At 49.8% G+C, this 127,417-nt stretch overlaps 6 protein-coding genes and 1 long non-coding RNA gene across 39 annotated transcripts; 4 read left to right on the top strand and 3 right to left on the bottom strand.

Annotated features, from left to right (window-relative positions):
- The first annotated feature begins 16,366 nt into the window (after nt 1-16,366).
- ZNF16 (zinc finger protein 16) lies at nt 16,367-30,608 on the top strand. 6 transcript variants are annotated; one of them, XM_038555894.1, is made up of 3 exons: nt 16,367-16,489; nt 19,078-19,282; nt 27,239-30,608. In XM_038555894.1, the coding sequence occupies exons 2-3, from the start codon at nt 19,087-19,089 to the stop codon at nt 29,083-29,085; spliced, it is 2,043 nt and encodes a 680-aa protein (XP_038411822.1). In that variant the 5' UTR covers nt 16,367-16,489; nt 19,078-19,086; the 3' UTR covers nt 29,086-30,608. The 6 variants fall into 6 exon arrangements, 3 of the variants coding, with proteins under 3 accessions (XP_038411822.1, XP_038411823.1, XP_038411824.1); XR_005368942.1 differs by lacking the exon at nt 27,239-30,608 and adding an exon at nt 24,055-24,457 and having other exon boundaries at nt 16,450-16,489; nt 19,078-19,176; XM_038555895.1 differs by lacking the exon at nt 19,078-19,282 and having other exon boundaries at nt 16,380-16,489.
- Nucleotides 30,609-41,863: 11,255 nt separating this feature from the next.
- On the top strand, nt 41,864-61,985 carry ZNF250 (zinc finger protein 250). Of its 9 annotated transcripts, none has more exons than XM_038555898.1 (7): nt 41,912-41,966; nt 47,462-47,556; nt 48,044-48,137; nt 48,386-48,527; nt 48,729-48,842; nt 49,066-49,128; nt 59,837-61,985. In XM_038555898.1, exons 2-7 carry the CDS (start codon nt 47,477-47,479, stop codon nt 61,093-61,095), a joined length of 1,752 nt encoding a protein of 583 aa, XP_038411826.1. In that variant the 5' UTR covers nt 41,912-41,966; nt 47,462-47,476; the 3' UTR covers nt 61,096-61,985. The 9 variants fall into 9 exon arrangements, with proteins under 9 accessions (XP_038411831.1, XP_038411828.1, XP_038411832.1 ...); XM_038555899.1 differs by having other exon boundaries at nt 47,390-47,556; nt 48,401-48,527; XM_038555897.1 differs by having other exon boundaries at nt 47,390-47,556.
- Nucleotides 53,882-86,286, bottom strand: ZNF34 (zinc finger protein 34). Of its 11 annotated transcripts, none has more exons than XM_038555907.1 (8): nt 86,244-86,265; nt 81,265-81,304; nt 78,979-79,028; nt 78,698-78,816; nt 78,492-78,578; nt 78,054-78,180; nt 77,516-77,635; nt 72,904-75,098 (listed from the first exon to the last, which is right to left on the bottom strand). In XM_038555907.1, exons 5-8 carry the CDS (start codon nt 78,522-78,524, stop codon nt 73,735-73,737), a joined length of 1,644 nt encoding a protein of 547 aa, XP_038411835.1. In that variant the 5' UTR covers nt 78,525-78,578; nt 78,698-78,816; nt 78,979-79,028; nt 81,265-81,304; nt 86,244-86,265; the 3' UTR covers nt 72,904-73,734. The 11 variants fall into 11 exon arrangements, with proteins under 11 accessions (XP_038411841.1, XP_038411842.1, XP_038411843.1 ...); XM_038555909.1 differs by lacking the exon at nt 86,244-86,265 and adding an exon at nt 85,738-85,762; XM_038555908.1 differs by lacking the exon at nt 86,244-86,265 and adding an exon at nt 85,338-85,412.
- Nucleotides 86,287-87,523: 1,237 nt separating this feature from the next.
- Nucleotides 87,524-90,403, bottom strand: RPL8 (ribosomal protein L8). The gene is made up of 6 exons (XM_038555917.1): nt 90,264-90,403; nt 89,883-90,026; nt 89,659-89,800; nt 89,196-89,414; nt 87,949-88,064; nt 87,524-87,721 (listed from the first exon to the last, which is right to left on the bottom strand). The coding sequence occupies exons 2-6, from the start codon at nt 90,018-90,020 to the stop codon at nt 87,563-87,565; spliced, it is 774 nt and encodes a 257-aa protein (XP_038411845.1). The 5' UTR covers nt 90,021-90,026; nt 90,264-90,403; the 3' UTR covers nt 87,524-87,562.
- A 155-nt stretch (nt 90,404-90,558) lies between these two features.
- On the top strand, nt 90,559-103,150 carry ZNF517 (zinc finger protein 517). Its single transcript, XM_038555918.1, is given in 5 exon segments — nt 90,559-90,833; nt 98,383-98,623; nt 99,726-99,858; nt 100,105-100,218; nt 100,934-103,150. Coding segments are annotated over 5 exon segments (1,809 nt in total). The 5' UTR covers nt 90,559-90,777; the 3' UTR covers nt 102,199-103,150.
- Nucleotides 103,151-113,048: 9,898 nt separating this feature from the next.
- LOC119864296 lies at nt 113,049-114,246 on the bottom strand. The gene is made up of 2 exons (XR_005368348.1): nt 114,073-114,246; nt 113,049-113,685 (listed from the first exon to the last, which is right to left on the bottom strand). It is a non-coding gene; the product is annotated as an uncharacterized LOC119864296 (long non-coding RNA).
- Nucleotides 114,247-114,358: 112 nt separating this feature from the next.
- ZNF7 (zinc finger protein 7) lies at nt 114,359-126,946 on the top strand. Of its 10 annotated transcripts, none has more exons than XM_038555885.1 (6): nt 114,383-114,472; nt 115,199-115,369; nt 115,463-115,507; nt 115,840-115,999; nt 118,823-118,939; nt 122,777-126,946. In XM_038555885.1, exons 2-6 carry the CDS (start codon nt 115,286-115,288, stop codon nt 124,567-124,569), a joined length of 2,199 nt encoding a protein of 732 aa, XP_038411813.1. In that variant the 5' UTR covers nt 114,383-114,472; nt 115,199-115,285; the 3' UTR covers nt 124,570-126,946. The 10 variants fall into 10 exon arrangements, with proteins under 10 accessions (XP_038411818.1, XP_038411820.1, XP_038411819.1 ...); XM_038555884.1 differs by having other exon boundaries at nt 115,199-115,376; XM_038555893.1 differs by lacking the exon at nt 114,383-114,472 and having other exon boundaries at nt 114,801-115,376; nt 122,777-122,853; nt 123,220-126,946.
- The last annotated feature ends 471 nt before the right edge of the window (nt 126,947-127,417 follow it).

Raw genomic sequence — 127,417 nt, 5'->3', positions numbered from 1 at the left:
ACTCAACCACTGAGTCACTCAGGTGCCCCAAGTCAAATGGATTTTTAACCCAGAATCATCTCACATTAAGATCACTGCGACCCAGGACCCACCGCATGTATATACCCAGATCCAGAGTGAATACATAGACATACTGCACTTGGGAGAACCCTCATGTGAATTCTCAGCTGTGAAGATAGGAATCTTTGGACTAAAGAGGCCTGGAGATGAGCCCAGCTTGTAGGCTGAATTACTCAGGGCAAACTAACCTCTCCGAGGGAGTTTGCTTATATGCAAAACGGGAAAAGAACTAGCAATTCACGTGGGGCTATTTGGGGTTAGGTAGAGCCAAGTGTGCAGAGTGGCCAGTGTGCTGCTTAGAGCACAGTGGGCACACAGCAGAGCCAGCTCTCTTCCCTGCCACTCTGGTCACGGCAGCAACAGCAGGAGAAAGAGCACATTGCCTTTGGGGATGGATGGCTTGAGTCTCAATCTTGGTTCCACCTCACTGGCCTGTTTTTCATTATAAAAGAGGGCATAGTATAACTCCAATTGCAGAGAGATTTGTATGTAATAACCCATATAACGTTGTAACCTGCTTTCCCAAATAGCACTCTTTTCCTTTCTTAAAAAAGAAAAAGAGATCTCTCTTTTAAGAGATCTAGTATAGTTGATTCGTGGATTCAATCAACAAATGTATTTGGTAAGTGCCTATTCTGGGTATGGTTCTAGATGCTAGGGATAGAGAATTGAATAAAATAAGATCCCTGCCCTCGTGGAGCATACATTCTAGCACAGAAAGGTGATAAGCACAGAAATTATCTGGTGGTGATGAATGCCTCTGAAGAAAAGTAGAGAGTGAATAATGTAGCTCATTGTGGAATAAAGGTAGAGTAACCTTTCCATCCTGTGGTTAAAGGAAAATATCTAGAAGCTCCTATCTCAGAAGAATTTGGGAAGTGGATGCAGGGCCTGGGTCCAAGCTCTGTAGGCTGGGGTGCCCTGTATGAAAACAACTGTTTTACCCTCAAAACTACAGGGCCTACTTGAGGGTGGGGACTGATGTTTATCTGCTTCTATATCCTAAGCATTCCAGGTAGAACAGTGTTCATTGAATGTTTCAAACACTCGCTAATCATGGAAACATCTCAAGTCACTTGTTTCTCACCCTTTACATCCACCCCATGACCTTGGGAAGAGGTTTGGGCAGGTTTCCGGGTTGAGGGTCACTGGCCAATGCTGTACTGGCCACAGCACCAGGCTCCAAGGACTGACAACTCACCTGGGTGCCAGCAACTGAAAGAGGAGATAGCAGGAGGGTGTGCAAGCTGCTCAGAGCCCACCTGCCCTGATTTCCGCACCAACCAGGCTGGCTTATCCTCATTATGGGCATCTATTCTGAGCCAAACTAGAGAGCCAAACTCTCTAGACCCAGCTAACAGCAAAGAGCCTCGCAGGGTTCCCATTCTCACCCTTCCTGTGCTCCTACTATTATTCTACTTACTCCTTCTGAGCCCACTTCCTCTTCTCACCTGCCTGGGCTTTAGGGTTATCATTCCAACTGCAGAATGAGAGGAATGAGATCAGGAGAGCTCTCTCTATTATTCACAATCCCGTTTTTCCAGAAATCGAAAACTAAAGGGGCTTTAAGAGGTCCCCTAGCTATGCTGAAATCTCTTTCTGGGGATGTTGATTCCCTGTCAGACTGAAACATCCATGATGGTGTCCAATTCCCCAGTAGTGACAAAGGTCTACATTGCACCCAAAAACCTTCCCTGCATTTTCAGAGCAGTTTCTGTAATTTTTTTCACGTGTATTGGGTAAAGTAACAAAAACAGTATATGTTTAAGGTATAGAATCTCAAGATTTAATAAATCTATACATTATGAAATGATTACCACAATCAAGCTAATTAACACATCCATCACCTCACACAGTTTTTCCACACCTTTCTTTGTGTGATAAGACCACTTAAGATCTATTCTCAGCAAATTTCAAGTACAACATGCAGTATTAAGTATATAATCACCGTGTGTACATTAGATCCCCAGAAATTACTCATCCTGTAACTATAATATTGTGCCCTTTGACCAATATCTCTCCATTTCCCCCCAACACAGTTTCTCTGGTCCTGGTGGTCTGTTCCAAATTTCTTCATTAGAACACACATACGCTGGGACGCCTGGGAGGGGGGGCTCAGTGGTAGACAGTCTGTCTTTGGTTCAGGGCATGATCCCAGGGTCCTGGGATCGAGTCCCACATCGGGCTCCCTTCATGTAGACTGCCTCTCCCTCTGCCTATGTCTCTGCCTCTCTTTCTCTGTGTCTCAAATGAATAAATAAATAAATCTTAAAGAAAAAGAACACACATACACGCAAACTCCCTACAAACCACCAAAATGAAGCAAACACCACTCAAGTGGACAAACTCATAGCTAGAAACAACCTCCTTTCCACTCCTCAAAAAAAAAATTCCGAGAATCCAGCCCTCCCTCAGCACCCATACAGGAATGTACAGTTCCAATTCCCTTAATTTTCAAAGTGATTACCATCTGTGGCTGTTGGAGCAGTAATGTCACCTCCCCCTTCTCCATCCCCAGGTAAAGAGTAAGAGAGGGAGGGAGGACCAAGTCTCAGTGGGCCAGGAGCACTGACCTCTGGCACCCAGCACAGGCATGATCACAAGTGAGTGTAGGCACAGGGGCAGTTCTTGTGCTAGTGCCAGAGGCCTAGGCAAGCAGAGGCTGAGCTGAGGAAGCAAAAAGTGGCCCAAACATGAAGGACTCTGTGGACCAGGATTGGGCATTGGCTATAAACAAAAGGGTGCTGAAAGCTTTGAGAGTATTTAAGCTGTATCATGTCAGGACAGATAACTAATTTTGTGGAGTGGTTTTAATCAGCCAAGATAAGAGGCAGTGGAGAAGGCCTAGTGGTGGAGAAAAGAAAATGTTATAGGAATGATCCACATAAAAGTACATGGGATTTAAGTGGTGGAAGGGAAATGGACAAAAAGATGTCAGTTCAGGTGAAGGTGATATGGAATGGAACCTATGGTAGAGAAATGGGTAAGGAAGGTGAAGGGGTAATGCCAGATAAAGTTGCTTAAAACTGGGATCCCTGGGTGGCTCAGCGGTTTCGCTCCTGCCTTTGGCCCAGGGTGCGATCCTGGAGTCCCGGGATCGAGTCTAGCGTCGGGCTCCTGGCATGGAGCCTGCTTCTCCCTCTCCTCCGCCTGTGTCTCTGCCTCTCTCTCTCTCTATGTCTATCATAAATAAATAAAAATAAGTTTAGAAAAAAGTTGCTTAAAACTGAAAGGGATAGGAATTATCCAGGATAAAGGTGATATGGGACTGAATTTGAGATACACATGCAAGAGAAGGAACAAATGCCAGAAATGTTAATGGGTAAAATTGGAAGGACTAGGTGACAGGACAGATTTAGACAGTAAGGAAGAAAGAAGATCAACATGACCCCTCATTTCTTATTTAAGTGTCTGAGTAAATAAACCAAGGTAAATTTGGTTTATTCTTGTACGGGGATAGATGCAAAAGAAGGTAAGGAAATGATGGTATTCTGGGCCATGTTGAGGTCTCTATATTGGCAGAAGTTTGGGGTGAAAAGGTAGGGGCTGGGGTCCTGGGCAAAAGCATCACTGGGCGCTGATAGAGGAAATGGAGTCCATCAAGGAGAGAGTGGATTCATCATTGGATTCAGACTAAAATTAGGATCCTAAAAAATAAATAAAATTAAATTAAAATAAAATAAAATAAAATAAAATAAAATAAAATAAAATAAAATAAAATAAAATAAAATAAAATAAGGATCCTGATAACGTTAAAGCCAAAGAGAAATTTAAAGGCTGGAGTGATAACTGCAGCAAATACTACAGAAATCCTTTATAATAAGGACTTAAAGTGTCCCAGGATTTGATACCTAGGATATCCATTGGAACTGCACACAAAGCCCCATGGGGAGGTGGGATAGGGGTAGCAGCCAGGCTGCGCTGGGCGTGATCACATATGGGTGGCAAATGCAGACAGGCTTCTGTGAACAACCTGAGCTGAAAGGGCTATGGCCAATTTAGAAGCAAGGTTATGTAAGGTCTAGAGGAAGGGTGAAGCGGGAAGTGAGCTGAGGAAGGTCCATAGGAAGGCATGAGATCACGAAGCTCAGGCTCTGAGGTCTCATAGGTAAAGTGCATGTACCTGCAGTGAAGTTTGGGAGGCACAGTGGGGACATCGGGGTGATGGAGTCTAATCCTCAAAAGGAGGAACTGCTTGAGGAGAGCATGATGTTGCAACTAGGAACACTGAAGGCCCCACAAGAACGGGGTGCCCTTGAGAGAGGCTGTGGTGACACTGCTGGCACTATGAGGAAGCCAAACTCCCAGAATTTCCAGAATGGAGCCATGAGGAATGTGCAGTGACCCCACCCAGCAGATCTTCACATCTTCTGAGCCTCAAAATAGAGCATGTACGGGTGTCTGTAAGAGACAAGAGGTGAGAAGAGCATCCTAGAGAGAAGGGGGCAGACAGCCCAGACAGGGCTGGCCAGTATGCCAGTTCCCCATATCCCTGATTTCTGATAGTCCTTCTATCCCTCACTTCATGGCTCCTGTCACCCTCTTTTCCCTGTGCTTCTCCCTCCCGGGTCAACCACATGCTGCACAGGCCCTGGAAATCCATGAGGAAGCTAAGGAGAAGAATCCTGGAATAAAAGAGGGCACAAATGACTTTTCTGAGGTAGAGGCCTGTCCGATGTCACTTTAGGATCTCTCAGGCAGAGAGATTTTCTCAAGTCTGAAAGTTGGGAAATAGGAGCACAATTTGTAGTGTTGAAGGGAAGAGCAAAGGACCTTGCGAGATCCGGAGCACAACGTCTTCTTGGGCATAGGGTACTTCAAAATTCAACCCTGAGTGCCCCCCAGAAATTAAGTGTTCAAGTTCAAAGGGTCAATGGCCCCAGCAGAAAAGGCTTGGTCTGTGACTGCTGGGTCATGGGGCAGGTGCTTCTACGCACATATCCCAAATGGTCATATGGGGCCAAGTGCCCTCTCAAAGGAGGGGCCTGAAAAATTAGGGACCTTAACAACTTGTCCAAAGCCAGGATCCCAAAATTTTGCCACTGAAACATCCAAGAATTATTCTACTATGTGTCACTGTCCCTAGAGGGTAAGATCCCTGCCCACTTCCAACACTGTGTTACTCTCAAGGAGGGCAGGGCAGAGCAGGCAGTGTGCCAGGTCCCTATTCCCCTGACGAGCTCCTCAGAGAGCTTTAATTTCTGAGAAGGATTGGCTCTAAGAACTGGCATCCTCTATTTTGAGGGACGTGGGCCTGATGGAGAGGGAGATGAAGGTCAAACGTGTGGGAACCCAGGGTTGGCCAGGAGAGTCTCACCTTTAAAAGCCTCCACTCATTTCTTCCTGCCTCTCTATTCCTGCTGAAAGCCAAAAAAATAAATAAAAATAAAAAGATAAAAAGAGAGTTTGGAGCCTGTTTCTTGCTGTCCTCATTCTAATCAAGCAGCAAGCATAAGATTGTCTACATTAACTTACTTGAGATCTCTATTGTTTCCATGTTACTCATTTTAAAGGTGATGAAAACACTTTCTACTGATCTTTTTCTGTCCAACCCAAATAAGGGAGCATTTAGTGCATTGGTCCTCATTTGACATTTCCATGTCCCCTAATGAAAAGGGGCCCAGATGTCAGATCTAGGGCAATATCTGAGCTGCAGTCTGTGGATTCTGCTCCCTGGGTACAGATGGATTCATTTGTAGCCACTCTTTCAGGCTTCTTGCTAGCCTTCAGGCAGCCCTGACCCAGGAAGAAGCTTGACCCAGGAGACACCGAGAGGGCAAAGTCCTCTAGGGATCCCGAACTCTCTCAAGGAGTCTATCCACAGCTCAGAATCACAGTGTTTGGGATTTTATCCTGGGCCCTTCTGTCATTCTAAGAATATGGGCTGTGAGTTTTAGATAGAAGCCCTAATTTTCACCTGACCCTGTGCTCTGACCAACCCATCTTCATAGGTTGAAAATGTTTCCATTTCATCAGAGAATCCCTGATGGGAATGATCCTCTGCTCCAGCAATTGCTTTAGAAAACTGGAAATGGGAGGGTGCCTGGGTGGCTCAGTCAGTTAAGCATCTGACTCTTGAACACAGGTCTTGATCTCAGGGTCGTGAGTTCAAGCCCTATGCTGGACTCCCTGCTGGGCATGGAGCATACTTAAAAAAAAAGTGGGAATGGGACAAAGACAGGAATCTATCTCTTTTGTGGTTTAGGCCTTGGTTTCCCTTCCCTGAGTGATGTTTGTATTTTTTAGAGCAGTTTTAGATTCACAAAAAAAGTTGAGGTGAAGGTACAGAGAGTTCCCATATATCCCCAAACTCCCACAGATCAGTCTCCCTCAGTACCAACATCCCCACCAGACTGGAACATTTGTTACAATTAATGGACCTACATGAACACATCACACTCACTCAAAGGCCATAGTTCACATTTCAATTCACCCTTGCTGCTGCACATTCTTTAGATGTGGACAACTGTCTAATGACATGTATCCATCATTATGGTATCATAGAGAGTATTTACCCTAAAAATCTCCTGTGCTCCACCTATTTGCTCCCTTTTCTACCCCCTGAAAACCACTGATCTTTTTACTGTTTACATAATTTTGCCTTTTTCAGAATGTCCTATACTTGGAATCATGCTATATGTAGTCCTTCCAGATTGGCTATGCTGGCCTCATGGAATGAATTAAGATGTGCTTCCTCCTCTTCAATGTATTGGAAGGTTTAAGAAGAATTGTTGTCAATGCTTCTTTCAATGTTTGGCATAATTCATCAGTAAAGCCATAAGGTCCAGGGATTTTTCTTTCTCTCTTTTTTTTTGTTATTGTTTCTATCTCCTATTTTATGACTATTCACATTTTCTATTTCTTCAGGATTCAGTCTTAGTAAGTTTTGTGTTTCTAGGAATTTTTCCATTTAATCTAGGTTATCCAGTTTGATGACATACAATTATTCACAGCACTCTCTTATATTCCTTTTTATTTCTGTCACATTGGAAGTAATATTCTCATTTCTTTAAAAAAAAAAGATTTATTCATGAGAGACACATAGAGAGAGGCAGAGACGTGGGCAGATGGAGAAGCAGGCTCCATGCAGGGAGCTTGATGCAGGACTCGATCCCAGGACCCCAAGATCACACCCTGAGCCAAAGGCAGACGCTCAACCACTGAGCCACCCAGGCATCCCAACATCCCCGTTTATATTTCTAATTTTTCTTAGTCAATATAGTTAAAGATATATCAATTTTGTTGTGCATTTCCATACATATTCATCATTTCATTGGCTTCTCCCAACTTGAGAAGGCTGACTTATCATTTATGTAGAAAATTCAGGACTGGTGAACTCAGATGTGGTGACTCTTATGCCATATGGAATATTCTAGTCTGTGAAAAAGACAGTGAAATGTGGCAAATTTATGAGGCCCAGATTTGAAGCAAAGTTGATTAGTGTCTTAGTCAGCTCAGTGCTATAACAAAATGCCATAGATGGGTGACTTACAATAGATACTTATTTCTCACAGTTCTAGAGGCTGGAAAGTCCAGGATCAGGGTGACATCATGATCAAGTTCTTTTTTTTTTTTTTCTTAATTTTTTTAAATTTTTATTTATTTATGATAGTCACACACAGAGAGAGAGAGAGAGAGAGAGAGGTAGAGACATAGGCAGAGGGAGAAGCAGGCTCCATGCACCGGGAGCCCGATGTGGGATTCGATCCAGGGTCTCCAGGATCATGGAGCCAAAAGCAGGCGCCAAACCGCTGCGCCACCCAGGGATCCCCTGATCAAGTTCTTGATGAGGGCCCTTTTCCTGACTTGAAGATGGCTACTTTCTCATCATGTCTTCACATGACAGAGAGAGAGAGAGAGAGAGAAAAGATGGAGAGAGAGAGATAGAGCAAGGCATACTCTCCTCCTCAATGACGAAAAAGGAGGAGAAGAGGGGCAGGGGAGGAGGAGATGAGGCGGAGGAGGACGGAGGAGGATAGAAGAAGAAGCTAATCCTCCCCTCTCCTTCTTCTTCTTCTTCTTCTTCTTCTTCTTCTTCTTCTTCTTCCTCTTCCTCTTCCTCTTCCTCTTCCTCCTCCTCCTCCTCCTCCCCCTCCTCCTCCTCCTCCTCTTCGGATACCAGTCCTAACATACAAGTTCCAACTTCATGATCTCATGTAACCAAATTATCTTCCAAGGTTCCCACTTCCAAATACTATCACACAGAGAGGTCATAGTTCCAACATATGAACTTGGAGGACCAAACATCCAATCCATAGCATTCCCCCCATGGCTCCCCAAAATTCTTGTCCTTGCATGGAAAATATCATTAGATCTAAGGCTTAAGAATAATCCTTATGGGTTCAGGACTCTGCCTTCCAGATCCAGCAGGATCCCCTCTGTGGCTCTGCCAAGTGGGCTGGCATCCTGAATGCTCCAGAAAGCTCTGTATAGGCTCCCCAAAGCTCCAGGCAGCCACTGTTAGGCCTCCTGCTGAAATGGAGGCAATGGGTGTCCCTTTGAAAGTGAGAAGGCAGCCTTGATGATTTTTGTATCTCCTTTAGAGTCATTCTTCCCTTGTCTTGCAAAATAGTGCACATTTGTAGTCAAGAGGCTCTGTGGTTCAGTCCTGTAGGATCTTAGAAGTCTAACAGCCTCCCTTCATTTGTCCAGTCTCTGTCCCAGTCAATGCAAATTGGCAATGTTTTTGCTCATGTCTCATAATCTCTTTATCAAATAGTAATCCAGCCACATTCCTAGTACTTTCTTCTGAACACATTTTCTCATTTTTGCATGCTGGGAATTTACCAATTTCTTAAAAACTTCTGGTTCCTTTTTACTTAACAATGCCTCCTTCAATTCATCTCTCCCTTCTTGCATTTTACAAGAAGTCGGGAGGAACCAAGCCACTCTTTCAACACTTTGCTTAGAGATCTCCTCAGCTACTAAGGAGGGAACTTGATGGGATGAGCACTGGGTGTTATACTATACGTTGGCAAATTTAATTTAAATAAAATAAAATATTTAGGGATGCCTGAGTGGCTCAGCAGTTAAGCACCTGCCTTTGGCTCAAGGCATGATCCTGGAGTCCCGGGATTGAGTCCCACATCAGGCTTCCTGCATGGAGCCTGCTTCTCCCTCTGCCTATGTCTCTGCCTCTCTCTGTGTGTCTCTCACGAATAAATAAGTAAAATCATAAATAAATAAATATTTTTAATAAATTAATTTTTTATTGGTGTTCAATTTACCAACATACAGAATAACACCCGGTACTCATCCCGTCAAGTGCCCCCCTCAGTGCCCGTCACCCATTCATCCCCCCCCCCCCCCGCCCTCCTCCCCTTCCACCACCCCTAGTTCGTTTCCCAGAGTTAGGAGTCTTTATGTTCTGTCTCCATTTCTGATATTTCCCACACATTTCTTCTCCCTTCCCTTATATTCCCTTTCACTATTATTTATATTCCCCAAATGAATGAGAACATACGCCGTTTGTCCTTCTCTGATTGACTTACTTCACTCAGCATAATACCCTCCAGTTCCATCCACGTCGAAGCAAATGGAGGGTATTTGTCGTTTCTAATGGCTGAGTAATATTCCATTGTATACATAAACCACATCTCCTTTATCCATTCATCTTTCGATGGACACCGAGGCTCCTTCCACATTTTGGCTATTGTGGACATTGCTGCTAGAAACATCGGGGTGCAGGTGTCCCGGCGTTTCATTGCATTTGTATCTTTGGGGTAAATCCCCAACAGTGCAATTGCTGGGTCGTAGGGCAGGTCTATTTTTAACTCTTTGAGGAACCTCCACACAGTTTTCCAGAGTGGCTGCACCAGTTCACATCCCCACCAACAGTGTAAGAGGGTTCCCTTTTCTCCGCATCCTCTCCAACATTTGTTGTTTCCTGCCTTGTTAATTTTCCCCATTCTCACTGGTGTGAGGTGGTATCTCATTGTGGTTTTGCTTTGTATTTCCCTGATGGCAAGTGATGCAGAGCATTTTCTCATGTGCGTGTTGGCCATGTCTATGTCTTCCTCTGTGAGATTTCTCTTCATGTCTTTTGCCCATTTCATGATTGGATTGTTTGTTTCTTTGGTGTTGAGTTTAAGAAGTTCTTTATAGATCTTGGAAACTAGCCCTTTATCTGATACATCATTTGCAAATATCTTCTCCCATTCTGTAGGTTGTCTTTTAGTTTTGTTGACTGTATCCTTTGCTGTGCAGAAGCTTCTCATCTTGATGAAGTCCCAATAGTTCATGTTTGCTTTTGTTTCTTTTGCCTTCATGGATGTATCTTGCAAGAAGTTACTGTGGCCAAGTTCAAAAAGGGTGTTGCCTGTGTTCTCCTCTAGGATTTTGATGGAATCTTGTCTCACATTTAGATCTTTCATCCATTTTGAGTTTATCTTTGTGTATGGTGAAAGAGAGTGGTCTAGTTTCATTCTTCTGCATGTGGATGTCCAATTTTCCCAGCACCATTTATTGAAGAGACTGTCTTTCTTCCAATTATAAGTAAAATATTTAAAGAATGATTTTAAAAAAAAAAAGAAATCTCCTCAGCCAAATATCCAGTTTATTTTTTTATTTTTTTTTCAAATATCCAGTTTAATTGCTCACAAGGTCTACCTTCCACAAAAGACTAGAACATGAACACAATTCATCCAAGGTCTTTGCCACTGTATAACCAGAATCACCTTCCCTCCAGTTTCCTTTTCTTTAATTTTTTTCCCTCCAGTTTTCAATGACATGTTCCTTGTTCCCATGTGAGACCTCATCAGAATGGCCTCTACCATTCATATTTCTACTGACATTATACTCATGATTATTTATGTATTCTCCAAGAAGATGGAAGCTTTCTCTACATTTCTCCCAGTATCTTTCTGAGTTCTCACCAGAATCACCTTCAACATCCACATTTCTAGCAAAACTCTTCCCACTGCCAAGTTCCAAAGCCAATTCCACATTTTTGGGTATTTGGTATTCATCACCCCACCGTTTGGTACCAAAATCATTATTAGTCAGCTTGGGTTGCCATACCTAGTTGGCTTAAAAAAAACAAAATTTATTTCTCACAATTCTGGATGCTGGGAAGTTCAAGGCTAAGGTGCTGGCCAGTTTGGTTCCCCAGTGAAGGCCTTCTTCCCAGCTTGCAGCCTGACAACTTTTCATTGCCTTTTGGGTGGCAGGAAGAGAGAGGGAGGAGGGAGGTAGTGGGAAAGAGAGAGAGAGAAGGAGGGGGAGAGAGAGAAAGGAAGAGAGTGCACTCTAGTCTTTCTTCCTCTTCTTATAAAGGCACTAGTCCCATTATAGAGGCCCCATCCTCATGACCTCATCTAACCCTAATCATCTCCCAAAGGTCCCACCTCCAAATACTATGACATTGGAATTTAAGGCTTCAACAATGGATCTAGAGGGCAGGAGGCAAACGTTCAATCCATAAAAAGTTTTAGCTGGACTCTCCTTGATTTCTTCCTCATTTTTGCTTTTATTTTTTGTTTATTTATTTTTAACGATTTTATTTACTTATTCATGAGACACACAGAGAGAGAGTCAGAGACACAGGCAGAGAGAGAAGCAGGCTCCACACAGGGAGCTTGATGTGGAACTCGATCCCGGGACTCCAGGATCATGCCTTGGGCTGAAGACAGGAGCTCAACTGCTGAGCCACCCAGCAGTCCCTCATTTTTTGCTTTTATCTGGTTTTATGGCTTTTTGTTTTTGTTGTTGCAATCAATGATTAACAGAAATTTCCAGGCTTCAGTATGTAGTTTGTCATATGAAATGCAATTTACAACAGTTTATTTTGGTCCATTTTTTTAAATTTTTATTTATTTATGATAGTCACAGAGAGAGAGAGAGAGAGAGGCAGAGACACAGGCAGAGGGAGAAGCAGGCTCCATGCACCGGGAGCCCGATGTGGGATTCGATCCAGGGTCTCCAGGATCGCGCCCTGGGCCAAAGGCAGGCGCCAAACCGCTGCGCCACCCAGAGATCCCTTGGTCCATTTTTAGTTTCAGTTTTTCCCCCTTTCTTTTCTTTCTAAATTTATTATATAATTTAATTTCAATAAACTTATTAGAAGTCTGCCTATTATGTATTATAGTAAAAATGCCACTATTTTATGAATTAGTCTAGAATAGAATATTTTTATGGAAAAGTTAATGAAAAACATAATTTTTCAGTCAATCTGAACTGTCACACACACAAAAAAACCACCAAGATAAATGTGTTGACACTACACAAGATGGCCAGCTGCTGAACTGAGAAACTCCCAATGACCATGAGATAGTAACTTCCTAACCACCAGCCTATACCTCCAACTCCCAACAAGAACTTGAGGCCCATTGAAGAAGGCTGGGTGGAGCATGGGACCAATGATCTATCATATTCTATAGAAATGTGCTTGCTATGTATGAAAAAGTATTTGATATGATTCTTGTTTGTGGTGTATTAGAACTATATTGAATGTGACTAAAACTATAGCCCTAGAGGAAATGGATGAAAATAGTTCAGAATGTTGGCGAGTATTGGTTACCTTCTTGCCACTTTCAGAAAAGCCCAGCTAGAGAGACTTAGGCTAGAGGAAGGCAGATAGAGGAGATGACAGCTGGACAAGGAGGTTTCCCTCTGCCTGGGGCCTGTGACCTATGAGTCCGGTAAGAAGGTGCCACATGGCTGAAAATACCAACCTCTTCTGAACCCCACGTTCAGCTTTGAGAAAGCAAAGTTCTGAAGAGGCAGCCAAGTCTGTGCCCCACATTCCTCTCAAACACTCAGAGTCATAACTATGCAACAGGGGTCAGTCCAACATTAAACTAAGTGCTAGTCCTTCTAAGCACAGAGCCCAAGTGACCGTACAGATCCAATAGACATGAAGACAACCCAGCCCATAGAGAGTGGGCCTGTGTCTCATTTGTGGAAGGTCATTCTACAAATACTTGAGGTATATATGATAGTGCAAGTGGCCTCAACGTAGTCAACTTCAACTGGAGAGAGAGAGAGAGAGAGAAGGATGGTGAGCAAACAAGAGGCCAACAAATAGAAAAGAATCCTTAGGATTAAACCCATGACTAGATGGGGCCTTTGCACATGGAGCTGAATGTGTATGTAAGAAGCTGACCCAGGGAGGCACCTATCAATCAGGAAGCCTCTGCAAACCTAGACCCCTGCAGCTAGGGCAGCCTCTTACATTCCTTTGCAGGTGGCCATGCAGATACTGACAACAACGTGCACACACACACACACACACACACGAACACACACACACACACAGAGCCAAGTCAGACCTGATGAGGCCTGAGACCCAGGGAGCAAATCCAAGAGCTGAGTCCGAGTGCCCGAGTGCTGGCCCAGAGCTCCCTTCCCTGCCAGGGAGACAGTCTCCAGCATTCATGCTGAGATGCTCGTGGGAGGATTCGGCAGACCGTGAACAGAGATGACTGCAAAGCTTGCTTACAAGCGTGTGAAAACTTGACATCCAGTGCTGCACAATTTTATTTAAGTAACCGCATGGACACGGCTAAGCAGAGCTTGAATGCTGCTGTGTGTCTCCCATTCTCCACCTCTCCACACTCCAGGTTGGGGGGTGTGGGCACACGACCTGTCCTTCACTGATAGGACCTGATGGAGAGGCTGCCCCTTGTCCAGAGGGACTCGACTGAGCTGCATTCAGGACTGCGCAGGACTTTGACTTTGGATTGTCCTCCTGATCAGGGACTGCATCCTGGGGCAGCAGGTGACCATATACAAAGACTATGGCAGAAGCAGGTCATTATCCCTGGTGTCCGTTCTCTTCTCCCTCGAGCCAGCCAGCAAAACACCCTGGGGGCAGGCGGCACCTGGACCCCTGATGGCTGCCTAAGGAACCTGTCATACAAACTGAGGATTTTACATGAGAGAAAAATATTTGAACCTCCAGTGCTAACGCATGTGTTATCCAGGCTTCTAACTTCTCCAGGCCAGCAGCATGAAGCCGGGTCTCACTGACATATAATTTGCCTTTTCTCTCATGGGTAGTCAGCAGAGCGTCTCAAATCTATTTCCTGTGTTATTTCCTGCTAACCTCATCTCTATCCGTATCGGATCTTAAGCTCATTTAGAGACGACATTTTGTGTGTTAAGTAGAGATCTAGTTCTGGTTTTCTCCATTGAGTGAGCTCACTTTCCCAATACCTTCTATTAAAGAACCCACTATTTTGCCATTGATTGTCGTGCCATATTTATCATCTATTAATTTTCTACCTCCACAAAAGTCTGACACTGATCTCTCTGCTGTCCCGCTCCTGCTGTCAATTCTCCTGTCAATAGTAATAGCACATCCTTCCCTTTCCTTCTTAGGTTGATTTGGCTATTCTATGATTTTTCTTTTTCCACACACAGTTTGAGTTTCCTCCTAACCAAGTAAAACTTTGACTAGGTTGCAGTAGATTTATAGGTTAAATTGGAGGGAAATTTATATCTTTGAAATATTAAGTTGCCCTATCCAAGAGCAAGAAATATCTTTCTATTTACTAAGATTATCTTCTTTGTCCTTTACTAGAGTTTCAAAGTGTTCTCCACAGAGGTTTTGAGCGCTCTTTATTAATTACACAGCATTTTATAGCTTGTGCTGCTATCATGGAGTATATTTCATTTTCTCTTACATTATCTTGTTGGTTATTGCTGGTGCAGAGAAATGTATTTTCCTTTTTCTAACATCTGAAGATACACCCTTTTGTCTTCTTTAACAATGAAAAAGTAGTTAGAGCGATATATTTATATTATTGATGCAATATTAACCAAACTTTTAGAATCTCTTAAAGAGAGTTTTCTTTGAGCCCTGGTTAGGATAGCTGCTCCAATACAGAATATTTATAAAGAAGAGGGATCCCTGGGTGGCGCAGCGGTTTGGCGCCTGCCTTTGGCCCAGGGCGCGATCCTGGAGACCCGGGATCGAGTCCCACGTCGGGCTCCCGGTGCATGGAGCCTGCTTCTCCCTCTGCCTGTGTCTCTGCCTCTCTCTCTCTCTGTAACTATCATAAATAAATAAAAATTAAAAAAAAAAAGAAGAGAATGCTCTGCCCCACATTGGGTGCGGAGCCTACTTAACAACAACAGAGAGTGCTGGGAGAGGAGGAGGAACATTTGGTACAGGATTATATACGTTCTTTTTAACATGAGTTACAAAGCATTAGACAAAAGACCTTTCAGAGAGTTACAGCGGTTATTTTAAGCTTTTAGTAGATGTAGAACTGTATGACCTTAACCTTCAGGGAACCAGGGAGGTTTCTGTTTTACTCTTCTCTTTATGTTTGGATTCCTCCCTTTTAGGTTATTAATAAATGAAGCGAATGTTACAGGGTTGTAGAGTTGTCTCCGGGAGCGGAAGAATGTATTTTTTTAAGACACAAAAGGGGGAAGTGATAGTTTATTAAGTGAAGGTGAGAACAGAAATCAAGCTCTCTAGAGTGCGAGGGACCTGAATCAGCTGGCACTGGGCACTTTTATACAAAACTGACCAGGGAACTTAGACTTCTTGGTGTCGCCTTTGAATACCTTCTAGCTGATGTTTAAGACAAACCGGGTGGTCTGCTCATGCGCGCGTATCTCTGGGATTTGAAAAGGCTGGTCAAGCAGCGGCTTTCCTGGTCTCTCCCCGCTGGCCCGTTACTCCCGGATGTAGAACGTGTTCTCAGGAGAGACTGAGCCCGCGCTTGGACTCTGATAAATGTTAAAGTGTAGCTTCCCTGAGAGCCCCTACAGGGCCCACAAGCATTAAAAAGCCGGAATTTTCCTTTGTTTTATGGATATTTTTTTCTCTGAAAAATATTCCGTAAATTTTGAATTTCGTATATTTTCCACTTCACACTGGCTTCCATAGGCGCGAGAATGAAGTCTTTTGCTTTTCATTGCTTGATAAGCAGTCTGTCCTTTTCCAGCTACTATCACTTTTTATTAAAAGATTACGTAGGAAAAAGAAAAAAAAAAGATTATGTAGGCAATGTTCGTAAATTCCAATATTTAAGAATTTTTTGCGAACTTTTCATTACAGATTTCTAATTTTGACCTTCTTCCCGCCGAATGCACCTGCCGGCGCCTGCAGTCCTCGGGCTCAGTGTGCCCCGGGCAGCCGCACGGAGCGTGGCGTCTCCTTAGGGACTCCGCGTGTCCCGCCCGCCCGGCGGCTCAGGGCCCCGCCCCGGCTCCACACTGGCGGCGAGCACCGCGCGGGCCGCCACTCCGACCTCGGGGAAGCCCGGGAGCCCGCGCTCGCGCCGGCCGCCGGCGGGGCCACCGAGTCTCCGGGCCGCCGCCGCCTAGAGCGCCGCCGCCGCCCGGAAGTCGGGGGAGGGATTTCCGGCCCAGCCTCTGGGCCGAGCCGGCAGTCCTACGGCGGCGCGCGGCGACCGGAGCGACCCACGGGCGGGTAGGACCCGCGGACGGGAAGCCGTGACACGGACGCCCCGCGGTGGGTGCCGGCCCCGGGGCCTGGGCAGGGCGGCGGGGGCAGGGGGCGGGGGCGGCATGTGGCGGCCGGGGTGGGGCGCAGCGGGCCCTCGTCGCGGGGCGGTCGGGCCGGCGGGGTCCCCGTGCGGGCGGAGCGGCGCCGGCCTCGCCCCTCGGCCCGCCCAGCGCGCGGAGTCTCAGGCGGGGGAACCGGCTCCCGGAGGCCGCGGGGCGCGCGCCTTCCGGCCGACCGCCCCAGTCCCCGAGGCCCCAGGGCTTGCGCGGGAACCTTGCGTCCGCGTCGGCAACGGTTCCGGTAATGACACGGGCCACGCCGGAACTCCCTCTGCGGGGTCCCCGCCGCCGACTGTGCCGTATGCCCGGGTTGGAGGGCTTCGCAGCTGCACACGGAGGTCCAAGGCGTTCAGGTTACCGCAGGTTCGGTCTGTGTCCCGGACGTGGCCCCACATTTACTGAATGAGAAAAACGAGACGTGAGAGGAGTGTAGAACGTTCGGGAAGGGCACATCAGCCGCTGGGGAGGGGAGCTGAGCCGCTGGCTGGGAGTGTTTCTCCAGAAGTCCTTCTTTGCCTTTGAATCTTGAGCCACGTGACTGTGCCCTCATTCAGTGACGGTGAGGATGATTTCAAGAATTTTAAAATAAAGCGAGTGAATATTGCAAATGTTCATTTGTGTGGTGAAGACCCCCGGCCCGCGGAAGCAACCCCTGCTCTGTCCTGCTGCTACCGGCCAGGCACTTTAGTCCGCGCTCTCCTTGCTTTGACGATTGTCCGCACCATTCCAGGGAGCACCGGTTTGTTTGTCCTGATACAGAAACGTGGCCCCTGTGCCACCGTCAAGCAGCTACGGCCTCGTCTGTACCCCACGACCCTGCTTTTGAGGTCGGTCCACACCTTTACCTCATGTTCTCCAAATTTCTAACCAGGCATTGCCTAAACCCCCTTCCCTGGGCCTTGTTTAAATGCCTGCCTGCCGCAGGGTACTGCTTCCTTGCTCCCTCCTGTTTTATCCTGGTCTCAGCCTGTCAAAAACCAAGGATTTGAGTGGACCATCCCTTGTGGTTCTTACTGTGATTTCAGAATGCTCTTCAGTGACAACCGTTAGGAAGTTTTCAAAAAAGAAAGGTTTATTACTTAGAGGGCCTGCAAATTAGCACACCTGGGGCCACAAGGGAGGTTTCCGGTAATGAGAAAGACAGGTGCAGTGGCCTGGGCTTCTGCTTTTATTGGGGTCAAGGGTGGAGACCTAGGGTTTCATGGGCTCACTCTTTATTGGTGAATTTAGAACAGAGTAGAGTGGCACCTGGGTGGCTTATTTGGTTAAGTGTCTGACTTCAGCTCGGGTCATGACCTCAGGGTCCTGGGATTGAGTCCTGACTCAGGCTCCCTGCTCAACAGGGAGTCTGCTTCTCTCTCCCTCTGCCGTTTACCCCACTGGTGCGCACTCACACTCCGCCCCCCTCTCTCTCTCTCTCTCTCTCTCTCTCTCTCTCTCTCAAATAAAAGTACTTAATAAAATAAAATAAGAGTGGGAATTTCAAGTACAGAAAAAGAAAAATAACAAGTGGACCAAATGGCCAGTAATCAGAATCAACAAAGGAGGCTCAATCAGGGGAGGTGGCCTGGCTCTTTAGGGAGTCCAGTGGCTGGCATTTATTCCATCTTTGACATGGATGCCTGCTTGCAGTGCATGCTTCAGCAATCAGAGCTTAATTCAGGCACTTGGATTACAGAAAGCCAAAACCAACTGTCAGGGCTTCTACACACTACCCAGGAGGCAGGCACCGTCCACTGTGGGCTTCTTCCAGCCTTTCCTACTTGTCTTCCCCACCCTTGAAAGACAAAGAGGTGATCGTCACCTGTCAGTGGTGCAGCGTGATAAGGGGCCAAGGGACATTGCCACAATACAGGTGGGCCATTGAGCAGGGCATGGTGCATTTGCAGACACAGGGCAGGGAGAGGTGGGGGAAATACTCTTGGTCCATAGGGGCACTCATCGTATCAGTGGGAGAATTGTATCTCCTCAGAAGGAAGATTTAGAGCTGGAGATGAGCCCAAGTTTGGGAATCGTCACAGGATAAGGTTGTTGATTCCTTCCTTAACTAAGGAAATCGGTGTAGGTTTAAAAGTAAGCCCTGGTGAACCAGCACGAAGAGATAAAGAGGAGCCTGGGAGGAAACCACTGTTAAAGTGGGAAGGCAGGTCGGGGATAGAGACAGGGATACCTACTATAGATACTGCCAGGAGGGCACGACTCAGACACCTGATGACCATGTTGCGGCTCTACTGTGAATGGATCTGATGGTCCACCTTCAGGGCATTGTGTCAGGAATGAGAGGTAGACCCAGCGTGGTGGGTGTAGGCTCTGGGGCTGTTCTCCTATCATGGCAGGCCTGGGCCGTTCCAGGATACCCATGGGACACTGCTCACCTTGCCCTGAGATCACCATTTTACCTCTTCCCTGAGACCCAGCACCAGGTCTACGTCAGGTCTCAGACTATAGGGGTAGAAGAGACCCCTGCCAGGTGGAGGTATGGCTCCCTGGAGCTAGCCCCTCGGTACACTCACCTGCATCCTTGCTGGTCTCCAGGTCCCAGCCATGCCTAGCCTCAGAGCTCGGTCTGAAGAGGCAGAAATGGAGCCCTCAGTTCCTGGACCATCCCCTTGGATCCCTGCAGCCCAGGCCTGTGTGAGTGATGCTCCTGCTGTGACCCATGCTGGATCTACACTCCGTGATCCCCACTGCTGTGGCTACACTGAGCCAGGAACCACCCCCCCTCACCATCAGCAGCCAGGTACTGGGAGCAAGTTTCCCACTGGTGCCCTTATTCTGGAGGGACTTTGTCTGCATCACCCTGTGCTTACCCCCAAGAGACATCCATATCATTATGAGGGATGGGCTACCCCATGGACTTGAGGGCCTAGGCTAGAGAGTAGAGAGGAATTGAGCCTGGCTCCAGGCTGTCCTGGTGCCTGGGCAGGACACTGGGTTTCCCCACTGGACATAGAGAGCTGTGATGTAATGGGTCACTGGCTGAGGCCTGCCCAGCCCAGCCACCAGGCTGATGGTGGTCCCCTGCACTCAGGGTACTGCCCTAACTCAGGCTGTGATCCTGCTCCCTCCTGGCTATATTCACACTACCTAACCACTCCCCTCCACTTTGGAATTCTACTAGACTGTCCTTTCCTGAGGCCCCCAACTAGCTTGCCTTTTTTGTGGCCCTATCAGCAGTGATTAGGATGGTCACTCAGTGTAAGCCTCCCTCACTGGGATCTGCTATTTTACTGGAGGCCCCTCTTAACTACATGACCTATGGTTTATAATCAGGATATCTGGACAGAAGACCCTGGTCAGACTCTGTGGCCAGGGAAGGTTGGGCTAATGGCAGTGTAGGTTCACAAACCTTGCGAACTTTACAGGTATAACTTAAACTGGCCTTTGTATACAAAGGGAAAGGAGAGTCTGAAGAACAAGGCAGGACACCCAAGTTGGTAGGTGACAGGGTTTTTTTTTTGTTTTTTTTTTTTTTTTTTTTTTTTAGATTTTATTTATTTATTCATGAGAGACACAGGCAGAGGGGGAGGCAGGCTCCCCACAGGGAGCCTGCTGCAGGACTCAATCCCAGAACCCCATGATCATGACTGGAGCCAAAGGCAGACACTTAACCACTGAGCTACCCAGGTATCCCTGTAGGTGACAGTTTAATAAGCAAGGGAACTTATTTAAGAGGCTTGTCTTGGAAGGCTGCAATATGAATGAACCCTAGCACCCACCTACAAAATCTTAAAAGTTGATAGAGTGGCCTTAACTGGATTTAGTTACATATACTGTCTAGATGGTGTCAGCACCACATCATTGTCTCAAGGCTGTGTCCTTGGGGCAGCTTCTAGGAGCAGGGAAGGCAAGCAGAATGTATGTTCAAGGACAGGGAAAGGATGAGGAACCCGGTCACCTGGATCCAGCTCATGAGTCAACCAGTGGTCACATCCTCTTGATGTCCTCCTTCAACAGCAGAGATGGTACAAGGCAGTCCTGGGTATGTTGGAGCAGGAGAGTATTAGGGGATGAGAGACATGATGAGGTCCCAAGAAGTGGCCCTGAGAGGCAGGCCTGCTGATGACCACCCCAGACAGAGGCAGAATGTGAACCAAAGGGTTAAGGGTATGCTGGGCAGAGAATGGTGGGGGAGGCCAGGCCCTCTTCCATTAAAAAGAAAAACAAAAACAACACCTAGGTTGATGGTAACTCCTGTTTAAAAAGCCACTGTGGAACAGAATGTTGGAGTACGTAGCTCAAAATACCAAGTCCTCCACATAAACATTAAAAACAAACAAAAAGGGGGCAGCCTGGGTGGCACAGTGGTTTAACGCCACCTTTGGCCCAGGATGTGACCCTGGAGACCCAGGATCGAATCCCACGTTGGGCTCCCTGCGTGGAGCCTGCTTCTCCCTGTGCCTGTGTCTCTGCCTCTCTTTCTGTGTGTCTCTCATGAATAAATAAATAAAATCTTAAAAAAAAAAAAAAAAGTAGAAACTGCTAGCACCAATTTTGTCAGGAATCTAAATCTAGAAAACAGGTTTACAGCAATCAGGTGAATGCTAAATCAAGAAAAAAAGGCCACTTAAAAATGGTAGGAAAGCTTTGTGGTGTTTTTACTTGCTTGTGCCCAAACACTCCCTGGCTCAGTAGCAGTCTTAAAATGAGCATCTTATGTTACCAGTGTGGGATCATGGTCCCTCATTCCAAAGGGATCAGATAAGACCTTACTCAAAAATAATTTTGTTTGTCCTAACCTGTGGGGGATTGGATAAAGGGTTGATGCAAAGCACTTGTTTCTGTTTTGCCTAACTCAAAACTTAGGGCAGAAAAGCATGGGTTCAAAAACATTGTAAGGAGGGACACCTGGGTGGCTCAGCAGTTGGGTGTCTGTTGTCAGCTCAGGGTGTGATCCCAGGATCTGAGGATCGAGTACTGAATCGGGCTGTCTGCAGGGAGCCCTCTTCTCCCTGTCTCTGTGTCTCTGCCTCTCTCTGTGTGTCTCTCATGAATAAATAAAATCTTTAAAAAAAAAAAACAAAGGTAGGGAAGTTGAACAATACTATAAATCAATTAGACCTAATAGACATGTATATACATAAATTTCACCAAAGGAGTACATATTCTTCTTAAGTGTACCTGGACATTCTCCAACGTAGACCTGTTAGGCCACAAAACAAATCTCAATATAAAAACAGTTGGAATCATGTAACATATTATCTTCAGCCAACCACAGCCTGAAAAGTGAAACATTCACAAATGTGTAGAAATTTAAAAATATGCTTTTGGGTAAATTACAAAGCTCAGTGGTTTGGTGCCTGCCTTTGGCCCGGGGCGCGATCCTGGAGTCCCAGGATCGAGTCCCACATTGGGCTCCCGGCATGGAGCCTGTTTCTCCCTCTGCCTCTCTATCTCTCTCTCTGTCTATCATGAATAAATAAATAAAACTTTTTAAAAATTTAAAAATAAAAAAATAAAAATCTGTTAACCTGTGGGTCAAGAAAAAATCACAAGGGAAATTTGAAAACACCTGCAGACAAATGAAAACAAACAAAAACTTCCAGTATGTAAGGGCAGTGCTGAAAGGGAAATCTATAGCAGTAAATGGATACATTAAAAAGAAAGAAAGATCTTAAATCAGTAACTTAACTACATCTTAAGGAACTACGTAAAGAGTAAACTAAACCCAAAGCAAACGGAAGGGAATAAAAAACAATAAAGGAGGGATCCCTGGGTGGCGCAGCGGTTTGGCACCTGCCTTTGGCCCAGGGCGCGATCCCGGAGACCCGGGATCGAATCCCACATCGGGCTCCCGGTGCATGGAGCCTGCTTCTCCCTCTGCCTGTGTCTCTGCCTCTCTCTCTCTGTAACTATGATAAATAAATAAAAATTTTAAAAAATTAAAAAAAAAACATTAAAGGAGAGATAAATGAAATAGAAGGTAGAACTTTAGAGAATCAAAATCAAAAGTTGTTTTTTAGGAAATATAAAATCGACAAACCTTTGAAGACATAAATAATAAAACTCAGAAGTGGACATTATTACTGATCTTACAAAAGTAAACAGGAGTTTAAGAGAAGACTGTTGGGGGATCCCTGGGTGGCTTAGTGGTTTAGCGCCTGCCTTTGGCCCAGGGCACAATCCTGGAGTCCCGGGATCAAGTCCCACGTCAGGCTCCCAGCATGGAGCCTGCTTCTCCCTCTGCCTGTGTCTCTGCCTCTCTCTCTCTGTCATAAATAAATAAATAAATAAACAAATAAATAAATAGAAGACTGTTAACAGCTGTGCATTGACAAATAATTTAGATGAAATTCCTGAAAACAAAAATTACCAAAGTGACTAAAGAATAAAATACACGTGGGATGTAATCCAGAACACAAAGGTTCAGCGTAACAAAACCAGTCACACTAAGAGAATGAAGGAAAAAACCCATAATCATCTCATTAATACCATCCATAATCATCTCAATTGATGCAGAAAAAGTATTTGACAAAATCAAACACCCTTTGTGATAATTCAAAAAAAAAAAAAGAACCACTCAGAAAATTCAATATAAGCTAACCTCCTTAACATGATGAAGGGCATTCATGAAGAACCCGCAGCTAGCATTATATACAATAGTGAAAGATGAAAATCCTAGTGATCAGGAAGGTATACCTGTTTACCATTACTATTCAACATTGTACTGGAAGTTCTAACCAGACCAATCAGCGAAGAAAAAGAAAAGACGTTCAGATGGAGAAGGAAGATAGAAACTATCTCTGTTTCAAAAGGACATGATCCCATATGTAGACTATCAGAATCCATTAAAAAGTAGAAGAACTAATAAATTTCAGCCAAGTTTCAGGGTACAAATCAACACACAAAATCAGTTGTTTCTATGTACCGGCAATGACTAATCTGAAAATGAAATTGAGGAAGCTTCACTTAAATAGCATCAAAAGAAAAAAAATAGTGGCACCTGGGTGGCTCAGTCCATTAAGCAACTGCCTTCAGCTTAGGTCATGATCTCAGGGTGCTGGGATCTACCTCTACATCAAGCTCCCTGCTCAGTGAAGAGTCTGCTTCTCCTTCTGCCCCTCCCTCATCCCTTTCTCTCCCTCCCTTTCTCAAGTAAATAAAATCTTTAAAAAAGAAAAAAAGTATCTATGAATAAATTTAACCAAGGAAGTGAAAGCTTGTTTGCTGAGAATTACAAAGCCATGACAAAAGAAATTAGCAAGTACCTAAACAATTGGAAAGATGTCAAGTCCATGGATTGGACGTAATAATGTTAGAAATGTCTGTGCTATCCAGAGCAATCTAAAAATTCAATACAAATCATATCAAAATTCCAGCAGCAGGGGCACCTGAGTGACTCAGTTGTTGAGCATCTGCCTTTCGCTTAGGTGGTGATCCCAGGTTCTGGGATCAAATCCTGCATCGGGCTCCCTGCATGTAGCCTGCTTCTCCCTCTGCCTATGTCTCTGCCTTGCTCTGTGTGTCTCTCATGAACAAATAAATAAAATCATTTTTAAAAAATTCCAACAGCTTTTTTTTGCAGGAATTGAAAACTTAGCCCTCAAATTCATAAAGAATTACAACTAAACAGTCAAAACAAGCTTGAAAATGAAGAACAAAGAGGACTCATACCAGTTTCAAAAGTTACTACAAAGTGTCAATAATAAAAATTTTTTGTTTTGTACTGACATAAAGCTAAACATACAGATCATTGGATGATAATTGAGAGTCTAGAAATAAACCCAGACATCTGTGACAAATCGATTGGCAACATGGATCTCAAGACCGTTCAGTGAGAAAGATAAGTCTTCAACAGATGATGCTGGGACAAGTGGATATCCGTGTGCAAAAGAATAAACTGGGGCCACTACTTCACACCAAAAATTAATTCAAAATGGCCCAACAACCTAAATAAAGAACTGAAATCATAAAACTCTTAGATGTAAATTTTTATAACCTTGGGTTTGGCGATGGATTCTTAGATATGACACTGAAAGCATGAACAATAAGAGAAAAAGATGGGTGGTAAGTGGGACTTTATCACAATTAAAACTTTTGAGTATCAAGAGACCTTATCAAGAAAGTAAAAAGACATCCTATTGAATGGAAGGAAACCTTTGCAAATTGTGTTTCTGGTAACAGTCTAGTATCCAGGATATATAAAGAACTCCACAATAAAAGGCAACCCAATTTTAAGATAGCAAAGGACTTGAGGAAACACTTTTCAAAAGAAAATAGGCAAATGACCAACAATCACATGAAAAACTACTTAGCTTCAGTAGTCTTTTGAGAAAAGCAAATCAAAACCACAATGAAAATACCACTTCACACCCACTAAAGTGGTTGTAATACTTAAATATGTAACAAGTGTTTTCAGGGTGTAGAAAAATAGAAACTCCCATGCATCGCCTTCTGGTCCCTACTCCATATGCAGCCAAAGGAGGGTGAGAGGGTCGCTGGGTCAGTCACTGGGAGCAGTGGGGGGCATAGTGTGCTTTGGGCCATCCTGTCCATACCCTTGTTTCCCATAGCAGCCTTCCTGTCTGTCCCTGCAGTCCTCAGTGAACTCTTCCCTCATTACTCCTAACAGCCCAGCATCATGTGGACATTTCCTAGACACCCCAGAGCCAGGGCTCCTGACCTGGGGAGCTCTGAGGCTCACAGAAGAACAGGGTCAGCCCATGTGCAGCATGTGATGATGGGCCTACCTGAGAGTCAGCAGGAGGGTAAAGCACAGTCCCCATATGTTGTGCCAGGCACATGGCTGAGTTCCAAGGAGAGTCTGACACAAACTCCATTCAAAGGGCAAGAAGTGTGCAGGGGCTTCCACATGTGTGGGCATGGCAGGCAGATAGGCTGAGTGTGAGGCCATGCCAGGTCTGCATTGACATCATTCTGGTGGCTCCAGAGGGAACAGAAGTATCCAGAACAGGCAAGGACGCAGTGCTGTTTTGTTAGGTCCTAGAACTCCCAGGAGGGGAGAGGCAATGTTAGCGTGGACTGAGGGACAGGTTAGAGGACAGCGAGTCCAAGGAATCACGGGGAGGGATGTCCACCCACTTACTCTGCACCAATGACTGTGGCCATTCTCAGGACATGGAGCCCTGTCAGGGAGCAGCCAGGCTGCACAGGAGACAGCAAGAAGGGGAGGTGATCAGAGAAAGTCTCTCCAGTGAAGTGTGTTTGGCCAGAAACCAGGAAGAGGTGAAGGAGGGAGGGGCGTCTGGGTGGCACAGTTGGTTAAGTGTCCGACTCTTGATTTCAGCTCAGGTCATGATCTCAGGGTCCTGAGATCAAGTTTCGTGTACATCTCTGTGCTCAGCGCAGAGTCCGCTTTAAGTTTCTTTCTCCTCCTGCCCCTCCCTTGTCCCCTACCCCAAAATCAGTAAATCTTAAAAAAAAAAAAAAAAAAAAAAAAAAAGAAGAAGGAGCATGAGGACCATCTGGGGAGAGTTCCAAGTGGGGTAGATCTTAAGGTAAGTGTATCCATCGTGCTCAGGGAACAAGAGCAGGGGTGCAGGTGAGCTCAGGAAGGGCCTGGGCGAAAGGTGAAATACTCTGATGTCGCTAGGATGTCTCTGGACAGGAGGGGTAGGTACAAGGTCAGGTAAGCTTCTCAGCATCCAGGCAGGGAAAGATTGCAGCAGAGTGGTCTGGGTGTCTCCATTTGAATGAGACAGAGACTTAAGATCTGCATTCAAGTGAGATCCAGGGGAGTGATGTTTTCCTTGTTCCTTCGGGTGTGAAGAGAGAGGGGGAGGTGACAGCCCTTCTGACTGATGACGAACCTTGTGCACATTTCTGCCTTCAGAAAGATGGACACAGTGGCTTCATCATTGTACCAGGGCAAAGATTGTCCAGCTAGCAGCAGCCAGAATTGCAGGGTTGGGGGGGGCGGGGTAAGGGCTGCCTAGGTAGGGCAGGGCAGTCTCTGAAGCCTCCTCTGTTGAACAGGACAGAATCTGTTGCTTCTCTGAAGGGAACAGGCCCCTCTGCACCTGCCGGCAGAGAGCCCACCTCTCCATACTGGTGACTCCTGAGGCAAGGCCTGAATGCCATTAGTTGGTGCTAAGAAAACTACTGGCGCAAGAAACACAGTGGGAAAGACCAAAGGGCGCAGTGATTAACAATACAGCATGAAGCGTATAATGTTGTACAGGGAGAGTGGCGAGCACTTGGACTTGAGGCACTCCAGGGAGAGCTGGCAGGACTTGCTGATGACCTGCAGTGGGAGAGGGGAGGTGCAGCTGAGAAGCACCTGGGATTTTGGTTTGAACCAGTAGGGAGACGAGTGGTGATTTCCTGAGACATGGGTCAGGGAAGCAAGCGTCAGTCTTGTTTTTTTTTTTTTTGTTTTGTTTTGTTTTTTAATTTTTATTTATTTATGATAGGCACACAGTGAGAGAGAGAGGCAGAGACATAGGCAGAGGGAGAAGCAGGCTCCATGCACCGGGAGCCTGACGTGGGATTCGATCCTGGGTCTCCAGGATCACGCCCTGGGCCAAAGGCAGGCGCTAAACCGCTGTGCCACCCAGGGATCCCAAGTGTCAGTCTTGTAGTTTAGGGCTCTGCTGCCTCGTCCCCTCGAAGCCCTCCCAGCCCCTCCCTGGTCCTCTTGAGTTTAGGGACTACCACCCCTGGTGGGTCACTCATTCCCAGATGTGTCATCTGTATTTTCCTGTTTCCTTCCAAGTGACTTTGTTTGTCGTTTCAGATTGGGACACCAGGACTAAGAGCAAGGAATTTCTTCAGAAGAAAGAAGTTTCTGAGGATTTGGAATCCCAGGAAGAAATATCAGAAAACTATACCAGTGATTTTTCCCAGGTGCCTGAGCTTGGAGAACTCTGTGATGATGTACTAGAGAGGGATTGGGGAGCCCCTGACAGTAAGAGACGAGTGCAGTCACTCTACCAGAAGGGGGGCTTCACTCCAATGGCAGTGCTCCTTAGGAGCCCCTTAGAGAAAGAGCTGGGCTGTGATGACTTTGTAAGAAGCTTCAGTCTGAGCCCAAACCCAACGGCATCTCAGGGAATTCCTACAGAAGAGAGGCCACATCTGTATGACATGTGTGGCCACAGCTTCCAGCACAGTATGGACTTAGGTAGCCATGAGGAGCATCACATAGCTGAAAGCCCACTCATATGTAATGATTGTGGGAAAACCTTCAGAGGAAACCCTGATCTTATTCAGCATCAGATAATCCATACTGGACAGAAGTCCTTTGTATGCAATGAATGTGGAAAATCCTTCAGCCAGAACTCATTCCTTAAAAATCATCAGAGGTCTCATGTGAGTGAAAAACCCTATCAGTGCAGTGAATGCAGGAAAACCTTCAGTGTGCACTCAAACCTCATTAGGCATCAGATTAATCACAGCGGAGAGAAGCCTTATGTGTGCAGTGAATGCGGAAAAGCCTTCAGCCAGAACTCAAGCCTTAAGAAGCACCAGAAGTCTCACATGAGTGAGAAGCCCTATGAGTGCAGTGAATGTGGGAAGGCCTTCAGGCGGAGCTCAAACCTCATCCAACATCAAAGAATTCATTCTGGAGAGAAGCCGTATGTGTGCAACGAATGTGGGAAGGCCTTTAGGCGGAGCTCAAATCTCATTAAACACCACAGGACTCACACTGGTGAGAAGCCTTTTCAGTGTAATGAGTGTGGGAAAGCATTCAGCCAGAGCTCACATCTGAGGAAGCATCAGAGAGTTCACACTGGGGAGAGACCTTATGAGTGTAATGAGTGTGGCAAACCATTCAGCCGGGTCTCCAACCTCATTAAGCATCATAGGGTTCACACTGGAGAGAAACCCTATAAGTGCAGTGACTGCGGGAAGGCCTTCAGTCAGAGTTCAAGCCTCATTCAGCATCGGAGAATTCACACTGGAGAAAAGCCTCATGTATGTAATGTGTGTGGAAAAGCCTTTAGTTACAGCTCAGTGCTCAGAAAGCACCAGATAATCCACACAGGAGAGAAGCCGTATGAATGTAGCATCTGTGGGAAGGCCTTCAGCCACAGCTCAGCCCTCATTCAGCATCAGGGTGTGCACACAGGTGACAAGCCATATGAGTGTCGCGAATGTGGAAAAACATTTGGTCGGAGCTCCAACCTTATCCTTCACCAGCGAGTTCACACCGGAGAGAAACCCTACGAATGTACTGAATGTGGAAAAACCTTCAGCCAGAGTTCAACTCTCATTCAGCATCAGAGAATCCATAATGGATTGAAACCCCATGAATGTAGCCAGTGTGGTAAAGCCTTCAACCGAAGCTCAAACCTCATTCACCACCAGAAAGTTCACACTGGAGAAAAGCCGTACACGTGTGTAGAATGTGGTAAGGGCTTCAGCCAGAGTTCACACCTTATTCAACATCAGATAATCCACACTGGTGAAAGGCCGTATAAGTGCAGTGAGTGCGGGAAGGCCTTCAGTCAGCGTTCAGTCCTCATCCAGCACCAGAGGATCCACACCGGTGTGAAGCCCTATGACTGCTCTGCATGTGGGAAAGCCTTCAGCCAGCGGTCAAAGTTGGTCAAGCACCAGCTGATCCACACCAGGGAGTGAAATGGAATACAGCTCCATTCTGACTCCTCTGGCCATGTCCTGGCTTCATTCACCTTCCAGACTTGAAGCTAGATTCTTGCTACCCTCTCCCCCTCACATCCCACTGTCCACAAAGCCCAGACCCTCCTTCCCCTACCATCACTCCTGCCTCCTATGACCCCGTGGTTCTTGTTTGTTTTGCTTATACATTTTGTTACCAGACTCCCACAATTGTTAGGAGGGGAAAGATGATAGATGCTGCGTATTCATGAATAGAGTTTATTACTATAATCAAACAGAACCAAAAAAGTAAACTGACATTTGGTTCGAAATAACCACAGTAACTCTTTTCTTTGGCAATTATTCATAAAGAGTGAATTCTGGTGTCTATGGTTATAATTGATACTCTGCTTACATAAAAATCAGGTCGAGAGTTTTTCAGGTCTGATTGCAGTCATCCTTCCCCAGAAATGGTGTGTACTCATTACCACCAGTTCCTCACTCTTTCTTGTCCCTCCCATGTACCCACTAGGTGCAGGATTCCTGCCCCCTGTCCTTTGTACCTGAGTCTAAGGTCATGCCTTATGGTCCCACTCAGGGCTGCTGCACAATTACACATGCAGCTATTTCCCATCCTCTGGCTTTGCACCTTACGGTCCTGGTTCTTGGCCCCACAGAGCCCTGCCCTCTGCATACCCCTCCTGTTCTCACAACCTCCCAGGCCCGTTCATCACCATTTATAGAGCACCTGTGAGCATCCGTAGTAGGTGGGGACTGACCCCTCAGTTTCCCAGAGTGTGCCTTTCTCCATGAGCTGTGGGGGTTGGCCCAGAAACAACACATCTGCCACTAGAAAGGCCCCTAGATGCCAGCCAGCAGGTCTCATCTGGGGGGTGTCCTAGGGTAAGTGGACGGAGAGGCCCCTCCTGTGTTTTTCCAGGAGGAAAGGCATTAAGCTGATGTAGTCGGGTGTGCAGGATGGTAAGGGCTTGGCTTCTGTTCTTTCAAGGAAGTAGGAGCAAGGCCATCAATTACAAATGAGGAAGGAGAGGTTTGAAGGGAAGTATGGGACAGTTGGCTCAAGGGTGCACAGGTCAGGCTGGGGTTACACTGGGCTGCCTCCCCTTCTCTGAGAGGCCATCAGAGTAGCCATCACTGCTCACCCCGCTTCAGCCCCACCTTCCCAAGGAAACACCCTAGATGAGAAACTGCCACATTTGCAGTTTTGCTGATAGCATTGCTGTGCTAACCCTCCAGCTCATTTGTTCCTCTTTCTGCCCCATGTAGACCTCCCTTTTCTTTCTTACGGTCAGGCAACCCTCTCTGGCTTCACTTTCCCCTTTGTCCAGCCTGAGTCCATCCTTTTCTCCAGTAATACTTGTTTGATGCATACTACATGCCATTTGCTGGGGACACAGCAGGAAACAAGAAAGAAAAACGCCTGTCCTGAGGATTTTACATTCCATTGGGTAGAGAAAATGGCCTAATGGTTATGATTGTTATTAAGCAAAAGAAAGCAAGAAATAAAGTACAGGTGTTTTGAAGGGGTCTTTTAAATGAGGCTATCAGGGGCCTCCCCAAGATGTCCTTTGAGTTGACAACTTGAAGCAAATGAGAGACTGACCAGTGAAGATGGGAAGTGGGGGATGACACCAGGAATAGCCAGTTTTGTTAGGAAGGCAGAGCTGAGTAGTAAATTAGGAATGTGCACATTAAGAGCTGTGGAAGGAGGAGGTACAAGCTACCCACATAGGTCACCAGATAGCTCCCTCAGCATCCAAGCTCCCGTTTTGGGAAAGTGAAAACCCTGGGGTCTTTTTGATTGAAGGCACAGTTTGAATACACTCACACAAAGGAATTAAAGTCACAAGATTACTGCACACAGATCCCAGAAGCAAGGGGCCCAATGACCCAGGGGAACGGTGGTCCACCATCCCAGGTCATGAATGAGAAGGGAATAGGGTAGCAAGCACCTATTATTCAGGAGTTGCTTAGGGTAGAGATCACTAACTAAACTCAAGTTTTGTTTTGTTTTTTAGGATTTTATTTATTTATTATAGAGAGAGAGAGGCAGAGACACAGAGGGAGGAGCAGGCTCCACGCAGGGAGCCCGACACGGGAGTCCATCCCAGGACTCCAGGATCACACCCTGGGCTGAAGGTGGCACTAAACTGCTGAGCCACCCGGGCTGCCCCTAAAAAATTCTAATCTCAATGTCCACACTCTGGGTGTGTGTAGGGTTGTCCTATAGTAAAATGCCTGGGCAGTAACTAGAAAAAAAAAACAGGCTTTTCTCATCACACCGGTTCAGAGGCCCCGAGCAGAAGCAGACCTCAAGTGTTCAAGAATCATCACAGGTCAGTATGGCCAGGAGTTGAGTGAGCAGAGGGAGAAGCAGATGGGGTGGGAGGTAATGGGCCATATCACAAAAGGCCTTATGGTCATGATAAGGAGCTTGGCTTTTACACTGGGTGAAATGGGAGATGCTGGAGGCTTTTGATGACTCACATTTTAACAAGGTCATTGCTATGAGGAGAAGAGGCTTGCAGCATGTCCTCTGTGTTCATCCCTCCTTTTGCCCCTTCCCCTGTCCTCCACATCATTGGGAGACTCCCACCCCCACCCCCTGGGGCTGAGGCATAGCTGTGGAAAGCCACAGTCTAGACAAAGGAGTGTCAAGCTTCACCGGGCCTTTGTCCCTACCCAGTGTCTGGACAGATCTGACCAAACTTAGGGGATTGCTGTCTGCAGCCTGAGGAATTTTGATTTTGGATTATGTTTCCAAAGAGAACATGTGGAAAGCAGGTTGTCAACTACAGTTTCTTTTGACTTTAATGATGTCCTTGGAAGTGTTTCTTGGGGAACAAGCACTAAGAAGCCTGGGTGCCCCCTCCTTGGGGCCAGCAGATTTGAAGTCATTGAAACCCTACAGGACAGGAGGAGTGAGGTGTGTGCTGCAGCCTCACCCCCACCCACAGCAAACGCCCAGGCCAGTGCCCTTCTGTTGCCCCTCAAGCCACTTTGGACCTGCGCTAGGATCCCTGCCCTGCTGACCTCATGCCCTTGTGGTATGTGTGGCATTGTCAGTCTTGACCGCTGAACCGAATTTTGGGTGGGTGGGGGGTGCCCATCCATCCTGCAGGTAATGGTAAGAATCGTGTTTGGCACTGCACTGTGGGCAGGACAGCTGGACTGTGGTGCCCCAGGGCTCCATGGTGCTCAGGGCCCCATCCTGGCCAGCGCAAGCCAGCCCATACTGAGCCATGCTACACGCGCTGCACTCTTGAGTCCGACAGAGCCTTTGTTAGGGAGTAGCTGACCTAAATCACTCGATAATTAATTGTTGTTCAGGGACAGCAGTACGGGACGGGAGCCCTCCTTAAAGGGGCCCTAAGTTGTGTCTGATCCCAGGCCTATGCGTACTTGAGAACAAGGCTGCAACGGACTCTAGCCCAGGGGAGAGACCTGTGGCCATCGGGTGGCCACTCAGAAGGAGCACATTTGCAAGGAGGAATTGGGTGGCATGCCAAGTGAGGCTCACACTCCAGAGAGCAGATGCTCCACTAGGACCCCTGAATACTGCTGGCATCACAACAAAGATCCAGAGCCTCCGGGTTCTAGAGAAGAACACCCCCAGCACAGCCAAGAGATTGATTCAAACCCAAATTAAGCCTGTAAAGCAACTATTGCCAGGCACTTGCCCCTGATGATGCTGACCGGAGGTTCCCTGGAAGAAATCCGTGAACGCGAATGCAGCAGAGAGGACCACCCCGAAGTACATCCAGTGACCCCTCCCCCCACAGAAAGGAAAGAAACCCTGCATAGAAGGTGAAGCAACAAACTAAAACAGGCCCACAATTTGGCCAGCTGAGGGGATCCCTGGGTGGCTCAGCAGTCTAGCACCTGCCTTTGGCCCAGGGTGCGATTCTGGAGTCCCAGGATCGAGTCCCGTGTTGGCCTTCATGGAGCCTGCTTCTCCCTCTGCCTGTGTCTCTGCCTCTCTCCCTCCCCCCCGCCCCCATCTCTCATGAATAAATAAAATCTTTTAAAAATAAATAAAGGGTGTTGATTTATGGCTATACCCGGGGATACACCACTGAATTTAAACAGGGACCCCTAAAAAAGCATAAAAGTTACTAAATATAAAATAGAGGACAGATAGATATACCTCATCTTAACAAAATTATTGTCTACATTCCTCATAATCATAATACACACTGCTCTTAAATATTCTGTGGACACTCTTACCCAGTGAGTAATAAATTAAAATTTAATGAAGTCGGGGATCCCTGGATGGCTCAGCAGTTTGGCAGCTGCCTTCGGCCCAGGGCGTGATCCTGGAGTCCTGGGATCGAGTACCGCATCAAGCTCCTTGCATGGTGCCTGCTGCTTCTCCCTCTGTGATTCTGCCTCTCTCTCTCTCTCTCTGTGTCTCATGAATAAATAAAATATTTTTTTTAATTTAATTAAGTCTTTGTTACTTATAAATTGGTTTGGCAGTATGGGTTCCCATGCGCGCGCACACACACAGTTAATATAGTCAATATAGCCCTATATAAATTCAAACAGGGCATTCAAGGGTTGAAACCCATTATATAAGACCTATTTATAGAACCACCGCTTTTCCAATTAGCCCAATTTGGCCTGTTCTTACACCTGGAAAGAATGAACGGTGCTTCACGGTGGATCACCGCAGTCATGATGCTATGGTCCATCTGGTGAGGCCCCCACACCCAGTGTTGTTGAAATTACGGGCTCCATCCAATCAGCAACTGCCAAGTCATTTGTGCTTACAGATTTGGGTAACAAGTCCTATTCAGCGCCTATTTCAACCTTTCAGCCACAGTGTGCCTTCACCTCTAAAGGAACATGATTTTCCTTTTCTTGGATGCCCATACGGTGCCTCAGCAACCTCACTGTCACATACAGTAGTGGCAGACGGGATCTAACTGCATCCACCTTCCTCTGGGAACAGAGATGTGACATTATTGATGACATCCTCCTCCAAGGAGACTCATTTGATATTAATTTGTGTGTCACATATATTCAGGACACACAGGAGCTCATGAAAGGGACTGGGCCATTGTCCCCCAATGTACAAGCCCCTGCCTCTGCTATTAAGTTGCTGAAAATGGTTGTTAAGCCAAGGGCTGCTCCATCCTTGAAGCTTGAAAAACAGCCAGTAAGCTTGTCAGCACCCACAACGCCTTTAGATCTTTTCGAGGTTCTAGAGGCAGCATGTTCCTCATTTACAAATTTTACCTAACCTCATTTATGCTGTTATTTGGAAAATGGCCCACTCTGCTTGAGGCCCTCTCCAAGAAAATCCTCAAGAATCCGTCCTGATTGCAATACCACATTCCCATTAGTATCCCCCAACAAGATTCCTTCAGCACTGGGCTTCAGCAAACTCCTCTCGCACCTCCCAAAGTATCTGGACCATCCATGGTGGCCATAAGTTGTCCAAAGGCTTCTGGTCCAAGAAACGATCTTCTTTGCCCTCTACTATATGCTACAAGAGATATAATTGCTGGCCATGTACTGGGCCCTTCGAGAAATGGAGGCTCTCACAGGCTCTGAGCCTCTAACCATCTACCTAGCAGCCTAGTATGCTTTAGTTTGTGAAAGGCCCTGGCCTAGCCCTAGCCCTAGCCCTAGCCCTACCCCTAGCCCCTAAACCCTGACCCTAACCACCTTCAGAAGGGGCAGCCTCCCCTGACCTCATCCTTTGCCAGGGGCCAGGCTGTTGGAGGGCAGCCCTCCCCAGACCCTTTGACTACCCGAGGAGCCTCTAGGGATGAGCTAAGTGAAAAGCAGTGGGAATTTACAGAGTATACAAACAGCACACTGCCAACCACGATAGATGATGGAGCTCAGTGGGAGCTGCTGGCCCTCACTTCTTTTTTTTTTTTTTTTAATTTTTGTTTATTTATGATAGTCACACAGAGAGAGAGAGAGAGAGAGAGAGGCAGAGACACAGGCAGAGGGAGAAGCAGGCTCCATGCACCGGGAGCCCGATGTGGGATTCGATCCCGGGTCTCCAGGATCGCGCCCTGGGCCAAAGGCAGGCGCCAAACCGCTGCGCCACCCAGGGATCCCTGGCCCTCACTTCTTAACCAGCACACCCCTGTTAAAGAACCAGATCCAAATGTCAGCATAGTTAGCCAAATTTCAGACAATTTTTTTACATTTTATTTATTTGTTCATGAGAGACAGAGAGAGAGAGAGAAAAGCAGGTGCACTGTGGGGCGCCCAATGCAGGACTCGAACTGGACCCTGGGATCATGACCTGAGCCAAAGGCAGATGCTCAGGCACTGAGCCACCAAGCCTCCCCAAATTTCAGACAATTATCTTAGCACTGGATGGCCTGGCTAATGAATGGCCACATCTGTACATTTTTACCAACTCTCGTGCCATCACCTAAGAGTTGCCTCCTTTAAGGGCAAAGAACTCTCAGAATCTCTTGCCTCACACATAGATGTCCCAAAATATCAAGGTCACAGATGACTCTACGCATACTCCGACCACAGTACAGGTTCTCACCGGGACACCCTCATCCCCTCTGAAGTAGCTAAGGCACTCTTGTCCCTTCTCAGAATACACAATCCTGGGGTCTGGAAGGATTCAGTGGGATTTTCATCTCCTTCGTTAGCCTCAGGCTGCAGGTTGCAAGAGGGCTGTATAGCTTATTTAAACAAGCACTAATTCCATTAAATGAAATATGGTGTGTTTCAGTCATCAAATATCACAGGTGAATTATAATGAGTGGTCTGGTTCCATTTTTTGATGTTTGCTGACAGCCCTGGAATCTCATCCCCCTTATTCTCCATGCCCACATCTGGACAAGCTGATAAAAAAGCTGGGTGCTCTCTCCTTTGACACCAACATAAGAGTCAAACCACCTAAGACTTCACCTACGCTTGGCAATCCTCCCACCCACCAAACATGCCGATCACAGTAAAGACCCTAAGTCAATACCCCTTTCATGACTCTCTTCTCAAGCCATTTCAGACCAGTTTGAGAGGCTTTCCTTACTCTTCCCAGATTCCTCCATTATGTAATAAACCTTTCCATGCTTTCAAAAAAAAAAAAAAATAGAAGCACTAAACACTCTGGCACCACACTTCCACTCTGTCCTTTGGTTTATGGACATCAACAAATTCCTCTGTGTTGTGACTTCTCTGAAAGTTCCCTTCAACTTCCTGTTCTAAAACCTGGTCGCCCCCTGATCACACAGGTGCCCTGAAGCTTTCCTTCCTTTTTTTCTTCTTTTTTTTTTTTTTTTTTTTTTTTTAATTTATGATAGTCACACACACAGAGAGAGAGAGAGGCAGAGACACAGGCACAGGGAGAAGCGGGCTCCATGCACCGGGAGCCCGATGTGGAACCCGATCCTGGGTCTCCAGGATCGCGCCCTGGGCCAAAGGCAGGTAGGTGCCAAACCGCTGCGACACCCAGGGATCCCGCCCTGAAGCTTTCTCCCTCTTCCGTATACCGCTGGAACTGGAGACTGGGAGAACATTCTCCTTGCTCTATTTCCACTCCCAGACACGATTCCTGCCTTCAGCCGACAACCTCAATTCCTTTAAGAACAACAAAGTAGCAGCCCTAACAGCTGGTAGCTGGCCTGGTACAAACTGTGCAGAAGATCCACGTGCTTGGTAAGAGTCCTGCGAGATCTCCCTCATGTAACCCCACACGGTTTATGCTCTACAAGCGGGTCCTAAAACATCTGGGGTCAGACTGATGAGAGGGAAGAGTCTCCCCTAACGTCCACAGGCACCCCTCTACACAAGGTGAAGCTGGGAAATTCTGAAGCATGGTATGTGCAGAGCAGGGCCAGGATCCAGCCCAATCCTAAAGTCTCCATGGCTCCAGAGGGAACTCCTGAGTCTGAGGGCAGAACAGACCTGATGGCTGAGAACAATGCAACCCATGCCAAGACAGCTGTGAAAGCAGCAGAGTCTTAGCTGGACCATTCCCCTGGGGCTTGGCGGGCAAGAGCCCGACAATCATCCGTGGCTACTAGGCTTCCCCGGAAGTAACAGGACGGCATGAGGGCAGCCTGGCTCCCAGGTACCCAATGTGGCTTATTCTCACTGTCTTTTGTGCCCATGGACTAGGCTCTGAGCCTTTTTTTTTTTTTAATTTTTTTTTATTTATTTATGATAGTGACAGAGAGAGAGAGAGAGAGGCAGAGACACAGGCAGAGGGAGAAGCAGGCTCCATGCACCGGAAGCCCGACGTGGGATTCGATCCCGGGTCTCCAGGATCGCGCCCCGGGCCAAAGGCAGGTGCTAAACCGCTGCGCCACCCAGGGATCCCGCTCTGAGCCTTTCCACATGTTAGAATACCAGCTGAGAAGATGACTCTTATATGGAAATTTGATCTAAGAAAAAGGTGCCATCTCTGATAGTCTGTTATCAAGACTATGGAGGAACGGATAAACTCCTGTAGCCCATCCTACAAAGAAGTCCTACAACTCAATTAGAAAACAACCCAATAAAAAATGGGCAAAAGATTTGAATGGACACTTCACCAAAGAATATATGGTAAATAGGCATAAGTAATAACACTCAATATCATTATGCATTAAAAACTACGGGGCACGTGGGTGGCTCAGTTGGTTGAGTGACTGACCCTTGGTTTCAGCTCAGGTCCTGATCTCATGGGTCGTGAGATCAAGTTCCACCTTGGGCTCCATGCTCAGTGAGGTCTGCTTGGATATTCTCTCCCTGTGCCCCTCTTCCACTTGTGCACACACTCTCTCTCAAATAAATACATCTTTAAAAAAATATGGGGATCCCTGGGGGCTCAGTGGTTTAGTGCCTGCCTTTGGCCCAGGGCATGATCCTGGAGTCTGGAGTCCTGGGATCAAGTCCCACGTTGGGCTCCCAGCATGGAGCCTGCTTCTCCCTCCTCCTGTGTCTCTGCCTCTCTCTGTCTATAATAAATAAATAAATAAATAAATAAACAAACAAACAAACAAACAAACTAGAACTCACAATATATTTTTTAAAAAAAGAAAAAATGCAAATTAAACCACAATAAGACACCACTCTACATCCATGGCTAGTTTTTAAAACAACTACACCAAACGTGGGCATTATGTGGAGCAACTGGAGCTGTCAGGTTGGCTGAGAGATGCAAAGTAGTAAAAAATACTTTGAAAAGAGGCTGGCAGTTTCTTAAAAAGTTAAACACACATCTACTATACCACCAAGCCACTCTAGATATGAGCCCAAGGGTAGAGAATCCTAGGTCTATAATACTTGTACATAAACATTTGTAGTAGTTTTAGTTGCAAAAGCCAAAAAGTGGCAACCCAATGTCCACTAACAGGTAAATGGATAAACAAGTTGTGGTATATTCTTCCAATGGAATACTACCCAACAGTCAAAAAAAAAAAAAAAAAAAAAAAACCCAAACTATTGATATACGCAGCAATAAGGATAAAAATCAAAATAGTTTTTTAAAACTCAAAATAGGGGTGCCTGGGTAGTTCAGTCAGCTGAGCGTCTGCCTCTAGCTCAGGTTGTGATCCCAGGGTTCTGGAATCGAGCCCCGCATCAGGCTCCTTGTTCATAGAAATGCAGGGAAATGCAAAGTAAGCTAAGGTGACAGAAAGCAGATCAATCAATCACCAGCAAAGGCAGGGGATGCATTTAAGGTAGATAGATGTGTTCACTATCTTGACTATGATGATAGTTTCACAAGCATATTTTTATCTCAAAAATTTCCTCAAATTGTACATTAAAATATGTGCAACTGGGATCCCTTGGTGGCTCACCAGTTTGGCACCTGCCTTCGGCCCAGGGCATGACCCTGAGGTCCTAGGATAGAGTCCTGCGTCAGGCTCCCTGCATGGAGCCTGCTTCTCCCTCTGCCTGTGTCTCTGCCTCTCTCTCTCTGTCTCTCATGAACAAATAAATAAAAATCTAAAAATAGTTTTAAAAATATCTGCCGCTTGGAGCACCTGGGTGGTGCAGTCAGTTGAGTGTCCGACTCTTAGTTTCAGCTCAGGTCAAGACCTGAAGGTCTTGGGCTCAAGCTCCATGTCGGGCTCTGTGCTCAGCATGGAATCTCCTTGAGACCCTGTCTCCCTCTTCCTCTGCCCCTAGCGCTCATGGTCTCTAATAAATAAACAAATCTTTAAAAATATATATATGTGCAATTTATGTCACAAAGGATCACCAGTGGGAATGCAAGATGGTGCAATCCTATGGAAGGGAAGTAGGCAATTCACAGCAAAAATGAATTATAAATACCCGCTAACCGATTCCTAGAAATCTATCTCAAAATTAAACTGGCAAAACTATGCAAAGACTTGCACAGAACTATTCATCGTAGCACTAATTTTAATAGCAAAAGATGGGAAACAACCCTCACGCCCAGTAACTGCAGACTAATTGCACACACTACGGTACATTCACGCCAAGGGGCATACCACCGCGGAACGGAATACAGAACATTCCTCAACATTGCGAATGAGAAGTCTCCAGGGTACTGGTAAGTGAAAAAAGCCAAAATGTAGAACAGTAGGTACAGGATGCTACTGTTCATTGAAATTCACTCAGGTTTTTCATAAATGGTCACCAAGAGGGAGAGGAAGGTAACAAGTTAGTGGGGACAGGGAGAGAAGCCAGACTTCTCTGAATGTATTTTGTTTTGTAGACTTGACTTTGGAGGTATATAAATATTTTACATAATCATAAAACAAAGTTACATAAAAGGGACGCCTGGAAAAAAAAAAGGGACGCCTGGGTGGCTCACTGTTTGAGTGTCTGCCTTGGGCTCAGGTCCTGATCCCATGTCTGGGGATCGAGTCCCATGTCGGGCTCCGTGCGAGGAGCCCGCTTCTCCCTCTGCCTGTGTCTCTGCTTCTCTGTGTCTCTCATGAATAAATCTTTTTTAAAAAATCCCATAAAAACCTGAAAAATTTGGGGCACCTGGCTGGCTCAGTCAGTGAATTGTGCAACTCTTGATCTCAAAGTTGTGGGTTCAAGTCCCATGTTGGGTGTACAGACTGCTTAAAATATTAAAAAAAAAAAACCTGAAAAACTTTAAACCCTAAAGAGCAAAAGCAAAATGAAACAAATGAACCAGTATATAGTGTTAAGTCTTAACTCCACAGAAACAAATTATTTTACTGTAAAGCCAAGTAATATCCTAAATGGGATATATCCTAACAACAGAAAGAACTACAAAAGAATGTTAGACTTTTCAATAATCATATTGTTAATAATGGAATTATTTTGACACAATTATATATAAAAAGTTATATATAACAATTATATATATAAATTATATATAACAAAGTTACTGTGTTAAGATAATCAGGATCCAAGATTTTTAATACAAGAGAAAAAGAGGTACAAATATAAGTTAAACAAGTTAATAGCCCTAAATTTGAATTTGAAATATCAATGTGAACTCATGATATACTCTTACATTTAAAAACTTTATTTAAAAAAATAATAATAATAAAATAAAAACTTTTTTCCTAGCTTTGTCCTCTGAAAAGGCATAGACATAATGAACAAACTGGTGCAATGAGTGCTCCTAGAGCCCCAGTTGTGTACTTGACATGCCATTCCCCACCGAGATGGGCTAGGGTTCCTTGAAAAAAACCTGCTGATTCTAAGGATCTAGGTGTTCTGGGAGAGGAGCTTGTACTATCTTGCCTTACCAGAAATCAAGTGATCAATGATCACAGGACTTGCATCAAAAAGACTCAGGGTAAACTTAGAGGCTTTCACTGGCCAAACATGGGATGATTGAGTATTCATTTTAAAGACTGAAATGGATTAAAATACATCAAATATGTTAAGGTCTTTGAGTTCAAATGATTTTTTTTTTAAAAAGGGACGCCGGGTGGCTCAGCGGTTGGGCGTCTGCCTTCGGCCCAGGTCGTGGTCCTGGGGTCCGGGATCGAGTCCCACGTCGGGCTCCCCCCACAGCTTGCTTCTCCCTCTGCCGGTGTCTCTCATGAATAAATCAATAAAATATTTTAAAACGTTTTAAAAATAAGTAAGATTCTAGTTTTTAAAAGGTGGGGGTAAAACAGAAGACTGAACACTGGCCATTTGGTGATAATAAAGGATCCTGGTTTTATAACTACCTGTTTCAGTGCCTTATCTTTTAGATAAGGAAAGAATCGTTAAATAAAATGACCTCCCCCCGGGGTTGGGGAAGGAAGTCCTGGGGCAGGAAGTCGGGGAGGAGACCGGCTCTGGGTCACTAACTGTTGCCGCAGTTCGGTGGACACGCGCGGTTCACCAGACGACCTTCTCTAACTTGACGCACTGTTGCAAGTTTCCTCGAAGAGGCTGGAAGGAAAGGCCGAGGAGCTGGCAGTGCAGAGGGGCCTCACCTCCCAGGCCAGCAGCGCGCCGCCCCGCCCGGGGCTCGCCCCGCGGAAGAGGCCCGAAAGCCAAGCGCCCCCATCCGCACCGTCCCCTCCGGGCTGCTGCGCTCCCCCCGGGCCGTGAGCTCCGGCGTCCCGGCTTCACAAGCTCCGGCGGCCTGACGCAGGGGTACGGCGCTCGGCGGCCGCCTGGCAGCTTCCGCCCGGCAGCTTCCGCCCGGCCGCCGGAAGTGCGGTGGGGGCGCGGCAGGGGCGCGGCGTGGCCCCTCTAGGCGCGCCGGAGGCCTCGGCTCTCGGTGGTCCCGAGCGCGCCGCGGAGCCTCAGTCAGGGAAATGGCGCCGGCGGGGCGGGCGCGACGGCCGGCCGCGAGGGGAGAGGTCGCCCCCGCGGCCCGGAGGCCCGGGGCCGTGGGCGGGGCCTGAGGGGGCGGGGCGCCCCGGGATTGGCGGGCGCGCAGACGAGGCGGGGCGCCCCCTTTGTCTGGGTGCGCTGCGGGCGGCCGTCCCTTCGCGCCTGCGGCTGCGGCGGGGAAGGTGAGTTCGCGGAGCGGCGGCCGCTGGCCGGCCGGGCCCCTGCCGCACGGAGCCGGGAGCCGGGTGGCCCTGCCCTCGGACGGGGCGTCCCCGCGGGCCCCGCGCCCGCCGCCCGCCGCAGCGCGGTCCAGCCCCGGTTCCCTCCCCGGCGCCCCCGCGGCCGGCGGGCCTGGCCGGAGGCGGGCGGAGGCGGCGGGGCCTGGGCCCAGAGACGGGGCGCGCGGGGGCCCCGGGGACGGCGGTCCGCGCCCCCCGCGCCCCGGGCCGGCCCTGGGGGCCCCGCGAGCGCAGAGCGCGGCCGAGCGGCGGCGGCCGGGAGGCCGAAGGCGCTGCCCGATTTCGCTGTGGCCCCGGGCGCTCCGCGTGCCGCCGGCCCCCGCCCCCTAGTGAGGCCCTTCCCGGCGCTCGAGACGGCGACCTCGGACGCGGCCCGCAGACGTTCCCCGGCTCATTGTCTGCTTTTTCACATTTTAATAGAAAACGAAATGCATTTCTTACCATGTGTACACGTGAGGAAAATACGGGCAGTGGGGGCGTCGGGACGAGCCCGCGGGGAGCGGGACAGGCGCTGGCTGGGCCACGGTGCACCCTCCCCGGGCTCCGCGCGCGCCCTTTCTGTCACTCCTGAAAGGGGCGGTGGGGGCGGTGGGGGCCGGGCCGGGCTGCCTGCACTTGACAGACGTGTCGTGGTGGCGGCGCGTTCCGCGGGGTGGTGCGCTGGGCGGTGGCGGTGGCGGGCGGGGACGTTGGGGCCCTGAGGAGACCGCCGTCCCCGCGCTCAGGTCGCTCGGACGCTTTAGTTTCCGTTCCCCGTGGTCGCTGAGGTGGAAACTCTTCGGGTGCCTTTGTGTTTCCTTTTTTTTTTTTTTTTTTTGCCTTTGTATTTCCTCTGATCTGCCAGTTCGTGCTTTTTTTCGTATATGTTGAAAATATTCTTCACAAATTGACATTTGACTCCAGTTATGGTGTTTTGTTCTGGTTTGGGGTTTTTTGAAGAGATTTCAAGTTTTTAATGGTAGAATATTTACTTCTAAAGCTTTTGAGCTTTGTTATGTTTTAAAAGGGCTTTCTCCGTGCCAAGATTTATTTTTAAAATAAACTCTTGTTTTTCTCTGGTACTTGTGCAATGTTGGCTCCATCTGGAATTTATTTTGGTGTGGGGTGAGGGGAATCCGGCTTCATTTTTTTTATGTCTGCTGTTTCTAACACTATCTATTGAATAATTCATCTTTCCAGTGATTGGAAAACCACCTTCGTCATGCATTAAATTCCTACATGACTTTGGGCCCATTCTGGAATTTGGTGACTTTGATGTGCATAAGGTCTGAATTTTCATGCAGCAGATCTGGAAGTTTCTGCCTCTATCTTTCTCTTTTGGCATTTTGCTTAGGAAGGCCCTTCCCACCTAGAATAATAAAAACCTCTGTATTCCTAGTTGAGTTCTTTTTATAAAATGTAATTTAAAATGTCAACTCTTATTGGTAAGCCCAGTGAATTCATTAGATTTGTAATATTTGATATGAGATGATCTAATTATTTTCTGGCCTTTTTTTCTTTTTTTTTTTTCTTTGCCTTCCTCTACTTTCTGGGAGAGCCGTTGAACTTGCTGTAAAGGCCTAATTTTACTTTTCCTAAAGCATTTAACTGGTCCTAGCCCCATTTACTGAATCATCTTTCCTCAGCAATTTGAATTACCTCATCCGTTCTCCGTTTGTTTATACAAGACTTGGCCCTGCTTTGCCCCGTTCCTGGGTCACCCCCTTTCATCCAGCCCCACTCGGCTCTAGGCACTTTGGTTTTATGGATACAGCGGGCAGAATTTACATCTCATTTCTAAAGTTTATTTTAAGCTTGTTTCTTGTACTATTTGTGAGTAGAATCTTTTTCCCTGTATATTTTGACTAGGTGTTGCTGGTGTGTAGGAAAGCTATTGATTTGGATACGTGACCGATCACTATGGAAGATTGCAGGGTTGTGCTTTGTGTTCACAAGTGGCTCGGAGGTGCCTCTTCCGAAGATGCCTCCACCATGGAGGGCAGGGCATTCCAGCAAGAAAACCCATAGGCGCGGATGGTGAGGACAGGACGGAAGATCCTGGGAGCAGCCCACCGCAAACCAGGGATTTGGAGTGTGCCTGTCCTAGCCTGTTACCGTGAGAGAGATCTCTGGAGGACAGACATGCTTCTTCTTTTACATCAAGCCCATGAGGAATTCAACAAGGGCAATAAGTTCCTAAAACAGCTTAAAAATAAAATAATAATAATAATAAACATTAAATTCTAAGCTCTTGGTGCCTCCGCAGTCCCTTCTTCAGTTCTTGTCTGTGTTGCTGGCTGCTCAGGCATCACAGGAGCCATACCCTGCTTCGCACACAGAATGTCTCACTGCGGTGTGGCTTCCTTCCCGTTAAGCATCCACTGCTGCTGAGAACATTGATCTGTTCTGGTTTTGTTTAGGTTATTCCCTGAGGATATTTCCGAATATGAAATTCCTGCATCTGAAGACTGACTGACGGACAGACAGATGGCTGGGTGGGTGGGCGGGCGGGCTCCACCCCCAGGGCAGGTACTGTTTGTGCTTGCCCCTGTGTTGGGGCGGCCTGGCCTTCCTCACAGTTTGTTGTCATACTCAGTGATGGGGACTCTGGCTCTGGGGCCATCTGAACAGGATTTGTTGTGCGCACCTATTCTCCCTTTCTGTCTAAATTCCTATGTTGGGACACCTGCGGGGCTCAGTCAGTTAAGCGTCTGGCTCATGATTTCAGCTCAGGTCATGATCTCAGGGTGGTGAGATCGAGCCTCACTTTGGGCTCTGTGCTGAGTGTGGAGCCTGCTTAAGATTCTCTCCCCCTCTGTTGCTGCCCCTCCTCCCCCTTATTTCAAACAAAAACTTCTGTGTTTTTCCCCATAGCAAACCTGGAATTGGGGATCAGGATCGTGGGAGTAAGGGTGGAGGAGAGGGTGGCTGGTTCAAAGCCAGTTTTGGTGCCTCAGTTGGCTCTCTTTACCTGCCCAACATTTGTCAGGTTTGTGGGTCACAGTGTTTCACCTGTCTTTATGCAGACAGTACCACTTTTTGCATTTCTTTTGTTCATTTTTTTATCAGAATACAGATATTTTGGTTCCTTTGGGCTGCTGTGGTAAAATACTGTAGACAAGGTAGCCTGTAAAACAGCAGACATTCTTCACTGTTCGGAGGCTGGAAGTAGCCTTTGTTTCAGTGTTTTTCTGGGACTCTCCCCTTCCCCCCACCCGCTCCCAGGAATCTTTTCTTCTTTGCCCTCTCCACCCACCTCCATGCCTCACTCACATTGACAGCCTGGTTCTTTGAGTTACTTTAATCAAATGAGATAATACTTAGCCCAGCAGCATCTGAGCCTGAATCTTGCCATCCTCTTGAGGCCCACAGAGGAGGGGTGTGAGCGCCCTGTTTTATAGGTGGGGACAAAGCACGTGCACACACTTCTTTGCCTTGGAGTCATTGCTTCTGAAAGAGGACCTCATGGACATTCTCTCTGCATCCCATGGTTTCATTTACTCATCAACTGGCTCTCACAGCCTAAATCTTTCTCTCGGGGTGTGCATGACCTTTGTGTGGGAGGACTTTGGGTTGGCAGTGGCACCAACCTTGAGCCTATGTCCATTCCAGGGGGGTGCCCACTGTCTAATGGCATGTCTTACTCATCTACACACTGCCAAGTGGCTTTCCTGGAAAGAGTGTGAAGTGCGGTCTCCTAGCTCTTTAATTTCATTCACTTACTCAGCAAGCATTGGGCTGTTGGCTGCTCTGCTGGGACACAAAGGGAGAATGAGGACTGGGCGAGGCAGAGGCCCTCGTGGTTGGGGGTGGTCAGAAGGGCCTCAATGAGAGGTAATGTGGCCAAGCACCAGCCAAAGGGCAGGAGCCTCCCTAGCAGAAGGGAGGCCCAGGAAGGGGATGAAGCCAAGAACAAGCCTGTTCCCACAGGGGTCAGGTGTACAACCGCGCTGCCACAGGGGCAGATTCTGGGTGTGCGTGGGGGGTGGATTAGGAGTGGAGTGTGAGAGAGCAAGGTGGAGGGGCGCCTGGATGGCTCAGTCAGTTGAGCATCTGTCTGACTTAGGTTTTGGCTCAGGTCGTGATCTCAGGGCCGAGAGATCAAGCCCTGTGTTGTGCTCCATGCTCAGCAGGGAGTCGGCTTGAAGATTGTCTCCCTCTGCCCCTCCCCATGCTCATGCACTCTCTTGCACACATGTGCACTCATGTGCTCTCTCGCTCGCTGTCTCCCCTGAATCAATCTTTTAAAAAAAAAGAAGCCAAATGTCTTCTAGGTTCAGCCATACCTGCTTCTATCACCCCCACTGGGGAGGCCCTAAATAGGGTTCCTATGGGTGTTTATTGTTGGATACTGGCCCAGTTACAGTGGGGCCATAGTGCAGGTGACTGCCTACTTGCACCAGGTTCCCAGAGGACCAGAGCTGAATTATACATGAAGGTCAAATTCTCATGCAGGTGAGGGTGGATGGAGGCCCTGGCTGAAGGAGCAATGTCCCAGAGACCCAAGTGGAGACTGAGTTGTAGGAGGGCAAAGTAACCAACTGTCACCACTGCAAACAGTGGACAAGGATCTGGCCACATGGAGGTCATACCCATGGGCAGGGCTGCTTTGGGGTTGGTGGAGACCACTCATGGGGAGGCAGCTGGACAAGGCCATGGGAAAGATGACCGACCATAAGAGATGGCAGGTCTGGGGCTGCTCGAGGGGGTGGGGGTGTCAGACATACCACCGAAGAGGGCAGGAGGCAGAGGGGTGGCAATGACTTCCTCATTGTTGAGACCTGGTGAGGCAGGATCCCCGCCCCCCATTCTTTCATATTTTATTCTTCTCTTTCTCCAGCATCTTGTTCATATGGTTTTTAAGGTAGTTTTACTCCTCTAAGACTCCTATTGGAATCCTATTTAGAGTTGCATTGCATCGACACAGAAACACACAGATTTGGGGGAAATGGGCATTCTTGGTGAACAGAGCAGAGAGGCTGGCCTCTCTCCGTCCCAGGCTACTCTCCTGTTCCTTAGAAGGCAGCTGCAGTTAGGAGTTCCGTGTGTATATTCCCAAAAGTTGTCTATGCAGACATACACATGCATCTGATGTTGTACTAAGAAAATGGGGTTGTGCTTCCTGACTTCCTACCCCCAAGCCTTCCCTTTAGGCAGCCCACAGTGTGAGGTATCCTGTTTGTCCACGGGATGGTCTTGTACCATTTTTCCTAGAGTGATCGCCTGTTAGGTTTCTGTGTCCCTGTTACAGACTCCCTTTGACATTCCAAAAGATGTGAACCCCGTATCCCCCATTAGGAGAGCTCCTGGTCCCCCCGCCCCCACTTTCTTTCAGTAATTTGAACATGACACATACCTCAGCTTAACTTATCCTGATATGTCCCCAGAACCTCTCCACCCCCAGGCTCCCCAGGGTGCTCAGACCAAATTCCTGGGTAACTTTGGACTTAATCTGCCAGAATCAACCATGTGTGATGCCTCCATTGCTAATCCCTGATGGAGCCACCACCAGGCTGATGGCCCCAGCCTCACTGGAGCACCAGGGTACAACCAGGTGAGACTGAGGCATCAGTAGGCCTACAGGAGTCATGGTTAAGTGAGTCATGCGGGCCTGGGATGGGGTCCCAACAGGAGTGTGGACCTTAAGCAAAACCATCGATTCTCAGCCTGTCTTCCCTGGGGATTATCTCTGGAGGCAGCTTGGCCTGGCATCCATGCCCGACCTGTTGATCACTTGGCACCTGTGTGAATACTCTAACACCAGCCCTTGTACATGGACTGTGGGCCTGAGCAGATGGCTTAGAGTCCTTGGTAGCTCCCTAGCTGACTGAGAGGACCTCATAGTGTAGAGAGCGAAACCTTGAGGCTGAAACCTCAGGGTACACTGGTGTCCCCAAGCATCTCATACCGGATGTTGCTGGGCCCACGGTCAGAGTCCAGGGACCATGGTTCCTGAACTGTAGGGGCAGGGAGGCTGGACTCCCAGAAGTCAGGGTCTGTGAGGGCAAGGCTGGGCCCTTCATGTGCTCCCTCTTCCTCAGCCCCACAGGATCCTCTGACTTCCATCTGCCTCAGAAATCTCGGGATCAGGTGATGGCAGCGGCCAGGCTCCTGCCACCACCGGCAGGACCCCAGGTGAGCTGCCCCCAAGGCCTGTGGACCACCCCTACATTTCCTCAGAGCCCTCCCATGCCCAGGGCTCCAGGTGGTAGCCTGAGTGTCCCTGCATCTCCTGAACTCTGTGGCCCCTTCCTGGCACCCACTCCCAAGCTGCTTGCGTGTTTGCCCTACCTCCTGACCAAGGGCATCTCCACTCCCCACACCCCACATTGCCTGTACCCACTCCCATCTCCAGTGTGGAGATTTAGTCTAACCTGCAGCAGCCCCTGTCATTCCAGGCCAAGGTGACCTTTGAGGATGTGGCTGTGCTCCTCTCCCAGGAGGAATGGGACCGCCTGGGCCCCGCTCAGCGCGGCCTCTACCGACACGTGATGATGGAGACGTATGGGAACGTGGTGTCACTGGGTATGTCCCCTCAGCAGGTCTCTTCTGTGTCTGTGTGCTTGGCCAGGGGTGGAGGCCCTGCACTGTGGGCTTTGGGTAACGTCCAGGTGTTCAGCTCTAGAGGAAGGTCAGTCCGTCTGTCTCATGCCTGCAGGTCACTCAGGCAGGGTGGGAGTGTTCCCAGATATGTGCTGACAAAAGGCCTTCTCTCCCCATGAGCAGGACTTCCAGGATCAAAGCCCAACGTGATCTGCCAGCTGGAACGAGGAGAAGAGCCATGGGTCCTGGATGGGCAGGGGACTAAGGAGACTGGGGGCCTGGGGAGTGGCCATTCAGGTGAGTGAAAGGAGCTGGCCCTCCCTCACTGGGGCTAAATCCATTCTGGCGGCTGTGGGCACTGAGAGGTGACAGCAGGAGTGGCTTCCACCCGGGCCTCTTCTGGCAGAGGAGCCTTCGGGCTTAACTCCGTGAGCTGCACTTACCCATGTGACAGCAAATGAAAGAAATTCCTCCTCTGGAGAAGTGTTTTCTTGTCCCTTCAACTCTCTGTTTTTTGCAGACAACTACAGACACGACCACATGCCAGCTTGTATGGGACAAGACAGCTCACCCTGTCCGTGGGGTAGGTGTATGTCTCATCTTTTTAATCCCTAAATCCCTGAAGGTGTTACTACTCATTACTCACCAGAATGTAAAGAGATTCCCGGGGCACCCCGATGCAGAATATGTTCTCATTATATGACACAATCTCCACGAAACTGTGGGCAGGAGTTTTCTAAATTAAAATTTTCTTTCAGTGCAATTGTTTTTTTCCCTTTGTCTTGTCACATGTAAAACATTTTTCCCCAGTCTATACTTGAAACAACTTAAGCCATCATTCTGAAAGTGGGTGCTCTGCTTAGGCCAGCTTCTGCGCCACGTGGGCCCAGGGGGCCTGGCACTGTCCCTGACAGCAGCTTGAGTCTGTGGACATGAAAGGTTGGTCATGCGTTGATTTTATGACCTGGATGGTTGAGTGAGTAATTTCCTATACAGTTGTTTTTTAACTTATTAAAGTCATCTTGCTCATCTTGTTACTTTGGCATCAGACAAGAAACCACCTATTCAGTAAACTTTGAACAGTAGAAATGATACTTTTCATTGCAAATAGGTAATATTTTTTGGCTAGTAAGCTTTGGTCTATGGTAATGAAGCTCTTTATAAGTCAAAAAAAAAAAAAACCCAAAAACCTAAACCGTGTTTCCCAGTTTAAAAAACACATAGTATGTCCTTTTAAAAATAAGTTGTATAAAAATTTTAATTTTATTTATTTATTTTAAAGATTTAATTATTCATGAGAGACACAGAGGGATAGGCAGGCTCCCTGTAGGGAGCCTCAATCACTGAGCCACCCAGGTCCCCTAAAAATTTTATTAAATAGATGATAGTAAAGTCAGATTTTTAAAACGAAGAACCTATTAGTGTTACCATTCTTTTTTTTTTTTTTTAAGTTTTTTTTTTCTTAATTTATTCATGAGAAACAGAGAGGCAGAGACACAGGAAGAGGGAGAAGCAGGCTCCCCACAGGGAGCCCGATGCGGGACTCGATCCTCAGGCCCAGGATCACACCTTGAACCCTGAGCTGAAGGCAGACGCTCAATCAATGAGCCACTCAGGCATCCCACTTTTACCATTCTTGAATTATTAAGTATACACTTAATTGCTCTAAAGAGAATAAGAAAAGTAGACACAAAACTTGAACAGCTTTGGATTAGAGGAGGAAAACCAAAGGGTCAATAAATGTGAGAACATGCTCAGCCTTATTATTCATCAGTAAAATGTAAATCAAAACTGTTATCGTGTTAAACCTTCAGGATGAAAAAAATGGAAAGATCTGATTGAAGTTTGGGTGAGGCTATGAGACAGCTAATGAGGGGGTAAATGTGCACACTACCTTGGAAATCAGTTTGGCATTATCTAATGAAGCTGAAAATGCAAGTCCCTACATCAAATACCTTTTTTTTTTTTTAAGATTTTATTTATCTATTAATGAGAGACAGAGAGGCAGAGACACAGGCAGAGGGAGAAGCAGGCTCCATGCAGGGAGCCCGATGCGGGACTCGATCCCTGGACTGCAGGATCACGCCGTAGGCGGAAGGCAGGCGCTAAACCACTGAGCCACCTGGGCTGCCCTACATCAAATATCCTACTCTCATGTGTACAGTAAGAATGTTTGTGTATAAAAACCAAGAAGCATATGCAAGAATCTTACATAAGCATGCTTTGTGATAGAAAAAATTAACAAGGGATCCCTGGGTGGCGCAGCGGTTTAGCGCCTGCCTTTGGCCCAGGGCGCGATCCTGGAGACCCGGGATCGAATCCCACATCGGGCTCCCTGTGCATTGAGCCTGCTTCTCCCTCTGCCTATGTCTCTGCCTCTCTCTCTCTCTCTCTCTTCTCTCTCTGTGTGTGACTATCATAAATAAATAAAAATTTTAAAAAATGTTTAAAAAAAAAATTTACAATAACCCAAATGTCCATCAGCAGTAGGATAGATGAGTAAACCGTGGTGTTTTAATAGAAAGGAAATGGGACGCCTGGGTGGCTCAGCAGTTGAGAATCTAACTTTGGCTCAGGGCGTGATCCCGAGGGCCTGGTTTGAGTCCCGCATCGGGTTTCCTGCAGGGAGCTTGCTTCTCCTTCTGCCCTTGTCTCTGCCTCTCTCTCTTTCTGGGTCTCTCATGAATAAATAAATCTTAAAAAAAAATAGGAAAGAACAAGTTGTAGTAAAAATGGTTTAATAACCGCTGTGGAACAATATAATGAATTGGAACACAGTGTTGACAGAGGCAAGCAAGTTGAAGAAGACCAGGCACCATGAAATTAAAAAAATCTCAGGAATACGCCTAATTGAGTTACTGGTTAGAGATACAAATTTCTAAGATAGGGATCCCTGGGTGGCGCAGCGGTTTGGCGCCTGCCTTTGGCCCAGGGCACGATCCTGGAGACCCGGGATCGAATCCCACGTCGGGCTCCCGGTGCATGGAGCCTGCTTCTCCCTCTGCCTGTGTCTCTGCCTATCTCTCTCTCTCTCTCTCTCTCTCTGTGACTATCATTAAAAAAAAAAAAAAAAAAAAAAAAAATTTTCTAAGATAAAGCTATTTAAAAAAACAAACACTGGGCAGCCCTGGTTGCTCAGTGGTTTAGTGCTGCCTTCAGCCCGGGGTGGGATCCTGGAGACCCGGGATCCAGTCCCGCATCGGGCTCCCTGCATGGAGCCTGCTTCTCTGTCGGCCTGTATTTCTGCCTCTGTCTCTGTGTCTCTCATGAATAAAGATCTTTTAAAAAATTAATAATAATAAATGGAGTAAACAGAGATGGGAGTTACCCTCTCACTTGAAACATCTGAAAAATGACGAGATACATAAAACCACAGCTCTCAAGGTGTTGGGAATCATTGTCATGAAATCAATGAAGGAAATTAATCCCTGAGAGACAGGAAACAAAGGGCTGATCCCTATAATTGCCCCAGCTTACAGCTTGAAGAAGATCACAATGCAGGGAGGGCAGAGCCCAGTGGTCTCCCAGACTTAGGGACACATAGTCAGGAGTCCAGAGAAGCCAGGGAGGCTAGAAGTCCCACAGAAGAGTCCATTTGACAAAGAGAACTCTGGAGATCTGCAGGGAGACCCTCTTGAGTATTAGCACTAGCAAGGAAACCCCGTCCAATGCCAGGAAGGAGCCCCCTCTTTGGAAGGAGTAGCAGCTGTGGGAGCCAGAACCTAAGTGGAATGAATGTTTGTGCGCACCCCCCCCCCCAATTCATCTGTCAAAGCCCTAAACCCCAGTGTGAATGTATTGGTGATGGACCCTTTATGAAAGTTATTAAGGTTAAATGAGGTCATAAGGGTAGCGCCTGGATTTGCTAGGGTTAGTGTCTTTTTTTTTTTTTTTTTTTTTTTAGGGTTAGTGTCTTTATAAGAAGAGGAAGGGGCATCCTGGGTGACTCAGCGGTTTAGCGCCATCTTCAGGCGTGATCCCGGAGACCTGAGATCAAGTCCCACATCAGGCTCCTTGCATGGAGCCTGCTTCTCCCTCTGCCTGTGTCTCTGCCTCTCTCTCTGCATCTCTCATGAATAAATAAATAAAATCTTAAAAAAAAAAAGAGAGAGAGAGAGAGACCAGAGCTCTCTTTCTTGGCACATACAGCCTCCCAGACCCCTGCCCCAGGACGTATTCATCCCACTTGCATAATCCCCAGGACTGTGAATATGGGTTTTACTCCTGTGACTGTTATGTTAAGCTTTTGCTTTTAAGGAATGGAGGACCCTTTAAACATGGGTCTGGAGGTCAGCGACAAGTCAAAGTCAAAGACTGGGAAGGATTGTATACACCACTGCTGCCTTGAAGGTGGAGGGGCCACATGGCAAGGAACGCAGGTAGCCTTTCAGAGCTGAGCGTGGCAAGGAAACAGTCACCTTAGTCCTGCAGCCTTGTACAAAGAGCTAAATTTTGACAACTATTAAGAATGAGCTTTGAAGTACATTTATTGCCTGAGCCTCCACACACAGATGAACACTTTATTTCAGCCTTATGATACGCTGAGCAGAGAATCCAACTATGTCATGTGGCCTGCAGAACTCTAGGCTGGCAGATACAGTGCCCAGTGCTCATATGAGGCTGGGAAGGGTGCTGCTCCCAACAGCAGGAGTGGGAAACCTGTAACTCTCAGGGCACCATCGATTAGAGAGCTGACTTGGGGGAAGAGCCCTAAGCACCCTCTGGTCTGATCTGACAAAGTTGAAAGACAAGAACCACAGGTGATACTCTGAAGTAACTTAACCAAGAATACTTAAGCTCAAGAATATTTGTTTTGTTTTTAGTTTAAATATTTATTTATTTGAGAGAGAGAGAGAGACAAAGAATGGGGGGTGGGGTAGGGAGGAGAGGGAAACTGAAGCGGACTCCGTGGAGTGTGGAGCCTGACACAGGGCTCGATCTCACAATTAGATCATTACCTGAGCTGAAACCAAGAATCCGACACTCAACCAACTGCATCACCCAGGCACCCCACGTTCAAGAATATTTCTAGGGGCAGCCCAGGTGTCTCAGCGGTTTGGCGCCACCTTCGGCCGGGGTGTGATCCTGGAGACCTGGGATCAAGTCCCACTTCGGGCTCCCTGCATGGAGCCTGCTTCTCCCTCTGCCTGTGTCTCTGCCTCCCTCTCTCTCTCTCTCTCTCTCTCTCTCTCATGAATAAATAAAATCTTTAAAAATATATATATATTTCTAGAAATAAAAAATATCCCAACACCAACCAAGGTAAAATTCATATTTGGCTTCAATTAAAATGTTACCAGACATACAAAAAAGTAAGAAAATACGATAATTAGAAAAAACAGTCCTGTTAAACTAACCAGAAATTACATCATTGATAGAATTGAAAGACAAGGATGTTAAAATAAATTTATTCCATATGTTGAAGGACTAGAGAGAATATTGAGCATATTTTTTTTTTAAATTTAATACCTCTAGTTTATTTTTTTTATTTATTTATGATAGTCACAGAGAGAGAGAGAGAGAGAGAGAGAGGCAGAGACATAGGCAGAGGGAGAAGCAGGCTCCATGCACCGGGAGCCCGACGTGGGATTCGATCCCGGGTCTCCAGGATCGCGCCCTGGGCCAAAGGCAGGCGCCAAACCGCTGCGCCACCCAGGGATCCCAATATTGAGCATATTAAGTAGAAGCACGGAAGATCCGTGAAAGACTCCGATCTGATCTCTAGGGATGGAGACAACAACGTCTGAGACGAAGTGTTCACTTGGTAAATTAGTGGCAGATTAGACCTCGCGTAAGAAAAGATTTGTGAAAATAAAGTCCTAGGAACTACTGAAAAGGAAGCAAGGGAAAAAGAGTACAGCACATCCATGAGCTGGGGGACAACCTGAAGTGGCCTAATACATGTCACTGAGGCCAACAAAGCAGGTCAGAAAAAATATTTGAAGACATTTAGTTGAAAATTTTCCAAATTTGATGAAAAGTGTGAATTCCCAGATCTAAGAAACTCAACGAACCCTCGACAAAGTTACACTAAACTACATTATAATCAAAACTGTTCTAGCTGTGAAGCCAACAAAGGAGATAAAATAGAATTAGGAAAAGTAACGACTTGTTTAAGAGGAGAAAGAGAAAAGGGAACAAAGCGCAGCTGTTTAGGGGCCCCTCTGGGCTTTAGGATACACGGCTCTGACGTCGCGGCCTCGGGCAGTGTGAACACTGGTTCATGTGTGGCGTGAGACCGTTAGGGCGGCGTGCTTCTCTGTCGTCGCTCGGGCTGCGGGACAAAAGGCCGCTGACAGAGTGACTTGGACATCATCAGCTTCGTTCTCACGCCCTGGAAGCCAGAAGCCCCAGACCTGTGCAGCGGGGTATCCGCAAGAGCCTCCTGGCACCGGCACCTTCCGATGCTCGGCGGCCTCTGCCTATGAGTGCGTGGGGGGGGAGGGGGGGTAAGCTTGCTGGTGTCTCCTCCTACTGGGCACTACTCCCGTCCTGGGGTCTCCTCCCGGTGACCTCATCTGACTCTAATCACCTCCCAGAGGCCCCACCCCCAGACATCACACGGGTGAGGGTTTCAGCATGTGAAGTTGAGAGGAAGGGACACAATTGGTTCATCACAACAGTTCTGTTACTCTGTCCCAGGTTCTGTGATCTACCGAAGTTCTACCCGTATGTATGTTATAAACCCACACTCCATACCTTTTTTTAAAGTTTTAAGTGATCTCTACACCCAACATGGGGCTTGAACTCAACACCTCAAGACCAAGAGTCGCACACTCCTCTGGCTGAGCCAGCCAAGCTCCCCAGCACATAACTATTTTTGCTTTGGACGGTTCTCCTTTACAGTGATTTAGAAAACCTTCTTTACATAGTCCTGTATATATATCTTCATTTTAACCATTTCCAAAAGCCTTTATTTCCTTGTATAATCCAACTTTTCTGTCCGGTATATTTCTGCAGCCTGAAGAATTCCCTTTAACGTTAGCTTGGATTTGATTGTTGGGTGTCTTCTCCATTGTTGTTTGTGAATTGACCATTTTTTTCTTTTTGTCACTTTCCGGATGTCAGTCCATTGTCCTTTGACTTGTTTCTGATGATGAATCCGCTGTACTTGTTATATTCATTCCTCTGTGTCATTGGTGGTTTTTGTCTAACTGCCTCTAAGATTTTCTTTCTTTTTTTTTTTTTTAATATTTTTTAAATATTTTATTTATTTATTTAGGATAGTCACAGAGAGAGAGAGAGAGAGAGGCAGAGACACAGGCAGAGGGAGAAGCAGGCTCCATGCACCGGGAGCCTGACGTGGGATTCGATCCTGGGTCTCCAGGATCGCGCCCTGGGCCAAAGGCAGGCGCCAAACCGCTGCGCCACCCAGGGATCCCCTTCTAAGATTTTCTAAAGAGAAACTTGCTTTTAGCAGTTGGACTATGATGTATCTAGGTGGTATTTTAAAAACACGTTTGTGATTCTAATATCTTGGATCTTTGTTTTGATGTCTTCTATCATTTTTAGAAAAATCTCAGCCATTTTCTTTTCAGATGCTTTTTCTTGCTTCTTTTGCGATTCCAACTACATGCAAGCTAGGCCATTTGATAATGACCCGTACTGGCTTTATGTTTCATACATTTCTGTCTTTGTATTTCTTTTTGGATGATTTCTCTTGGCCTATTTTCAAGCTCACTGGTCTTTCTCAGCTGGGTGGGGCATTCCTGTGTTACTGTGTTTTTTACATCTAGCATTTCTAATTGGACTGTTTCTTCCAGTATCTATCTCTCTGCTGAAACTCCCCATCTGGTCATTCAGTTGTTCCAGCATATAGGTCCTCCTTAGTTCTAGTTCTGTTGATCATTTAGTCACTTCACTCTGTGTGTGTGTGTGTGTGTGTGTGTGTGTACATGTACGTGTATGCAGTCTTTCTCTTGGGTGGCTCATAGTTTTTTGTTGAATGTCAGCTAGTAGAGATAGAGGTAAACAGTGTAACTCTGGAAACGTACCCCGCGCTACTGGGCTGTCAGCGTGGAAGCCTGAGCTGGTCTAGTCAGGAGCTGGGCTGGGCTCAGTTGTTTCCAGGTGTGCCTGTAAGAGGGTTTTTTCCTTGCTCTTGCCCCCACCCTAGCAGTAGTCTCAGTTGCTGGTTATTCTATGCTTGCTGGCCTTTGGGGCAGAGGAAAATGGCCTTTGATGCTCCACTGTCCTGGTCCATCCTCAGTTGTAGGCAGGTGTTGTGTCCCTGGGTCACAGCCCCTCCCCTAGTTGAAGCAGATCTCACTGCTGGGCTCACGATCATTTCCTGCCTCTCCCTCAGGAGTAAAGGGTAGTTTTCCTTTCCCTTCCCGGCCATTGTAATTTTCGCCTGTGCCCTGGAATGAGAGGTTTGCTTTCCCTCTCAGATGACTTACAGCTTTTGTTCTGTAGAGAAGGATTCCAGTGGGTGCTTTTGCTTTTCCCTCTTGTACGCCTGAGCCACCAAAGTAGGCTTCCTCTGGACCTGCCCCCATGGGGAGCCCATGGACATGAGCCCCCTGTGTCTGTGGCTCTCTGGGGTTCTTTGAAAGATGATTAATGTTTTAACCAGGTGCTTTGAATTGCTTGGGTGGTGACCTGTCTTTCATCTTCCTCTTACCTCCTTTCCATCACGGGTGCACCAGTGTAGTTGTCTCTCCGTGCAGGCACCTGTCTCCTTAGATTTCAGGGCATTTGGGGGCTGTCGTGACCTCGGCTCTGTGATAGATTCAAGAAAGTTAAGATTTTATAGATTATCTTTTTTTTTTTTTAATGTTTATTTATTTATGATAGTCACAGAGAGAGAAAGAGAGAGGGGCAGAGACACAGGCAGAGGGAGAAGCAGGCTCCATGCACCGGAAGCCCGATGTGGGATTCAATCCCGGGTCTCCAGGATCGCGCCCTGGGCCAAAGGCAGGCGCCAAACCCCTGCGCCACCCAGGGATCCCAGATTATCTTTTTCTTACTGTTGAGGTGGAAGGGATAGTCTTACAGCTTTATCCCTCCTGGGGGAATTCAGTTATTGTGTAATTAATAAATAGTATAATAATATATATTGTTTTATATAATGTATAATGATGGTGATATTAACAGTTAAAGGGACATGAGAACTATAACTGGGTTGTCGGTGTATCCACCTGTCAGATTGGTCGTGGTGAGGGGCCCCCCCAGCGCCACTGATGAGTGGGCAGTGCTGGGGGAGAGGGTGGCTACTTGACAACAGTAAGCTGTTACCGGGCACCTGGGTGGCTCAGTCAGTTAAGTGCCTGACTCTTGGTTTCAGCTCAGGTCACAATCTCCTGGGTTGTGGGATCAAGCCCTGTGTTAGGCTCCACACTCAGCACCAAGTTAGCCTGTGACTATTACCTGCCCCTCATCCTCTGTTTCTCTTTCTCAAGTCAGTAAATCTTTAAAAAACTTTTAAAAATGATAAGGTGTCACATGGTAGCCTGACGATAGGAATAGGGCTTGTCCAAGCCATCTTTTTGTGGAAAGAGGAAGATAAGGAATCAAAAAAGAGACGTAGATCCCGAAGGCCCACCAGCCACCAGGGTAGGGGCTCCTTGTAGGAGGAAGGAAGTGCTGGTGGGCCATCTGGATGGCCAGCTCTGGCAGCAGGCAGCACCACCCGCCTGAGTCTGGGGAGCCCTGCAGAATGGAGGCGTGTGTGTCTGGAGTGCCACCGAATCTTGGGGTGGGTGTGGAGAGCCGGTTCATCAAGCCTGGAGTGGGACTCCAGCCTCGACAAGGGAGACCCTTCATTTGGGAGAGTCTCCCAGCATCTCACTCCCGCCTCTTCTTAGATGACCCTCTGGCTGCCACCAGCTTCTGCAAGAGGTGTTGGCGTTTGGCAGGTCTTCCTCCATCCAGGGCAGCCATGCCCCCCTAGCTGCTGAGGGCAACACAGATCTAAACAAGCATATTTTATTCGTTGACCACCTTGGCCCAGATCTTTCTCTGCACACCAATCAGAAGTCCATCTTAGGAGCTCCCTGGGGTTTGTGGAGAGACCACTTGGCTTCTGAATCTTTTGTTTTTTCAAGGGTCCATATTGGGGTTCCAGGAGGCCCCCCGGACCAAGTTAGGAACTGATTAAAGATTGAAGCTTCTATCTCGATGATGCTGTTATCGGCAACATGATGGGGGGGACCACAGGCCCCTATCCTGGGCCCCGCCTCTGAACAGAGCTGAGCAGCACACGGTCAGCAAGATGAGCGGCCCGCGTGTCACTTGTCCCCAGTGCCCGGCGGCCTCCGCTCTGCTCACGAGGTTTCTCAGCCTCAGGCTGTTCCGGGCCGAGGTCTTGGAGCCGGGGGTGGCCCCCCAACGGCAGGGCTGCGCCGGGTGAGGGCTCCTGCCTCCAACCGCTGGGGGCCCCAGAGCCAGCGCCCCCGGCACCGCCGGCCTCAGGACGTCCGCGGTCCCCCCATGGGTCCTGGCCTTCCCGGTGGCGCGGTCGCCAAGGTTCACGGGGGGCCCGCCTCCGATGGTACGCGCGCGCGGCTTGGGTGTCGGGGGCGGGACTGAACCCCGCGCGGCCCTTGCCCCTCGGGCGCCGCACACAAGGACGCCCCTGTGCCTGCACCTGCGCCGCCCTTCCACCCTGTGGCCATCGGACACGCCCGAGGGCTCCCGCCCCACCTGCTCCACACCACGCCTCGCCCGCCGCCTTTGCGGTCAGCCCAGCCAGGCTCCCACGGGCGGGGTGCAGCCCGGCAGTCGGTGCTGCTGGGGGGGCTCCAGGGAGGGGGGCCGGGAAGGGCCTGCCGGGGGGCTCAGCCGGCTGCGTCCGCCTTGGGCTCGGCTCGGGGCTTGGGGGGCTGGGGTGGGGCCCTGCTCACGGGGAGTCGGCGTCCCCCTTTCCCTCGGTCCCTCCAGCTGCTCGTTCTCTTTTTTTTTTTTTTTTTTTATTCATGATAGTCATTGAGAGAGGAGAGAGAATCAGAGACACAGGCAGAGAGAGAAGCGGGCTCCATGCCAGGAGCCCGACGTGGGACCCGATCCTGGGACTCCGGGATCGCGCCCTGGGCCAAAGGCAGGCGCCAAACCGCTGAGTCACCCAGGGATCCATCGTTCTCTGTCTTAAGTAAAGTCCCAAGAGAGGAGGACTGTGGGGAGATGGGCCCAGGCCGCAGGGGCCGCTGTGCTAGTTGCTGCGTCCACTCGTGATCGTCCTGGCCCCGAGCGCTGGGCCACCTGTGCCCAGCAAAGCCACCTGTAGGTGCCGCCTGCCCCGCTGTTCTCTCTGGGTTCACCTCTAACGTGGTGCTCTGCGTTTGCTGTTTCAGAATGTGAAAACCAGGGAGAGAACCAAGAAAGGGACTTGGGCGTGAAGCCAGGTGTCTCCGAGGACGGCTCCGTGGTCCCGGGGGAAGGCCGCCCGGGATGGCGCGACCAGGGGCGCCCGCGCAACGCTCCGCCACCTCGGGCCCCGGCTGCTGCTGGCGCCGAGCGGCCCTACAAGTGCACCGAGTGCGGCAAATGCTTCGGCCGCAGCTCGCACCTCCTGCAGCACCAGAGGACCCACACCGGCGAGAAGCCGTACGTGTGCGGCGTGTGCGGGAAGGCCTTCAGCCAGAGCTCCGTGCTCAGCAAACACCGGCGCATCCACACGGGCGAGAAGCCGTACGAGTGCAACGAGTGCGGGAAGGCCTTCCGCGTGAGCTCGGACCTGGCGCAGCATCACAAGATCCACACGGGCGAGAAGCCGCACGAGTGCCTGGAGTGCCGCAAGGCCTTCACGCAGCTCTCGCACCTCATCCAGCACCAGCGCATCCACACGGGCGAGCGGCCGTACGTGTGCGCGCTGTGCGGGAAGGCCTTCAACCACAGCACCGTGCTGCGCAGCCACCAGCGCGTGCACACCGGCGAGAAGCCGCACGAGTGCGCGCAGTGCGGCCGTGCCTTCAGCGTCAAGAGGACGCTGCTGCAGCACCAGCGCGTGCACACGGGCGAGAAGCCGTACACCTGCAGCGAGTGCGGCCGCGCCTTCAGCGACCGCTCGGTGCTCATCCAGCACCACAACGTGCACACGGGCGAGAAGCCGTATGAGTGTGGCGAGTGCGGCAAGGCCTTCAGCCACCGCTCGACGCTCATGAACCACGAGCGCATCCACACGGAGGAGAAGCCGTACGGCTGCTACGCGTGCGGCAAGGCCTTCGTGCAGCACTCGCACCTGACGCAGCACCAGCGCGTGCACACCGGCGAGAAGCCGTATGTGTGCGGCGAGTGCGGCCACGCCTTCAGCGCCCGCAGGTCGCTGGTGCAGCACGAGCGCATCCACACGGGCGAGCGGCCCTTCCGCTGCGCGCAGTGCGGCAAGGCCTTCAGCCTCAAGGCCACGCTGATCGTGCACCTGCGGACGCACACCGGGGAGCGGCCGTACGAGTGCAGCCGCTGCGGCAAGGCCTTCAGCCAGTACTCGGTGCTCATCCAGCACCAGCGCATCCACACGGGCGAGCGGCCCTACGAGTGCGGTGAGTGCGGCCGCGCCTTCAACCAGCACGGGCACCTGATCCAGCACCAGAAGGTGCACCGGAAGCTGTGACGCCCAGGAGCCCCGCCGCCCGGAGCCCCGGCACGAGGAGCTGCGGCCCGGGGGAGCCTCAGGGGCCCGGCTTTCTTTCCCCCCACCCTCCGGTTCTGCCACACAGCACTCACCTCCGTGGTGACTTTTGGTACGGGTCGCCACGTGCACTCACCCTCTAACATTACACCGTCTTTTGGAAGAAACCGAAGGAAGTTAGGACCCAAGGAAATACTTTCACAAAACTTTCTTACCTTCTAAATAAAGTTTTTTCTTAGAACATCCCATGCCTTTCCTAAAAACGATAATTATTCTAATTATTGCACCTAAAATTAGACTTGGATTATTTGAGTGTTGTTAGGCCACTAAAGTGTTGTCTGGATGATATATTTTTTAAAAATGTCATTAAGTCTCATCATGTAATATGGCTAGGAACCCTAACTGTATAGAATCACATGTTTTATAAAAAGTCTAAAGATTAATTAGTGAGAAATGATGTAAACTTAGAAAACACTTCATCTGGTGTTTCAACTTTATTCAAGATCAGAAGGGATGTCCTAACTTTTGGTGAAAATTCAACTCAAATATGCTTCTTTGCCTCAATGCCCACCCTTATGATTTAAGGCTTTGTGCCGCAGAAATCATGGGACGTCTTGAGCCTTTGGACCCCATGTGGGTGGGAGGGGGGCTCTGCACCTCAGAGCCCAGACCTCAGCTGTTGCATGAACTGGGAGCCTCTTTATACATTGTGTTACTCAAAAGAAAGTTCTTTGGTATATATTTTTAAAACTTAAAATTCTCAAATTCAAATAGCTTTTTTATTATCTAAAATTTCCATTCCAGTGTTTGAGGTTTTTGTGTTTTTACTCCTGATTCCAAGAAAGTCTAGTATCCAGTTTCACTTACTACAATGAATCTGGTTTGTCATTTTTAAGTTTTTTCCTCTCTCTCTTGAAAACATCAGCTTCTCAGGAGAAATGAAGGACTGGAGTGTTGACCTCAGTCCACAGCAATAACACTGACGCAGATAAAAGCTTGTTTCCCCCTCCCTCTCTCTGATACAGGTGACAGGCGCCAATATCACAGGTGAAATTCTGGAAGCTAAGGGTTGCAGGTGTGCTTCAGGGAGGAGATGGGCTCCTTCCGAAAGGAATTGGCATCACCTGTGTACTGCAGAGCTGCTGGGACCAGAGGAGCTAAAGCCACTGAGCAAAACCAGGAGTTGGGCTTACTAAGGTAGATGAGCTCACCGAGGTGTCGCTTTGCTGGAGCTGAGGGAACAGGTGTGACTTCAGAGATGGCGAAAACCTCTGAGGATATGCTGTCGAGGCCAAGTTCATGGTGTGATTCAGAGGAGCTGAAATCCCTGGGGCCAAACTGCAGAGGAATAGAGCTCATGGAAGTGGGACACTCACTCCTGAACCCCACGGAGGGGGGCCACTGCCTCCCCCACGCTGACCGGGTCTATGGCTGTGTCTGACTCCGCAGCTGCCCCGCAGGGCGTACCACTACTCAGGGCACAATTCCTAATCCCATGGAAGAGTTAGGATAAAAAACAGTTTGGTCAAGATGACGCTGAGTTATGTACGATGTACAGAAACACTTGCTTGGAAAGACACTGTCTGTACTACAGGACAGCAGAAGTGACCCTTCAGTCGCTCTGGATTGCTAGATCCACCACACCCAGGATTTGGGGGGGGAATCTGCAAAATGTATGGTTTGCTTTTCAGCCTTCTTAGATGAAGTGTACTTTATCATTCTGGCTTTTCTTCCCGTCAGCTGCCACTGAACTATTGGTGAGTGTCCAGGCTCAGGTGTCCATGGGGCTAGAAGGTGAGCTTCAGTGCCCTTCTCCCTGGGGACGATCCCTGGGCCACGCATTTTTTTGTCCTTCACCTCTCCAAGGACCAGGAGGTAGCATACAACCTGCTGGAACGTATGGGCGGTCTGCATCTTTTGGAAGTGGCATCAGGCACCAAAATGATGCCTGGGGTCCCTTCACCGTGGTAATAGCCTTCTCGGCCATCGGCACCCAGCTTTCTGTAGTCCTTGTGATGGAAGTTAGTATAACTCTGAACAGGTGCAGCTGTCGTGGAGGCAGGGGGCCACGGAGCAACAGGCCAGGGGAACTGCTCACCCACCAGGAGAAGACAAATTCTCCCCAACCCCAGGGGATCTTGAAGAAGCTCAGCCCACAGGCCTGCAACACATGCAGCTGTCATGAGAGGCCATACAGCCACCTCCAGCAGGGACCCGAGGACAGCCTTGAGGACACAAACCCCAGGGGGCGCCTGAAGACTGGCCAAGCTCTTGAAGATAGGTGGGAGGACCCAGATCCAGTTCTCTGGCTCAGATCTGATGCTTGGGTGGCCTGGGTTCCTCGGCCCCAGGGGTGTGTATAGGGCCAGCTGCAAAGATGTAGGGCTTGGGTACCACACACGCACACTGTGAGCAAGACCTTACCCAGCCTTACCATGACCCCTGGGTCAGCTGTTACTGAGTTTCCGTGGAGGTCGGGCTCAAGTCTCCCCTAACAGGCCAGGGCCCTCCCCTGTCTGATCCTCTGACACCAGCAGTTCATCTCCTGACTGGTAACTGCCCAGAGATATTAACAAGTAGCCTGTGGTCTGAGATGACTGCTCCCAAAGGCCCTCTGTCATCAGCAGGCTGACAACTCAAGGTTTCTGACTCTGTAAGCTGAAGAGGCAAGGGGACAGTTGCAGGCAGTTAACCCACCAGATACCCAGGCCTGACTGTCCCAGTGGCCAGGCAGAAACATCAAGAACCAAGAAGTCCCTTTGCCTGTGCTCCCTCCCATCCTTAGATGAGCTTGACATTTGGCCCCTGTGAAAGTGTGGCACCAATTCATGGTGCCAGCCCTCGTCAGCCAAAACCAAACAGCCAAGAAAACTTGTCAAACCATCCGCTTTCCGATTTTGCACAATGAAAACCACTAGTGTGTTTTTTTCCATGTATTTCCAGTAAATACGCTTCTTCAGACTGCACTGGACCACCACACCTCCTGCCCCACTAGCCCTCCCACCCATGGCTCTAGGGCTCCCCTCAATGCCACAGTCCCTTGGGGTGCCACTGGCTTAAGGGACATTCATGCTGATAGGAGGAAGGGATCCCCAGAGCAGGAGTTCTTAACCCAACAAGAAAGCATCAGAGCCATTAGCAGTGATAGGGCAGGGGATGTAAGAGATGGTTCTTATTAAAGCCAACACAAGGACTCCTGGATGGCTCAGCAGTTACGCTCTGCCTTCGGCTCAGGGCATGATCCTGGAACTCAGGAATCGAGTCCCACATTGGGCTCCCTAAGGGGAGCCTGCTTCTCCCTTTGCCTGTGTCTCTGTCATGAATAAGTAAATAAAATCTTTATTTTTTTATTAATGAGAGACACATGGAGAGAGAGAGAGAGAGGCAGACACACAGGCAGAGGGAGAAGCAGGCTCCACACAGGAAGCCTGATGCGGGACCCCATCCTAGGACCCCAGGATCATGCCCCAGGCAAAGGCAGGCACTAAACCGCTGAACCACCCAGGGATCCCCTAAATAAAATCTTTAAAACACACACACACACACACACACACACACACACACACACAGATACAACTTTCCTGAGTAATCAGACAGTCAAATGCAATACCAGCCAAGAGTCATGCCTATTTCATTAGCAAGTAGAAGTTAAAATTACAACATCCAGTACAGGGAGGCTGTACGGAAGTCAGACTGTGCTCTCCTCAACTTTGCATCCTATCATGGAAGGATAATGTATTCCAATGATCAGGTGCTGATGACATATATCTGATACAGTATTGGGTACAACCACCCTGGAAAGCATTTGCTTATATATAAGCAAGTACTTGTAGAGGGATTAAAGGGATACTTGTTTCTTCCCTTTTTTGGGAGACAGACACTTAAAGAAATCTTCAGAGTGCTGGATGACCACACAGTGGAACTGAGACCTCAAGGACCAAATACGTTGAAGAATAAACACTATGCAAACAAACTGAAAAAGTCAAAGATGGCTTCCACCATCAACAAGAAAGACTCAACAATCTCGGAGGAGTGGAAGGCTTAGAATTCCAGAATCACCACACATAACACTCAAAACACCTGGTTCTCAGCTAAAAGTATTAAAAATATGCTAAGAAACTGGAAAGTATGGCCTATTCACAGGGAAAAAATAGAAACCATTCCTGAAGAAGTCCAGACACTAGAATTATTAGTCAAAGATATTAAATTAATGGTCTTATATACATTGAATGACATAAAGGAAGCCATGGGCAAAAAACTAAAGGAAAGCAAGAAAGTGATACATAAACAAAATGAGAATATTAATAAAGAGACAGAACTTCCAAAAACAAAACAAAACAAAACAAAATCTGGAGCCAAAAGTACAATAATTGAAATGAAAAAAATTCACTGGAGCAGTTCAACGGATGTGGCAGAAGAAAGGATCAATGAACTTGAAGACAGGACAATTGAAATTATGCAGTGTAAGGGAAAAAAGAATGAAGAAAAATGAATAGATCCAGGAAACCTATGGAACACCATCAAAACTGCCAATGTATACATTATATGATTCCAAGAAGGAAAGAAATGAGCAAAAAAGATATGTGAAGAAATAATGGCTATGAATTTCCAAAACCTGAGATGACATGAATATGCCTGTCCAAGAAACTCAATGAGTCCAAACAGTTCATAAACTAAAAGAGATCCACACTGAGACATATTGTAGTCAAATTGTTAAATTCCAAAGACAATGTTGAGGGACACCCGGGTGGCTCAGCGGTTGAGCATCTGCCTTTGGCTCAAGTTGTGATCCCAGGGTCCTGGGATCGAGTCCCGCATTGGGCTCCCCACAGGGAGCCTGCCTCTCCCTCTGCCTGTGTCTCTGCCTCTCTCTGTGTGTCTCTCATAAATAAATAAAATCTTAAGAAAAAAAAAAAAAAACAATGAAAATGTTGAAAGCAGCAACAAACAAATCCACATGCACCAAGGAGCCTATGTAGGATAAATCGCTGATTGCTCTTCACAAACTATGGAAGCCAGAAGGTAGTGAAGAAGTGGGATGGTGTTTTAATAAGTTTGAAAGGAAAAAAGACGTCAACCAAGAATTCAATACCCAGCAAAACTATCGTTCATTCTTGAGGATGAAATTAAGACATTTCCAGATAAAGAAAAGGTGACAGAGTTCATTACCAGTAGACCTGCTTTACAAAATATGCTAAAGGGAGTCCTCCAGGCTGAAATGAAAGGACATGAAACAGTAACTCAAAGCCATAGGACAAAATAACATGAACTAAATAGGTTATATTACTTAACTTTTGTTATGGTTTATTTTCCTACATGGTTTAATATTCTAATGCATAAAATAATCATAAGTCTATGTTGGTGGGCATAAAACAGATAAATGTCTGTGACAATAACAATATAAGGAGAGAAGGCCGGAGATAAATAGGAAGAATGCTTATACTACTAAAATTACATCAGTATTATTCAAACTAGGCTGTTATAAGCTTAAAATAATCCCCACAGTAACCACAAAGAAAATAACTAAAAATATACACATATACAGAAAAAGAAAGAAAGGAATTAGAATAATATACTACAAGTACAAAAAAACAGGCATGGACATAGAAATAGAGGGGGAAAAAACAAGACATACGTAAGACAGATAAGATGATAGAAGTAAATATTTCATCAGTAATCATATAAAATACAAATGGATTAAGCTATCCTAGTAAAGGCAGAGATTGGCAGTTTGGATTTTAAAGAATCAGGATCCAACTACATGCAGTCTATGAAAGATCACCTTAGCAATAAGGACACAAAGAAGTTGAAAGGATGAAGAAATATAATTCATGCACAGTAACTAAGAACAGAGTTGAAATGGCTCTAGTATTATCAGACAGAGACATGTTGACAAAAAAAGTTAGAAGATTAGAAGAGACAAAGAAAGAAATTATAGATAAAAAGCAAGAAAATATTATAATACATACACATACACACCTAATGGTAGAGTCCTAAAATATGCAAAGCAAAAATGACAGTTTTAAAAGGGGGAGAAAAGTTCTTATAATAAGGATAGGAGACTTCAATACTCCTCTTTCAATAATAGATAGAACAACCAAACAGAAAATCAACAAGGAAAGAAGACCACCTGAAGGACACTAAAACCAATTAGACCTAAGAAACATCTACAGAACACTCCATGCAACAGCAGAATACATATTCTTCTCATGTGCACATGGAACATTCTCTAGACCATAGTACAGTCTACAAAGCAAGTCGCAACATATTTTATTTAATTCTGGGTTTTTTTTGTTTTTGTTTTTAAAGGTTTTATTTTATTCTCTCATGAATAAATAAAATCTTTTAAAAATTTTAAAATCCTAAATTATCTTTTCCAATTACAATAAAACTAGAAATTAATTACAGAAGAAAAATTGGAAAATTAAACCAAAAATTTTTTTAAGATTTAATTTATTTATTCAGGAGAGACACACAGAGAAAGGCAGAGACACAGGCAGAGGGAGAAGCAGGCTCCATGCAGGGAGCCCAGTGTGGGACTTGATCCTGGGTCTCCAGGATCATGCCCTGGGCTGAAGCAGCGCTAAACCGCTGAGCCACCAGGGATGCCCCTAAACCAAACTTTTAAACAACAAGTAAGCAGAAGAAGAAATTACAAGGGAATGTAGAAAATACCTAGTGATGAATGAAAGCAAAACCACAATATACCAAAGCTTATGGGATGTTGTGAAAGCAGTGCATAGAAAGAAATTTAAAACTTTAAAAGCATACATGAAGGGGTGCTTGGGTGGCTCTGTCAGTTAAACATCTGCCTTCAGCTCAGGTCTTGATCTCAGGGTCCTGAGTTCAAGCCCTGCACTTGGCTCCATGCTGGTCGAGGTGCCTATTTTAAAATTAATTAACTAATTAATTTGTTAAAGTTCTCAATCAATAACCTAACTGTACACTCCAAGAAACTAGGGGGAAAAAGTGTGCCAGGGTGGCTCAGTTGGTTAAGCATCTGACTCTTTTTTTTTTTTTTTTTTTTTTAGCATCTGACTCTTGATGTGGCTCATGTTGGGCTCCACACTGAGTGTGGAGTCTACTAAAGATTACTCTCTCCCTCTTCCTCTGTCCCTCCCCCACCCCCCACTCTCTCTCTCTGAAGAAGAAGAAGAAGAAGAAGAAGAAGAAGAAGAAGAAGAAGAAGAAGAAGAAGAAGAAGAAGAAGAAGAAGAAGAAGAGAAGAAGAAGAAGAAGAAGAAGAAGAAGAAGAAGAAGAAGAAGAAGAAGAAGAAGAAGAAGGAGGAGGAGGAGGAAGAGGAGGAAGAGGAGGAAGAGGAGGAGGAGGAGGAGGAGGAGGAAGAACCAGGGAAAAGCAAACTAAACACAAATAGAAAGAAGGTTGATAGTAAAGATCAGAGTGGAAATAATGATCTAAAAATACAGAAATAGAGAAAATCAACAAACTTCAAGTTAGCTCATTGAATTGATCAACAATGTTGACAAACTTTTAAGCTAAGTAAATAGATAAAATTTAAATTATTAAAAAACTGAAGTAAATGTGTGGTCATCGTGACCAGCCTCACAGAAATAAAAAGGATTATGTAAGAATACTATGAACAACTGTATGCTAACAAATTAGATAATCTAGATGAAATGGACAAATTCCTAGAAACACGCAATCTACCACTGACTCATTAAGGAGAAAATCTGAATAGATTTGTATCTAGTAAGAAGATTGAATCAATGATCAAAATCTTCCCACCAAAGAAAAGCCCAACACAGATGGCTTCACTGGTCGATTTTACTGAACATTTTAAAAAGAATACTAATCCACAAATTCTTTCTAAAAATTAAAGTGGAGGGTGGCTTGATGACTCAGTTAAGCATCCAACTCTGGGTTCAGCTCAGGTCATGATCTCAGGGTCATGAGATCAACCCCACATCAGGCTCCACGATCAGCATGGAGTCGGCTCCTTCTGCCTCTCCCCCACAATAAATATTTTAAAAATTAAACTGGAAGTAAAACTTCCTAACTCATTCTATGAGGCTCAGATTACCCTCAGAGAAACAAAAACTAGGTACCTATATCCCTTATGACTACTGATGCAAAATCCTCAATAAAATACTAGCAAACCATGGGATGCCTGGGTGACTCAGCATTGGAGCGTCTGCCTTGGGCCCAGGGCATGACCCAGGGGTCCTGGGATCAAATACCGCATTGGGCTCCCCACAGGGAGCCTGCTTCTCCCTCTGCTTGTGTCTCCGCCTCTCTATATATATCTTTCATGAATCAATAAAACCTTTTTAAAAAATTCTAGCAAAGAAAATTCAATAGACTATTGGAAAGGATTATACACTATGACCAAGGGGAATTTATCCCCAGAATGAAAGAATGGTTAACATCAAAATCAGTCATTGTAATTGATCACATTATCAGAATGAAACAAACAAAAAAAAAAACCCTACTTGATCTTTTCAACGGATACAAAAAAAGCTTTTGGTAAAACTTCAGTTTCTTGATAAAAACACTCAATAAACCAGAAATAAAATGAAACGTCCTCAGCATGGTAAAAATCATATAGAAAAACCTAATATAATACATAATGGTATAGACTGAAGGCTTTAAGATCAAGAACAAGTAAAGGATGCTCGCTTTTGCTACTTCTATTCAAGAAAGTACTGGAAATTCTAGCCAGAGCAATTAGGCAAGGGAAGTGAATACAAGGCACCCAAGTTGGAAAAGAAGTTAAACTGTGTTAACAGATTACATGACCTTATATGAGGAAACCCTAAAGATTACACACACCAAAAAGAAAAAAACAAGACAAAACAAAATCTTAGGAACAAACTAATTCAGCAAAATAGCAATATACAAAACCAGGACATAAAAATTAGTTGCATTCCATTAATTAAAAAAAATTAAGAGGGACCCCTGGGTGGCTCAGTGGTTGAGCATCTGCCTTTGGCTCGGGCCATGAACCCAGGGTCCCGGGACCAAGTCCCACATCGGGTCCCTGCTGGGAGCCTGCTTCTCCCTCTGCCTGTGTTTCTGCCTCTCTCTCTCTGTGTCTCTCATGAATATATAAATAAAATCTTTTAAAAAGAAAAGAACATTTAAACAAATGGAAATATATCCTATGTTCATGGAAGGCTTGATGGATTCACATGACAATACCATCCTAACTGATCTATAGATTCAATGCAATCCCTATCAAAAGCTGTGATTTTGCAGAAATAGAAAATCCCATCCTAAAATTCATATGGAATCCCAGATAGGGATCCCAAATAGCCAAAATAACCTTGAAAAAGAACAAAATGGAGGACTCCCTTCCTGATTTCTAAACTTCCTATAAAGCTACAGAAAATGACAATATGGTGCTGGCATAAGGACAGATGAACAGAATAGAACCCAGCAATAAACCCCTGCATTGTATGGTCAATTGATTTTAGATAAGGGTGCCACGACCATTTATGAACTGTTTGTGTTTCCCCTCCGTCCCACCCTACTATTCATGATGTTGAAGCTCTAACCCAATGCGACTGTATTTGGAGATAGGGCTTGTTAACTGGTAATAAAGGTTAAATGAGATGAAAAAGGTGGGGCCCTAATCTGATAGGGCTGATGCCCTTATAAAAGGAAGAGACATCTGAGATATTCTCTCCCATGCCAGGACACAGTGAGAAGGCAGCTGTATTGAAGCCAGGAAGAGAACCCTCACTAGGGCTGAATCATCCAGCACCTAGATCTCAAACTTAGTTTCCAGAACTATGAGAGTCAAATTTGATTTTGATAAATTTGCATTTTAAGCCACCAGGTTTGTGGTATTTTTATGGTAGCCTAAGCCAATACAGGCATAGCTGGTTTTATTGTGCTTTGCTTTATTGTGTTTCTTGCAAACTGAAGATGTGTGGCAATCCTATGTTGACCAAGTCTATTGGCACTATTTTTCCAACAGCAATTTATTCACTTTTTGTCTGTCACATTTTGGGAATACTACAAATACTCTCAATACTTCAAACTTTTTCACTATTTTTTTAAAGATTTTATTTATTCATGAAAGAGAGAGAGAGAGAAAGGCAGAGACACAGGCAGCGGGAGAAGCAGGCTCCATGCGGGGAGTCTGATGTGGGACTCGATCCCAAGACTTGATCCTGAGACTTGATCTCGAGACTTCAGGATCATGCCCTGGGCAGAAGGCAGGGGCTAAACCGCTGAGCCACCCAGAGATCCCCCAAACTTTTTCACTATTATATTTGTTATAGGAACCTATAACCAGTCATTATGATTTGCTGAGAGTTCAGATACCATTTTTTAGAAATAAAGTGTTGAAGGTTTGTACACTGTATTTTTAGATATGTCACTGCACACTTAATACACACTGTAGTGTAAACAAAACATTTATATGAACTGAAAAACCAGAAATTCATTTGACTTGCTTTACTGAGATATCTGCTTTATCAGAGTGGTCTGGAGCTGAACACACACTATCTCTGAGATATGCCTATACTATTCAACGGGGATAACTGTGTCTTTTCAAAAAATGTTGTATGGAAAATTGGATGCAAAAGAAGTTGGACCCTTACCTGATACCATATATAAAAGTCAACTTATAATGGATCCAAGACCAAAACCTTAGACCTAAAGCTATAAAACTCAGAATAAAAGGGGAGGGGGGGGGCAAATCTTCCTAACCTTGCATTTAACAGTTTCTTGGTTATGATAACCAAAGCATAGGCAACAAAAGAAAAAATAAACTTCATAAAAATTAAAAATTTGTGTGCATCAAAGGACACAAGAGTAGATAGAACTCACAGAATAAGAGTAAATATCTGCAAATCGCATATCTGATAAGGGACCACCATGAAAATACACAAAGAACTCCTACACCTCAAAACTTAAAAAATAATTAAAAACCCAATTCTAAAATGGGCAAAGCAGGATCCCTGGGTGGCGCAGCGGTTTGGCGCCTGCCTTTGGCCCAGGGCGTGATCCTGGAGACCCGGGATCGAATCCCACATCGGGCTCCCGGTACATGGGGCCTGCTTCTCCCTCTGCCTGTGTCTCTGCCTCTCTCTCTTTCTCTCTCTGTGACTATCATAAATAAATAAAAATAAAATAAAATAAAATGGGCAAAGGACTTGGACAGATATTTCTCCAAAGAAGACAGACAAATGGTCAATAAGTGCCTGAAAAGATGTTCAACATCATTAGTCATCAGAAAAATACAAACCAAAACCACAATGAGAAACCATTTCACACCCATTAGGATGGATACTATTTAAAAAAAAATAAATAACAAGTGTTGATAAAGATGTAGGGAAATTAGAACCCTCTATTCGTTGCTGCTGGGAATGTACAAGGGTAAATGGTACGTGGCTGTAAAGTGGTACAGCCACTGTGGAAAAGTCTGGCCGTTCCTCAAAAGGTAAAGGTAGAAGAATTACCATATGATCCAGCAATTTCGCTCCCAGAATTACACCCAGAAGTATTGAGAGTAATGATCCAAGGGATGCCTGCATGGCTCAGTTGACTAAGCAACCAATTCTTGATTTTAGCTCAGATCATGATCTCGGGGTCATGAGATCAAGCCCCACATAGGGCTCTGCCATGGTTGTGGAACCTGCTTAAGATTCTCTTTCTCTCTCTGCCCCTACCTCCACCCCCACTGCTCATGCACTCTCTCCCCTACCCCCAAAAAGGTCAAAAAAAGATACTTGTGCACCCACTCGCAGCAGTGTATGCACAACAGCCAAAAGGCAGAAACACTCAAGTGTCTATTAACAGATGAGTGAATAAACAAAACATGGTATCTACGAACAAAGTCATATTTTTCAGACATAAAAAAGCATGACATTCTGATACAGGCTACAAAATGGATGAACCTTGAGGACATTATGCAAAGTGAAATAAGCCAGATATAAAGGGAAAATATTGTATTATTCCACTTATGAGGAACCTAGAATAGGCAAATTCATAGAAAACAGAACAGAGATTGTCAGCGGCTAAGAGGAGGAAAAGAGGGGAGTTATTGTTTAATGGGTATAGACTTTGTTTCAATTAAAAAAAAACAGTAGTGATGGTTATACAACACTGTGAATGTACTTAATGCCACTGAACTATACATGTAAAAATGGTTAAAATGGTAAATTTTATGTTATGCATATATACCACAATGAAAACGGCAATTATCAACTCTATTACAAAGACACACAGAAAAGTATGACTATGTTAATCTTTTAAATTTACAATACGTAAAAACATGTAAATATGTAGAATTCTTTCCAGTGTGAGTTTTCTAGGATTAAAGAATAGCAATAGGTGAAGATCCTATGTGCTACAATGACAAGCACACAGTATTTCCTTTTTTAAATGCTCTTAATTATGTGTGAAAGGAAACTTATATCAGCAGTGACAGATTCTTTTCCTAAGTGGGGGAGAACTTCTTTTTGCTTAATCCTCTTAATTTCTCTAAAATGAACATGCACTGCTTTTGGTTTAAGAAAAGAATTTTTGTTGCTTGTTTTTAATTAGAAACGCCCGTCATCTGTAACAACACTGTGTGGACAATAAATAAGAGGGTGGGGTGGGTCATATGTAAGAAGTACATAGTGGAACTCATGAATCCTCCTCCATGATCACCTCGAGAAGTCTTCCCGGAGGTGAATCCTCTGATGCTGGCACATGTTCGAACTGTGCCGGAAGGCCTTCCCACACTTGCTGCATTTGTAGGGCTTCTCGCCAGTGTGGATCCTCCGGTGCTGGATGAGATAAGTGCCCTGGCTAAAGGCTTTCTTGCAATCACTGCATTTGTACGGCTTCTCTCCGTGGTGAGACCTCTGGTGATGGATGAGTCTGGAACTGTTGTGGAAGGCCTTCCCACACTCACTACACTTGTATGGCTTCTCTCCTGTGTGAATCCTCTGATGCTGGATAAGGTGTGTGCTCTGGCTGAAGACTTTGCCACAGTCATTACATTCATAGGGCTTCTCTCCAGTGTGGCTTCTCTGATGTTCAACAAGTTTGGTTTTTTGGATGAAGGCTTTCTCACATTCATTACATTTATAGGGTTTCTCACCAGTGTGAATTCTTTGATGTTGGATAAGGTTAGAACTTTGGGTAAAGCCTTTGCCACATTCTTTACACTCAAACGGCTTCTCCCCAGTGTGGGTCCGGCGATGTCGGATAAGGATTGAGCCATCACTGAAGGCTTTCCCACAGTCGTTACACTTATAGGGTTTCTCTCCAGTGTGGATTCTCTGGTGATATATAAGGGAAGAATAGGCGCTGAAGTGTTTCCCACAATCACCACACTTGTAGGGCTTCTCCCCAGTATGAATTCTCTGATGCTTCATGAGGTTGGGCCTCTGATTGAATGTCTTCCCACACTCACCACAACGGTAGGGGATCTCGCCTGAGTGCATCCTTCGGTGATTGATGAACTCGCAGCTCTGGCTGAAGGCTTTCCCACACTCATCACATTTGTAGGGCTTCTCTTCACTATGAAGCCGCTGGTGTTTGACAAGATTAGCACTGTACCTGAAGGCCTTCCCACAGTAACCACAATAATGTAATTTTTTCCCAAGAGGAATTTTCTGATCTTCTTTAACAACTAAATTTGCACTGAAGAATTCCCCAGAATCATGGACAATATTTGTCTTTTTTGACCTGTGTACACGCTTGTGGTTATTGAGGTATGATCTCTGTTCGAAACTCTGTTCACATATATCGCATTTGTGAGGTCTCTGATCAGAGACAGGGCTTGACCGAAACCTGAGGCCTCCCCCAGACTCCTGAATGCTGTCCTCACTGGTCAGTGGGACTGGCCTCAGGTCTCTCTGCTCCATATGCTTGTCCAGGCTCTCCTCTGGCTCCCTGCTCCATGCAGGGATCTCTTCAGGATCACGTCCCTGGGGAACAGCCCCCTGGAGTTGATCCAGTTCTTCCCTATCAAGCATCTCCTCCGAAGACAACTCCTTAAATTCAGTCCTGGCCCCATGACCTGGAACAACAAACACTACATCTTAGGACCACCTGTCCTGACCTGAGAAGGAAAATAGGAAGATGGTACCCACCACCTGTACAGTATCAATTCCATCATCTCCAAAGTCACAACACCTTGCAGAGATGAGAGCCGGTAGCTTAGAGGCTTAACGACCTCACCTAAGGCTGCAATCTTACAGCAGTACAAGTATTTCAACCCAGGCTTGACCAATTCTTCTGCCTGCCTTCTGCCTAAGTGGGGCTTGTAGGATGTAGGTCCTCATCAGAAAAGTACAGAAGATGGAAGCTTCATACCACCATAGAGACCAGAGGGGCCCTGAAAGTCATGGAGGGCATCTGACAAAGAATTGAGTCTAAGGCCACCTCACAATAGCAAATCTACTCCCAAAATTTATGGTAGGAAAACCAGTTGCCTCCTCAGGACAGAGAGGGCTAATGTCATGCCAACCATGGACTGCAGAGTACACCAAGACCCTTAGCCCTCCTTAGCAGGCCGAACCCATTCTCTGGGCTTTTCTCAAGAGGCCTGAGAGATTGGGATGCCTGGTGGCTCAGTGGTTGAGGATCTGCCTTTGGTTCAGGGTGTGATTCTGGGGTCCTGGGATCGAGTCCCACACTGAGCTCCCTGCATGGAGCCTGCTTCTTCTTCCTCTGCCTATGTCTCTGTTTCTCTCTGTGTGTCTCTCATGAATACATGAATAAAATCTTGGAAAGAAAAAAAAAAAAAAAGAGAGGGAGAGAGACCTGAGAGGCAACCCAGTTAACCATCAGCCCCTTAAACTCAAGATGCCATACAGAATACTTCCTGATACCCTTAAGCCTCCATTCCTTGGTTCCTTGACTAGCCATTCATACACCAACTCCAACTGCAGAAATATGGTACCAGAATGCATTCTCTGTGAGCAAGAGAAACATGCACAACAATCCCAAAATAAGGATAACCAAATATCAACAAGAATGGAGATAAAAAAAAAAAAAAAGAATGGAAATAATCTGTGGCATATTCATATGACAGAACACTGTATGGCAATGGAACAGAATGTATGCTGTACAACATGGCAGCCCTCAGATACCCGAATTGACCAGACACAGAGCTAATGGGCAGAGTGGCATCCAGGAGTTAGAGAGGGACCCTATGAGGAGCAGTGGGAAATGACACGTGAGGCCCAGTGGGCATTCTGGGAGCTAGAAAGCGTTCGCATTTTGATTTACAAGATGATTTCTTTTTTGAGATTTTTTTTTCCAGATTTATTTACTTATTTATGATAGACATAGAGAGAGAGAGAGAGAGAGAGGCAGAGACACAGGAGGAGGGAGAAGCAGGCTCCATGCTGTGAGCCCGACGTGGGACTCAATCCCGGGACTCCAGGACTGCGCCCTGGGCCAAAGGACAGGCACCAAACTGCTGAGCCACCCAGGGATCCTCTACAAGATGATTTTTTATAAAAATTCACTGAGTTATAAACTTAGGGTTTATCCTGGTTCTGGAAGTATTGTTATTTGAATAAATAAATTCACAAAACAGAAATTCAAGTCTTTTAGCCAGTACTTGCTTCTTAGGACATCATCAAGACACGTGCAAAATAATGCTTATCAGAGTTGTCCACAGCAATGAAACTAGAGAGCACCCTTCCCACTGCCACTTCCAGCAAAAGCAGTGACTGAGACTTGTGGGCATAAAAATGGACACTCAGTGAGTGAAAAAGGAGATGACAGCAGTACACAAGGGATCACTGCATTCCTGTCAAGAAGCAACATTCAGGGACGCCCGGGTGGCTTAGGGGTTGAGCGTCTGCCTATGGCTCAGGGGTGATCCTGGGATTGAGTCCCACATTGGGCTCCCTGCAGGGAGCCTGCTTCTCCCTCTGACTGTGTCTCTGCCTCTCTCTCTGTGTATCTCATGAATAAATAAATAAAATCTTTGAAAAAAAAAAAAAGAAGCAACATTCATATATGGATGTGGACAGGCCGCATAAGAAAGGGGACAACAGGCGCACAACGGAACACACTGGTATGTGGTTGATTAGACGTTCTCTCTTCTTTGTATTGGTCTATAACTGTCAAGTGGATAATGTAGACAAGGAGAATGAAGTGATGGTCTCCATCACTATGGCCCTATCTGACCCTCCTCATAGGGCATGAGCTCTGAAGGGCAGGGCTCCATGGGGTCCAGCGTTCCCTCTTCTCTGCCAACAATTCCCCCTTTCACTCTCCTAGAAGATGCAGCTCAAGAATCACCACACTGAGGCACCCAGGCTGATGGGGGTGACCTGGATTTCAACATCAGCCACTCCTAGGGTTACCATGCTGGCCCTGATGCACCTTGTTCTAAATGCCCGAGTCATTAACCACACACCTTGGACTCTGACAAATGCCTGTTGAGCAACTGTTAGGAAGTGGCCCCCCCTCACGCACCTGAGACACTGACTCTCAGTCGCTCTGTCCCCTTGGCGCCCTGTGCATCCAGGTCCCATGGCTCATCCCCTCGCTCCAACTGCGTGATCACCCCAGGCTTGGGACCTGCAGGTCCAGCTCCTGGGAAGAAAATGGGGCCTAGGGTTGGTGCCAAGGATGCAGGGCTGCACTGAGTGGAACCTCATCTGGGACTGTAGCAGGAAGGAGAAGCACAGGCAAAGTGGGGAGCTGGGAAGTCTGGACACTCTGGCAGGTTGGGATGGTCATGAAGATGAGATCTGAGCATTGGAACAAGAATGCAGGGTGCTCTCTCCACCTAGAGGTATGCACTCCCTCTAGGAATGGATTGGGCCTGCGGCAGGGAGGCAGTCTTATCTGGGAGCTTAGAGGAGAGAACCACCAACCCGCCCCACCTGGCCCTCCCTTTGCAAAGACCAGGCCTGTCAAGGACCAGAGGGTGAGGCCCCCAGCCCAGCCCCTGATGAGCCATCCATCCCCAGGGTTGTCCCCTGAACAGCATCCTGGTGAGGGGCCTTACCCAGGGAGACCAGATTCCTGTAGGTCTCCAGCATCACATCCCTGTAGAGGCCCCTTTGAGAAGGGCCCAGACGGCCCCACTCCTCCCGGGAGAATAGCACGGCCACGTCCTCAAAGGTCACCTCAGCCTGGAATGACAGGGGCTGCTGCAGGCCCAGGTGCAGCTTAGAGTGGGCCCTGGGGGCAGAAGCACCAGAAGCATACCAGGAATAGCAGCACAGGGGTGACGAGCCTGATGCCCTAGTATGGCCAAGGAGAGTGAGTGGCCTGAACCTTTGGCCACTAAGCCAGTAACTCTGGAAGGCTGAGGGAGTCCCAGGATCACCCCTCTTCTGCTCAACATCCCAGACCAAGATGGCTGACAGTGTCTGCTGAAGCAAAGCAGGCAAGGAAGCCCTATCTGGAGATTGCAGACCTCTCAGGGAAAACGGATGCTCACCTGGGGCAGAGCAGACAGGTGCAAAGCCTCCATAACCTGGTACCCTGGGCTTCCCAGGAGAGAAATCAGTGGTGAGTCACACTGGTGCTGAGGGAAAAGAGAAGAACACATGGAGGCCCAGCCTGGCCCCTTCTGTGGGCAGCTTCAGGACCGTTGTCATCCCCATCAGGACACAGCTAGTCTCCCAGGAAGACTCTGCTCCCTACCTGGGGCTGCCCTGCACAACCGTGCCCCCACTACAGGAATGTGTGCACAATTCCTCAGGCCATCTGTTCCCCTCGACCTTCTTGACACATCAAGCTGCCTCATTTAGTAGGAAGATTCACTTTATATGAAAGAATAAAGACAACTTATTAAGTGTTGAGTGAAAGTGGAAAAAAAATCAATACAAGGTACAGAACAAAAGTATAGACACTTAAAAATACAATACTAGTAGAAATAAGTTCAGTGTCTGAATGATGGTAAGAAATAAGAGGATTAAACTCACCTACTACAAGCACAAGAGTCTCTGATACACACACAATGCTCCTGCATAACCTAAAATACAGTAACACAGAAAGCCTGAATAGACGACAAACAACACAAACGCTAAATAAAATAAAACTGTTAACGATGTACCTTTTCTTTATTTTGTTTTTGAAGATTTTATTTATTTATTTATTTATTTATTTATTTGAGAGAGAGAGAGAGAGAGAGAGAGAGAGAGAGACACCAAGAGCAGGGGAGGGCCAGAGGGAGAGGGAGAAGCAGCCTCCCTGCTGAGCAGGAAGCTGGACTCGGGGCTTGATCCCAGGACCCTGAGATCACAACCTGAGCGAAAGCAGATGCCTAACCAACTGAGCCACCCATGCACCCCTACCTTTTACTTTTAAAGCTCTTTATTGAAATATGAAATTTATGCAGAAGTCTCAACAAATCCTGAACACACGCTCAAGGGGCAGTCACAAAGGGCCCAAGCCCACAGAACCAGCACCGAAGTCGGCCCTCCTGCCCCTGCAGGCACTGCTTCCTTCCTGAACTCCTAAGGGTACGCCTCCATTCACTTCCACCAACACACATCAGGTGTGCTTCTGGTGAACTTTATCAAGCACCTGTGCTGTCTACACTCTGGCTTCTTCCCTCCATTGTGATGCTTGTGAGCTTAATATACAATTGCTATGTGTGGTTTCGCAATATTTATACCATCAAAACAGAACTGAAAGTAAAGGGATCCCTGGGTGGCGCAGCGGTTCGGCGCCTGCCTTTGGCCCAGGGCGCGATCCTGGAGATCCGGGATCGAATCCCACGTCGGGCTCCCGGTGCATGGAGCCTGCTTCTCCCTCTGCCTGTGTCTCTGCCTCTCTCTCTCTCTGTGTGTGTGTGTGACTATCATAAATAAATAAAAATTAAAAAAAAAAATTTAAAAAAAAAAAGAACTGAAAGTAAAAATCACTAATAGAAACAAAAATAAATAATACATATTAATACAAGGAAAATCCACCCAAAACCTGTACTTACAGACAAATGCATATCTAACAACAAACTCGAAATGTAGAAACCAATACTAAACTGAAGTAGCAAAGAGCAACTGGCAAACCTCCCCTGGAACCAGAGATTTCAACACACTTCCCTCAGAAATGAATGGAACAAGTAGAGAATAGGTACTTAAAACATAGAGATTACACATTTTCCAAAATATACATTCAAAAAGATTAAGGAGCACCACAAACCAGGCAACAATGGAAGTTTCAACAAATTCCAAACATTGATACCATCTGGCAAAACATTCGCTGACCACTGTTGTTATACTGGAGATATCTGATAAATACGTACCCCCTCAGGGGTGCCTGGGCGGCTCAGTCAGCTAAGCTCTGTCTTCAGCTCAGGTTATGATCGCGGGGTCCTGAAATGGTCTGCTTCTCTCCCTGCCCCTCCCCTTGCTCATGGGCATGCGCACACTTTCTCTCTAATAAATAAATAAAATGTTTTTTGAAAAGTACCCCCCCCCCAAGAAAAACATAGAAATGGAAAAGGAGGTTACATAAGGGAAAACGTCCATTCTTAGTGCTCTTATTTTAGGACAAGAGAGACTGAAATAAATGATCTGAACTTTTTTTTTTTTTAAGATTTTATTTATTCACAAGAGACACACAGAGAGAGAGAGAGAGAGAGAGAGAGAAAGCGAGGCAGAGACACAAGCAGAGGGAGAAGCAGGCTCCATATAGGGAGCCCGATGTGGGACTCGATCCCGGGGCTCCAGGATTATGCCCTGGTCCAAAGGCAGGTGCTAAACACCTGAGCCACCCAGGGATCCCCCTGATCTAAACATTTAATAAAAAATTAAACACAGACTAAAAAAAGTAATTAAAAAAAATAATAAAATAAAAAATAAAAAAATAAAAAAAGTAATTCAAGAAAAGAAGAAAATAAAGGATACTCGATTTAAAGAAACAACATAATCTCTCAACAGTGCTGTTAAAACACAAAAACATTTGGTAAGTCCAATGGGGGGCAGAAAAGAGATGGAAAAAGATATATTTCAAAAAAAAAAAAAAAAGAAAAAGAAATATTTCTAAGAACAGAAAGAGGAGTACCTGGGTGGCTCAGTGGTTGAGTGTCTGCCTTTGGCTCAGGGCGTGATCCCAGGGTCCTAGGATCAATTCCCACATCAGGCTCCCCACAGGAAGCCTGCTTCTCCCTCTGCCTGTGTCTCTGCCTCTGTGTGTCTCATGAATAAAAAGAATCTTAAAAAAAAGAAAAGAAAGAAAGAAAAAGGGGACATAATCCTACATACCATATATGCAGCAACAGTTATCAGAGTGTGATCCAAGACCCTGGGGACAAAATGGTAAAACTTTATTGAAGGACATCAAAAAGACCTATGGAGAAACAGTGCTCATAAACAGGAAGATGCAATATCATAAAAATGTCAATTATCCCCCAAGTAAATCTATTAATTCTGTACAACCAAAATTGCAACAGGACATAACATAAAATCTGATCAAAATGATTCAATATCGTAATGATCCAGATTACCAAGGCAATGCTAAAAAAGAACTAAGGTAGACAGAGGCACGCCCTACCACATCAAGACTTACTGTAAGGCTATGGTAACAAAAGTGAGGCGTAAGCATAGCAAAGAAATTAATGAACAGATCTGTGCCTGCAATAAGGACATAATGGCATGCTATCAAAATGGTACCAACACAACTGATCTTCTACAGGAAAGTAAAATTCAGGGACGCCTGGGAGGCTCAGCGATTAAGTGCCTGCCTTCGGCTCAGAGCATGATCTCGTGGTCCCGGGATCAAGTCCCACATTGGGCTCCCTGAGTGGAGGCTGCTTCTCCCTCTGCCTGTGCCTCTGCCTGTGTGTGTCTCATAAGCAAATAAATAAAATCTTAAAGAAAAAAAAAATTGCTATTGTGAAGCATTTTGTATTTTCCCCAATCTGTGGGGAGATAAGTCTTGAATTTGCATTTCTTTAGTTCTCAATGACATTGAAGATCTTTTCACATATTTATTAGACTGATTTCATTGTTTATGAATTCCCAAGTCATCCTGTGTTCATTTCTTAAAATAAATGGTCTTTTTACTTTAAAATATATTCTGTGTATCTTTTCTTATGTATTAAGTATGTTTGCAAATACCTTTCACTCTGCAGCTTGTCTTTTAATTTTGTGGTGTACAGAAAAATTTTGGAGTAAAATTAAACTTTTCTTTGATGTACTGTATTTCCCATATTATTTTAATAGCTATAATACATTTTTTAAAAGATTTTATTTATTCATTCACGAGAGAGAGAGAGGCAGAGACACAGGCAGAGGTAGAAGCAGGCTCCATGCAGGGAGCCCGACATGGGACTCAATCCCATGACTCCAGGATCGCGACCCCGGCCGAAGGCGCACTAAACTGCTGAGCCACCAGGCTGCCCTATAGCTATAATATTTTTTTTTAAGATTTTATTCATTTATTCATGAGAGACACAGAGAGAGAGAGAGGCAGAGAGAGAAGCAGGCTCCTCTCATGGAGCCCAACATGGGACTCGATCCCAGATTCCCGGATCACGCCCTGAGCTGAAGGCAGACACTCAACCGCTGAGCCACCCAGGTGTCACTAGCTATAATATTTTTAAATATTTATTTATTTATTCATGAGAAACACAGAGAGAGAGATAAAGAGACACAGGCAGAGGGAGAAGCAGGCTCCCTGCAGGGAGCCCAAGGCAGGACTCAATCCTAGGACCCCAGGATCACACCCTGAGTGAGCCAAAGGTAGACGCTCAACCGCTGAGCCATCCAGGCCTCCCGCAAATGTTAAAGACATAAGGAAAAGGGGATCCCTGGGTGGCTTAGTGGTTTAGCACCTGCCTTCGGCCCAGGGCATGATCCTGAGGCCGGGGGATCGAGTCCCACATCAGGCTCCCTGCATGGAGCCCGCTTCTCCCTCTGCCTGTGTCTCTGCCTCTCTATGTCTCTCATGAATAAATAAATAAAATCTTTAAAAACAAAAAAGGATTAGTGAAACCACTAAGTGTAGAGTATCAATACTACATTATGTATGTAGATTTTTTAAAGATTTTATTTATTTATTCATGAGAGACACTGAGAAAGAGGGAGAGACATGGCAGAGGGAGAAGCAGGCTCCCTGTGGGAAGCCCGATGTGAGACTCGACCCCAGGATCACGCCCTGAGCCGAAGGCAGATGCTCAACCACTAAGCCACCCAGATACCCCTATGTATGTAGATTTTATTTATTTTTTAAAGATTTTATTTATTTATTCATGAGAGACAGAGAGAGGCAGAGACACAGGCAGAGGGAGAAGCAGGCTCCATGCAGGGAGCCCGACACGGGACTCGATCCTGGGACCCCAGGACCACCTCCTGGGCCAAGGCAGGCGCTAAACCGCTGAGTCACCCAGGGATCCCTGAATGTAGATTTTAAAACACTAGTAAGTGTGTAGAGGTATAAGAAAACGTGCTGACAGAAAAGTAACAATCAACAGAGTGAAAAAGGCATCTAAGAGATGGGAGATAAGGGGATCCCTGGGTGGCTCAGCGGTTTAGTGCCTGCCTTTGGCCCAGCGCGATCCTGAAGTCCCGGGATCGAGTCCCGCGTCGGGCTAGCAGGGAGCATGCTTCTCCCTCTGCCTGTGTCTCTGCCTCTCTCTATCTATCATGAATAAATGAATAAATAAATCAATCTTAAAAAAAAAAAAGAAATGGGAGATAATATCTGCAAACCATGTATCTGATTAGGAATTAAGAATTAGGATCTAGGGGCACCAAAGCACCTGGGTGGCTCAGTGGCTGAGCGTCTGCCTTCGGCTCAGAACGCAACCCCGGGGTCCTGGGATGAGGTCCCACATCAGGATCCCCGTAGGGAGGCCGCTTCTCCCTCTGCCTGTGTCTCTGCCTCTCTCTGTGTGTCTCTCATGAATAAATAAAATCTTAAAAAAAAAAAAGAAAAGAATTAAGATCTAAGATACATAAGGACTTTACACAACTAAATACGGGGGGAAAAACTATAAAATCCAATTTAACAGGGGCAAAGAACCTCAATTTCCCCACAAAAACATACAAATGACCAACAGGTACCTGAAAAGGTGATCAACCTAATTGCAAATAAAAACCACAATGAGCTTCACCTCATAGCTGTCAGAATGAGTATTATCAAAATGCAAAAGATATGTGAGGTAAGGATGTAGAGAAAAGAAAATCTTTGTGCACTGTTGGTGGAAATGTAAATTGGTGCAACAGTTATGGAAAACAGGGTGGAGGTGCCTTAAAAAAAAATCAACCTAAGTGTCCAACAATAGATGAGAGGGTACAGGATGTAGTATATACACAATGGAATAGTACTCAGCCACTAAAGAATGAAATCTTGCCATTCGCAACTATATGGATGAACCTTGAGGGCGTTATGCTAAATGCAATAAACCACACACAGAAAGACAAATACCACATGACCTCACTGATATGTGGTATCCAAGAGAGTCGAAATCAGAGAAGCAGAGAGAAGAATGGATGGTTACCAAGGTTTGGGCCTTGGGGAAAATGGTGAGATGCAGCTAAGAGCACAAACTCTCAGCTCTGCAAGATGAGTATATTCTGGAAATCTAATATAGAGCATTGTGACTACGGTTAACAATACTGTTTTGTAACTATGAAATTTGCTAAGGGGGAGGGGGGCGCCTGGGTGGCTCAGCCTGCCTTCAGCTTGGCTCATGACCCCAGGGTCTTGGAGTTGAGACCCCCATTGGGCTCCTTGCCTTAGGGAGACTCTGCCACTCCCCCTGCTTGTGCTCTCATTCTGTGTCAAGTAAATAAATCTTTAAAAAGAAAAATTTGCCAAGAGGATAGGTCTTAAATATCCTCACAAAAACCAAAAAAGAAAAATTGTACCTAGGTGAGATGAGGAACATGCTAATTAGGTTGAATGTGATTATCTTACAATGCATGCATATATCAAAACAAACGTGTACATCTAAAATTTATACAATTCTTGTGTATCAATTACAGTCAATAAAGCTAAACAAAAACTGGGCGGCCCTGGGTGGCTCAGTGTTTTAGCACGGCCTTCAGCCCAGGGCGTGATCCTGGAGACCCAGGATGTAGTCCCGCCTAGGGCTCCCTGCATGGAGCCCGCTTCTCCCTCTGCCTGTGTCTCTGCCTCTGTGTGTGTCATGAATAAATAAATAAAATTTAAAAAAAAACAAAAACTAAACAAAAACTGCACAAAGCATATTGTTCAAAATAAGGGTTGTTTAGGGAAGCAAATGGGATTGGGGACCCTGAGTCTAACAGCAGTTTCACTTCAACAGCTTTCCTTTCCTTAAAAGCATTCTTCCACCTCAACAGGGGTGCACCTGGTGGTTCGGTCAGTAGAGCACGTGGGTCTTCATCTCTGGGTGCCAAGGGCAGGTCCCACTTTCGCATGGAGCCTGAATTATAAAAAAGGGTGGGGAGAGGGGCAGGCCCCAGGCTAGCTCTAGACCTTGCGATTGCGGCTGGAAACTTTTTTTGTTGTTGTTTTTAAGGGCGCCTGGGTGGCTGAGGTTAACGGGCTCAGGTCATGATCCCAGGGTCCTGGGATCCAGCGCCCCACGGGCTCCCTGCTCAGCAGTCGGCCTCTCCCTCCGCCCCTCCCCCGGCTCCTGCATGCACGCTCTCAAATGAGTAAGATCCTTAAAAAAAGTTTTCTTAAATGTATTTTCAAAGCACAAAAACACGGTGCATTTTTTATTTAAAAAGTCTTAAATGTCAGACCTTGAATAAAAGCCTCTAAGAAGAGAAACAATTTGCCTGCTGAGAGGAACTGGAGCAGCAGCAGCAAAGGGTGAGGAGGGAGAGCGGAGGCTGCAAGGGGCGGGGAGGCCAGACGCGGAGAAGAGGACGGCAAGGAGCGCCCCAGCCTCGACTGCTCCCAGCTACACAGCAGGGGCGGAGGGAGATGGGAGCTGGGGGGGGGGGAGAAGGGGAGGGGGATAGGGGGCAGGGCGGCGGGTGAGAGTGTCGGGGGAGGCGGCGGGAGGGACAGGGGGTGGGCCCCCGGGCCGGGGCGCGAGTGCGAGGCCGGCCGCGGCCTTCGGCGCCGTGGGCCGGGGCCGGGGAGGGGAGCGGCGCCCGGGCGGCGGCCGGGGAGGGGGCTCTCGGGCGGGGCCGGCGGCGGAGAGCCGTCGGGGGCCTCCCGGAGCAGGCTGCCGGGGGGGGCCGGGTCGCAGCGGCGCGGGGACTGCAGGGCCGGTCGCCGCCGCCCGCCGGCCCACACTCACCTCAGCCGCCGAGGAGCCGCCGCCCGCCGCGCCCTCCGCGCCAATCGGAAGCCGCCGGAAGTGACGCCACCCCCCCGCGGGCCGCTCTGGGAAACGGCCTCGTCTCGATCGTGAGCCGCCTCGAGGCGCGGGACACGCAAGGCGCGGCCACTAGGTGGCAGCCCAGAGCCACGACCTGACGCTCCCGAACCCCCGAACCCAGGCAGCGGGGGGAGGCCTTTGATTTTCTATGAAAACGTCGCTCTTCGCCGGGGAGGGCGCTGGCACCAAGGGATCGGGCCTTTTAGCTAGGCCGAGAAGCCACGTGGTCACCGGGTCACGGGGGCACTGAACCCACTCCCACCCTGAGCCTCGCGCACTCCAGGGGGAAGGCTTCCTTGGGTACCTGCTGCTGGAGCAAACCCTCCCTGATGGCCACCTTATTCAGAAGGGTAAAACAATGGCAGGTTAGTTTGCTGTCCAGGGAACCAAGCCCAGACCCTCTGCTCATGCGTAAACCTCACCCTCCTCTCTGCTCCACCATGGCCTAAGTGGAGTGGGTAATAAATGAAGAGGAGGAAGGCGAGACCTGGGGGCAAGGCTCATGCTAGACAAGTGTGGACCCTGACATCAAGGAGCCACCTGGCAGCCACAGCCTCACAACCGAGGGGGCAGACTGGTTCTCAGGCCCTCGTGGAGTGCATACCAGGAGCACTGCATGTCAGCCAGCCACCCACCACCTCCCCCCCCCCCAACCTCCTTCTCTCAGCAACTGATTAGGCACAGTGGCCCACAGCCCCTGCTTTTGCTCTGGCTCAAAAGCAGCACTGGCAGGGGGCTCTGGGGAGCCCCAAGGCACTAAAGAGCCCCACTACCATCTCCGTGCCAGGTTGGCTCCACATCATCTACCCAAGTTTAGGACCAGGTACCAGGGGTGGCACAGGAAGCCCATTGGGTCTGAGAAACTAATCTGACTCCATCCTGCTCCTCCCACTGCAGGAGGGCTTCCTGGCTCTCCAACCTGTGGTTTTGGGAGTACTGCTCTCACCCCTAAGTGTCCACCCCCTCACCCAGATTCCCCAAGTTCTCAAGAGAAGTTAATGCACATGAGTGGGATCCTCAACTCCCTGTGCAGCTGGTGGACAGGAGGGGGTGTCCCAGTAGCACCCCCACCTCTTCTCTCCAGAGCTGTCACAATTTCCTGGTGCATCCAACTTCATCTTCCTCCTTCCTACATCAAAAGCTCCATGGCAGTCCTCCAAGCAAGGACCCTTCCCTCTGAAACCATAGGCAAGCACAACTTGGTGGCAGAAGGACACACTTTATTGAGCCCCTCAAGCCTAGTTCTCCTTCTCCTGCACAGTCTTGGTTCCCCGCAGACGCCCAGTCCGGCGAGCAGCAATAAGACCCACTTTGCGGCCAGCAGGGGCATCTCTGCGGATAGTAGAGGGTTTGCCGATGTGTTGGTGGTTGCCACCTCCAAAAGGATGCTCCACAGGCTGCAGACAGAAGAAAACGGCAGACATTAATATTGGGGTGTGGACTTCACCTACCTCAGAACCTGGGTTAAGAGCAGATCGACTGACCTGTGCCATTAAACTGTAACCTAGAGCCTCACTCTACAGACCCTCTATCACAGGAGAGACACTGCAGGAAAGGACCAGTCCAGCTAGCCTCCCACCCCCAATCCCTGAAAGCCCCAACCGCCCATCTCTGGGCTACTTACATTCATGGCCACACCCCGCACACGTGGCCAGCAATTCCTCTTTGCCTTGTACTTGTGGTAAGCACGGCCAGCCTTCAGAATGGGCTTGTCAATGCGGCCACCTCCAGCGACCACACCTGTCGGGAAGACCAGAAACCCTGGGGAAGTGCACCATACACTCCCAGCACCTCAAGACCCTATCAAGCAGAACATCCTTACCAGTGACCCAGCCTCACATTCAGCACTCTAACGTACTCACACACCGTCAGTGTTCCCAAATCTCAGGAACACGTTGCCAACTACCACCACACAGTAAGCCCCCCTGCAGCCTAGCAAATGACCTCAAGTTTCTTGAGGATTGCTGGGGCAGTCAAGCCAGGGCTCTGCCCACAACGTCTGTAACAGCTAACTTGACCCATGACTCTCCAGGAAGGCCTCCAACTTTGACCTGTCTTGGTGGGCAGGTCACTCGCTCTAACCTCCAAATGCCAACAGGAAGGCTGACCCAGTCAGTCACGTACAGCAACCAGTTTTACCTATTTTGTAAGCATATACTCAAGAACGTTCCTTGGCTGGGGAACCTCGGTAACTGAGTGGGGTGGGTGTCCAGCTCTTGGATCTGGTCATGATCTCACTAATTGCAGATTAAAGGGCGGAAAGTGCTTGAATATTCTCTCCCTCTGCCCTTACTCCCCAGCTTGTGTGTGTACTCTCTCAAGTGAACCTTTTAGGGGGATCCCTGGGTGGCTCAGTGGTTTAGCGCCTGCCTTCGGCCCAGGGCGTGATCCTGAGCTCCTGGGATTGAGTCCCACATCGGGCTCCCTGCATGGAACCTGCTTCTCCCTCTGCTGTGTATCTCTCATGAGTAAACAACATCTTTAAAAAAGTTAAAAAATAAGCCTTTAAAAAAAAGTTAAATCTTAAATAACGAAACTATTCTTCGGGTTTGCCACAATTCAAAGTTGCCAGAATAGCAAAACAAACAAACCAGGTTTCAAATCCCCTTAAAGTAATTACCAGGTAGCTTAAAGAAAGTCACCCGCCCCTAAAAAGACTATTAACCCCATGGGTGTAGGAGAAGCAAGTGTGGAATCCCGGGTGAAGCCAGAGCCCAGAGAAGTCTGCCTAACGAATCGGGGTCCGGCCTCACCCACCTCCCAACCAGCGACGGAGAGACCCGCTGAACCCACCCCACAGGGTAGCAGCCCGGGTCCCGCCGCTCACTGCTCACAGGCAAACCCATCGCGCCCGACTCCGCCGCCACTCACCCACCACGGCTCTGTTGGCGGAAGAAATGACCTTCTTTGAACCGGACGGCAGCTTCACTCGGGTCTTCTTGGTCTCCGGGTTGTGGGAGATGACAGTCGCGTAGTTCCCGGAGGCTCGGGCCAACTTGCCCCTGTCACCAGGCTTCTCCTCCAGACAGCACACGATGGTGCCCTCGGGCATAGTGCCCACCGGGAGCACATTGCCTATGTTGAGCTGGGCTGCGAGGAGAAGCGCCCCGGTCAGGAGCTCGGCTCCCTGCAGCCTTCTTCCGCAGCGACCGGCGCCCAACACGTCCCAGGCCTACCTGACCAGGCTGGTGCTAGCAAACACCCTACCCCAAGGTCCTGAGCTCCGCCCGTACGTTCCTCTGCGCCAGGGCACGCGCCCCCCCGCGCCCCCCCCCCCACCAGGCCAGGACCCGTCCCCGACCCACCCCGACCCCCGTCCCGACAAGAGCCTCACCTTTCTTGCCGCAGTACACGAACTGGCCAGTGTGGATGCCCTCGGCGGCGATGAACAGCTCCGTCCGCTTCTTAAACCGGTACGGATCCCGGAAGACGACCTTGGCGAGGGGTGCCCCGCGGCCCGGGTCGTGGATGATGTCCTGCGGGCCGAGGCAGCATGAGCGGCGGGTCCGCGCGGGGCTCCCCGGGTCCTCCACCGCCCGGGACGGGGGCTCCCCGCACCTTCACGATGCCCTTGATGTAGCCGTGCCGCTCGGCGAAGTCCACGGCGCGCAGACGCGCAGCGCCCTTGCGGTGCTTCACGTGCGCGCGGAACACGGAGCCGGCGCCCTTTCTCTGCCCACGGATGACGCGGCCCATAGCGGTCTGGAGACGACTCGCGGTCAGCGCCCAGGCCGCCCAGGCGCCCCCGCCACCCTGGCCGCGGGGTCCCAGCTCCCCGGGAGCCTCCCTCCAGGTCCCGACCCCTCCGCGCCCCCATCCCTGGCCGTGCGCCCCAACCCTCTCAAGGGTCCCGCCGGGCGCCTAGCGGGCCCCCAGGGCGGCGGATGGCGGCGGATGGCGGCGGATGGCGCCGGGCCGCCCTCCACAACCACGTCCTACCTGCTGCCGAGCGCGGCCGGAAGAGGGGACGCGGCGGCGGCTGCCGCCTTATCTTCCGGGGCGGGGAAGAGAGCCGCACGACCTTCCGGCCCGGCCGCAAGCCCGGTGCACGCTGGGACTGGCGCGCTTTCCGACCGCAGGAGCGTCTGCGCAGGCGCAGTAGGAGCCCGGACCCGCGGGGCACAGCCGGCGCGGGTGCAGCCGGGGCGGTTCTCGCGGGGCGGGGTCTGGGGGCAGGTCGGAGGCGAGTACGGCGCTCGCTGTTGCCCCCTGCTGGGCGAGCGTCACCCTGAGCGGCCGCGGGCGCCCGGAAAGGAGTGACTTTCCAGGGTCGCGCGGCCCCGGATAGAGCGGCTGGGGACATGGGCTCGCAGGGCTCACGTCTTGGCCGGAAGCCCGCCGTCTCCGCCAGGAGACTCCTTGCCCGGTGCTGCGCTCCTTTGCAGGGCGAGGGCCCCCTTTTAAGGAAACGGTAGACGGTGGACCGTTTGGGGAACAGGATGGTTTGCAGAGAATGGGGATCTGGACGAGAGACAGCAGATGCTCCGGGGATGCTGGACTTGGTGCACGGTGGGTTTTCGGGGAGGGCAGGGTGGCCTTGCCTGGATATGGGTGTTGGGAGACAGACACAGGCTCCCGGTCTTCGCTTGGAGAACCGGGGCGGCGGGGCGCGGGATGTCTGGGGGCGTCTAGGAGGGTGGGTGCCACGGAGAGACTGGGCGACCGCACAGATGCGGAAACCTCATCTGGGATGGTGGGTCCCCCGGGGAGGAGGGGAAGCAGGCCCAGGAAATAGGACAAAACTGTGAGGAAGGGTGAGTGGGGATGGAGCTGAGAGAGGGAACAGCTGTGAGCCGCAGGTGAGGAGCCGGCCTCTTCCCTGGGCAGGGAGCCTCCAGCCGGGCCTGAACTGCTGAGTGAAGGCTCCCCGGAGTTACCCACTGGGGAGTGGCAGGGGGCTTCAGGAGAGGGTGCCTGGAGGTGGGACCCCTGTCTGAGTGAGAACGGCCCACAGCAAGTCTAGGTAGACCTTGACTGGGGATGTGGGTGTGCAGGGCGAGGCCAGTAGAGGAAGAGCCAGCGAGGGAGAGAGGGCAGAGATCCAGCCGGACAGAGGTTTGCACTCAGGACCTTGGGGTAGGGTGTTTGCTAGCACCAGCCTGGTCAGGTAGGCCTTGGAGGGGTGGTGGCGAGAATGACATCGTGGGACGGTAAGAAGGGGGGGCCGTGTGGCTTCATGTTGAAGCTACAGAGGAGCAGAGGGGACTGGTGAGGCCCCAAGAGAGGCAACAGATAGGTTTGCAGAGATGGGGGGTCAGGAGGCAGCACAGCCGGCAGGGCCAAGGGGGTAAGGGGCACCTGAGCCTCCCCCGGGCAAAATAAAGGTTTTTTTTTTTTTTTTCAAGATTTTATTTATTTATTCATGAGAGACACAGAGTGAGAGAGAGGCAGAGACACAGAGAGAGGGAGAAGCAGGCTCCATGCAGGGAGCCTGACATGGGACTCGATCCCAGGTCTTCAGGATCAGGCCCTGGACCGAAGGCGGCACCAAACCGCTGAGCCACCAGGGCTGCCCCAAAATGAAGGGTTTTGAGGTCAGCCTGAGCTAGGCTCAGAGGACCAGAAAGGCAGAGGAAGAGGGCGTGGGGGTGCAGACAGTACCTGGACAGTCAGGCTGTGAGGTCCCCGAGAAGGTCCCTCGGGTCTCTGGGATGGGGTATGGTGGGGCAGGACCCCCTACTCTCCCTCTCCTAGAGCCGGATGCAGCCAGAAGGTGGCTAACCAGGTCCACTGCAGGACTTGTGTTCAGAGCCTTGCCATTGGTCAGTGATGTAGGAGTCAAAGGCAGAAGAAAAGTTATTGAATTACTATTGACAAATCCTTAAAACAGAGTGATTTCTCCGAGGAGCTCAGCCGCCTCGGTGTTAGCACTGTGCTGAGGGCAACAGGCAATTCTAGCTCGGCCCCCAGGACCCTGTGAGTCTACTTGAACATATAGAAATTCTTTTATCTCTACCCCCCAAGATACATGTTGGCGATCATCCCCAGGCACATGGCCCGCAGATAGACATCTGAAAGGTGTCATGACTCAAGTTTAATGAAACAGTAATAAAAGAGCTTCTCCTGACAATAGCCAGCCCCCTCAGGATCCTGGAAACCTTGCTTCCAAATTTCTTAGAGACTTAGGCTCTCCCTAACCCCTTCCCAATTTGAAAGTCTGTAATAGGCCACTCCTTGTGATCCCAGTGCAGCCCTTCCTGCCCTCGGGTCCTGTCCCCCTGCTTTAATAAAACCCCTTTTTTGCACCAAAGATGTCTCAAAAATTCTTTCTTGGCTGTCAGCTTTGAGCTCTATGTTTCCTACATCAGTCGGTGCCACAGTCTGAGGTGAAATGGTCAGCAGAGCCACCCAAGAGTTCCAAGGAATGTCTCACAGCTGGGACCAGGGAAGCTTCAAGAAGCGCTGCTCCGGGAGGCTTGCTTGCTCGGGCCTTTCCTGAAGGCCTACCTGGAGATGGCAGGCATGGACTTAAGGGAGGGCCACCAATGCTGGGGCTCTCAGAGGTGCAGACACCTGCCTGATGTGGATTGTGCTCCCGCCTCATGCTCCGTGTATCTCTCCTTGCAGAGATGGGGGTCCTGGCTGGTGTCCCCCCAACCTTCAAAGCCCAGAGACCCCCGATTTGGCTCCATCTCACTAGCCTGAAGGTCAACTTCCATGTGAGGGGCCATCAAGTCTGGCACACAGCAGGGATGCCATAAATCTGGGTCCCCTGGAGATGGGGGCCTCTAGGGACAGCCACACAGGACATAGGGTTCTAAGGCCTTCAAGAGGGACCCATCTGCCTCTGCCACCAGATGAGGCCCTCCCCACAAAGTACCTTTTGCTTCTGCTGATGAGTGGGGCACCCTTCTCTTAGCATCCAAGATTATGTCTGCCCAGCAATTCAAACTTTATTCTTAGAAATTATTTCCAGGGCACCTGGATGGCTCCGTCAGTTAAGCATTTGACTCTTGATTTCGGCTCAGGTTGTATCTTGGGGTCATGAGATTGAGTCCCATGTCAGGCTCTGCATTCAGCACCGAGTCACCTTGAGATTCTCTCTTGTCCTTCTGCCCCTCCCACTCATGCTCTCTTTCTCTAAACAAATCTTTAAAAAAAAAAAAAAAAAAAGGTGCCTGAGTGGCTCAGTGGGCTAAGCGTCTGCCTTCAGCTCAGGCAATGATCCCAGAGTCCCATGATCAAGTCCCACATTGGGCTCTCTGCTCAGCAGGGTGTCGGCCTCTCCCTCTGCCTCTCTGCCTACTTGTGCTCTATCAAATAAATAAAATTAAAAAAAAAAAAAGATTCACTCCCTCTGCAATGTCCCCCCCATGCTTTCTCAAAAAAAAAAAAAAAATATTTCCTTTAAAGCTGTTTTTTAGAGTGGCTCAGAGGTTTAGTGCCACCTTCAAAAATAAAATCTTTTTTTTAATCTGTTTTTTATTTTTTTATTTTTATTTTTATTTTATTTTTTTTTTAAATATTCATTTATTTATTTTTTGTGATAGTCACAGAGAGAGAGAGAGAGGCAGAGACACAGGCAGAGGGAGTGCAGGCTCCATGCACCGGGAGCCCGACGTGGGATTCGATCCCAATCCCGGGTCTGCAGGATCGCGCCCTGGGCCAAAAGGCAGGTGCCCAACCGCTGCGCCACCCAGGGATCCCTTAATCTGTTTTTTAAATGTTTCTTTAAGGGAGGGGTTGGCTAGCTCAGTAGAACATGCAACTCAATCTCAGGGTCATGAGTTCAAGCCCACGTTAGGCATAGAGCTTTTTTTTTCTAGCTTTTTTTTTTTTCTATGTTTCTTGTTACGTACACACAAGAATAATTTTTTTTGTTTTTAAGATTTTATTTATTTATTCATGAGAGACACACAGAAAGAGGCAGAGAGAGAAGCAGGCTCCCTGCAGGGAGCCCGATGTGGGACTCAATCCCAGGACTCCAGGATCACAACCCGGGCCAAAGGCAGGCGCTAAACCGCTGAGCCACCCGGGGATCCCAGGAATAATATAGTATAAACATGTGTACCCGTGACCCTCTTTTGTCTTCTTCCACTTGACTTCCCACCCCCAGCATCAGTTGCCCTTAACAGAACACGATTCTTTTCTCATCTTTTATATGGGAACAATACCTCCATCTTTCATCAGGTTATTGTGAGTTCTGTCAGTAAATACACCGAGGACACAAAGTGCGTCTGCAGAAGTCACAAGGGCTGAGGCAGTCAGAGCGGCTACCGTTGGGCACCAACAGGAAAGGTGGTCTGAGGGCCCCGCAAGGCTTTGAGGGCCCCGGGCAAAATCAGCTTGTTGACATGGGTGCTACACTATTTAGGGTGTGAAAGTTCATCACAGAGGATCCTGAAGGGATTTGTAATTCCTTTCTAGGTATTCTACGTTTTAAAATGATGGTGTGGGCAGCCCCAGTGGCCCAGCAGTTTAGCGCCGCATTCAGCCCAGGATGTGATCCTGGAGTCCTGGGATTGAGTCCCACGTCAGGCTCCCTGCATGGAGCCTGCTTCTCCCTCTGCCCTTCTCTCTTTGTGTCTCTCATGAAAAAATAAATAATCCTTTTAGAAAATGATGTTTTTTTTTTTTAAGATTTTATTTATTCATGAGAGACACAGAGAGAGGGAGACAGAAGCAGAGACAAGCAGGCTCATGCAGGGAGCTGATGTGGGACTAGATCCCGGGACCCCAGGATCATGCCCTGGGCTGAAGGTGGCGCTAAACCACTGAGCCACCTGGCTGCCCTGTTTTTTTTTTTTTTTTTTTTGCCCTGTTTTTTTTGTTTTTTGTGTTTTGTTTTTTTTAAGTGTCTATTAAAAGCGGTAAAAAATTCCTAGAATATCCAGAAGCTGTGGGAGGGGTGCTGTCCAAATCTGTATCTCTAAGCAGAAAAGGGGAGCCCAGATAATACCTGGGGTAAAATTGGGATAAAGGGTAATTCTTATATATAAATATCCAAAACAAAACAAAAATCAAGGAAAGTATACATGTTGAGACAAACCTAAAAAAATTTTAAGTGAAAAAAACCCCACTTCTTTCATGAGTGTTTTTAGTAGCTGAGTATATGTGCTGAAAAGTTACATGTATATGTAAACAGGCATATCTTGTTTTATTCCACTTTGCAGATACTGTATTATATATATATATATATTTAAAGATTTTACTTATTTATTCATGAGAGACACACACACACACACACACAGAGGCAGAGACACAACACAGGCAGAGGGAGAAGCAGGCTCCATGCAGGGAGCCTGACATGGGACTTGATCCTGGGATCTCCAGGATCACACCCTGGGCCAAAGGCAGCCCTAAACCGCTGAGCCACCAGGGCTGCCCAGCATGTTTTATATATTATAAGCTCTTGGCGACCCTAGTGAACAAGTCTATTGCTGACCTATTTCCAATAGCATTTGCTCACTTGCATCTGTCACATTTTGATAATTCATTTTTCTTAAGATTTTTAAAAATTTGGGGAGCTTGGATGGCACAGCCTGTTAAGCATCTGCCTTCGGCTCAGAACATGACCTGAGGTCCTGAGATCGAGTCCCAAGTGGGGTCCCTGCTCAGCAGGGGAGTCTGCTTCTCCTCCCTCTGCCCGTCCCTCTGCTTTGCTCTCTCTTACGCTCAAATAAATAAAGTCTCAAAAAACTTTTTTAATTTATTTATTTGAGAGAGAGAGCACTCAGCAGCAGGAGCAGAGGCAGAAGGAGAAGTAAACTCCCGACTGAGTAGAGAGCTCGACACGGGGCTGGATTCTGGGACCCTGAGATCATGACCCAAGCTGAATGCAGACACCCAAGCCACAAAGCCACCTGGTGCCCCTACATTTTGGTCATTCTTAAAATACTTAAAACTTTTTCATTATTATTTGTCATGGTGATCTGTGATCAGTAATAGAACTTGCTGAAACCTCAGATGATGGTTAGCATCTTTTAGCAATAAAATATTTTAAAATTAAAGTATGTATGTTGCTTTTTTAGACATGCTATTGTATACTTAATAGACTGCCGCATAAACATAAATTTTTTGAAAAAGTTCTTTTTTTTAAGATTTTTTTTTTAAAGATTTTATTTATTAATGAGAGACAGAGAGAGAGGGGCGGGGCGCAGAGACACAGGCAGAGGGAGAAGCAGGCTCCACGCAAGGAGCCTGACATGGGACTCGATCCAGGGTCTCCAGGATCACGCCCTGGACTGCAGGCGGCGCTAAACCGCTGCGCCACCGGGACTGCCCATGAGAAAGCATTTAAGGAAAAACATTTGAGATTTCATTGAATATCATGAGTAAAACGTTTTGTCAAAATTTTTCAAAATTACGACGTGTGAGCATTTCTGCATCAACAGATCTGCGCGAGGGATGGGTCACACCGTAAAGCCTTTTTTACTGGGAGTCTCAGAAGTTTGAAAGTCACGCTGGTGGAGGAGCTACCTCAAGTGTGGGTGAAGGGGGTGAAGGCTCCCCGGGGCGTCTCTCCGCGGCCGGCGCAACTGGCTGTGATTTCAGGGACTTAAATAAAAAGCTACAAGAGAGAAGGCGCTGCCTCGGAAGCGGGCCGCCTGCAACGATGCCCCGCCCCCGCGGCGGCCCCGCCCTCCAACTTCCGGGCGCCGGCGGGCCGCGCGCGATCAGCCCCGGGAGCCGGCGGGCGCCCCCGAGGCGCAGTCCTCCGAGCTCCTAGAGCGGCCCGCTTCCGGGGCCGGGCCGGAAGCCCAGGGCGGGCGCCCCCGCGCCGCTGGCCGGGGCGGGGTGAGGAGGCGGCGGCCGCGGTGCTTGGCACCCGCACGCTCGTCCTCCGGTTGCGTCGCCGGTGGCGCCCGGCCTGCGGTGTCCCGGGGCCCCGCTCGGCCGCTTCGCTGGGTAGAGGAGAGACGCGCGTGTGACGGCGGAACAGACGAGCGAGGCCACAGGCGGCGGCCACTGCGGGGCCTTGAAGAGAGCGAGCGAGAGGCTCGTGGGGGCGCGCGCCTGAGCCCCGGGCCCGGAGCCCCCGCTCGCCGTGCGGGCGAAGGCAGGTGCGGAGGGGGCCGCGGCCGGCTTCGGGGGCCGCGGCCCTGCGCGTCGCGAGCGGGGTTGGGGCGACGGGCGGGGCGCTGGCCCCGCGGCCCTCAGGCGCCCGTTAGCACCGACGCCGGCGCGACCTGGGCCGTTCTCTCAGCCGCGACCCCTCCTCCACTTGTTCCAACCCCGCGCTGGTTTTCTCTGGTTAGACTCACTCCCGGGGTCCAGCGGTGGGACCACGGTCTTCCCCCTGTAGGCAGCGCCCGGGGCATAGCGGAGAAACGAGCCCCGCCTGCGGAGAGCGCCCTGAGGAGCCGAGGCCGGGCCTTGCCAGCTACGTCGGGCGGGTCCTCCCCACAGGCTGTCCGCCGGCCGCCCGCCCGCCGTGGGTCTGCTCTTTGCATTTGCAACCCCCCCCGGGGGGCCTCTCAGATCATCGGGTGCAGCCCCTTAGGCTCCCGCAGGTTCCAAGGCTCTCCTGCCAGCCAGAGGCGCATCATAACTACAGGACTTCTGTCAGCTGATGCCTGAGACGACGTTGCTTTACAGAGTGGCAGCTGCTTCTGAGGCTCGATCCCCACAGGGGAGGATGCCCCAGAGGCCTCCGCCCGCCCGACGGCAAGAGTGCGGGTTTCCACTGAGGAAGAGACCTGGAGACCAGGGCCTACTCTGTGGACAGAATTGTGATTTTTGGTCTTTAAACCACCTTTTTCCGGGATCCCTGGGTGGCGCAGCGGTTTGGCGCCTGCCTTTGGCCCAGGGCGCGATCCTGGAGACCCGGGATCGAATCCCACATCAGGCTCCCGGTGCATGGAGCCTGCTTCTCCCTCTGCCTGTGTCTCTGCCTCTCTCTCTCTCTCTGTGACTATCATAAATAAATAAAAAGAAAAATTAAAAAAAAAAAAAAAAAAAAAACCACCTTTTTCCAATTGCAACACACGTTTGTGAATAAGCAGTAAGCCTTGGAGAAATCAGAGAAACGGAAAGAAGGAAAAGAAGAGTCAGCCACAAGGAAACTAAGGCTGCTGTGCTGGGGTACGTGCGGCCAGACTTGTCTTTCTGTTTACAGGCTGCTTGTTTCACGAGGTGATGCAGCAAGAAGGCTCTCTAATGATCCACAGCACGGTCTTCCTGGTGGCACACTCACACGCCGTCATGGAACCGCTCGTCATGGAACCGCTTGTGTGTTCATTCCACAGACCCCTGCCGAGCACCTGCTGTGTGTCGGGCCCTCCCCCAGGCTCTGGGGGTACAGCCTGAGTGACCAGACTACAGGTCTTTCTTCATGGAGGAAGGCGGATAAGAAGCAAGTAAGTCGACCGTTATGTCAGCACAGGTGCCGTGGAGAGAAATACAACAGGGAACGAGAGTACGGAAGGAATTCTGGGGTGGGGGTGGCATTTTATATAGGATGGTCCAAGAAGACATCCCTGGGAAAATTAGCAGTGAGGGGCGGAGGTGTGTGGGTGAGCAGGTCTTAGGGTGTGGCTTCCTGGGCCATGAGGGGATCCTCTGGGCTGACGGGGTGGGCTTGCCCCGTGTCTCACCTTTTCCTGTCTCTTCTGTATCTGGGTGGTCCTGGGGGACAGGGACAGGGGTGGATGGGACTTAGGCCTGGGCTCCTTCCACTCAACACTCACTGTCCCCAGCACCTGCTCTTCCCCTGACGGGGACCCTGGAATGGCGGTGCCACTTGCGACGCCCACACTCCAGGTGAGTGCCCTGTTTGAGCCTCTTGGCTGCCTTCATCCCCAGCCCTCAGCTTTTCAGCCCTGAGCACTTTCCCAGCAGGCCCCAGGCCCACTCATGTAGCTCCCACTCCTGCAGGTGGGTCACAGGATGGAGTCTGTGAGCCAAGGGGCCACCGCCTCCCTCTTTGAAACTTCACAGTGCTCTGTGTGCTCCTTCCTGAGGCTTTGGGCAGAAGCGGGCTGCCCGGGATCTCCTGCAGCCCTAGAGCCTCCAGGGGCAGCCAGCGAGGCCAGGGTCCCTGTCCCTCCCCAGCATCTACTTCTGTCCTGGCGTGAATGACCAGCCCTTCTTCGTCCACACAGCCTTTGGGTTCTCTCTTGAGATCAGAGAACCAAAGGACAGGAACGCTCCCTACCAGTGTAGATGTTGCTAGACCGGCAGCATCTCAAGGGTGCCTCCTCCCCAGACCCCTGTAGGCTGTGGAGAGGTATGAGGCCACGGTTGAAACCCCTCGTCCTCCCACAGCTTTATGGCAGTGGGACTGCCCAAATTTCCTTGGGGAATGTCGAGGTGTTCCCTCTGTGCCAGGCCTTGGGGATGCAGCAGTGACCACACGGGCAGATGCCTTGACCCCCAGAAGCGAACAGGTACCCTGAATATCCCTGACATCTCTGCATCTCCTGTCCAGACAGCCCCAGACAGCAGGGTTTGTGGTTGCAGGAGGCCGTGGTGTTTGAGGATGTGGCCGTGTACTTCACAAGGATAGAGTGGAGTTGCCTGGCCCCCGACCAGCGGGCACTGTACAGGGATGTGATGCTGGAGAACTACGGGCACGTGGACCTCGCTGGGTGAGGCTTCCCCAGCCGTCCCGGGGTTGAGCTCAGTGGCAAACCTGCCTCTTCCACTGGCCTCTTGGGGGAGTTGATTCTTTTCCAAATTCATAGTCCAGCATGTTTGTAAGGGAAGCTGGAGGGCCCCCATCTCTCCATGGCCATGCAGCTGTCCCGCTCCTAGGGAAGTAAGTGTTTCAGGCCCCACAGCCGGGCATCTTTCCTTCCTTCTGCTCCCTGACACGTGCCGCTCTCCTCCTTGCACGTAGGCTTTCTTGTTGCCAAACCAGCACTGATCTCCCTCTTGGAGCAAGGGGAGGAGCCGGGGGCTTTGATTCTGCAGGTGACTGAGGAGCGAGGGTCCGCAACCAGCCGCTGCCCAGGTAAGTGCAAGGCACAGAGAGGCCTGGCCTTTGTACAACTTCTTGTCCCCCCCCCGCCCCTAGTGCTTGGGCACCAGGAAGGCTGTACTTTGAGCTCCTCACAGCAGGGCCAGATTTCCTGTGAAACACCTTGCTTGTGACCCAAGGCCAAACCAGGACTAACTTGTGCAAGAGACCCAAGTGCGTGAATGTCCTCCTGGTTCTCTGAGGTGTCGGGCCAGATCTGTGGGGGCTGTGGGTGGGTGGGGAGGACCCCTGAGCTGCTGTGATTCTCCCAGTTCCCCACGGCTCCCGCGCCAGGGCCTCAGCTTGGGACTGCGGAGGCGGCGTGCCGTCCACAGGGAATGCTTAGCATGTCCTCCGAGTGAGTGAACTATGGCCGAGCGCCCAGAGGGAGAGGGGTGCGAGGGCTAGCAGCACCCCCAGGCCCCACTCTTCAGTCAAGCCTGCTCCCCACACAGTCCCGTGGGCCAGGCCCGTGCCCTACCTCTCTCCTGATGCCGCTCCCCTTTCACGAGCTCCCCTCCTCAACCCACTTCCCTCAGACCCTCCTCTGGGCTCTCTTTCTTATGCGGACTCTGGTTTTACAGATTCTTGGGAGAAGTTCCCAAACTTCCCTACTTCTTTGATCTAAAGATTATGTTTTCAAATCACGGAGTTTCTTTTATGAGTATAGAGGCTAGGTCATTTTTTCATTCTCTGTTCATTTTTCCAGATTCTAGGATGGAGGCTGGGATCAAGCAATCTCCTCTGAGGAGAGTGTCCTCTAAGCAGTTAGGACTATTGGGCACGATTTGGGGCCGCCTCCCTGCGGGGAGGCCCAAGTTAACTGAATTGAATGGCAGTCCTGAGGATGGGTTAGATAAAGTACCCCTCCCCCTCCAGGCAGGCGGCCCTGGTGGGGTACTCAGCACGTCCCTGGGGGTCCTGGAGGACAAACAGCGAGCCTCGGGCCGTGCAGGCACTGTTGGGCAGAGAGTGTACAGGTGTGCTTGTGGCAAGGCGTTTAAGTACAACTCGCTGCTGCTCAGGCACCAGGTCATCCACACGGGCGCCAAGCCCTACCAGTGCACTGAGTGCGGCAAGGCCTTCAAGCAGAGCTCCATTCTCCTGAGACACCAGCTGATCCACACCGAGGAGAAGCCCTACCAGTGCAGTGAGTGTGGCAAGGCCTTCCGGCAGAGCACACAGTTGACTGCGCACCACCGAGTCCACACTCGGGAGAAGCCCTACAAGTGTGGGGAGTGCGGGAAGGCCTTTGGCCGCAGCTCCCGGCTCCGGCAGCACCAGAAGTTCCACACAGGGGAGAAGCCCTACGAGTGCGGGGAGTGCGGGAAGGCCTTCTGCCGCAGGTTCACACTCAATGAGCACTGCCGCATCCACAGCGGGGAGAGGCCTTACACCTGCCTGCAGTGTGGGCAGCGCTTCATCCGTGGGTCCTCGCTCCTCAAACACCACAGGCTGCATGCCAGGGAGAGCCCCCGAGACGACAGCGGCTGTCCGAATACCCTGCTCGGCGCAGCGCAGAAAGCTGCTGCAGGGGACAAGCTGTACCAGTGCTCCGTATGCCAGAGGCTCTTCAAGCACAACTCCTTGCTCCTCCTGCACCAGAGGCTGCATACGGGCGAGAAGCCCTTCGAGTGCAGGGAATGTGGCAAAGCCTTCAGCCGGAAGTCCAACCTCACTCTGCACCAAAAGACCCACACCAAGGAGAAGCCATTTGCCTGCACGGAATGTGGCAAGGCTTTCCGCAGGAGCTACACACTGAATGAGCACTACCGGCTGCACAGCGGTGAGAGGCCCTACAGGTGCCGGGCCTGTGGGAGGGCCTGCAGCCGGCTGTCTGCCCTCATTCAGCACCAGAAGGTCCATGGCCCAGAGTGCTCCCGGGAGGGTGGGGAACACAGACGAGTTGGTAAAAGTCAGAGACTTGGGTGTCTGACTCTTGATTTCGGCTCAGGTCATGATCTTGGAGTGTGAGATTGAGCCCCGATCTCACGTGGAGTCTCCTGGGCATGGAGTCTGCTTGAGATTCTCTCTCCCACTTTCCCTCTGCCCCCCCCTCCCATCCCCAAACAACAGAAAAGGCAGAGAACCCATTGGGGAGAGGCCCCAAGGCAGAGGGCCCGGGGCCAGGGCTGTGGTCAGGCAGCACGCAGGGTGAGGACGGTGAGCCAGAGGGGTCCTCCCGCAGCTGGGGAGCCTGGATGCACACACATGCTCCAATGAGTCACATGAGGATTGTGGGTGGGTTCTGTTTTCTTTTTCCACTCATTTGTTTTCCAAACACTGACTTGTGATCAGAACAAAACAAACAAAAAGGCTATGTTGGCTCATTTTTGTTTACTTTTATTAGGACTGACCAAGATGAAGCCCAGCTTGCGGCGGGGCGAGGGGGTGGGGGTGGGGGGCAGCCCAGCCCAGCCCCTATTTGGAGGGGAGGGCACAGGACTAGAATCCACAGGGTACCCGGCTTGGGGATGCTTGGGATTCTCAGGTGGATCAAGGGTTTGTCAACCAGTCAGGCCGGAGGGGCAGTGGCGGGAGCCAGGACTTGGGGACCAGGGTCTGCAGGCTCCCAGCAGTGCCTCAGGAACCCCAGCTGGCTTGAGCATGGTCCGCCCTCACCAGGCCTGTCAGCAGAAGGCGGCTCTGGGGAGGAGCCTCCCGAGGGCCTGCTGACAAGGGAAGGCATCTCTTAGTGACCCTTGGTTGGGAACGCTGAGAGTGCTGACAGCTTCTGCGGCATCCTATAGAAGGTGCACCAGAAAGGAGGCCTCCAGCCCCAAGCCAGCTGAAGAGCTGACCAGTAAATGTGTATTTTTTAATCTACTTTTTTTCCCCTAAGTATAAATTTTTTGTAGGACATTTGGGAAATGCAAAAACTTATTAAAAAAAAAAAAAAAAGAAATGTAGGGATGCTTGAGTGGCTCAGTTGGTTAAGTAACCAACTCTGGATTTCAGCTCATGTCCTATCTTGAGGTCATAGGGTCGAGCCCCATGTCAGCCTCCCTGCTCAGCATGGAATCTGCTTGTCCATCTCCCTCTGTTCCTCCCCACATTTGTGCTCCTCCCCCCATTTGTGCATGCTCCCTCGCTCTCTAAAACAAATCTTTAAAAAAAAAAAAATGTTATTGGGGATCCCTGGGTGGCTCAGCAATTTAGTGCCTGCCTTCGGCCCAGGGTGTGATCCTGGAGTCCCAGGATCGAATCTCATATTGGGCTCCTTGCAGGGAGCTTGCTTCTCCCTCTGCCTGTGTCTCTCATGAATAAATAAATCTTAGAGAGATCACAAGCAGGGAGAACAGGAAAGGAAGAAGCAGACTCCTCGTGGACCAGGTAGCCTGATGCAGGAATCGATCCAGGATCCTGGGATCGTGACAGCCCAAGGCAGACGCCTAACTGACTGAGCCACCCAGGTGCCCTATAAATAAAATCTTTTTAGAAATGTAAAATAGGGATCCCTGGGTGGCTCAGCGGTTTAGCGCCTTGCCTTGGGCCCAGGTCGTGATCCTGGAGTCCTGGGATTGAGTCCCACGTTGGACTCCATGCATGGAGCCTGCTTCTCCCTCTCCCTCTGCCTGGGTCTCTGCCTTTCTCTCTCTCTCTCTTCCTCTCTCTATCATAAATAAATAAAAATCTTTAAAAAAAGAAATGTAAAATATTTTTAAAATGTAAAAAATTACCTTGTCACATTTCAGAGATTACTGTGGTGATGTGTTTTTTTAGCCTCTTTTTTTTTTTTTTTTTTAAAGATCTTATTTTATTCGTGAGAGACAGAGGGAGGCAGAGACACGGGCAGAGGAAGAAGCGGGATGGAAGACTCAAACCTGGGACTCGGGGGTCATGCCCTGGGCTGCAGGTAGACGCTCGACCACTGAGCCACCCAGGTGTCCCAGTTACGAGATTTTTAATATGAAGGGCAGCCCAGGTGGCTCAGCAGTTTAGCGCTGCCTCCAGCACAGGGCCTGATCCTGGAGACCCGGGATCGAGTCCCACGTCGGGCTCCCTGCACGGAGCCTGCTTCTCCCTCTGCCTGTGTCTCCGCCTCTCTCTCTCTCTGTGTCTCTATGAATAAATGAGTAAAATCTTAAAAAAAAAAAAAAAAAGTTGCGTGTCCCCTATGACCTAAACTATCTGTCCTCAGAGGTGTTCTCCACCCCAATATTTTATAAAACATTTTTTTAAAGGCACCTGAGTAACTCGGTTGAACGTCCAGGTCTTGATTTCTGCTCCGGCCTGTGGAAAAGCATCAGCTGGTGATCTTGTCCTCCTGAGTGATTGCCCTGAGGACCTGGAGCTTGCTTAGCAGCCCCCACAATTAGTGGCTACTTGCCTTCTACTGGTTCTGCTTCTCAGGTGGAGCCCGACTAGCTTTTCCACGAGTACATGAGGGCATCCTTCCTTCTGTGCAGGCATGAGCAGCGCTCCTTTGTTCCTGTGGCATGGAGCTACCACTGGTGATCAGTTGTCCTCCCATGAGTAGGTGCTGCCCACTGGCCTCCCTCTCCACACACAATACTGCCGGCGGGAGCCCTGGCATAAACCCTGGCTGGCGGCATTGCCTGTGAGCTTGGGCGCGGCATTGCCAAAGCTTGAGACAGGTCCAATCGGGACTGGAAGTTGACATGGCTTATGTCCAGGTGATACCAGGTCCCGGCCTCACTCCCTTCCCGCCCTCCAGTCTCTGGCCGAGGCTCCCACTGCAAAGCCTACTGGAAGCCAAGCAGTCGTGAAAGTCCACCGACGGCCCACACAGGTGACCTGGGCAGAGATAGGGTGCCCAGGTTGGAGAGGAGTGAACACGGAGAGGCCAGGGTGAGCAGCAGGCCTTCCCCTGCCTACCCGGTGGGTTCCTCCTCACGCTGCTGGCTTCCCGTGCATTAGCTTTGAAGCCACCATGACCTACTCCCCACAGAATGCTGCTCTCAGGCTACGCATCTGACAGTTCTTGGCCTGTCAGCTGTCCTCAGGCTAAGATACCAGACAAAAAAGAAAAGAGAAGTCTGAGACTATGCGAGGTTCTCCCCGTGTCCTCAAGTTCCTGGAGTCCACGGGGAGCGTAAGTGGGACCCTCGCCTGGGGCAGAGTCCTCGTGCTCCCTCCACACCTGTGTCCTCCCCCAGGGGCTGGACCCCTCTGAGGCTGCCTGGTGCTGTTCGCAACACCTGATCCCTGCCCCGAGCATCCTACGCCCATGCCTAGAGGGGGGTGCCTGGGCCCAGCAGTGACAGTGGGCTGGTGGCGCATGTACAGCCCTGGGGCCTGCATTCCCCGCGCGTTGCAAGGCCCAAGGTAGAGGATGTGGGTGATTCTGGGTGAGAAGGGAGCGGAGAGGACTGCTGCTGGGCTTCCTGTGCTGCCGCTCGGTCCTGTGCTACTACCGCTCCCGACCAGGTGGAGGTCTCCTTTCCAACCCCGGCCCGCAGGCCAGCGCCCCGGGCAGCCAGTGTCGCCTCCTGCCCCGACACTGACCGGTCAGGCGCAGCTACAACCAGTCCCGCCTCTACAGTCTCTCGGCCTCGGGGTTACAGTCGTGGATCTTGGGACCCGTTCCTCACAGAAACCATAAAATCGGAGCCTCTCGGAGACTCCGTGCGGTGGCCCTGCTGCAAACAGATGAGGTCTCGTGCTTCGCTCCGTCTGGCGACCCTGGAAGTCGCTGCTCCACCAACCGTATTCCTGGGCGTCTCCCCAAAGTGTGATTGAATGTGTGACAAAGAACTGTTCCCATCTACACTATCCCCAACTCCCAGGCTGCCTCCTGTCACTGCGTCTCTGCTTCATCCTCTTCCTCCTTGGGACGGGTGCCAGCTTTGCCGCAGGAGGTTCCCCACCGGGGAATCTGACATCACGTCCTGCTCCAAAGTTGCTTCCCCCAGACCTGGTCCCCACGCAGCTGCATGGGCTCAGGGGCGTTGAGAGCTGCTTTCTCCACATCAGTTCCCACTGCAGAAAACAAAACGGAACCAGGAAGAGCAGATTCCATCTTTTTTTTTTTTCCTATTTTGAGTTAAAGGAAACACTGAAGTAATAAGGGAGTATTCAGTTTCACATCAGTGTCTCAATTGGAAAATTCTCGAGTTGTCCTCAATTTGAGGAAAAGGATGGGGGGGCAGTGCGGAGCAAGAAGAGAAATTAGGGAACTCGCGGCAGGGATACGGCATGCGGGAAGGCGAGCTCTGCGGGCAGGACGGTTAACAGGGAGCAGCCCTGGCAAAAGGCATGAGAATGCCCTGGAGATGGAGCGTGGCCTGGGGGATGGGTGAGGGCACAGGGATGTGAGGTCGGACGCTGGAGCAATTGAGCACCACCACTCTGCCAGCTGGGGGATGGGGACCCCCCTTGCTGGGTTGTTGAGGACAGCATGCCACACCGCCAGAGCTGGGCCACTAGAGCTGCTCCTGCGCTACGGAGCTGATGGAGGTGGCATCTGGGTCTGGGAAAGCTTGGAAGTAAGTAAACGGGCAGGTGGGAAGGATGAGGTGCAGCCACTGTTCTGAGCCAGGAGGACACCCCCAGAGGGCTGGAGAGGATGCGATGCCAGTGCTCCTGCCCTGTAGCCATCAGGGGATGTCTGGGCCCCGGATGACTGTTCCCAAGGAGCACTCCTACAAGCCTGATCAATACTCAACGCTCAGTTGTTGGGTGAAAGAATGACTGAAATCATAACCTTGGATGAAGGAAGTAGGAAGAAAGTCTAGATAGGGACTCAGTCTGTGGCCTACGAAGGTCAAAACTAAATCAAGTTGGGTAAAGCATGTCTCCTTCCTGCTTGTGCTTGAGAGGGGCGCCATAGAAGATGGGGTGGCCTTTTCACTGAGTTTTCAGCATAACTGCTTGATAGCACATTTCTTTTTTTTTAAGATTTTATTTATTTATTCGTGACAGACAGAGAGAGAGAGACATAGGCAGAGGGAGAAGCAGGCCACGCAGGGAGCCCGACGTGGACTCGATCCCGGGTCCCCAGGATCACACCCTGGGCTGAAGGCAGCGCTAAACCACTGAGCCACCCAGGCTGCCCTTAACCCCACATTTCTGAGATTCACTTTCAGATTTGTGCTTTATCTTTAATTCTTGACTTCCAAACCGTCGTACATGCACTGAGGGGATAACCCCGGCTCCTGAAGCTGCCCTCATCAGACCTCAGCAGTCTACAGTGACTGATTGACCATCTGCAGGCCACAGCGGAAAGAACCAGCCAGTCTTCCCAGCCTTCCTCAGCCTTTCTCCACGTGCTGCCCGCGGCTGTTCTGGACGGACTAGTGAGGGGCCAGGTCCTGCTGGACGATGTGGCCACAGGAAACAGGATACCGCAGCCTGACACAGCCGGCAGTCCTCACCGGCTGCACGAAATGGCAGCCCTGCGGGAGGCACCCAGAAGCCCTGCCTCTTGCCATTGTTGACAGGTGCCGGGGTCCCTATCTAGCAGCACCTGACCAACTGCTGACTCCCAGCCTCACCCCTCATTCCAGTTGGGTGATCACACTGGGCTTGGCTGCTAAAAAGGGAAGGAGAAGGCACCTGGAAGTTTACAGTGTGACCTCAGCAAGGCCCAGCCTCTGCTCGGGTTGCCGCCTGTGGCTAACAAATGAGAAGGAAGGGAAAAGTCACAGACATTAGGCTGGGGAGGTCCACAGCAAGGGCCAAGAGAGGAGGCCACGCCAACGAGGGTGCAGGAGTCTATACAGCCCCCCAAAAGCTTATCTGTGTCCTATCAGCTCTGGGCGTGGGAGAGAGCTGCCTCAGGGAACAGCCAAGGATCTGTCATGGGGCTTTCTTTCTTTTTTTTTTTTTTTAAAGGGATCATGACCTGAGCTGAAATCAAGAGTGAGATGTTCAACCAACTGAGTTACCCAGGAGCCTTCAGGCATGAGGAATGTTTTTTTTTTTTTTTAAGATTTTATTTATTTATTTATTTATTTATTTATTTATTTATTCATTAGAGATACACACAGAGAGAGAGGCAGAGACCCAGGCAGAGGGAGAAGCAGGCTCCATGCAGGGAGCCCGACATGGGACTTGATCCCGGGTCTCCAGGTTCACACCCTGGGCTGCAGGCAGCGCTAAACCGCTGAGCCACCAGGCTGCCCTGTCATGGGGCTTTCAAAGGAATCGACAGTTTGGTTTTCGAGTCCAGTCACAGCTTGGAGAAGCAGGTTCTGCCAAGGAGGCAGTCCTGACGCCACAGCCTTGGTGGGAACATCCCCAACCCGGGAAGACACCTCCTGGTGGAGGCCCCAGGCCCCAGGCCCAGATACCCGCTCACCGACCTAGTGAAGTAAATGCCATGTCCTTGAAAGTCATGGGTTCCTAGAATCCTCACAGTTCTGGTGGCTAGAAGTCCAAGATCAGAGTGTGAGTAGGTTTGATTCGTTCTGAGGCCTCTTCCTGCTTTGCACATGGCCACCTTCTCACTGTGTGCTCACGTAGCTTTCTTCTGTGCACACACATCCCTGGTGTCTCGTCATGTGGACTGCGTGCTTCAGGGACGGCCCCGTGGCCTCTGTGGAGCCCGGGTCTGGCACGCTGCCCTTGACACCCACCGGCCCCGCCCCATGGTTCCTGTGCTGTGCTGGAGAGCCCTTCCTCCGCTTTCCTCTCCATGTCCTCCCTCCCAAGCCCCTCAGGGACAAGGCTCCCCATGGGTCTTCGCTGGTTCCCACAGGTGCCCCACATGGGAAACATCGGGCTCCCTGCCGGGGACTCGATCCCAGGACCCCGGGGTCCCGTCCTGAGCCCAAGGCAGGTGCTAAACCACTGGGCCACTGGGACTGCCTGGGTTTGGACTCTTTAAAGATGGAATCTCTAGAGATTATTTATTTTGTTTTTTTAAAGATTTTATGTATTTATTCATAGAGAGAGAGAGAGACACAGGCAGAGACACAGGCAGAGGGAGAAGCAGGCTCCATGCAGGGAGCCCAATGTGGGACTCGATCCCAGGTCTCCAGGGTCACACCCCGGGCCGCAGGTGGCACCAAACCGCTGTGCCCGCAGGGCTGCCCGAATCTCAGGGGATTATAAGCCAGATGCAAGAGCCCATGTTTTCATCAGAAAACCTACGAGAGGGCAGCCCCGGTGGCGCAGCGGTTTGGCGCCGCCTGCAGCCCGGGGTGTGACCCTGGAGACCTGGGATCGAGTCCCACATTGGGCTCCCTGCATGGAGCCTGCTTCTCCCTCTGCCTGTGTCTCTGTCTGTGTCTCTGCCTCTCTCTCTGTGTCTATGAATAAATACATAAAATCTTAAAAAAAAAAAAAGAAAGAAAACCTACCAGAAAAGAGGGATCCGGTCTTCATTTCACAGTCAAGCAGGGGAGGGACTCCTGTCCTACAGCCTGAGAGACCGAGAGCCATCGGCCGTAAGGACAGAGTACTGGGAGGGAGGAGACAAGGCTGATGACCCCCTGTGACCCCACTACCCTCAGCTGGGATGTAGGGAGCCTCACTTTGCAGGTGGGGAAACATCAGATGACCAGCAAATCAGGGATCAGGTGATTCTATGTCTCCATTACCCAGTGGTTGTCAAACTTCACTGCATTTTAGGATCACCTGGGAGGCCTTTAAATTCCCAATGCCCAGGCTGCCCCCCGCCCCCGCCAATAAATCAGAGCCTGTGGGGTGGTGCCAGGTGAGCCCCAAGTGGTTCAGCGCACAGCCAGTTCAGAGAGCGGGCACTCGCTGCCCAGCGATGAGCCACCACGGCCTTGCTGAGCAGATCAGCTCTTGGGTTGACACAGGACAGGCCTGCGACCTGGAGAGGGGGACTGACAGCGACACAGAGCTCGCAAGCGGCGGTGCTGGCACTCTGCGTGTGCAGGGTCCGGGGTGGGCGGGCACTGGGGGACCCGCGAGCTGGAGGCAGGCACAGCGGCCTGGGGGAGCTGGCTTCTGGAGACACCCCCCAAGCCCGCAGCTCCGCCCTCCTGCCTCATCTATTCCCGGCCCCGGCCCCGAGGAGTGGCTAGACCCCGGGACTCCTGGCGTTGACATGGGGCCTCCCCCCGGTGCCCCCTGGGGACCTACACCCTCCTGGCAGCCAGCTGCTCGGGATTTGGTCCCGACAAGTGCCCGAGGCAGCGCCCTCCTAGCCCTGCCCTAGCTCGGCGAGTCCCCGCAGGGCCCCTTCATCGCCTGTGCCTGCCCTCGCTGGCAGGCCCTGCTTAGCCCTCAAGGCCGAGGTGCCGTGTCTTCCCCGTAGCTTCCCGAGGGAGGGGGGTTCATCTCCTTGGTCCCCCTTGTCGTGCTGTGTAAACTTCAGGGATGGAGCCCGACTGTCAGTTGCTTGTTTGTAAAACTAAAACATTTGGGACCAAATAACCCTGTTTCAGCGCTTCCTAGGCATTGACCTGGAACAAGTTACTTGGTTGCCTCAGTCTCCTAACCTAGAAAATGGGGATATGGCAGTAGACAGCCCATGAGGTGCAGCCCCAGCCGGTGCTCCGGGTTCTCCGCCCACCTCCCCCCAGTATGGCCCCACACTGCCGCCTGAACACCGCCCGCCCCCCGCCCGGCCCTGATGAGGTCCACCTTGGTGCCTTCCTGTTCTCAGCAGAGAGAGCAAACGGCTGGCAGAGCTGGGCGCATCTGCCTGTGAGCCGGGCGTGGGAGAGGGACCAGCCCCTGCGTCCCTCTCGGCCACGAGCGCTGCGGCCTGTGCTCAGGCCTGAGACGGGGACAGCCCGGCTGCCAGCTGCCCAGGTTGCTGGCCGCGGATCCGCCCGCCCTGCACCACGGGCCCTGGAGCCACCCCTGGGGCCGCAGGCTCCGCGCTGGGCCTGGCCTACCACCTGGGGCCAGGGGGCGCTGCGGGGTGCGGGGTCCAGGCAACACTTAGGGAGGTGGGCAGGGGCCGGGCCGGCGGTGGGGCCAGGGTGTTGCTCGGCTCCGCGGGCATCAGGTTAGCGACAGCGCGAGGGGTGGACGGCACAGAAAGACCTGGATTGCGGGGGGCGGAGAGGGGGAGAAGGGCAGGGCCAGGCTGCGGTGTCAGGACGCGGGGGGACAAGGCCACCGCCGTTCCGCTGTGCGGCCCGCAGAGCCCAGGTGCGGGGTGGTGGGACGGTCCCTGGCCGGGCTGAGGGTGCTGGTGACTTCAGCACAGGAGCAGGAGGGGGACCAGAGAGCCTCGGACGTAACCCGGAGGGGGTTGAGGTGTCCCAGGGCCACAGCAAGGCTCCGCCCAGGCAGGAGGGGATGCTCAGGATGCTGTCCGTCTGTCGCTCTCCCTCTGCCTCCGCTCCCCCCAGGCTGGCTTTCCGAGGCGCCCCCAAAGCACCGAGGCAGAGACCGGGAAGGGCCTGGACACACCTTGGGCTGCGGACACAGCGGCCGGCGCCGCCTCTAGCCCGACTGCACTCTACCTGCATTTCAGAGGCTGCAGTGCCAGGAGGAAGGGCCTCTTTTATCTGTTGGGTGTTTGGGGGATTGTTAGGGGCCTCTGTGGCCTGCCCTCGCAGAGCACCCATATTCCGGGCTGCAGGCCTCACCAGCTGGGTGCTTCTGTCATCTGGTCTCCTTGTCTGTTCTAAAGCACAACTGAGAGGTGTGAGTGGCTCACATCCCTGGGTGGCTCAGCGGTTTGGCACCTGCCTTTGGCCCGGGGCGCGATCCTGGAGTCCCAAGATCGAGTCCCATGTCAGGCTCCAGACATGGAGCCTGCTTCTCCCTCCTCCTGTGTCTCTGTCTCTCTCTCTCTCTATGTCTATCATAAATAAATAAATAAATCTTTAAAAAAATAATAAAGCACAACTGAGGGGATCCCTGGGTGGCTGAGAGGTTTGCAGCCTGCCTTCAGCCCAGGGTGTGGTCCTGGAGTCTGGGGATCGAGTCCCACATCAGGCTCCCTGCGTGGGGCCTGCTTCTCCCTTTACCTGTGTCTCTGCTTCTCTCTCTTTCTCTCTCTGCGTCTCTCGTGAATAAATAAAGAAAATTAAAAAAAATAATAATAAAGCACAACTGAATATCCTTGAATTGTGTGGCACACACACATTTTCACTTTGAGTTAATCCTCAGGTCACTAGTATAATCATAAAGGGGATTTCTTCCTGATTTTGAAAAAAATGTTGGCAAATCCTTGAAGTGTTTGTGGCTTTTAAGATTTTATTTTATTATTATTATTTTTTAAGATTTTATTTATTTATTCATGAGAGACACAGAGAGAGGCAGAGACACAGGCAGAGAGAGAAGGCTCTCTGCAAGCTCCATGCAGAGAGCCTGATGTGGGACTTGATCTCCGGACTCCAGGATCATACCCTGGGCCAAAGGCAGGCACCCAACTGCTGAGCCACCCAGGTGTCCCTATTTGTGGCTTTCTTATGAAGTAAGCTAATGATACACTCAAAGAAGTACCCTTAAAAAAAAAAAAAAGTACCCTTTTTCCAAACACAAAGAAAGTCAATTTTCAAACCTCTTTTTCCAATGTTTTTTTTTTTAAAGATTTTATTCATTTATTCATGAGACACACAGAGAGAGGCAGAGACACAGGCAGAGGGAGAAGCAGGCTCCCTGTGGGGAACCCAATGTGGGACTTGATCCCAGGACCCTGAGATCATGACCTGAGCTGAAGGCAGACACTTAACCGACTGAGCCACCCAGGTCCCTGACAGGATTAAAAGGTTGAGTAAAATTCTATGGATGGACTGCAGTTTGCTTATCCATTCATCCATCAATGGACACTTGGGTTGCCTCGACCTTTGGGTTTATGAATGATACTGCTATGAATACGGGCATACAGACACCTGTCCAAGATCCTGCTTCCTGGGTGGCCCAGTGGTTGAGCATAAATGAGCATAAACGTCTTCCTTCATGATAGTCACTTCCAGGTCTGCATGTTTTACCATACCTGCCTAAAACAGACCCTAGGTGAGGCCGAGTGCCCAACGATGCCGGCCAGTGGAGTCTCTGTTGAAGGCACTATCGCTCTGGGCCACGCGCTAGGATACAGAAAGTGTCCTTGGAAAAGCATCTTCTTGTAAGTGATGAAAGTGGCCTTTTTCCCCAGGAACATTTATGGTGTGGAATCCCAATCCCAGACGGGAAATGGTTGGAAAGCAAACTGGGATGCTCAGGGAAGGGACCCTGAGCACTCAGTGTTCAGGCCTGTGGCTGTGAACAGTTGGTTGGTTTGTTCTTTGGGCCCAAGGTTTGGGGAGTTTGGAGGGCCAGGGGTATGGAGGTTCCTTGAACGCCCGCAGTGTATGGAAGCAATCCCAGTCACCCCATCCCCCGGCAGCGCCCAGGTGTGGGCTGGGTTGACACTCTGGGCCAGGCTGCCACGGGGGCTGCGACGGCTCTGTCCAAGGCTCTGCAGACCCGAGCGTCGGCTTTGGTCCTCCTGTTGCCCCAGGATCATCCGGGGCATGACCCACCGGCCCGCCGCCAGCAGGCATCCTGCAGGGTGAAGACTCTCCATCTGGGAGGCTCCTGTAGGTCAGCGCACCGCACCCGGAAGAAGCCCGGAAGCGCTTCCTGGGGGATTAGGACCAGGAGGGCGGCTGGGAAGCAGGCATTTCTCTGTCCTCCCTGTTCCCGATCACTCGTTCCTGCGGAGGGTGCTGCCGGAGCTGAGCGCGGGGGCGCGGCGGGAGCTCAGACCCCGAGGCCGGGGAGGGGAGAGGGTCTCCCAGGGGCCCGGGGGCGGGGTGGGGTGGGGTGGGGTGGTAGTCCGCAGGACGGCCGTGGGGTGGAGGGCCGGGCCCACCCCGCCACTTCCTTCCCCGGGCAGCGCCAGATTTCCCCGCGGTTCTCGGCGACCCCAGGACTTGGGTCACCGGCGACTCGGAGGTTTAGGTCCGTCTCCCCGGAGAAGTCCTGCGCATTCTCCGCCCCGCCCTTCCAGCCTCCGGGGCGCCTCACCCTCCGCAACCCGGCGGTGCCCCCTGCCTGGACCGGGTGCCCCCCTCCCGGAGGACACCCGTCGTCTCCGCTCGGCTTCTCTGTCCCCTCCCCGAGCCCCCTCCGCCCCGGGGCTGCGAGCCCTGCACCTCTCGGGGCTGGGGACGCCGGGCCCGCCGCTCCCCGGCTGCTGACCCCGCCCCGGGCCCGCCCCGGCCCCGCCCGGCCCCGCCCCGCCCGCCTCTCCCCGGCGCTCTGGCCCCGCCCCTTCCCCGGCGCCCGGGCCGGGGATCACCGAGGGCGCTGAACCTCCGAGCGGCCCAGAGCGGCCGGAAGTCGGTGGGACGGGGCGGGAGCGAGCGTCGGAGGCCCACTTCCGGTTTTGTCGCGCGTCTGGAGCCTCGGGCGGTCCACGGGGAGGGTGAGTGGGCGCGCCGGGCGTGGACTCGGGTGTAGGCGGCGGGCCTGCTCCTCGGCCCTGCGCGGAGGCGCCGCCGGCCGAGCCCCGCGTCCTCCGGCCCCCGGCGCTGCGGGCCCCGCGCTGCCCTGCCTCCCGCGGGGGTCGGGGGCGCGAGCGGCGTGCGGAGGCCCGGGGCGCCTGGCGTGGGCGCTGCTCGGGCGGCGGCCGCGTGGCCGGCGGGCGGGGGCGGTGGGTCGGGCTCCCCGCGCGGACTCCCTGCCGGTCTGCGCCTGCGCCTGCCCGCGAGCCCGCCGCTTCCCGGGGCCGCCTCTCCCGGTCCGCCGCCTGTGGAAGACTTCACTTCGTGACGGTGCAGGAGGGGCTGCGCCCGGGCGGGGTGGGCGACCGGCCTTCGTGACCCCCGGCCGCCCCTGCCTGGGCTGCTGCCCACGAGCCCCTTTCTGAGCCAGAGGCGCCCGCGGGGAGTCCGCCCCGCATCCCGGCGTCCAGGGGGCGAGCCTGGGGCGGCGGCGGGCCCTGCAGGCTCCACTGCCTTCTGTGACCTTGTTCGGGCCCGTCCTCCAGCCACGCTCCCCGACTCCGGCTGCCCGGCCGCGCCTCCTCCCCGGGCTAGTGAGCTTCTCTGGGGCGGGACCGTCGAACGATCAGAGTCCCTTCTCTGGGGCGTGATCTCGGAGGTGATGCGTTTGCATAGTTTTGACTCTTCATACTGCCTCGGGAAAGCAGGGTTCCCGCGCACTGTGCGCTGCTGCGACCCCGTTGCTTAGTCTGGCACCTGGCGTGGGTGGCAATCCGCACCTCACACACTGAAAGATGAATGAAGCTTCTGGGGGGCAGATGCTCCAGTGCTGTGGCCGCTTTGGCCTCACCTTATATCCCTGCCAAAGAACGTCTGAGGTTAGAGGTAAAGGATCGGAGAATTCAGCCTGGAATTTAGGGATCGGGCCCCTCCAGCACCCTGACCTCTGACCCTTTCCTAACCGCCAACAGGTCCCTCCGCCAGGACACATGGATGCCAACCCACCGAGCCTCATGGTAGGAGTCTGTCTGCCTCCATTCCTGCTAGAGTCCTACTTTTTTCCTCTAGGAACCTACCCTGCCTGCTGGGCCTGGTCCTAGACCCTCCTCGGCCCCTGGTGGCCCTTGGCAGGCTCAGGCGTGCTCATCCTTACAGGAGCGAACAAACCCCTGCCCAGACTGGGGCCCATCTGAGGCCCTCATGGGGGGAGGTCTGTAGATCACCCTGGTCTGGCTTCCTCCTCCCCTCGATTTTTAGAGCCGAAAGGGCCTGGTGACTGGCTCAACCCTGTGGTGCATGTCCCTGAGACACACACATGAGGTGGAGCCAGAATGGGGCTGGCACCCAGGGTTCCCTGGGGTGCTGGTGTATGTCTTTTCAGGAGGCTGTGACGTTTGGTGACGTGGCCGTACACTTCTCAAGGGAGGAGTGGCAGTGCCTGGACCCTGGCCAGAGGGCACTGTACAAGGAGGTGATGCTGGAGAACCACAGCAGCGTGGCTGGACTAGGTGAGGCTGTGTCTTGGGACCCCTCCTCCTGCATCATGGGTCAGCACCCACCTAGTCAGGCCCGTTGTCTGGGGGGTGGGGGGGCCGTGGGTCTCTGAGGGTCAGGAACTGACCCTGGGATGTGTCATGGTGAGTTCTGTGCATTGTAAACACCATTTTGCATGCTTTTATGTTTGTTAACTTTGTGAGGTCAGATTTTAATGAAATTTAATCCGTTAGTATTCGCCTTATGGATTGTACGTTTGAAACCTTATTTAAAGATTCTTTCATACTCTAAGGTCATGGAGACAGTCTACACGTTCTCCTGTGGGCTTTCTAGTTTATGTTTCTTGTTTAGATCTGGGCTCCACGTTTGTGTCTGGAGTTAAGTAGGAGCCCATCCTTTTCCATTGATTTGTGGGGCTGCCTTTCTCCTGTGTGACAGTGTGCTTCCCAGCTGGCCTTGTAGTGTGTCTTAATGCCTGGTAGGACAACTTCCCTTTTTTGTTCTTTTTAAAACTTCACTTACTTATTCAGGGGTAATAGGGTAATTCTTTCATGTAAATTTAGAGTAAGTTTGAGTTTTTTAATACTTGGAACTGAGCTTTTCATTGGGGGTGCTTTGAATTTGTAGAATTCCTAAAAGGAAAACTAATCTCTTTCTCATACTAATTGTTCTCATCCAAGATCATAGAACATGTCTCCATTTGTTCATTTACCTCCTGTGTACTTTGTTAGAATTCTGGGATTTTCTCCAGGATGGTCTGGTACCTTCTAGATGCTTTATTTTTTATTGCTTTGTGAATGTATCTTTCTTGTTGCTCTATTTTTAACTGATTATTGTTGCTGTACAGAAATGCAGTTGGTTTTGGAGGGTTGATCTTGTATTTGGCAATTTTGTTGAACTTCCAGCTAGTCTGGTGCCTTATTCTAGGAGAGGGTTTCCCCCTCTATTTCCCAGTGTCCCAACAGGTAGCTGTGGCCAGAACTACACTGCTGTTTTAGGCAGGACTGCTGTGGGCAGGCCTGTTTTGTTCCTTTTTTTTTTTTTTTGTTCCTTATTTTATTTTATTTTATTTATTTATTTTATTTTATTTATGATAGTCACACAGAGAGAGAGAGAGAGAGAGAGGCAGAGGGAGAAGCAGGCTCCATGCACCGGGAGCCCGACGTGGGATTCGATCCCAGGTCTCCAGGATCGCGCCCTGGGCCAAAGGCAGGCGCTAAACCGCTGCGCCACCCAGGGATCCCCTTGTTCCTCATTTTATTTATTTATTTATTTTTTTAAATATTTTTTTTCAATTTTTATTTATTTATGATAGTCACAGAGAGAGAGAGAGAGAGAGGCAGAGACACAGGCCGAGGGAGAAGCAGGCTCCTTGCACCGGGAGCCCGATGTGGGATTCGATCCTGGGTCTCCAGGATCGCGCCCTGGGCCAAAGGCAGGCGCCAAACCGCTGCGCCACCCAGGGATCCCCCCTTGTTCCTCATTTTAAAGGGAATACTTCTAGGGATGCCTGGCTGGCTCAGTCCACTGACTGAGTGTGCAACTCTTGATCTTAGGGTTGTGAGTTCGAGTCCTACATTGGATGTGGAGATTACTTTAAAAAATTTTAAGAAACATAAAAAATAACCATTTCTTTAAAAAAAAATAAAGGGAATGCATGTAATTAAAATTAGAAGAAAGTGGCTAAGGAGGTTTTTTTTTTCTTCAAGATTGTATTTATTTATTCATTTGAGAGCAAGAGCTCGAACAAGGAAAGGGAGCTGCAGAAGGAGGAGAAGCAGACTCCCACTGGGTAGGGAGCCTGATGCAGGCTTCGATCTTAGGACCCCAGGATCATGACCTGAGGCAAAGGTAGATGCTTCACTGACTGAGCCACCCAGGCGCCCCAGAAGTTTTGTTTTCAATCATAATACATTGGGAGGCACCTGGCTGGGATCAGTCAGTGGAGTGTGAGACTCTTGATCTCAAGGTTGTGAGTTCAAGGCCCATGTTGGGTGTAGAGGTTACTTAAAAAATAAAACACTTAAAAAAACAAAAGGACATTGAATTTCGAATTATTTTTCTGCATCAATTGAGAACTCATACGATTTTTTTTTTAGTTAAGTAAATTATATTGATATTTTATTATACTTTTGGAGTAAACTCTAAATTATATTTTATGTATAAACTTTGATATCATTTTGGACTCAGCTAGGTAGTATTGTATTTCAGATTTTTTGTTCCTGTTCATAAGGGGATTGGACTTTAATATGTTTCTTTTTGTGAATTGTTCTTATATATATTTGGAAGCAGCACTTGGTATGTCAGTTTCATAAGATGAACTATGCAGCTTTTGCTGTCTTTTTAATTTCTGGAAGAATTTATGTATGTGGATTTATACTTTTTGGTAGAATTCACCTGTAAAACCATCTGGGCCTTGGGCTCTTGGGAAAGGAAGATCTTGCAGTAGCATTTGGTTTTTTAGTGAAAAATAGTCAAGTTTGTGAATTTCCTTTTGTGCTCATTTTGTCATTTTTAGCGTTCCTATAAGTTGATGTGTTCATTTAGATTTTTAGTTCCTTTGCAGACTCTTTAGTGTCAGAACCACTGAGGATCCTGGCCCTGCTATGGATGGGAAAGGGCTGAGAGTCCAGGCATCTCGGTGTCCAACCTCAGGACTGGGACCAATCTGGAAAGAGGGCCACTGTGCCCAGACCCTCACCCCCGATGCTCCCTTCAGAGGCTTTGCCTGTGCTCTGGCAGCCCCCTGCCTCTTTACTCCTGACAGTAAGGGTGCTGGACCCTGTGCTGGGCCCTCAGCTATACTGACACAGTGTCCTTCTCTGCCATCCCCACAGCAGGATTCCTGGTCTTCAAGCCTGAGCTGATCTCCCGGCTGGAGCAGGGGCAGGAGCCATGGGTCCTCGACCTGAAGGGAGTCGAAGGGAGAGAGGGGGCAAGGACCTTCCTTACAGGTGAGGCTCAGGCCTGAGTTTCTGGGTCCAGGGCTGAGGAGGTGTTCAGAGAACTCATGCCCAGCAGAGAACTCATGGGAAGGTGGACCTGGACCCCAGGGACTGACGAAGCTGGATGCCTGGGAACACATGGCCACAGGTGGGGCTGTTGACAGAAGCATAGCCCAGCTGTGGAGTTGCATTGGGAGAGACCAAAGTGCAGAGAAGCAGGGACATGAAATTCTTGCGTGTTACAGCAAAAACAGTTTGTTCTTAAGGCACGTGTTGAATTTCTAACGTACTGATGTTCTTACTAAGCAAAGGTGACGATCCAAGGAAAGCACTGAGTTTGGCTCTGCGCAGGCTTCAGGGCTGCGTCGGTGTCCTGGGTGCTCTAACACAGCGTCATAAACGCGGGACTTACAAGCACAGAGGTTAATCGTCTCCACTCCAGATGTCCAGACCAAGGTGCTTGCAGGATCCTGTCCCTGTGAAACCGCTAGGGAGGGACCCTTCCTGTCTCCTGCAGCTTCTGGTGGGCCCTGGTGTTCTTTAGCTTGTGACTGCGTCACTCTCCGGTCTCTGACTCCGTCATCATGTCCCACCTCCCCGCCCGCCCATGTCGTCCTGAAAGGGCACCAGTCATGTAGGATTAGGTGCCTCCTCACCAGCGCAACCTCATCTTAACTAGCACTCAACAGTCCTGTTGTACAAGGTCCTATTCTAAGGTCCTGGGGCTGAGCTTCAGCACACATCTTCAGGGGCACAGTCCGCCCATAATAGGGGCCTCTGCCACCGTGCGGCATTGGCTCCCACTGGGCTCCTGTTGAGGGGATGCCATTGCCTCAGCCTTGTCTGAGCCTCCCTAGCTGATGCGTTGCCCAGTTTGCTCAGGGCAGTGAGATTGTATGCATCTTGGCCACAGAAGAGGATCCTGCCTGCTACCTGCCATGTCCTCTTCCCACAGTCCCTGGCTGGCTGGGAAGCAAGTTGGAGAATCAGACTGTGGCAGTTAGGGCCCTGGAGTCCTCCTTAAAGCGGGTTCCCGAGTCTCTGCAGAGCATCCTCACGCGCACCGTCGTGTGGAAGGTGGCAGAGGTACAGGCAGTGTTGGGGGCCTTGACCCTCGCCCCCAGCATCCTTGGCTCTGTCATTGAAGGCCCTGCCTTCCTGTGGAGGCCCCTCCCTGGCCCTTCCTCGGAAGGATCTAACGCTGTACACCAGCCCACGTACACCCCAGCCACTGTTAAGTATTTCTAATGGGGAAGGGAGATTTCAAAGAGGCAGGAGAGCTAGCTGGAGCTGGGCGGATTTGGGTAGTTGGTGGGTTCATACGGAACAGATGGTCTTTACGGTGATGAGTCAGCAGCAAAGAAAACATGAAATGTGTAGACCTGCTCTGAGCCTGATAGCACAGGGCAGGAGCACAGCCTCACAGACGAAAATGTGTGGAACGTGTTAGAGAAACTTATGTGCCCAAGGTGTTACCTGCGCCTGGTGCAGCAGATCGCCGAGGAGTGGCCCGGAGTGGCAGGAAGGTGCGGAGCTGCACCCCGACCCACCATCACCACACCTGTCCCCAGCCTGCCGGGACACAACGTCTGTTCTCTGAGGCAAAACCACTTCCAGAGTGAAGCTGTTTTTTTAAACATGTGCTTGCATCTCTTCAGGGGTTACCTAGAGTTTGCAGATAAGAGCTCTCAAGTTCCAGGGGAGGGTGAACTCTGGGCTTCAGTTAGGAGTCCCCAGGGGTGCCTGTGGGCAGTGTCACACACACAAACGGCCCAGTGGTGGTTAAAATGGTGAGGATGTGTTTTTAATCCATAGTAGTTTTTGTGATGGGGAAGAGTCCAGTGTGGGTGAACACGGCTTCCATCTGTTCAGATGTGGCCGGGGCAGGCAGGGGTGAGTGGGCGAGGGCTGGGCCCTGTGACACCCACCTGGGCTTGCTGACCACTGCCTGTAGGAGTTGGGTCCTGCTCTCCCACAGAGGTTGGGAGACTCCCTGTCCCTCAGGTGTGGCTGGAACAAGCGGTCGGTTGTGCTGGCAGCCTTGAGTTTTCCCAGGCACACACCTTACGGGAGGCAGAGCCATCCTAGGGGTGCAGCCTTGAGCTGCAAGAAGCAGCATTGGTGTGTTGTCCCTTACGGGCCAGGGTTGAGGCCTGATCGAGAAAGGCTCGGGAGCCTGGGCTGGGCTCGGCTGGAGGGTCTTTGTCAGAGGGTGTCAGCAGTCAGCAGAGGCAGGGAGAAGTGGACCTGAAGTGGGGAGCCCCTGAGGCTGGGGCAGGGGGCTTCTCAGACTCGGTCATAGGGAACCAGATGGAGGCCGACCCCAGAGTGGTCGGGTGCATTTGTGGCTGCTTTAGCCCCGTGGGGTTAGCATTTCCTCTGAGCAGGAGGTCCCAGCCCCAAGGCTGCAGCCATCTCCACCATGGTCTCCGTTGGCGTCCGTAGGGGCCTCTGCTCTCCAGTAGGAGGCGGTGGAAAGCAGAGCTTGCCCGTTTTCTCAGCTGCAGAGCAAAGGGAGTCCTGGGCAGAGGGTGAGGGGGCCAGTGCCACACGGCCAGCCCTGCCCCGTGAAGGGTGTAGGATTGTGCAGTGAAGACCAGTCAGGGGATCCCTGGGTGGCGCAGTGGTTTAGCGCCTGCCTTTGGCCCAGGGCACGATCCTGGAGACCCGGGATCGAATCCCACGTCAGGCTTCCTGCATGGAGCCTGCTTCTCCCTCTGCCTATGTCTCTGCCTCTCTCTCTCTCTGTCTCTTTCTCTCTGTGACTATCATGAATAAATAAATAAAATCTTTAAAAAAAAAAAAAAAAAAAGACCAGTCAGGAGAGTCCCCATGTCCTAAGGGCACAGAGAGGAGAGAGGTTGAAAGGGCAAGTGGTGGGAGGACAGACCCAGGTCCATTCCTAGTTCTCTCCTTGGCTGTGTGTCTGAGGGGCCACAGGTTCCTTATGGGGGGCGGGGTCCACTACTGGTCTCATTGGATTGTCATGAAGACTAAGTGAGGAATGGCTGGAACCCTGTTCCTTACCCACAGAAGATGCTCAGTGTGATGGCCTTTTCGTCACCTGGGACCACCCAGAACTGCGATCGCTGGAGCTGGTGAGGGCATTGATGTTAGGAACCACCAGGAACCCTGTGACTGGCCCCCTGGAGGATTTCACTCAGAACCCCACTTCTCAGACTCATCCCTGGGGTGCCCCTCAGCAGCTGTCCAGCCTTGTCATCCTCAGAGCCTGCCTGTTCCTCTGCTCATAGTTCTAAATCCCTCTTCACAGGACACCTGGGGGGCTCAGTGGTTAGGCATCTGCCTTCGGCTCAGCGCATGACCCCGGGGTCCTGGGACCAAGTGCACATTGGGTTCCCCGCAGGGAGCCTGCTTCTCCCGCTGCCTGAGTCTCTGTCTCTTTCTGTGTTTCTCATGAGTAAATAAAACCTTTAAAAACAAATAAAAATAAATAATAAATCCCTCTTCCCCTCACTTCACCTCCTCTGGATCCAGGAGCCTCTGGCCACACTTGGCAGGCTCTCAAGATCACTGCTGCTTCATGGGTTTTCACTCGTACCAGTTCCCCACAGGATGGATGTCCGCTCACGTGCCTGCACGCAGGAGCACATGGTAGTGGGATGAACGCAGAAAGTGAAAAGTATTAGTGACACCAAATTTTGGGCGCTGTCAAAGGCATGACTTCTGGAAGTGTTTTTCCATGTGGGTCTATCCTTGCTTGATGCAGCCTGTCCTGGGAGGGTGCTCCGTTCCCAGGGATGACCCGCACCCCCCATCCCCACGCTGGTCTCTGTCCTGTCTCTCGAGCACAGGGGACAACGGACATCTTATTTTCTGTTTCAGATTCTGCAGGTGGGATTGCGAGCGAGCAGGCCGGTGAGGACGTGGATGTTCTAAAATCAGAACCCTGTGCGGCAATGGTCAGAAGCCCCCCACCGGCTTTTCCTCAGAGTTCTAGCTTTAGCGATCCCTCTGATGGTGCAGTCTGGTCAGAGAGTAAGCCAGGCTCTCTCCAGAGAAACCGCCTGAGCACAGGGACTGTGGCTCCCAGGAAGACCTTCACAAGGGAGGGTGCCCAGGGATGTGGTGAGCTGGAGAGCAGTGGTGGCCTGGGTTGTCAGCCTGGCGAAAGTCCAGGAGGTGCAGAAGGGACGTCCCGAAGGTGTGACGTGTGTGGCCGAAGCTTCCGGTCTGCTTCAGACATTGCACTGCGTCGAGAAATTGATACACGAAAGAAACCAAACACATGTCCGGAGTGTAAAACAAAAGTACCCGATTGTTTGCAGGGGAAGCCTCGAGGTAACTGCCACGGAGAGAAGCCGTATGAATGTGAGGAGTGTGGGAAGGTCTTCAGGTTGTGCTCACAGCTTAATCAGCATCAGAGGATCCACACTGGTGAGAAGCCATTCAAATGCATCGAGTGTGGAAAAGCCTTCCGTCTGAGTTCAAAACTTATTCAGCATCAAAGAATTCACACTGGAGAGAAGCCCTACCGGTGTGAGGAGTGTGGAAAGGCCTTTGGTCAGAGCTCCAGCCTCATCCACCACCAGAGGGTCCACACGGGGGAGAGGCCCTATGGCTGCCGGGAGTGTGGAAAGGCCTTCAGCCAGCAGTCTCAGCTGGTCAGACACCAGCGGACCCACACTGGAGAGAGGCCCTACCAGTGCCAGGAGTGCGGGAAGGCCTTCAGCCAGAGCTCAACCCTGGCCCAGCACCAGCGGATGCACGCTGGGGACAAACCTCAACTTCCAAGGAACCCAGATAGCCCCAGCCTTGTTGCACATCAGAGAATACACGCTACAGAGAAGCCATTTAAGTGTGACGAGTGTGGGAAGGCCTTCAGGTGGGTGTCTCGCCTGAGTCAGCACCAGCTGACCCACACCGGAGAGAAACCTTATAAATGCAACAAGTGTGCAAAAGCCTTTGGTTGTAGCTCACGGCTTATTCGCCACCAGAGAACTCACACTGGAGAAAAGCCATTTAAATGTGAGGAGTGCGGGAAAGGCTTTGTCCAGGGCTCCCACCTAATTCAGCACCAGAGAATTCATACTGGGGAGAAACCCTATGAGTGTAGTGACTGTGGAAAGGCCTTCAGCCAGAGCTCCAGTCTCATTTACCATCAGAGAATCCATAAGGGAGAGAAGCCGTACGAGTGCCTGGAATGCGGAAAAGCTTTCAGTATGAGCACACAGCTCACGATCCATCAAAGGGTCCACACTGGGGAGAGACCCTACAAGTGTACCGAGTGCGGGAAAGCATTCAGTCAAAACTCAACCCTTTTCCAGCACCAGATCATCCACGCAGGAGTGAAGCCCTATGGGTGCAGTGAGTGTGGGAAGGCCTTCAGTCGGAGCTCCTATCTCATCGAGCACCAGAGGATTCACACTCGTGCTCAGTGGTATCATGAATACGGGAATACCTTGGAAGCTTCTACCCATGTGAGCCGTAAAAAAGTCAGCACTGTAAAGAAACTGCATAAATGTAACGAATGTGAGAAAATATTCAGGTGGCGCTCGCATCTAATCATACATCAGAGAATTCACACCGGAGAGAAACCTTACAAATGTAATGAATGTGGCAAAGCTTTTAATCGGAGCTCCAGGCTTACTCAGCATCAAAAAATTCACATGGGATAGAGCACTTCCCTTTATAAATGTGTATAAATGTGAATAAACCTGCAGCCTTAACTTCATGTATTTTATATCGTTTATACTAACAAGAATTTGGAATGTGGGGATAGGTTGCAAATTATTAAGAAAATGTCCAAATGCATACCAAGTGGATGTTTTTTTGGTGGAATGTGTGACTTTATCCCACTCAGCAAAGCCTGTGTCCCTCAAGTCAGGGTGCTCGTGCATAGAGTTCCGAGTTCACAGAGGGAAGACCCAGGCCCTGTGGATGAGGAGGAGTCCTGGCCAGCTTTGCCAGACCCGTAGCTTAGCAGTTACCCAGAGGGTCTTCCCTCCGCGCCAGGTCCTCGGGCTGGCTTCAGTGGTGGGGGTGTTAGCTCGCGATAGCGGGAGCCCAGAGAGACGTGCCTAGAACTCCTTCCTCCCATCTTCTTCACCTGACTCCTCCTCTTCCAAGTCCGCTCCCATCAGAGCAAGCTGGGGATCAGCCAGCGGGCCTGGTGCCAGCAAGAGGAGCTCGATCTGCACACGACTCCAAGAGTAGCACCCGGGCCTAGGGACCTGCTCTGTGAGTCTGGGACGTCACTGTCCCTGGAATCCAGAGTCGCGCTTATCTGAGCGTCGTTACAGGGCGATCGGAAGAGATGAACTGTGTACGAGAGCCACTCCCCTCCCACACAGACCCCGAGCCAGCATCTCCAGCCGGACCCAGGCAGACTCGGCACCGCAGGGACGGCTCCTGAGAGCCCAGCAGATGCTACCAAGAGGCCAGGGTGTGTCCTGTTACTGCTGCTTCCCACGCTTCCTCTGTTCCTCCTGCTTCGTTCCTCCTGCTGTGCAAACTGCCGGAATAGGGCGGGTCTGCAGACTGACAGGTAAGCCTGTAGCCTGTTCCCAGAGGCTGGTGGAGATGGAGGCCGTGGGCTCACCAGCAGGATGGGGCTAACCAATTCTGGTGCCGGCCTCGCCCTAGCGTCCTGGACTCACCACTGTGAGAAAGTTCGAGGGGACCAGAAGTCTTAGATTGGCTACTGCCCACTTCCACTCACTCAAGACCTGCCCATCTGTGGTGTCATTGCCAGTTACCACCGGGGCAAAATTTGGGCCAAAGACCCCTCCCTGTCCCCGTGGAGAGGCCCGTTTCTTCAACATAGACAAAGGTAATCCAGAGGGACACAGGTCAGTCACTTGAGTATTGCAACACATGACTTGGGTCACCAGCACACTGGTCTGGTTAAGCCTGTGGGTAGTTCCCCGAGACACAGGCTTGATGGGCACGTGTGGTACAGCCCAGTATCAGGTTATGGATTTGTATCAGGTGAAAAAAGGGCTGGCTGGCCCTGTGTTTGAGCTAGGAGGTTCCAGAATTATCTGGCATAGGGAACAGCAGAGTTTGGGGTGGTCTGGTCCATCAGGTTTGGTTCCTGGCACGTTGACAGGGATCTCCGCCCTGTAGCACGTCAGCCCAGTCATAGCCGGGCACCATGTGTGACGTGCTCTCAGGCGGCAGTGCTGGTTCTAGGGGGGATTGCCCCCCAGCCTGTACCTGCACCTTTAGAGGTGGTCCCTCTCCAGGAGCAGGACACCATGAGGTCATTGTGCCCATTTCAGTAGCTGTAACAGCCTCTTCAGCTGTCCCTACTCCGCCCAGAACTTGTGTCCAAAGGCGTCAATGCAAGGGGACCAGGGACTTTGTGGGCCCACGTGCCCTAGGCAGCCTGGTCGCTGAATGTGCCATCCCCAGAAAGGAATCCTCTCTGCCACCTCTGGGTAGTAGGACGCCAGGGTCGGAGGTTCTATGTATTCAACCTGGGCAGGATGCCATCCTCCCAACAGCAACTGCAGACCAGCCAGAAGGCCCAGAGGGTTCCACCTAAATCTGCACCTGGATTCTCTCTCTAGATGGACATGGCCCTCGATCGGGGCTGGCACAGCCGGCCAGGGGGCAAGATGCAGCCTGCGGCCTGTGAAAGCAGGCATGCAGGCCATAGGCCGGGTGGCAGGTCACAGTCTAAGCCAGAGTCCGCTCCTGTAAATGCACTCCTCTGAGGGCGTGGGTTTAGGGACGAACACAGATCCCAAGCCACAAGCAGTCAGCCGGGTTCCTAGCTCTGCTCTGCATCTTCTCTGGCAGCCCCTCTTCCCGCTCCTGGCAGCACGGAGCTCCCAGTTTTTCAGTTGGGCGCTGCCCGGTTCCAGTCCATGTTTGCTCAAAGAAACTCTTCAAAAATTTGATGTACCTCAGTTTACCTCTTAAAAAGCTTAAAAGCTAAGAAGGGTTTTTACATTTTTAAGTGGGGAAAAAAAAAGACTATTTTGTGACATTTGAAAATTATATTGAAATCAAATTTCAGTGTGACCAAATAAAGTTTATTGGAACCGAGCTGGCCCCTTTGTGTGCAGGTTGCCTCTGGCCACTCTTGTGCTACAACCGCGCGTGCTGGTCTTGCCTTGTTAACGTAGGTAAAAACCTCATGCCCTTCGACCTCTTGAGGAATTCGGTTTCCTCTGTATTTTTAGTGTGGTTTGTTCACCTAAACGTCCGAATACCACCAAGAATTCAATAGAAATAAGCCTACAGGCCTACATTCCAGTCCGGAGCCTCGATTGCAGAAGTGTAGGATGAGGGGTCCTTCCTTAGCTGCACCCTCGTGACAGCCAAGTGGCCTGCTTGGCGAGCCTTGGTGAAATCCAGCCGCCTGGCTGCTTAAAATGCCCGGGGCTCGGGACCCCGGGAGCCAGCCAAGGGCATCTGCGTGCCACGTGTGCTGGTGGCACTTTGCGGGGGGTGGGGGGGTGCAAGATTGGTGGGACGTTGTGTTCTACCTGCAAGCTGGGTTTCCCAGTTTGGGCC

This window comes from Canis lupus, chromosome 13 (genome assembly GCF_011100685.1).
Source record: "Canis lupus familiaris isolate Mischka breed German Shepherd chromosome 13, alternate assembly UU_Cfam_GSD_1.0, whole genome shotgun sequence".
NCBI lineage: Eukaryota > Metazoa > Chordata > Mammalia > Carnivora > Canidae > Canis > Canis lupus.
The sequence above is the reverse complement of the archived record's forward strand: the minus strand, read 5'-3'. Positions and strand labels throughout refer to the sequence as shown.

Excerpts from the sequence above, each read along its gene's own strand:
- ZNF16 (XM_038555894.1), top strand. The coding sequence starts at position 19,087 with ATGCCTAGCCTCAGAGCTCGGTCTGAAGAGGCAGAAATGGAGCCCTCA. Across the intron at positions 19,283-27,238 it reads CCCTCACCATCAGCAGCCAG|ATTGGGACACCAGGACTAAG; the intron begins GTACTGGGAGCA and ends TTGTCGTTTCAG.
- ZNF250 (XM_038555898.1), top strand. The coding sequence starts at position 47,477 with ATGCCTCCATTGCTAATCCCTGATGGAGCCACCACCAGGCTGATGGCC. Across the intron at positions 48,138-48,385 it reads CACCACCGGCAGGACCCCAG|CCCCTGTCATTCCAGGCCAA; the intron begins GTGAGCTGCCCC and ends AACCTGCAGCAG. Across the intron at positions 49,129-59,836 it reads CAGCTCACCCTGTCCGTGGG|AATGTGAAAACCAGGGAGAG; the intron begins GTAGGTGTATGT and ends TTGCTGTTTCAG.
- ZNF34 (XM_038555906.1), bottom strand. Across the intron at positions 77,636-78,053 it reads CAGGAATCTGGTCTCCCTGG|GAGCTGGACCTGCAGGTCCC; the intron begins GTAAGGCCCCTC and ends TTTTCTTCCCAG. Across the intron at positions 75,099-77,515 it reads ACTGAGAGTCAGTGTCTCAG|GTCATGGGGCCAGGACTGAA; the intron begins GTGCGTGAGGGG and ends TTGTTGTTCCAG.
- RPL8 (XM_038555917.1), bottom strand. The coding sequence starts at position 90,020 with ATGGGCCGCGTCATCCGTGGGCAGAGAAAGGGCGCCGGCTCCGTGTTC. Across the intron at positions 89,801-89,882 it reads ACATCAAGGGCATCGTGAAG|GACATCATCCACGACCCGGG; the intron begins GTGCGGGGAGCC and ends CTCGGCCCGCAG. Across the intron at positions 89,415-89,658 it reads CGTGTACTGCGGCAAGAAAG|CCCAGCTCAACATAGGCAAT; the intron begins GTGAGGCTCTTG and ends TTCTCCTCGCAG.
- ZNF7 (XM_038555884.1), top strand. The coding sequence starts at position 115,290 with ATGAAGCTTCTGGGGGGCAGATGCTCCAGTGCTGTGGCCGCTTTGGCC. Across the intron at positions 115,508-115,839 it reads CCAACCCACCGAGCCTCATG|GGTTCCCTGGGGTGCTGGTG; the intron begins GTAGGAGTCTGT and ends GCTGGCACCCAG. Across the intron at positions 118,940-122,776 it reads GGCAAGGACCTTCCTTACAG|ATTCTGCAGGTGGGATTGCG; the intron begins GTGAGGCTCAGG and ends TTTCTGTTTCAG.